General features: G+C 38.9%; 2 protein-coding genes across 5 annotated transcripts; one reads left to right on the top strand and one right to left on the bottom strand.

Moving 5' to 3' along the window:
- Positions 1–39,082: 39,082 nt before the first annotated feature.
- Positions 39,083–128,327, top strand: gne (glucosamine (UDP-N-acetyl)-2-epimerase/N-acetylmannosamine kinase). 4 transcript variants are annotated; one of them, XM_057844325.1, is made up of 14 exons: positions 39,083–39,181; positions 73,540–73,608; positions 83,233–83,372; positions 83,490–83,736; positions 89,967–90,174; positions 90,270–90,422; positions 93,386–93,598; positions 93,715–93,802; positions 98,008–98,218; positions 106,161–106,290; positions 106,381–106,602; positions 107,358–107,540; positions 117,857–117,973; positions 126,643–128,327. In XM_057844325.1, the coding sequence occupies exons 2-14, from the start codon at positions 73,558–73,560 to the stop codon at positions 126,876–126,878; spliced, it is 2,199 nt and encodes a 732-aa protein (XP_057700308.1). In that variant the 5' UTR covers positions 39,083–39,181; positions 73,540–73,557; the 3' UTR covers positions 126,879–128,327. The 4 variants fall into 4 exon arrangements, with proteins under 4 accessions (XP_057700308.1, XP_057700307.1, XP_057700306.1 ...); XM_057844324.1 differs by having other exon boundaries at positions 83,230–83,372; XM_057844323.1 differs by lacking the exon at positions 39,083–39,181 and adding an exon at positions 44,895–45,595.
- On the bottom strand, positions 53,197–61,332 carry LOC130920843 (uncharacterized). The gene is made up of 2 exons (XM_057844329.1): positions 59,910–61,332; positions 53,197–53,803 (listed from the first exon to the last, which is right to left on the bottom strand). The coding sequence occupies exons 1-2, from the start codon at positions 60,589–60,591 to the stop codon at positions 53,799–53,801; spliced, it is 687 nt and encodes a 228-aa protein (XP_057700312.1). The 5' UTR covers positions 60,592–61,332; the 3' UTR covers positions 53,197–53,798.
- Positions 128,328–131,731: the final 3,404 nt, after the last annotated feature.

Genomic DNA, 131,731 nt, shown 5'->3' with positions numbered 1-131,731 from the left:
GCACCAAAAAATAAATGTTGTCTTTTTTAATGCGTATCGTTAATTATGTTGTGTGAGCAACATACAGTATGAGGTTAAAAAATATTACCCCGCCAAAGTGACATTTATCCGATTAATCAATTCATCATTTAACTAATCGTCCAATTAATCAATTATTTAAAAAATCATTAGTTGCAGCCCTAATTCACAGCAAATGAGCAGTCACCTTCATGTTCCCTTTAAATGTGATGTGCTAGTTGCACACAAATGAGGACTGAAAAAGGAGATTTTTATCAGTCCAAACTTAGTGTTTTTGATAAGTTCATTCTAACTATTAACTTCAAATGAAAGGAAACTGAAGATTTTAAAACATGTGAATATTATATGAATATATATTAAAGAAAATATATATATAAAAGACTCTGGCATGCTTGCATTGCAAAAATCCTGAGTAGAGTTGTCCGATATTATCGGACATTATCGGATACTATCGCCACACGACAACAGCATTTTAAAATGATACCGGATAATATCGACATTGGGTTTTCATTTTCGGTTTTGGGCCACGAGGCATGTGGCCTTCAAAGTTAACCCTTTAAGGTCTGGGCCTATTTTGTCTGATTTTGCATGCCTTTGAAGTTGCCTTTATATTTCAAAGAAAGAATTGTTTACGATGGCCTGGTTTGGTCCCTTTTTTTTGTGACACCTTGAACTTCATGTCCAAACTGTTGTATCCTTCACTGACCAATTATAAATCATCATTTTGGGCCCAAACAGACCAAAAATTCCAAAATCGTTTTGTCAAAATTTTTAATTTTGATGTCCAATTGACAACCAAACATGCGTAACGAACCGTTTTGAAACTTTGTAATATTTATTCAACATGTTAGGATGAACATTCAACCAAAACAATTTAGAATAAATAGTCTTATATTTGACAATTCAACATAAACAACAGGTATAGCCATAGGCGTTTTTTTTGCCTTTATACATGCTCTAGTCAAAACAGGTTATATACAGCAGACCGAACAGTGAAAAAATATATACCATCTAACACAAAAAGTGTTTAGAGGCCATCTCTTTATGAGTTTAGGTATTGCGGCCCATCACCTGATGAAAACTATGTACACACAATCAAGCTTCTTGAACACACATTTATATACACAAATTGAGAAGACTGATTGTGGGAAAAAAAAAATATATATATATATAACATTGGGAAAAAAAGTATTTTCAAAAATATTTACAATAAACAAGTTAAATTTTTTTCAGGCATGCCACTCCGAAAAGCAGTTTCGTCCTGGAATTCGACACAGGGCGACATCACACAGCCCACACTTCCATGGGGTGTCGGTCCTCTTTCCACCCTTCCATTTTCATTTCACTTTACTTTCATTGTCACTATAAATGTACATGAAAAAAAGTCAGTATTTATGAAAATAATAAAGTATAAAATAAAAATATATACAGCAATAAATAACTAGGCCTGCAAGCAGGACTGAACGGGCCCTCGCAATCTAGCGCAACTCGGACGTCACGCAACTCGGACTGTGTGCAGGTCAGGGTGGTGGCAGATGCTCCTCTCTAATCATCTCATTAGAACATAACATGCTCGAAAGTCGCCTATTGACATTCCCACAACCAAGAGATAAAAACCCCTATTGGAGAGAGTACTACAAAAAAGGAGCCACTACTGAGCTGTGCAGCCAAGCCCTTATTCAAAACCAAAATTAATCTTCTAACTGGGCCAATTCGACGAAGTGTGCCAAATATTGTGGCTATATAAGCTGCCTGAGTCTTTGAAAAAAAATATTTCCTTTAAATGGCGAATAAAGGGTCGTCACGGCAACAGACAGAGACACGTGGACATGGGCCGTAAATAAGTATTACAATAGGTCTTCAAATTACAATGACCAACCTGAAAAGAACTGGACATGTATTGGAAAAACGAGTGACTTTCTATTGCCACTAGTTGGCGCTGTAGGGTTGATGCAAATGATCTCTACAAGGCCCTTCAGGGTATGACTCTCAACAAGCACGGGAAGTTTGGCGCAGATATGTTGTATATCTGCCGAGTTATGACTGTTCAAAGTTTTTGGAGAGAAAAATTGTTGACAGTCATTTTCACTTTCCTGTTTGGACCCCTCCGCTTCAACGAAACTTCAATATTTTTCATCAGGCACCTGAAGACAGGTCTTAAGCCTTCCCTTATGCAGGTTTGAGGTCAACAGATTTTTTTTCCTTGGAGGAGGAACCTGTCTCGTAAAAAAAGGCATTTCCTGTTCTCACTAGGGGGCGCTAGGCCTAATGGGTAATATTTCAATGCACTCGTGTTAAGGGTGGGATGTCGCACATACATGCCAGATATGAAAAAGATTGAACGTTGTGTGAAGGAACTATTAGTCATTTACTGAATTTGTCATTTTGCCGAAAAAATGGCCGACTTTGGCACCCCGCCCAGGTCAGGCCCGTGAATGAAAACACACCATTTTGATAACTTAAGATTTCATATGCCTCATGAACAGTCTCGCCAATTTTGAGAATGATCAAACTAATTCCCTAGGTGCCAAGGTGTAAAATGTGCACACTGTAAATCGATAAAAATTTCACATTCAATCCAAAATACCCGATTTCCTGTTGGGTTTGGAATATGCATGCAAGAGACTTTTTGGAGCAGTTTTGTACAAGGTATCGACTCTCCGAATTTCATCCCTCTACGTTGAAAAAACCTAAATGGAGAGGCCTTTTTGAAAATTTCAAGGGGGCGCCACTGAGCCATTTTGTTACATGTTTTCATAACGTTGCAAGATTATTGAACGTTATGCAAAGCCACATGTATGTCCAAATTTTTGTGAGTTTTCGTGCATGTTCAAGCCTCCAAATGTAAACTCCTACTGTGAACCGATAAAAATTTCACATTCGATCCAAAATACCCGATTTCCTGTTGGATTTGGAATACGGGTGCAAGAGACTTTTTGGAGCAGTTTTGCACAAGGTATCGACTCCCCAAATTTCATCACTCTCTGTTAAAAAAACCTAATAGGAAACGCCTTTTTGAAAAATTCAAGGAGGCGCCACTGAGGCATTTTGCTACATTTTTTCGTAACATTGCAAGATTATCGAACGTTATCTAAAGCCGCATGTATGTGCAAATTTTTACGAGTTTTTGTGCATATTCAAGCCTCCAAATGTAAACTCCTACTGTGAACCCATGAAAATTTCACATTCGATCCAAAATACCCGATTTCCTGTTGGATTTGGAATATGGGTGCAAGAGACTTTTTGGAGCAGTTTTGCATAAGGTATCTACTCCCCAAATTTCCTTGCTCTATGTTGAAAAAACCCAATAGGAAAGGACTTTTTTAAAACTTCTTTCTGTCGCCACTAGTTGGCACTGTAGAGTTGATGCAAATGACCCCTACAAGAACCTTCAGGGTATGACTCTCAACAAACACGGGAAGTTTGGCGCAGATATGTTGTATATCTGCCGAGTTATGACTGTTCAAAGTTTTTTGCGTGACAAATTGTTGACGTTCATTTTCACTTTCCTGTTTGGACCCCTCCGCCTCAACGAAACCTCAATATTTTTCATCAGGCATCTGAACACAGGTCTTAAGGCTCCCCTGATGCAGGTTTGAGGTCAACAGATTTTTTTCCCTTGGAGGAGGAACCTGTCTCGTAAAAAAAGGCATTTCCTGTTCTCACTAGGGGGCGCTAGACCTAATGGGTAATATTTCAATGCACTCGTGTTAAGGGTGGGATACCGCATATACATGGCAGATATGAAAAAGATTGAAAGTTGTGTCAAGGAATTATTAGCCATTTACTGAATTCGGTGTTTTGCCGAAAAAATGGCCGACTTTGGCACCACGCCCAGGTCAGACCCGTGAATGAAAACACACCATTTTAGAAACTTATGATCTCATATGTCTCCTGAACAGTCTCACCAATTTTGAAGATGATCCAACTAACTCCCTCGGCGAAAAGGTCTCAAATGTGCACCCTGTAAATCGATAAAAAATTCATATTTGATCCAAAATAACCGATTTCCTGTTGGGTTTGGAATATGCGTGTAAATGCTTTTTTGGAGCGGTTTTGGACAAGGTATAGACCCCCCAAATTTCATTGCTCTACGCTGACAGACCCTAATGTTATAGGCCAATTTTAAAATTTCAAGGGGGCGCCACTGAGCCATTTTGTTATATTTTTTTGCAACGTTGCAAAATTATCGAAATTTACAATTTTCCGGACGTATGTGCAAATTTTGGTGACTTTTCGTGCATGTTCAGGCCTCCAAATTGGCCGTTTTCATTTGCCCTGAAAAAAAAAAAAAATAATAATAATAATAACTAGGCCTGCAAGCAGGACTGAACGGGCCCTCGCAATCTAGCGCAACTCGGACGTCACGCAACTCGGACTGTGTGCAGGTCAGGGTGGTGGCAGATGCTCCTCTCTAATCATCTCATTAGAACCTAACATGCTCGAAAGTCGCCTATTTACATTCCCACACCCAAGAGATAAAAACCCCTATTGGAGAGAGTACTACAAAAAAGGAGCCACTACTGAGCTGTGCAGCCAAGCCCTTATTCAAAACCAAAATTAATCTTCTAACTGGGCCAATTCGACGAAGTGTGCCAAATATTGTGGCTATATAAGCTGCCTGAGTCTTTGAAAAAAAATATTTCCTTTAAATGGCGAATAAAGGGTCATCACGGCAACAGACAGAGACACGTGGACATGGGCCGTAAATAAGTATTACAATAGGTCTTCAAATTACAATGACCAACCTGAAAAGAACTGGACATGTATTGGAAAAACAAGTGACTTTCTATTGCCACTAGTTGGCGCTGTAGGGTTGATGCAAATGATCTCTATAAGGCCCTTCAGGGTATGACTCTCAACAAGCACGGGAAGTTTGGCGCAGATATGTTGTATATCTGCCGAGTTATGACTGTTCAAAGTTTTTGGAGAGAAAAATTGTTGACAGTCATTTTCACTTTCCTGTTTGGACCCCTCCGCTTCAACGAAACTTCAATATTTTTCATCAGGCACCTGAAGACAGGTCTTAAGCCTTCCCTTATGCAGGTTTGAGGTCAACAGATTTTTTTTCCTTGGAGGAGGAACCTGTCTCGTAAAAAAAGGCATTTCCTGTTCTAACTAGGGGGCGCTAGGCCTAATGGGTAATATTTCAATGCACTCATGTTAAGGGTGGGATGTCGCACATACATGCCAGATATGAAAAAGATTGAACGTTGTGTGAAGGAACTATTAGTCATTTACTGAATTTGTCATTTTGCCGAAAAAATGGCCGACTTTGGCACCCCGCCCAGGTCAGGCCCGTGAATGAAAACACACCATTTTGATAACTTAAGATTTCATATGCCTCATGAACAGTCTCGCCAATTTTGAGAATGATCAAACTAATTCCCTAGGTGCCAAGGTGTAAAATGTGCACACTGTAAATCGATAAAAATTTCACATTCAATCCAAAATACCCGATTTCCTGTTGGGTTTGGAATATGCATGCAAGAGACTTTTTGGAGCAGTTTTGTACAAGGTATCGACTCTCCGAATTTCATCCCTCTACGTTGAAAAAACCTAAATGGAGAGGCCTTTTTGAAAATTTCAAGGGGGCGCCACTGAGCCATTTTGTTACATGTTTTCGTAACGTTGCAAGATTATTGAACGTTATGCAAAGCCACATGTATGTCCAAATTTTTGTGAGTTTTCGTGCATGTTCAAGCCTCCAAATGTAAACTCCTACTGTGAACCGATAAAAATTTCACATTCGATCCAAAATACCCGATTTCCTGTTGGATTTGGAATACGGGTGCAAGAGACTTTTTGGAGCAGTTTTGCACAAGGTATCGACTCCCCAAATTTCATCACTCTCTGTTAAAAAAACCTAATAGGAAACGCCTTTTTGAAAAATTCAAGGGGGCGCCACTGAGGCATTTTGCTACATTTTTTCGTAACATTGCAAGATTATCGAACGTTATCTAAAGCCGCATGTATGTGCAAATTTTTACGAGTTTTTGTGCATATTCAAGCCTCCAAATGTAAACTCCTACTGTGAACCCATGAAAATTTCACATTCGATCCAAAATACCCGATTTCCTGTTGGATTTGGAATATGGGTGCAAGAGACTTTTTGGAGCAGTTTTGCATAAGGTATCTACTCCCCAAATTTCCTTGCTCTATGTTGAAAAAACCCAATAGGAAAGGCCTTTTTTAAAACTTCTTTCTGTCGCCACTAGTTGGCACTGTAGAGTTGATGCAAATGACCCCTACAAGAACCTTCAGGGTATGACTCTCAACAAACACGGGAAGTTTGGCGCAGATATGTTGTATATCTGCCGAGTTATGACTGTTCAAAGTTTTTTGCGTGACAAATTGTTGACGTTCATTTTCACTTTCCTGTTTGGACCCCTCCGCCTCAACGAAACCTCAATATTTTTCATCAGGCACCTGAACACAGGTCTTAAGGCTCCCCTGATGCAGGTTTGAGGTCAACAGATTTTTTTCCCTTGGAGGAGGAACCTGTCTCGTAAAAAAAGGCATTTCCTGTTCTCACTAAGGGGCGCTAGACCTAATGGGTAATATTTCAATGCACTCGTGTTAAGGGTGGGATACCACACATACATGCCAAATATGAAAAAGATTGAACGTTGTGTCAAGGAACTATAAGTCATTTACTGAATTTGTCATTTTGCCGAAAAAATGGTCGACTTTGGCACCACGCCCAGGTCAGACCCGTGAATGAAAACGCACCATTTTCAAAACTTAAGATTTCATATGTCTCCTGAACAGTCTCACCAATTTTGAAGATGATCCAACAAACTCCTTCGGCGAAAAGGTCTCAAATGTGCACCCTGTAAATCGATAAAAATTTCATATTTGATCCAAAATAACCGATTTCCTGTTGGGTTTGGAATATGCGTGTAAATGCTTTTTTGGAGCGGTTTTGGACAAGGTATAGACCCCCCAAATTTCATTGCTCTACGCTGACAGACCCTAATGTTATAGGCCAATTTTAAAATTTCAAGGGGGCGCCACTGAGCCATTTTGTTATATTTTTTTGCAACGTTGCAAAATTATCGAAATTTACAATTTTCCGGACGTATGTGCAAATTTTGGTGACTTTTCGTGCATGTTCAGGCCTCCAAATTGGCCGTTTTCATTTGCCCTGAAAAATAAAAAAAAAAAAAAAAAAAATAATCCTTTGCAAAACAATAGGGCCTTCGCACGCTTAGTGCTCGGGCCCTAATAATAATCCTTTGCAAAACAATAGGGCCTTCGCACGCTTAGTGCTCGGGCCCTAATCATGGAAATCTATATGTATGACAATAGAAAGAATACCATAGCTGAATATGTGCTACATCCCTAATCTTCATATAGAAAGAAGATCACCACAATTATAAATTCCTGCCTTGGATACACACAGTGCACATACGACTGTGATCTGATATGCACATTTTATTATTATATACACAAACACACACTTATATTGCATCAAAATTAACTTTGTCTTGCAATATCAAAAGAAACTTTCAAAAGAAACTTTTTCAGCATTAAAAAAAAAAAAAAAAAAAAAAAGAGAGAGTTTGCTTACCTCTGCTCGTCGATGGCGTCACCCACGTGTTCAAATCCGTCACTATTTTCACTCTTCCGAAGAAGACGATGATGACGAATTTGGACCATCCTCTTCCTCAAGTTGATCAAATAGCACAATTGCTTGCGCTAAATTTAGTTTTCCGTTCATTCTCAAAGTCACACAAAGTCGCTGCTCGATCCAAACGGCCGTCGCTCGCCACCTCGCTGCTTCAGAACACTCCTCCCTCTCGTTCGGTGGAACCTCGCACGGCAGTTATATTTATTAAAAAAACGCATTTTGTGCTTCCACTGTGACTTCGAAAGGGTTCGTTTGATTTGTGTTTTTTTCATGGAGCTTCCATTTTGAAAAAGGACAAGAAATTATGGAAATATAGACATAAACAAATGATCCATGCAGCGTTTTAATGTTTTTTTGAGAGGACAATAAAACTATAAAACCTAAATGACAATATCTCACGTTTTAGTTGGTCGATTGACTTCAAATAACAACGAGAGTAAACCGCAACTTCCGCACTTTAAAACGAGACCAACCAACGGCATGTGGCTGACGTAATTAAAACGTGAGGGCGCTTCAAAGACGATGTGCGCTGAGGACGCGCCGGCGCGTCCTTCGACTCTCAAGGGTTAATGTTGAAGCCTGCCTTTGTACAAGGGCCGGTCACAGCTTAACACAGCAGTTATGCTTATGGACCAATAGATGTCTCAAAAGTAAGATGCTTGAAATTTGTTATTTGAACAGACCCTTTGCATTAATGCTGCAAAAGACAAGGCAATGCAAATTTATTTGTATAGCACACTTCAGCACAAGGCAATTCAAATTGCTTTATATCACATGAAGACAGGCAGAGATAAAATGAAAATTCATGTTATATCAAAAGATAGTTAAAACAAAGACAATTGAAACAGGAAATAAAATTATACATACAAATTACAATAAATCACCAATAGAATTAAAAAGAACTACCGTAATTTTCGGGCTATAAGCAGCTACTTTTTCCCTCATTTTGAATCCTGCGGCTTAAATCCAGTGTGGCTTATTTGTTGATTCATTTGGGTTAATAGGTAACACTTTATTTGACAGCAGCGTCATAAGACTGCTGTAAGCCCGTCATAATTATGAAATGACACTATCATGGGCATTAATGAATGCTTATGACAGTTTTCATTTGTATATCCGGCAAATAATGTCCATTCATGTCCAGTTCGGATCTATTACATCCATTCAAAAGTGGCTTAATTTGCCAGATGACACAAAATGACATCTGTCATAAGCATTCACAAATACTCATGGCAGTGTCATGTCATAGTCATGATGGTCTTATGGCCGTCTTATGGTGCCACTTTCAAATTAAGTTTACCAAATACCTTAACTACCAATTAATGAAACAACTAGAACATTAACTCAAGAATTAGAACAGAACACGAATTTTGATACATCTGTAGCGCTGCAATGCATGCTAGGAGGCATGTTGGACGACAACAGTGTTGACAGCAAGTGGCAGCAGAGGTTGCCAAGGGAGCAGTGATGGCAAACTGAAGCTTCTTCAAGCAATGAAGCTTTGCAGCCAATTTGTTCAAAGCTTCAATTGGTTCATTTGGTATATGATATTTTTATGATGCCGCTGTCGAATAAAGTGTTACCGGTTAATATCACTTGGTGTAAATATCCCATGTTACAGTGAGGACAGCTGCGGTTTATATTCCAGTGCAGCTTATTGATTAACAAATGCCGTTTTCGTATCAAATTTGGTGGGTGGTCAGTCAAAAAGTCATAACCGGACACTCTAGTCCTAAGTAAATACAGGTAGTGGTTATAAACGCAAATTTGAATTGTTGTTATTGAAGATGAAACTGATTTCATTTCATTTTTATTTCAGTTTCATTCTGCAAGTATTGATGTCATGAGCAGTTGAATAAAGTCAGCAAACCACACAGACGTATGACATCGTCTTTTCGGAGCCTAGCTCGCTGTCTAGCTAGGACTTCTTTGCTCCGACAACTTGGCGAGGACAGCACAACGTATACTACATGTTTTTGGATAGTTATGTTATGTTTAGAGGGTATGTGAGGGTACTTAAAGGGTTAATTCCGACTACCTCGTAAATTCGGGTTACGTCGCCAACGTGAGAACAGAACTCGTTTATAATCTGGGGACTACCCGTACCCTTCATTCAAGAAAATATACTTCTGACACTCATTTTTACAGTATATATACTACAGTATATGGAAAATTAACACCAACACATGCAGTTAACAGCAGAAATTTGGATGTATAGTGCAATCTTCCCAAAAAATAGCCAATTTTGTATATATTTAGCTGTTTTCTGGATGCTGTGATGATTCCGATTACCAACAAAACATGCTCAACCACAACATTAGAATCCACATTTTGAAGTGAATGTTTCTGATGTGAGGGCTTATTCATAAATTATTTAGAAAATAGAGAGCATTATTATTATTCTGTCTATTCTCAGACACATCTAATATACTGCAAATACGTAAATCTTTCCATCAATTTACATTTACAAAATATGCAAATATACCCAAATATTTATCGAAAAGTGAGAAATATGTCCTCGCAATTTACAACAAACATTTTCCTCTTAATATGGGTATCCTCTGGGATCAGAAATATGCCTTCCAATCTCCTTTTGGAGGTTCTGGTAACAACAAAAAAGGTCTGTGTTCCCGTAGCACTCTCTTCTAATGGGTTGAGGCGGAGCTATGAGCTCTTTATGAAACAAGCTTGAATGTTTATAAATGTCAGGGAGACAAAATGGAGGTTTGTTTGTCAGTTTAATAAAAGACAAATAAAGCAAAGGAATAAAAGTTTTTTTATTTTCGAAAAGTACCGTACATAAAATGCCATTCTGTTTTATTGGGTTTTAAAAATTACAGCAGTCAAAAGGAATCTGTTGTTATTGTGTTATTATTAATTATCATTAATGTCAATACCACTGCCACATTTTCTCTTGGCTGTGTTGACGATATTGTCAGCAAAACTGCCTATCAGCAGTGTGAACCCCATCAAGTTTGAAAGGTGTCACATGCTCTAAGCAAGCTTGCAATTCAATGGAAACAAATGGCTCTCTTAAAATGATGTTCCTAATCAGCCAAAACAATCTCCTACAATTATTGAAGAGTAATATGATTTCTTCCTTTATTATTATTATTTTTTTTTTTTTTTGCTATATTGTGTGCATGTGTGCAAAGGCGTGCGTGTGTGTGCATGGGTGGGGGTTCATGAATGTCACCAGACATATTTTACTGCGGTACATGCTCCAGTATTTACAGTGGGGCAAATAAGTATTTAGTCACATTGTTTGATTTTTAAAGAATTTATTTGCAAATCATGGTGGAAAATAAATATTTGGTCAATACCAAAAGTTCATCTCATACTTTGTTATGTACCCTTTGTTGGCAATAACGGAGGCCAAACGTTTTCTGTAACTCTTCACAAGCTTTTCACACACTGTTGCTGGTACTCTGGCACATTCCTCCATGCAGATCTCCTCTAGAGCAGTGATGTTTTGGGGTTGTTGTTGGGCAACATGGACTTTCAACTCCCTCCACAGATTTTCTACGGGGTTGAGATCTGGAGACTGGCTAGGCCACTTCAGGACCTTGAAATGCTTCTTACAAAGCCACTTCTTTGTTGCCCTGGCAGTGTGTTTGGGATCATTGTGATGCTGAAAGATCCAGCCACGTCTCATCTTCAATGCCCCTGCTGATGGAAGGAGATTTTCACTCAAAATCTCGCGATACATGCCCCCATTCATTCTTTCCTTTACACAGATCAGTCGTCCTGGTCCCTTTGCAGAAAAACAGCCCCAAAGCATGTTTCCACCCCCATGCTTCACAGTGGGTATGGTGTTCTTCGGATGCAATTCAGTATTCTTTCTCCTCCAAACACGAGAACATGTGTTTCTACCAAAAAGTTCTATTTTGGTTTCATCTGACCATAACACATTCTCCCAGTCCTCTTCTGGATCGTCCAAATGCGCTCTAGCGAACCACAGACGGGCCTGGACGTGTACTGGCTTCAGCAGGGGAACACGTTTGGCAGTGCATGATTTGAGTCCCTGGCGGCGCATTGTGTTACTGATAGTATCCGTTGTTACTGTGGTCCCAGCTCTCTGTAGGTCATTCACTAGGTCCCCCCGTGTGGTTCTGGTATTTTTGCTCACCGTTCTTGTCATTTTGATGCCACGGGGTGAGATCTTGCATGGAGCTCCAGATCGAGTGAGATTATCAGTGGTCTTGTATGTCTTCCATTTTCTAATGATTGCTCCCACAGTTGATTTCTTTACACCAAGCATTTTACCTATTGCAGATTCAGTCTTCCCAGACTGGTGCAGGTCTACAATTTTGTCTCTGGTGTCCTTCGACAGCTCTTTGGTCTTGGCCATAGTGGAGTTTGGAGTGTGACTGACTGAGTTGTGGACAGGTGTCTTTTATACTGATAATGAGTTAAAACAGGTGCCATTAATACAATGGAGCCTCGTTAGACCTTGTTAGAAGAAGTTAGACCTCTTTGACAGCCAGAAATCTTGCTTTTTTTCCACTCTAATTTGGAAATAAATTTTTTAAAAATTAAACAATGTGATTTTCTGTTTTTTTTCCACATTCTGTCTCCCATGGTTGAGGTTTACCCATGTTGACAATTACAGGCCTCTCTAATCTTTTCAAGTAGGAGAACTTGCACAATTGGTGGTTGACTAAATACTTATTTGCCCCACTGTATCTGCAGTGGCTCAGCATGAATTTCACTTCTAAAAATAAATAAAATACTTTGGAGTTTTAAATCTACATAGCATAATCTACAAACTGTGCCTATTTAATATCGTCATATTACTATATTCACTCCATAAACACAATCAGTACATGGCTCCTTAATATGGTAATTCATACATGTAACTTCGGTTGTGATAGGCATATGAGTTGACACTTCCGTGAAGCACTTTCGGGAGGTATGCCATATTCATGTATATCGGGAAAGCTGAGTTCCCAAGTTGGAAAATCATTCTGATGTGTTGTCAAGTCGTACTGTGGGATATAAACATGGTTGCGACCAAGATGGGCAGCCTATTTTAACGCCCCAACAATACATCACAAGCTTAGTGACTGTTTTTGTTGTTTTTATAAACACCATGTAATAGTGACTCATTTTTCTATTACTCCAACAACACGTGAAACTGCCAATCATACAGTCGACGGTGCAAATGACATCTTCCCATCTGGTTTACAAGTTATTCCCAGATAAACTGTCCATCCTTGTTGCCCATTTTTACCTCTGTGTTGATGTTTGTTTTGTCGCCTATTCCCATGAATTGTGAATTTAAATGGTTCAACTTTACTCTTTGTGAATCAGGCAGTTAACTGCGGTAAGCTACTCTGGTGGCAAATAGCAGATTAGCTGCTGTCTTTTAGCTAACTGGCTATGAATACATTGACAATTCAATGCAATTTGAGTGAGAGGCTCACACTCAAGAGCTTTGTCCAATATTGTGTGGATATGCTATGTGGTATTTGAACTGCATCAAAAGTAATGCTATTTATTGCTATTTGTTCATACGACCAAAATGAATCAAATCAATATGTATGAATTAATTGGGATATAACCTCTAACAATTTTGTATGTGTGCTCATCATTATTTCCAGCTGTTTTACAAGCATTTTATATGTTACTGCAGTCCCTGTAATCTGATGTAAACATGTCTCATTTTCTATTTCTGCTTGACTTAAACGGCATCAGTCTTGCAAATGGATATTAGGAAGTTATTTGCTCACAGCAAGGATAAATAAGCAAGGAGGAATGAGAGAGGTAAGTTAGGTAACCCACCTAAGCAACATAAACCACTTTTAGTTGAGAAAGCCCGCCTGTCTCATCAGACCATAGGACATGGTTCCAGTAATCCATGTGCTTTGTTGACATGTCTTTACCAAACTGTTTGCGGGCTTTCTTGTGTACCGTCTTCAGAAGAGGCTTCCTGTTGTCCCATGAAATGGTACACTTAAATATCTGCAGAAAAGCGAGGGGTGTACTCACTTTTGTTATACACTGTATATCCCCATTTCTGTCCGGACATAGTAGAGCAGCAGAGTGGAGGAAGAGGTGAAAGAGAGATGCAAGTTGATGAGCATGAGCAGAGGTGAATTGACTGTCAACAATTGATGTCCCAATTTTGATTTTGAAAACGGATGGCTGAAACAAACAAAAAGTCACTTTTAAAAAAAAAATTTTTACGGAAATTTATATTTTGGTTTGATTATACAGTATGTAGTTTAAAGCGCGATTTCAGATGTTTTATGTTAAATAAATGCTAAAAAAATATTTGCTAGCTCACCAGTGTCCCACTATTGTATTAGGTCTAGTGACATCCCTGTTGTGGATGTGTGTGTCTGTGTTTGTTACTTCAAATAGAAGCTGTCAAATACACTGGCTGCCAATGTATTGTTTTAGTTTTGGCCCCTGTTCTACCAATCTGGGGGGGTCGGGAACACGTGTTTAAAGAGCCGCATGCAGCTCTTTAGTGCTGCCCTGGTGGCTCCCTGGAGCATTTTCAAAAATGTTTGAAAATGGAAAAAGATGGGGGAGGGAAATATATTTTTTGTTTTAATAGGGCTCCCATAGGATGACAAAAAGGACACATTCTTAATGTTTCCAATGCTGTAAAAATGTGTTGAATAAATGCTAAATTTCAACATTTCTGTCAACGAAGATTTGCGTCCCAGCCTGCAACACACGTTTCTATCAGCAGGGCGGGATTCCAGACAGGTGGCTATTGTAAACATACCGGCCCCCGTGAAGAAAAAGAGCGTCCAAAAAGAGAAAAATAACTGAGGAGAACAGAGGATTTGACGTTTCTTGGACCGAATCATTTGCATTCATTGCCAGTGCAGAAGGATTGCCTGAATGTTTACTCTGTAGCGAGAAGTCGTCAGTGAGAGAAAAAGTGTGGTTTAATTTCTTCTGAAGAAATTAGAGGAGAGCAAAAATAAATTTAAGAAGTGGATTGTATCGCCAAACTCCACTACTGCTGCAAGTTTTGTTGCAACCCGGGAGATAATAAACCGTGGAAAACAGATGGTGAGTACATGAAGGAGACATTCATCGACATATCAGAACACCTACGTAACTTCAAAAATAAAACCGAGATAATATGGAATATCATAGACATGCCCAGACAAGGGGCATGTTATGCACGTTCCATTTTGTTGTTTTTCGAAATCTCAAAATAAAAATGGCATTAAAAATCGGTTTTCTTTATTGCATTTCTTTAATTTTATAAACGCAATGAAACAATTCATTAATATTGTAATGAAAAACATGAGTGGACATCATACAACAGAGTATTCATTGCAAGGAAAATAAACATTAAATCATTAAGGGTCATTATGTATTTTTAGCCGACTTATTCGTTTTGATAGTAGGCTAATATAGCTAATACAGATACTGTACATACAGCATGTGTTTCCTTTATTATAAGACTTATGTAAGGCTTTTAATTTTTTGCAGCCCCAGACATATTTGTTTTTTGGTCCAATATGGCTTTTTCAACATTTTGAGCCGACCCCTGTACTAATCCATCCAATTCGGCATTGCCTGTTTTGAGTAATAACAAATCTGTTGAGCCAACAGACACGATAAAAGCGTTAAAAAAAAATCTATTTTACTATTTACTGCCCAAGTGCAGTTCAGTTGTGTTTAACTTTTTAGTTAACTAGATATGCATTTTGTCTTAAGGAATGGTTCGTTTTTAAACAGTGAAACCCTAACTGGAGGTGAGAGCATGAGAGAGCATAATTAAAGATGCCATGATTTTAACGAGATATTATGGCATACTTACCTTGTTTCGACCCAAGAACTCCATGTAGCATGTATCAAGACACAGATGTGAATGGCCACAGCCAGATTTGGGGGGGATTATATGGGTGAAACATGGTAACATAACAAGGGTCGCGATGCAGACATCGCAGACATCAAGGAGTGGTCGAGATGTTCTTTTATACGCTTTTTTCCCCCCCCCATTTTTCTTTGGATCGATTATTTATCATCTAACATATTGGGGAAAATGCGACAATAACAAAAAAAAAAAAAAAACAATTAAACGATAGTTATGAGGTAGATATCCGTGATCTATTTACAGACACCATTTTTTTCATGGTGACATAATTTGTTTAAAAGTTTAAAATATGCGAGTGAATCATTTTTTAAAGTAGTGTTTTTTTTTAAACAAATATTAGACATTAATTAATCATTCTAAGCTAAAAGTGACAGACATTTTGAATAATAAATATAATTACTTACCTTCTTTTTATGGCTGGGTTGAAACAAAAGCGGTTGCGCGACGTCTGTAAACGGGGGTTTCAAGGGTAAAACGAATAAATCAAAAATAGTTAAGGGGCTGGATGCGCAATGAATCTGCTATGGCAGCATATTGTTCTATCAAACACAAGAGTTTTTTTGGCTTAAAATAAAGCAGTTTATTTTAAAGAGAGGTGCAAGAGCAGAAACTTTTTTCAGTCTTGTCTGTGTTTTCCACCATATATATATTTGTAATAAAACAATGTGTAATAATGTATGTATAATATACTACAGTAATATAGTTTCATCCATGATGGTGAGACTTGTGAGAATGTTTTTGCACCACTGTCCCGGCCATTTAACAACTAGTTGTTGGGTGTCCATAATGTACAGTGACAGACTATCTAATTACGTTTTATTAAACTTTACATAATTGTTAAATATTCAGTTTTACGGGTTAGGCGTGTCAGTTACACTCACATCGGACCTTAAACTGCGTATATGTCCCCCCAAAATTTAATTTTGAATGCACTGTGATCAATTGTGTGAACTGAGATGTATAGATATAGTTTATTGTCCCTAAATAAACCCAACCGATGGCAGTTAGATCTTGATCCACACCCATTGTGCTGCTTAGCCATGTGCCTTGTGGGCATATGGCGCCATTTTAACCAGCCTGTTCCTCTTTATACACCCAAAAGAAGCAGTGCTACAATAGTACATCAATTATAAATAAAAAGTGCAGGTGTTTACCCCTTTTTTGCAAACTGTGTTTGCTGTCTGGCCACCTAAAATAGCAAGCCCCTGCAAATGCTTAAAGCGTCCTTGCCTTTCCCCCTGTGGTTACATTGGCAAACTCAATAGGAATGGACAGACAGAGAGCACAGAGAGGACCAGGGGGAGTTTAAACTGCTGCATCTCGCATCAATTAATCAAGACGCAGGAGACTGTGTCCAGTCAACCCAATGTGGCACCAACACATCCATCACCTTCTTTATAGCCTGGAAATGCTCTGAGACAACTGCAGCATGCAGTGCGCGCGGACACACAGAGTCACAGTTGCACAGAAACTCACGATACACATCTGTCACATACCCACAATTTACAAGCTTTCGGTTTGAGGTCAAAGATATAAATTCACTGTAATGTTTTCAGATTGAGCATTAGACATTTTTCTATGTTGGACTTTAGTGCGCAACACTTATCCTTCGACAGCCACATTCAAAGTAGGGCATTTACTTCCAATGTGGGAGTTGTTCAATTCAGTACAACTGTGGATTAGACATTCAATAGCTGACTTGGGTTGATGCATCCTATAACAAATTCAACAAACTGATTATACTAGTCCTTTTCATAAACTTAGCATATGGTTACAAAGTTCATTATTTTCTGTAATGTACTGATAAACTTTAGACTTTCATATATTTTACATTCATTACACACAACTGAAGTAGTTCGAGCCTTTTATTGTTTTAATATTGATGATTTTGGCAAAAAAGTCAAGACAAAACAAAAATCCCTATCTCAAAAAAATTTGCATATCATGAAAAGGTACTCTAAAGGTGTTGGTGTACTGTGTTTTATCAAGGGCAGGGTGAATGCAGCTAGCTATCAGGAGATTTGGGAGCACTTCATGCTTCCATCTGCTGAAAAGCTTTATGGAGATGAAGATTTCATTTTTCAGCACGACCTGGCACCTGCTCACAGTGCAAAAAACCACTGGTAAATGGTTTACTGACCATGGCATTACTGTGCTCAATCGGCCTGCCAGCTCTCCTGACCTGAACCCCATTGAGAATCTGTGGGATATAGCGAAGAAGAAGCTGAGAGACACCAGACCCAACACTGTGGATGAGCTTAAGGCTGCTGTCGAACATCCTTGGCCTCCATGACACCTCAGCAGTGCCACAGGCTGATTGCCTCCATGCCACACCCCACTGAGGCAGTTATTTCTGCAAAAGGATTCCCGACCAAGTATTGAGTGCATAGCTGATATAATTAATTGAAGGTTGACTATTTTGTATGAAAAAACAGTTTTTTTGTATTAGTCGGATGAAATATGCTAATATTTTGAGATAGGGAATTTTGGTTTTTCTTGACTTTTTTGCCAAAATCATTAACATTAAAACAATAAAAGGCTGGAACTACTTCAGTTGTGTGTAATGAATCTAAAATATATGAAAGTCTAATGTTTACTTTATCGCAATATGCAAATTTTTTTAGAAGGACTAGTATTACCTAACCCCACCTCAATACACAGAATACTCAATGTATGAGCTTCTGAAATGCCATTTAAATCTCCATCAGCCATTTTCAAAGGAAAATATAAACAGCAGAGTTCCACAGGGACCGACTGCCATTCAAAAAAGGTCAGAATTAACATAGTGCTGCTGTCACACAAACAGCAGTGTTGCTGTTTTTAACACCTCTAATAATAATACTCTTATAGCCTACTGTAGAGCAGGATTGATGTAAATACGTATCACATATTCATAGCTGTAAAAGAAAATCACAACCAAATCAGACACACTACCGATTTTGTTTTATAGGTCCTGACAAAATTAACGATTTAAGTCATACCTGTCAAGTTGTACGGTTTCGGCGTAATTTGTACAAGTGAGCACTGATTTTTAAATGTGTACGCCGTACGATCAAAATCTGTACGTTTTTGTGCATCACGGTTTTATTCTCCGTTCGGATTTTGTCACCGTTTCGGCAACGAGACAATGTGCGTTACTATTCGTTAATACGTTGGATGAATGACGGAAAGAGAGAAGCGCGAGAGTGGGAAGGAGGGAAGACTGTGTTGTGACGCTGTTGCAAACGCCATGCTAGGCTAGGTGGCTCCAATATTTCCTGACTGTAGCTGACAGCCTACAATTTACGCCCACTTAATGTTCAACTAGATACTGCATGCATGCATATAGAACTAGATGAGAAATGAAAGACTCGGCGGCGTTAGTAAACAGCCGCCATTTTAAAGCAGTAGACTTCTTAGAAAGGCTCTTTTGTAGTAACCTTCCAAGGGAACCTAAGTAACTTTTTATCTAAAATACTGATAAATCGGCAAAATCTTGACTTGATTCTATCTTTGAATGATGAAACAGCTACTTGCCGAAAGTAGACAGAAGAGAACTAATGCAAAAACGAGAGCAATTTTAACAACTTTAAAGGTTGATTCACAACATTAAATGACTTCCAAACATAGCAAAGATTACTATGTATTTTTTTTTACTATTATTTAATTAAAGTGGAGTAACATTCTTGTTACCACCCATGATCATTACAATAGGCGGAGTTTGACTTTTGTGGGTTGGGGGGCAGGTCAAAACATGTTGATGAATACCCCCACATGCAGTGTCAGCAATAACATTGACATTGACAAAATACACTGCTCAAATGTAACAATGTTGCAGATCTGAATGAATGAAATATATTTCTTAAATACTTTTTTCTTTCCATAGTTGAATGCGCTGACAACAAAGTCACACAAAAATCATCAATGAAAATCAAATGTATCAAACCATGGAGGTTTGGATTTGGACTTACAGTGGTATGAAAAAGTATCTGAACCATTTAGAATTTCTCACATTTCGCATAAAATCATCATCAAACGTGATCAGATCTTTGTCAAAATCACACTGATGTAAAAACAGTGTCTGCTTTAACTAAAACCACCCAAACATTGGATTTCATATTTTAATGAAAATAGCATGCAAACAATGACAGAAAGGGGAAGAATAAGTAGGTGAACCATCTGCATAAAGAGACTTAAAGAGCAATTGAAACCAACTTTTACCAAACAATTTAAGTCAGGTGTGTGCCCAATCACTGATGAGTGGTTTAAAGCTGCCCTGCCCACTATAAAACACACACACACACACAATGATGAGAAGCATTGTCTGAAGTGCAACATGGCTCGGTCAAAAGAGTTGTCTGAAGACCTGCAATCAAGGATTGTTGATTTGTAGTTTGGATGTTCATCAATCGACAGTCAGAGAAGTTGTCTACAAATGGAGAGAGTTTAGCTCTGTTGCTTTTCTCCCAAGGAATGGCCGTCCACCAAAGATGATGCCAAGAGTTCAGCGCAGAATACTCAGAGAGATAAAAACAAAGAACCCTAGCGCGTCTGCTAAAGACTTACAGAAATCACTGGCACAGTCCAATATCTCTGTGCACACATCAACTATATGTAAAATTATGGCCAAAAATTGTGTTCATGGGAGGACTCCACAGAGTCAAGAATCTGCATTGGACAAGGTGTCAAGAGTCAAGAATCTGCATTGGACAAGGTGATGATGCTGGAACTTTTGTTTGGTGCTGTTCCAGTGAGATTTACAAAGATGACTGCCTGAAGAAAACATCAAAATTTCCTCAGCCCTTGATGATATGGGGCTACATGTCAGGCAAAGGCACTGGGGAGATGGCTGTGGTTAAGTCCTCAATAAATGCACAAGTTTACATTGAAGTTTTTGACAGCTTTCTCATCCCTTCAATTGAAAATATGTTTGTCATTTTCCAAGATGACAATGCATCATGCCACAGAGCTAAAACTGTTAAAGCATTCCTTGGAGAAAGACTCATCCAGTCAATGTCATTGACTGCAAATAGCCCAGATCTCAACCCTATTGAAAACCTGTGGTAGAAATGGAAAAAAATAGTCCACAGCAAGGCCCGACCTGCAAGGATGATCTGGCAACTGCAATCAAAGAGAGTTGGCACCAAATTGATGAATAATACTCATCAAGTCCATGCCTCAGAGACAGCAAGCTGTCATAATAGCCAGAGGTGGTGCTACTAAATTCTAGAGATGTGTTTTGATTGTTATTTCTTTATTTCTCATGATTCCATACTTTTTTCCTCAAAATGGAGTGAATCTATATATGTTTCCCTGCAATTACTCTATAAAAGTAACATTTACTGACCACCACAATGTTTTTTATTCATTTCTTTTAGTGTTTCTGAATGCTAAAGAGTTGCACTTTTGAACTAATTCATTATTTTTTTCAAGCTTTTTATCTAGGGGTTGTACAAACAGTCGATCGGTAAATGCGAGAAAAGAAACTATTACCTTCAAATAGGGTCTTAGAACAGGTTGTGTCCAACTAAAGATGTTCATCTGTGGGATTTCTAAATTACTGCATTTAATGCATAAATAGCACTAATGAAATTGTCTTGCTTCCGGTTATTTGTCTGAAGATGTCCTTTCATGCATCATACGTTCTCATGCTCACATGCTGTTCTGATGTCTTAAGGTAAAGATGCAGCTCAGTACCATGGTAGCAGCATTGTGTCATTGGACAGCAATCTAATTTTGCAATTTACAGCCATTTCCTCCAGCAACTTTATGTAAAAAGGCATCCGTATGTGTTTCTGCACCAGTAGATCCTCAGAGAAAGCCTTTTGAAATTCTGGCAGCATCCTTTTTTTCATGCCTAGATACCAAAATACCCGACCTAAAAAAAATGAAAAGAAAACTGTATGAGGATTATGCATTTCAAAACATTCTCAAGCTGTCGCTATGCCATTAATAGCAGTACTGGCCAATGTAATAGGAAACTGGTCAATAAGAATTGCTTCGGGAGGGCCGTCAGTTCTCTGGGTGTTGACAGCTGAGCATTGTGTCCTTCATATGAACTCTCTCCGCACCTGACTGCATTGGAGCCTAATGTGGAGTTAATTCATTCATGACCTGAAAACCCCATTTTTGCCAATAAAATACACTGCACCAAATTACAGCACTGCCCATTGAAAACATGTTTTTAAAAGTTACTGTCAACAGAAATACATCCTTGTGGTGTGCCAATTTGGTGTTAATGACATAGCGTGAGAATGATGAAAGTATGTGAGCCACTTCACGACAACATTGAACAAATAATAAATAAGGCACATAAACATGACAATGCTTCTTGCGAGATAAAACCATCTAAATTCAATTTTGAATTAGTAAGTGCATTTGGACACTAAGATCTTGTTAAAATGATTTCTCTCTTTCACTCATATTAGCATATTAATTCAGCACTCTGACCTCTGTGAGGTTGTTTTGTGAAGTCAGAGGGGAGGAGTGATTTAGCTTTTGCATTAGTCTGCTGTCCATCATCCATGCAGCACTCTCAGGTCTCTAGAGAGGGTGGAGGGAAACGCAGAGGGGGAGAAGAAAGACAGAAAGGGGGAGGGGGCTGGGGTGTTGAAGGTAATGGTATGTGTGTGTGTTGGTGTCCATCAGCCCGCGAGGCCCTCAGAGGTCCCGTGCAGTGAGCGGTGCTGCTGCTGTGCTGCAATGCGTAAAGGCGCCTTTTCATGCGGAGAAGCGACCGGCCGACTTGTCGGCTGCCTCTGAGATTTGTGCAATACAATTGTGATACGTATTGCGCTTATGTCGTCATTTATAGACTCAGCATCTTTTGACAGGTGACTCCACAGGGCTAAACACTGTGGTAACTAGGTCGTTATTTTAGCCCTTTTATGCATGAATTATACCTCGGTGAAGTTGGCCCCACATCAGATGCAAATTTATAGAATAATGATGCTATTCGTTTGTGCTGAAAACAATTTCGTTTGTGCTGCTATCGTTTTTAAAATATTAACAATTCTTTTATAGGTCAGTCTTAGACAGCGAGAACCAAAAGTGCTATTTGCCATGTGGCAAAATGGATGTTGCCATGTGGCATTTTTTTTTTTAGCATTTTTTTTTTTGCCATGTGGCAAAATGTATTTTGACATGTGGCATTTTTTATTGGTATGTGGCAAAATGGATTTTGGTTTGTGGCATATTTTTTTGTTACGTGGCATTTTTTCTGGGGTATAGGGCAATTTTGCAGGCCATGGACGTCCATGCCATTGACGGCTATGCACGTCCAAATTTTCCATTCATTTTAAATGGTAGAAAAACATGTGTGGCTGTGATTTTTGACTATACACTTACCATTACAGCCCATTGACATTCAACTGGCACCCAAGTCAGGTTATGCCCTTGACGGCTCTGCCTGTCCAAATTTTCCATTCATTTTGAATGGCAGAAAAACGTGTTGCCATGATTTTAGACCATACACTTTACATTATAGCGCAGCCATTTTGCCACATACAAAAAAAAAAAAAATGCCACATGTCAAAATACAGTTTGCCTCATGGCAAAAAAAAGCCATATGGCAAAAAAAGCTAGATGCCAATATCAATTTTGCCACATGGCAAAAAAGATGTCAAATGGCAAAATCAATTTTGCCACATGGCAAAAAAAATGCCACTAGGCAAAAAAAATGCCACATGGCAAAATCAATTTTGCCACATGTCAAAAAAAAATGCCACATAGCAAAATCAATTTTGCCACATGGCAAAAAAAATGCCACATGGCAAAATCCATTTTGCCACATGGCAAATACAACTTTTTATTCTCACCTGCTGGAGAGAAACTTAAGTCAACCGGACCCCCATTTTGATTAGAAATAGTTTCAGTCATTTGTGCTGCTATCGTTTTTAAGATATCAATTTCGAGTGATGACGTCACGCAGCCCCCCATTCGTTGCGAAATGGACCCGAAATAGTGCAATTCGTTTATGCTGCGTTTGTGCCGTAAACATTTTCGTTTGTGCTGCTATCGTTTTATTGATATTGAGATAGTAATTTTGAGTGATGACATCAACCGCAGCACCTCCATCGCGGCTGATGAAGCTTACCAACTCTCTCAATAACAGAGGGGTGTCTGAACAACTACTGCAAATGTAGCACAAAAGAATGGCACCCCTTCAGACCCATTTTGCAATAATGGGGGGCTGCAAGTCACGTCATCACTCAAAATTAGTATCTCAAGCAAATAATGTACCGTTTTTCCTACTGAGTGTATATTATCATCAAAAAGTAGGCGTTGTCCTTGTAGATGTAACAATATGTGCTTGTCTGTCCATGTTTACTTGAAATTGTTGGAAATGTGATTGATATCCGTGTTTTGGTGATATAGTTATCTACGAGGTTTTAAAATATGGCCCATCCATCCAAAAAAAAAAAAAACAAAAACTATTTTTTTTTCTCTCGTGTAACGTAACATACAGTACGTACTGAACGTAAAAAAAAGGCAACGTTTTACTGTTTTACTCGTAGGATGACCTATAACCGTTATTACCGTAATTCAAGTCCTGTATGGAGTTTCTCCAGTTTAATAAACGTCGATGTCCAAAATATATAACTATGTTTTTTTTCTGGCTTCAGTTAATTGCTTAAGTTGACATAACTCAAAATAAATATGTGTGTGTGCGCTCCCGCGGCCAGGTGATAAAATTTTTGACGAGGGTAACTACATTGGCAAGACACCAGTTGGGGCTGTATTGTACAATTAGTGTCTTTGGTGGGGCAAATTGTAACTCAGCTCACCATTTTGGCGGTGCTCTCTGGCGTTTCATGGTCCACATTTTCAATCCTTGGTTCTTGCTCAGTAGTTGTTGTCGCTTTTGAAAGCTTAGGTTTGAAAAAATTACGTATATCCATCTTGCCTCTTCAGTCCTCGGGTGGTTTTGGCTAAGCAAACAAATGACGGTCTAAGGTGCTAGTCACATGATCTGTTCGAAAAATTATAAAAAATTTTTTTTTTTCATGTCATTCATTTTTGTTGTTTGTTTTATTGCTTTACGACTTTTACAGACAATATTTTAGTGGACACTCTTAAATTTAATAGGCCTATCATATATACGAAAGTCAATTACAGGCAATGAGACTTTTCGTCCACCAGACCCCAACTGACTAAACTTGACTAAAACTAGACGAAGACAAAAACATTTTGAAAAAACTAATATATGACTAAAACAAAAAAGCATTTTCATCCAAAAGAATAAGACTAAAACAAAAACTCAAAGGGCTGCCAAAAAAACCACTCAGAGTAACCATTACAAGAAATATGTAACATATTCTGCTTCAATGTCATTTTTTATTCGTTTGTTTGTTTGCCGTTTCTTGAGTAGTATCAAATGATCTGTGCAATTTACGTATATAATTGCCATTAGAAGAAAATTTGGAATAATGCTTGTGAGTGTCCATTTGTTGTTTTTCTCGTATTTTGCTGACTTAAGCACTCACTGGGTGATCTCATTTACACAAAAAGTGGCTGAATTTGATCACGCTTTTAACCCGTGCCTATGGTTGGAGACAGGAGGTTCTCACCAGGGTGTGGCACCAAAGATAACCAGATTGTGGTGTCAAGAGATCATTTCCTGCTCAATGACCAGCAGCATGTTGAAGGAGTGGCGAAGGAAACAGCTCAGTATGACAACTGGAAACACTCCATTGTGAAGACATCAAACATGATGTAAACAAGGGTGGAACTGCAGGGGGCTGTAGAATTTATTAGGATTTTCACTCACTCTTCAAGGATAAATATTCATTGTATTTGTCTATAAACTATGACCCAAGTGACACCTTTCAAATGAATGTCTTCACTTCACCCTGAGGGTTATGACAGCAAACCTGCTTCTTTCACTTTTCTCCCCTGTGAGGTGTAAATTTCACTGTCAGCTTCTTGTCTGCGTCTCCTGCCCCATGCACAAAATGAAATAGGAATAAAACACTGCAGACCCCATCTCATTTGAAGTAGACTTGGACAGCACCCAGACTAGGAAGCACGGTGCCTCCGAAAGTCTGTGCAGTAGTACTGTCACGAAGTAATGCAGGGGAGAGAAGAGCATGACAGGACGGTGCAGGCGTTCCATTCACACCCACTGCGCAGTTTCACAGGAACAAGAAGGTAGTGCTTGGGATGTGTAGAGATGTGCAATTCCTACAGCAGGGCTCTTGCACCATTTTGAAAGTATAATTTAATACCGAAACATGTCGCAGTACTTTCTGATGAAGAAAAAAACTAATTTTATATCATTGTAATAGTGCTGCAAGGATTAATCGATTAACTCGAGTAATTCGAGCAGAAAAAAAGCTTCTAATCGAAATTTTAAACCTTCGAGGAGTTGTTTAATTAGAGTGGTGTTGTAATGGTTCGTTTTGAAAGTGTTTGCATTTAGTTTAATTCATTTGGGTGGATACACTGCCCTCTAGTGGCAGCAGTGAATATGCCGTAACACATCTAACATGGCTAAATTCAGCTGCTCACTGTTAAGCCCAAACTAATGTTGTAAGATTTTGTGTGAGCTAATATGATTGTTTATGCATTCATAATTTAGAGATAAATTTAACGTTTTTTTGTGGGAATATGTGTTTGAACAATTTGTTAAGAGCATTGTAACAGAACAAAAAAAGTTTGCATTTTATACAATTTGAGCTAGCGGACTTTTGCTATGCAAGTTAGGCAATTGTTCTTTTGTTGTACTTTGATCCTCATTTATTCATTTATTTATCCATTTGAGCCCAAGATAAAATAATTTAATTCATTTAAATGCATTTATTGCTCTTGTGAAATTCAAGTGCAATTTTGCATAGTTTAAAAAACAAAACACTCAGAATTTTAATTTTTTTTTCACATATGATGCTCTTTGAAAGTGCAATCTTGGCAAGTTTACATCTCCTAAAACTCATTCTGCCAAGCATTAAATGTTCGTAATCCGATTACTCGATTATTTGAACTAACTAATTGATAGATTACTTAAATGACTTGCATAGAATACTTAAATAATTGATAGCTGCAGCTCTACACTGTAAACACAGAGCTACTGCCACAGATCGCTGGGGTTTTTCTCCTTTCATGTGCGATTCGACGGCTTCGACCCCCATTATCCCTCATGAAAAATCGTTTTGCAGACACCGGGCACTGTTGTTAGTAGGTGCAAACCACCTCTTAAATAAACCATCTTCCATCCATTTTTGTTGAAATTTACACTTCCCCATCTATGCATATTCCCGCTCACCTCTACAACCGCGAATAACCAGGAAATGGTGTATTGGCGACAACTCAAGCCGCTGACGTACGCTGAGGTTGTGGATACAAACCGTTTATTAAATGACGGAAAACTCTCAGGTGACTTGAAGTTCCGCTCTGAGACCTCCAATTTGCCCAAATTTCTAAATTGTCTTATATGCATGTGTGATACATCATTGGAAAGCTTAAAATCTCAAAGAAGAAAAATTTTGAACAGGAGGGCATTAAGAAAAAAAAAACAAATTTTAAACGGCAAAACCCTAACTGGAGGTGAGAGCACGCGAGAGCATAATTAAAGACGCCATTATTTTAACGAGACATTATCGCGTACTTACCTCTTTTCGTTCCAAAAACTCCTTGTAGCATGTATCACCAAGTGTCAAGACACATCTTTGAATGGCCACAGCTGGATTTTGGGGGGATTTTATTGGTGAAACATTATAATATAGCAAAGGTTGCGATGCAGAAATCGCAGACATCAAGGAGCAATTGAGATTTTCATTTTCATATATTTACCCTTTTCAACGTTTTTTTTTTTTTTTTTTTTTTTTTCAATTTTTCTTTGTTTGGATTGATTATTTATCATCTAAAATATTGGGGAAAATGAGACGGTAACGAAAAAATACAGTTAAGCGACAGTTACGAGGTAGATATCTGTAACCTTTTTTAGAGACGCCAATTTTTTCATTGTGACGTAATTTGTTTAAAAGTTTAAAATATGCAAGTGAATAATCTTTTACATTTTTTAAAGCTGTTTTTTTTTAAACTAAATATTAGACATCAATTAATGATTCTAAGCTAAAAATGACAGACAATTTGAATAATAAATACGATTACATACCTTCTTTTTATGGGTAGTTTGAAACAAAAGCGGTTGCTCAACGTCTGTAAACAGGAGTTTCCAGGGTAAAACGGACAAATTAAAAATAGTTTGGGGGCTTATTGCACCATGAATCTGCTATGGCAGCATATACAGTCCCTGACAAAAGTCTTGTTGCTTATCCATTTTGTAGAAACAATTGCTAATAACCTGACTTTTAATGATTCAATTGGTTTCAGAAATGGCTCATATGAAAGCTAAGACCCTCCCAAATGATGTTGAATGTACAAAAATATATTTGTTTCACTGAAATTAATTTATCATTTATGAAGACATAAAGGTCAAATGTTGGCAAGAGACAAAAGTTTTGTCGCCCTACAGAAAGTAGTGTGAAAATTGAACACAAAATGTACTTCAAATACAAAAATATGTTAAATAACATAAGCGAATTAAGTAGTGGTGCTGTGAGATCCAAATTCAATATTTCGTAGTCATCAGGAACATTAAAGAAAGCAGTCTTGCATGCCTCCCAGAGTTCATCAACATTCTTGGGTTTTGTCTTCCATGCTTCCTCTTTCATCCTACCCCAGACATGCTCAATGATGTTCATGTCTCAATGATGTTCATGTCTGGGGACTGGGCTGGCCAGTCCTGGAGGATCTAGTCCTTCATTGCCTTAAGGAACTTTGAAGTAGAGATTGAAGTATGTGATGGACCACCATCCTGCTGCAGAATTTGTCCCTTTTTATGGTTAGGAATGTAAGAGAAAGCTAGGATTTGTTGATATTTCAGACTATTTATGTTGCCCTCCCCCCTGCAGATCTCTCATACACCCCCATACTGGATGTAACCCCAGACCATGATTTTGGTAATGATGTAACCACCAAACTTTACTGTTTTCTGAGTGAATCTCGGATCCATGCGGGCTCTAGTTGGTCTCCTGCAATATTTGTGGCGACTTTGGTGTAATTCAATGGAAGATTCATCTGAAAAATCCACCTTTTGCCACTTTTCCAGGCTTTTGACAGGCTGCGGGCCTTGGCAAATGCCACACATTTTTTAAATTGTTTGCACCCTGAAAGATAAATAGTCTGAAATTTCAACAAATCTTTGTTGCTTCTTACATTCCTAACCATAAAAAGGGACAAATTCTGCAGCAGGATGGTGCTCCATCGCATACTTCAATCTCTACCTCAAAGTTCCTCAAGGCAAAGAAGATCAAAATCCTCCAGGACTGGCTAGCCCAGTCACCAGACATGAACATCATTGAGCATGTCTGGGGTAGGATGAAAGAGGAAGCATGGAAGACGAAACCCAAGACTGTTGATGAACTCAAGGAGCCATGCAAGACTGCTTTCTTTGATGTTCCTGATGATTTCATCAATAAGTTGTATGAATCCTTGCCGAAGCCCATGGAAATCATACAAATATTACATTTGGATCTCACAGCACCACTACTTAATTCGCTTATGCTATGTAACACATTTTTCTATTTGAAGTACATTTTTTGTTCAATTTTCACACTACTTTCTGTAGGCAACAAAACTTTTGTCTTGCCAAAATTTGACTTTTATGTCTTCATTAAAAGATAAATCTTTTTTCAGTGAAACAAATATATTTTTGTACATTCAACATCATTTGGGAGGGTCTTAGCTTTCATATGAGCCATTTCTGAAACCAATTGAATAAATGAAAGTGAGATTATTAGCAATTGTTTCTACAAAATGAATAAGCGACAAGACTTTGGTCAAGGACTGTGGACATATTGTTCTATCAAACACAACAGTTCTTTTGGCTTAAAATACTGCAGTTTATTTTAAAGAGGAGTGCAAGAGCAGAAACTGCTTTTTCAGCCTTGTCTGTGTTTTCCGTCATATATCAATCCCAAAGTCTCGTATTTAGTGCACAACTATTAATAAAGTAAATACACAACATTAGGGTGGACTACAGTGATATCCCTGGTATTAAACACATTGTCTGGAAATTTCAAAACTACTGCAATTTTCCATTAAAATTTAAGACAATTTAAGACCTTGATTATCCGGATTTTAAATTTAAGAAATGTTTAGATTTTTTACGGATCTGCAGGAACCCTGTACAGCACGGCTCGCAAGCCAGATCCGGCTCTTTTGACGGCTGCATCTGGCTCGCAGACAAACCTTTATTTATTAAAAAAAAAAAAAGTTGTGTTATACTCCTTTGCGCACTGCGCGAAACAGCAGCGGTCACCGGCGACTAAAAAGCCGGTTTGCAGTCATTTCAGTGGGAAAGTGGCAAACATACATGTCGTTGTCTATCTATCTATTTATCTATCTATCCATCTATTAATCGCACAGGCAACGCAGATGAGGCAGAGACATTGATCAAGTGGGGTCGTTGTATTTTGCTGTCGAAAATAGCGGCAGATGTGCACACGTGCGTGAAGTAAACTTCCCTCGTTTTTAGTTACATTTTCCGCGTTGTCAGGTAATTTTAGAAATGTTAGGGCTCCTTAATAAGAAACCCTTTTGATTCACATGAATGAAAACCCCTTTCACTTCGATGACGTAAGCACTCGCACACGTCACATTGGGTGTGCGCAGCGGTGCTATTAAACATTAAAAACAGCAAACGGCAGAACGTCAGCTTTGATTTACTGTTTTAATAATTTTTTTACATTTAAATATGTTGAAAGTTTCCCATTTTGTGCTTTTTGGATCAAAAGAAAAATGCCATTGCTTGGAGTGGGCTGGCATGTTTTCTTTCGGGTTGAGGATCTTGGTGGGGTCAAAGTGCATCATTCTCTGTCACCTTGTAAATCTGCACTGCCCCCGAAGGCCTGGCATGTATATTACATAGTTTTCATGCGGAATTGCGACATTGTTCGAATGGTGACAGAACTATATAAATGCAAATTTGAAATTTTTCGTTTTCTCGGAGAGTCACCATGTAAACGGCCCCTAAAAGACTAATTTCTCGTCATCTGAGCTTTGCCAAATTGTTGTATATAGTCGAATCGTCTCAAAATATAATTCTAATACACATAATAATGCTATTAAAGACTTTTTTTATCCTGTCATAGGCACTTTAACGATAACTGACAGATTTTTGCCTTTGATTGTAGTTTCACCAAGCTTCTCTGGCAAGATCAAAGCTGCAAACCTGTCAATCATCGTTAACTTTAAGTACAAAATGCAAGCTGGACAGTTTGGTCGCACTGCATAGCAGGAGGGAGGATGAGAGGCTGTGGCGCTGTACGAGCATGAAGCAGAAAAACATAAATAATATTTTTTAAATGAAAAATCCATTCATTTTCACTCGATTCCGAACCTCTGAAAAATGGCGCAATCGATCGGCCCAATTTCCGATCACATAGAGGCAGAATTTTTTTTTTTTTTCACTTTTATATTAAATGTAAACTAAATTAATAAAGATAATTTAAAAAAATACTATTAATAGGTTCAGAAAACAGGCAAAAAGACCATTTCTAAAGATGATTAAATTTCAAAACAGTCGTCGATAAATTTGATAATTAATTTGTTGTCAATTATATATAATACGAAGTGAAGATTTCTTACACATGGAAACAAGTGACACAATTGTACCCCTGCTTTCAAAAGATGTTACTTCTATCGATGTTAAGTGTGTTTTAAAAGGCATAAAAGCCTTGAAAGGAGTGCCTGATATAAAACTGCATTACATTACTTATGATGACGCAGCAATCCGTGACAAAACAAGAACAAAAAAAACAAAACAATAAAAGCAGCGCTGATTGGATCAAGACCAAAGCAGCACTCACCCTGAGGAGACAGACTGTACTGAAGGCCGTTTCCCCCCAGAGTGCCACCCTTGACAGACCACACGTGTCCAAACAAAGCTACAAAGGGCGGGGGTGTCTTTTAGTCACAAGCGCTGCACTGCAATAAGCTATTGTTGAAAATACTGTAGATTAAATGAATATATTTGAGCTGTGTTCTAGCTTTCTATTCATTTAATCTTTCTAATGGTGTGTTCTCACAGTGTAGTAGATCAATAAGGCAATGATCAATAGGTCAGTGTCATGGTGTGTGGTTGAGCCAATCTCACACATGCATGCACACACACTACAACTGTTTTCTTTACGAGCCTGGCAGACACATACAGTATGCATATGCAGTCCATCCATCGCTACAGTAATAAAGGATTGCGCTGACAAGGCTCCTTACAGTAACCACCAATGACTCATGTCCATTGAGAGAGACAGCGCGCGCGAGAGAGCAAGAGAATATGCGTGTGTGTGCGTGTGGGGGTGTGCATGTGTGTTTGGGTGTATATGTGTCTCCGGAGAGGAAGGGGGGAGGGAAAAGTGAGAGAGTAATGTGAGGCATTAGTTTCCCACTCATATTTGGAAGTCATGTTTCCATATCAAGGCATCAAATGCCAAGAAATACTGCAGCATGATAAAACATCATCTTATTATGCAGTTGTTAACAAATTAAAACTGTAAAGTTGAAATTAAGTCACACGGGGGAATGATATGTGAAATATACAGTATCACTGACATCAGGCCTGAACCTTCCTGTCAACATTTGGACAATTTCAAATAATACGTAGTATTGGTCAGGACACGCCTGCCCTTGATGGGGCTAGGCATCCAATCCATAATGACTGGCAGAGGCTGGCAGGCTTGGCAGCAATCATTCACTGCCAAACCTCCCAGTCAAAATGGATTGGATGCCTGGCGCCGTCAACGGCACTGAAAGATGAGTATTCACAGCCGGTCCCCACAATTGAAATGATCTGGACGTCTATCATTGTCAATGGCAAACAATGAGTTAATGCATTATTAGTAGAAAGTGTGGAAAGCACTTGATGAATTCTGGGAGGCATGCAAGACTGCTTTTTTTGATGTTCCTGATGACTTCATCAATAAATTGTATGAATCCTTGCCGAACCGCATGGATGCAGTCCGTCCAGCCCATGGAAGTCATACAAAATATTACATTTGGATCTCACAGTACCACTAGTTAATTCGCTTATGGTATGTAACATATTTTTGTATTTGAAGTACATTTTTTGTTCAATTTTCACACTACGTTCTGTAGGCGACAAAACTTTTGTCTTGCCAAAATTTGACCTTTATTCATTCATTAAATGATCAATCTTTTTTCAGTGAAACAAATATATTTTTGTACATTCAACATCATTTGGGAGGATCTTAGCTTTCATATGAGCAATTTGTGAAAACAAATTGAATAATTAAAAGTCAGGTTATTAGCAATTGTTTCTACAAAATGGATAAGCGACAAGACTTTTGTCAGGAACTGTACATACATTGACATCATTACTACTGACGTGTCGCTTCTTCATTCTTTGCGTGTTGTGGAATAACACATTGGTGCTCAACCATGCAAATGCTTCCATGTTGCAGATAACTACTTTTGTTTAGGAATAATTTATTATTATTATTATTATAAGCTCTGCCCCCTTATCACAGGGGGGCAGAGCTTCATTTAGTAATAGCTGAAGACGGCACACGCTCATGTTGGATTTACTTATGATTGGATTTAACTACGAAAGCTGTACCGTATACAAACAGGAAGGATTGTCTCAGGACTGATTTGTTCGAGAATTCATGGTAAATATATTTTTCGTACCATGCATGCGTGATTGAAGCATTTATTCGCAGGAATTTTCTTCTTTGTTTACACATGGAGGCGGCTAATTTTCGTAACTGACTGGCCTCATAGTTTACTTTTAACCAAGAATCGAGACTGTTTTACGTCCATATCTATAAAGAATTCAGGAATTTAAGCATTTATTCACAAGAATTTTCGCCACAAAATCTCGCCAGGCGGCCGCTAGCCTCATTTGCTAACAAAGTAGCATTATACTTCGTCAATATATGTAAAATAAACGCTTTAATGCACGGTTTCTTTGCTTTTAACCAGAATTGAGACCGTTTTACTATGGAGTCACAGGAGTGCCAAAATTAAAAATAAATAAATAAATGAATAAATACATAAATGAATGAATAAATAAATATAAAGCGAAACAAATATATAAATATATAAATAAATAAATTAAGAGGTAAATTAATGAACGAATAAATATATATAAAGAGAAATAATCAAATAAGGAGAAGGTAAGACTGTAATGAATCAGTTTTCTTTATCAAACAGTTGTTCACAAATACAATCCAAATCCGGTTTCAAAGCATTCTCTCTTGTATGACAATTTACAGTTTGAATAGGAGTTTGTGTTGAAAGGAGTCTGTTATATGAATGGCTTTATGTGTGTGGTTTCTTTATAAAAAGAAATGAGACAACTTAACCATCTAACAATGTTCAAGTGCTAATATGCTTCTCCAAAACACAATAGAAATTGAACGGCAAAGATACTGCGTAGGACCCTCAACCTCCTAGGCCTCTAGTAGAAGACATGAGCTTGAGATGAACAGCCACCCACCCTACCAGAGGAAGATGGTGGGAGGGTAAACAAATGATTTGTAATTTATTTTGCTTTATTTTATTTTTTATTTTAAATGATTATAACCCTAAACCCTAGTTGAGTTTCCAGTTTGGAGTTTGGAGATAGGGGAAACACTCATGCATACTTTGTTATAAGAGTAATGTTTTACTGAAAATATCTATGGAACATATTCTCAGTGAATTGTAATTTAAACTCCCAAAGCAAGACACCATGCATACATGTTTCATGAACAGACAAGTGAGTTTGTAACAACTATTTTTCATTTGGACTCAATTTGAACTCTACATTTAAAACATGCACAACAATGTAGCCCACAGCCAAAGCTACTTTTTTTTCCTAATCTTGAGAACTAAGTATCAGTAGTTATTGATTTATGTACACTTCCTGGTCTCTACCACCCGCCCATACACACAAAGTGCTGATGGGGAGCTTTCCAATTCAGCAGAGATCTGTGAATACATTACTGTATATGGACACTCAGAGAGCCATGCATATTTGATGATTTTCAAAAGGTAAGGTAGGAGTGGTAGGCTACAATGGCTCAGCTATTATTTCTGCAGATAAACTAAAAAAAAATATCTTTTTTATCATTATTTAGCCGAAGATGGTAGGTATATATCATTCAGGACAGTTCTGTACGGCTTAACTTCATTGGTCACCTCAGTTTTGTGATATTTTCTTACATTGTACTTTCACTTTTTAAACAGTTGTAGCTACTGCTAATGAACTAAGAGTTTTTCATGCATGGGTATGAAAATAAAGCGCCCTCCTCTTAATGACTCCAGTAGAAAATGCTAACACAGCCTCTCCCTGCTTTTCATTTGACTTTGCAGATATGATGTGTGCCCTTGAGAGAGACCTTGCTTTGCATTGCAGTCATTATGACGGGAGCAAGAACAGGACTCTGGCTGCAACACTGCCTCCCTCTGGACAATACTGAAAAGTGCATAAAGTTGTGGAAATGCTGCAACTAATACTGGTGTAGGGAGCGGTGTGAACATAGCTTTGAGGGAATTCCTTCAAAAGCCACTGGTGTGGGGAGCAGTGTGGTCATTGCTTTGAGGGAATTCTTTCATCTACAGGTCGTTTGTGTATACTTTTTCATCAATAATCAGACAAAAAAGGCTCGAAAGGGAAATAAATTCTGCAGAAGTTACCAGAGTACTGAGTCACAGTCATGTCTAGTACAAGTATAAGGAAGAAGAAATGTATGCACACACTTTTTTCCAGTGTACATCTGCTTCCATCTAAAAGTTGTCCATCATTTCCACACCCACGACAAATACAATCCTCTCTTCAGGGATCCTGAACCACCAGGAAATCATTAGTTCTTATGCAACCCGGACCTGCATTGCAGTAAACAAAGAACCAACAGCAGGTTTGGTGCTGCAATTATGTGTTTGTGTGCGCATGACTTTGTATGACTCTTTTTTTTGTTTTGTTTCACATACAGTCACTTGATTGCGAAGTATATGGTCTCATTTGTGAAGGGGTGTCTTTACAGTAAACTGGACTGTCTCAGGAAATTAGAATACACAATATTCTAATTTTTTGAGACAGTCCTGTATATAAGTAGTGTATTTCTTTATTATAGCAATAAATCCACAAGATGGCATTAACATTATTAACATTCTTTCTTTTAAAGGGATCCATAGAAAGACTTGTAGTTCTTAAAAGATAAATGTTAGTACAAGTTATAGTAATTTTATATTAAAAACCCCTCTTAATGTTTTCCTTTTAATAACATTTGTAAAAATTTCAATCAAAAAATAAACTAGTAGTTCGCCATTGTTGACGTCGTCGAGCAGTGACGTCACATCAGGCTCCCAGCTGTTCTTCCACAGTGTCTTTAACTATGTAAGGTAGTGATTGAAATACACCACAAGGTGTCAGTGGTGAGTTTTACATTCATTAGAAATCAAGCCAATGAGTGTGTTTTGTCCCTCGACTGACGCCGTAGTTCCCGTGTTCATTTGCCTTACGTTCATTTGAGTGCTGGCTTCACAACGTACGAGACCACTGATAGTTTGCATTCTGTGACTAAATATTGCCATCCAGTGTATTTGTTGAGCTAAACGAAATGTTTGAATAGAGTTTGACCAAAGTCTGAGAAAGTTTTATGTGTATTTTGCATAGCTATTTTGATTGGGAATGCCAGTTCTCTTTGCATTGTTGTTTAACTGTGTGAGAATAGGGCCTCATTAATACAGATTGAAGCGCTTTTCCTTCTGTGAACATTATTTTTTTTTTTTTGAGGGATAGGAATATTATTTTTGTTGTGCTTTCACTAAATGATACTTATGTTTGTAGTGAATGAGTCGCCGAAGCTTATGCCAATAAACGGCGCGGTCCAATGAAAGCCTGTGTCACTCGCCTTTCTCTGCCTCATTGCTCTTAATGTGCAAAAAAGCTGCGTCTTAGTAATCTGTTTGAGGCAATGCATGAGCGGGTCATTCCGCGCATGCATTAAATGCGTCAAATATTTTAACGTGATTAATTTTAAAAAAATCAATTACTGTCCGTTACCGCTATACATTTGACAGCACTAATATACACATTAGCTATGCACTCCCAAAAATTAAAACATGGTATTTATGCAAGAACCTTAAATTTTTTTGAGTGCATTCAAAAAAAAACAAAAACAAAAAAAACCTTGGTATTTATGCAAGAACCTTATTTCAAGAGGTTTCACACAACTGCTTTACTCTATGCAACTATTAAGTTATGGAGTTAAATGAAAAATACCTGAATGATTTAAGTAAGACTTAATAAACTACTTGAAAAAGCTTAGCAATTCCTATTAAAACCTGTAATATGCAAAATGTGCGACAATTGCCGCAGTTGCCGCCAACAACAGAACATTAAAAGAGAAAATAAAATCTCTCTAGCAATTCCTATTCAAACCTTTTACATGCAAAATGTGTGACAGTTGCCGCAGTTGACGCTAACAACAGAGGATTAAAAGAAAAAGTAAAATCTCTCTAGCGCACCTATTTTACTGTCACGTGCAGTGTTATTAATCTTACTGAAAAAAAGTAATTAATTATAGTTACAAATTACTTCTCCCAAAAAGTAATTGCGTTAGTAACTCAATTACCTGAATGTAAGAGTAATTAGTTACTTGGCAAAGTAATTGGTGATAATTACTTTTTTTTTTTCCCTCAAAAAAAAAAAAAAAAAAAAAAAAAAAAATTGGGCCACACTATGTGAAGTTTTTTGTGGAGGTTTTTGGTACAATTGGCCCGAGCCCAATTCTTTACTCTAATTTACCCTTTACCCTGAATCAACTGTTAAAAGTTGTTAAAATTGCTCCCATTATTGCATTAGTTCCCTTCTCTCTACTTTCGACATATGAAAGTTTTAAAACTGTTTCATCATTTAAAGATAGATTCAAGTCAAGATTTTGCCGATTTAGAAGTATTTTAGATAAAAAGTTACTTAGGTTCGCTAGGAAGGTTCTCTACAACAGAGCCGTCCTAAAAAGCCTACTGCTTTAAGATGGCGGCTGTCTACTAACGCATTTAGTGCCATGTCTGTCATTTTGCATCTAGTTATATCTATGTACAGTACATGTGATATCTACCATGTCTACCATATCTACCATAACATGTGGGCGTAGTTTGAAGGCTATCGGGTACAACATGTATTATTGGGGCTACCTAGCATCGCGTTTGCTCGGCGTCACAACTTTCGTGCCTCCTCCCCGCTCCTGCTCTGCTCTGTCGTCTCGGTGAGTCCGTCTCCTTCAGACTTTTCGACCAATATAGTAACGCATAGTTATGCATGCCTTTCCATCCTCAGTAACGGTAACGGCGTTGCCAAGATGAGAAAAGTAATTAATTAGATTACCCACTACTGAAAAAAATAACGCCGTTAGTAACGCCGTTATATTGTAACGCCGTTATTAACAACACTGGTCACGTGAGCCACATGGTGCATTCAGGTACACATCGCAAAACACATCTGCCACATTAGAACCCGATTTGTTACATTATTACTGGAATTATTATTATCATAATTATTATTCCGATTTTTATTTATAATTCACTTTGCTACGTGTAATTGCCATTTGTAATTATTTGTAAGTTAAGGTGACAATTATTATTGTGGTAACATCGCCAAACAAATCGTCAGCTTTGTCATGTTTTTAATAATCTATTTCAGAACTTATGCAACACAACACGCCTACTGTCCACCATAGCCTGCGGCAGCAACAGGACATAAAAAGAGAAAGTAAAATCTCTGCCGCACTTATAATTGTATCATAAAATCACAGATTCACTGAACTCAATTGCTGGTTTTATTAAGCGTTAACCACAAGGTAACACGCAACAGAAAACGTGTCGCAACCCTACGTGAATACGAACAGGATACGAGTGGCGCATGCGTAGTACATACACAAGCGAACCGTGCATGCGTTGATTTGCGACCTTTTTAAACGACGGTTTGGGGGCTGTTTTTTTTTTTTTTTTTTTTTAAACAATGTTTTTAAATACTTGCTAATCATACTAGTACTAATAACAATGGCTGTATTTTGAGGGAACAATAAAATTTCACTGCTATATAAGCTGTAAACTGACTACTTTTACTTGTGTAAGAGTCATATCTTCAGTGTGGTCCCATGAAAATTAAATACCTGCAGAAATGTAAGAGTGTGCTGAATCTTTTATATTTTTCGAAAACGTGTTCATAATATCATCATGCAAGCTAGCGGGCTTGCACTGAGGTGCTTGAGTGCGGCGGTGTTGTCGTCATTTCCGGTCTGAGGGGGCTGAGAGCGAGAAGGGCCCAGTTGCGGTCCGCAGTACTTGCTTTCCGCGCCCCCTGCTTTCCGAGTAATCAGTTAAAAGCTTCGTCATTCGCTTTCCGCGCCCCAAACCCCCACCTTAACCTAACCCACATTATCAATTATCATTATCATCGTCATCACAACAACAACAATAATAATAATAATAATATTAATAATAAAGACAACCCTTAGCACCCTTTCCGCGTTATGGGACGCGGAAGGGACCTTAGAGGGGCGTGGAAGGAATGGCGAGGAAGGCAGTGTTGGGGGTTGGGGGGGGGGGGGGAGCACGGCGGGGCAAACCTGGACCTACTTGGAAAGAGAATTTTCACTGCTTAACATCCAGAAAACTATTGGAAAACATCTGAAGAGGTGAGTACCTGGGCCGGCGAATTAGTGCTCTCTTTGGTAGGTAACTTTAGCCACCATCGACCATGTTCACTGGCTGTTGGATAGTGAACTTGAAGCTAACCCTTAGCGTAACTTTCGACTATGAATCTACATAATAGGCGTTGTGAATCAGCTTTGTTCACTGCGACACCTCCGAGTCCGTTAGTGAGGATGACTCCCGAATAACGCGTAATACAATATAATAATTCACGCCAATGAATTGCTAACAGTATTATTTCTCGAGCTAGCATAAAATTATACAGTTGCTTCGCCGTTCTGTTTTCTTCAACGGGAGTTGAATTTGTATTTTTCTAGACTCGTTTAAAATTCTAAGTGAAGAGGCAAGATTTATGACTGAGAATTTCCCATTCCACCAATGTTTCATTTTTTTCTGGCTTCAATACCCATGAATACTACTTATGATAGTAATACAATTTGGAATGCATCCATAAACATTAGAACTGAAGATTTCAAACGGCACTGTTCAACAAAACAAAAGCATTTTGGTGCAGGTGAAGAAAAAAAGTCAATTTTCTCTTTTATCTGCGTTTTTTCTCTTTGATGAACAGGCAATGACGACACACAATTGAGGGGCAAAAATAAAGCAATGATCGCCCAAGTTTTAACATTTAGTCATTAATGAACAATTAAAAGTTGACCAGGACCCAAGCTATATAGTGCTTCAAGGTGCCGTCAAGAAGATTTGGTGGCCGACCTTGCGAATAATACCTTTTTTGTTATTCCCTATCCCTACACTGCTGGCCCAAGGTATTGGCACCCCTGCAATTCTGTCAGACAATGCTCAATTTCTCCCAGAAAATGATTACAATTGCAAATGCTTTGGTAGTAATACAGTGGGGAGAACAAGTATTTGATACACTGCCAATGGGTTTTCCCATCGGCAGTGTATCAAATACTTGTTCTCTCCACTGTATATTTTGGTTGCAATGGAAAAAAAAAAAAAAAAGAAAAAAAAAAAATATATATCATTTTACACAAAACTCCAAAAATGGGCCAGGCAAAAGTATTGGCACCCTCAGGCTAATACTTAGTAGCACAACCTTTAGACAAAATAACTGCGAATAAGCGCTTCCGGTATCCATCACTGAGATTCTTACAATGCTCTGCTGGAATTTTAGACCATTCTTCTTTTGCCAACTGCTCCAGGTCTCTGAGATTTGAAGGGTGGCATTTTCAGATCTCTCCACAGGTGTTCTATGGGATTCAGGTCTGGACTTATTGCTGCCCACTTCATAAGTCTCCAGTGGCTTCTCTCAAACCATTTGCTATTGCTTTTTGTAGTGTGTTTTGGTTGTTCTGCTGGCAGACTTATGACCTCTGAGGGAGACCCAGCTTTCTTACATTGGGCTCTACAACAGGGGACTCCAACAACCGGGCCGTGGACCGGTACAGGTCCGTGGTGCATTTGGTACCGGGCCACGCAGAAATAATACATAAATTATTAATGACTGCATTCTGGCCGATTGACTTTGGCCTATGCCGCTGAACACACCAATATCCCTGTCAACTCTAGATATACAACTACAGGATAGGAGGTCGTCATAGAAATGCATTGATTGGACTGTTAGCAGTACATCTTGTTTTGTATATCTATGTGCGCATGGCCTCGATAATAACGTATGACGAAGGTCGTCGCCCATCACATTTGTTCCCGGAAATGATTAGCACCCACACGAGAATGACTGAAAAACAGACGTCTTTGCACAGATTTTTTACGGGGAAAAGGGAAAAGAAGATGAGCCTACAACCTCGAAGAAAACAAAATCTATGCTACTTCCCAGTCACTAAAGACCCAGCAACATATGAGGTTATGCAGCACCCGTCCTCCTCTAAGCATCTTCTTGCTCACGTTTTTCTGGTTCTATAGTTTCCAGCAGAGTTCACTACATTTCTCACACTTTAATTAACGTTAACAGTAGAAAACACAAACAGAGGGACACTTTTCTCTAAGCAGCTTCCTACTCGTTTTGCAGGTTAGCAAATTCACACAGTTTAATGTTATGCTAACTCTGATGCAGGTCAAACTTCCAATAGCAAAATTTGTGGTGTGTTCCCCACCTCAACTACATTGATGTATTTTTACATTAGTTACAGTGGCTGCTGCTGGCAGAAAAAAACCTTGTAAATCGTAATATCCCTCCTCAAGGGGGGTGGGGTGGAGGAGGTGGCATGTTGGCGACATGTAAATTCTGTTGGGGTGTGTCTGTGTGTGTGTTGGGGGTGAGTCAAGTCATCAGCTAATCAAACGTGCGTTGGGGGGGGGGGGTGATGGACCGCCGCATTCAACAAGTGAAAAGGGGTAAATTTAAGTTTGAACATAATGAAAATAATTCACTAAATAATGGTAGGGTCAATTCTATCCTTACAACATATGCGAAGACAATCTAAATTATCTGCATAACTGAACTCATTATACAGGCTGATTAAAAAATAATGTGCCAGAACTAGGGATGTCCCGATCCAGGTTTTTGCACTTCCGATCCGATACCGATATTGTTTTGCACTTCCGATCCGATACTGGCCGTTACCGGCCTCTCTGAGCATGTATTAAAGTTATTTAGCCTCCTTACTTAGTTGTCAGACTCGTGTTGAAAAGGGTTTTAGTAGTCTTGATAACAACTTGCCAGCTGAATTAGGTGAGTTGGAATAACACATAATGGTTGGTAACAAGAAACTGACCTGTTTATTAAATGATAAACACAAAACATTATAAATAACAAACAGAAACTAGGCCTGCAAGCAGGACTGAACGGGCCCTCGCAGTTTGGCGCAACTCGGACGTCACGCAGGTCGGGGTGGTGGCTGACAGCCTCCCTGTAATCATCTAATGAGAACCTAACATGCTTTAAACTCGCTTCTTTTTTTGGGATGAGAAATTGTTTTGAGTTTTCGAGCTTGCAATGGCCACAAATTCTGCTGCCACTAGTTGGCGCTACAGAGTCGATGCAAATGACCACTACTGGACTCTTCAAGGCAAGGCTCTCACCAAGCATGGGAAGTTTGGAGCAGATATCATGTATATCTGCCAAGTTATGACTGTTCAAAATGTGTGGAGAGACAGAAGGTTGACAGTCATTATCACTTTCCTGTTGGACCCTTTTGCTTCAACCAAACCTCAATCATTTTCATCAGGCATCTGAACACATGTCCTAAGGCTCCCCTTATGCAGGTTTGAGGTAGATTGATTTTTTCCCTTTAGAGGAGGAGTGTGTCTCGTAAAAAAGGGCATTTCCTGTTCCCACTAGGAGGTGCCAGGCACAAATGGTAAATTTTCAATCCAGTCCTGCTCAGGCTGGGATACCTCACACACATGCCAGATTTAAAATAGATTGAACGTTGTATGAGGGAGTTATCAGTCATTTTCCGAATTCGGTGTTTTGCTAAAATGACATATTCAGACAGTTAAACATGCTAATAATATTGTAAACTGTCTTAAAAAAGCAAAACACACAAACAACCTCAAACTATTAACTATTACACACTCCCTTTGATTTGCTTGTCCAGCCCGAAAAAACACCAAATTTTATGTTTTATTTGTAGGCACGAGCCCGAAAAAAACAAAATTTTATGCTTTATTTGTGAGGACTCAGGAGCGATGCGTGGTTACATTTTGTGTGATCACCTTTGGTGACACCAGTGCATATATGCATAATGATAACAAATTATAGCCTGTCTTTTGTAACAAATTCTCCCAGTTAAACAAGACTGTAAGATGGATATTCAATAAACATTTATATATTTTATATTTGCATATGTGTTCTAACAGGTGGATAGTGGATTTGACATTTATTTTAATCTCCTCGAGTTGGCAGAAAAAAAAGGCAAGTTTTCTCAATGTTTAAATACATATTTTTATCATTATAAATGCATTTACACAGCGAAATAATGCTGGAAAAGTACATACATACATACATCGTTTTAGTATAAATATATGAATATATATTTTTTGGAAAAAGTCTGCCCGATGCGTCTAAATCCCACTTTACTCACGAGAGATAATGGCTCGTCATCCAGAATGATTCCTTCGGCAATGACTTTTCCCTGGGCTTTGGGACTGTCAAGTGCCAGTTTGTCACGCATAGCAAAAGTTTCTGCCAGTGTTCGTTGCGTATGACCTTTCTTTCTGTCTTCGGTTTTCTCCTAATACTCCTCATATACTCCTCATACTCCTTGTATTGTTTGTGGTAGTATTTCGATAAATGCTTGATTAGTTTGGTTGTATTAACACTTCTTACAGCTTCACCACCACGCTAGACTTTATTGTGGGATATGTTGCACTCTGCCTCGTCTTTGTCGTCCTTTAAAGTGAAATAATCCTACACAGCTGACATTTTTACCGATAAAGTCTCTCAGTCATTTGGGAGACGGTAATGTAGTGTGTTGAAGGTGTGCGTAAAATGCGGACCGGATTTTAGGGAAACCGAAGCAAAAACTGGAATGGATTATGTAAGTCGGTGCACTGGAAAACCTGGACCGGACTTTCAAAAAAACACTGGATCGGAAGTCTGGATCGGAATTTTTCCGTGTCGGCCGATCCGATACCGATACGCATTTTTTTGCCCATATCGGCGTCCGATCCAGATATCGGATCGGGACATCTCTAGCCAAAACCATTGAGGTATATTTTAAAAATAAAACCATTATTAACATCAATGTGACCACCACCACTAGCAGCACGGACAACATCAAGCCGATATGACTTTAACTTTGTTAAAATTACTTCTTAAAAAGACTCGTACTTCTTATTTTAATTATTATTAAATTATGAATTAATTTAATTTATAAATTAATTGATAATGCAGTCTTAAGTATTTTAAAATGAATAGATGCGTGATGTTTTTGGCACATTCTTTTTGAATCACCCTGTACAATGCATATAAGGTTGGTGGGGACAATTTGAGCATCCTGAAAAGTTGGTGGTTATGTCCCTACCATCCCGATGCAAACCTACGCCCTTGCTTTCTCAGGTAAGTTTTGGCAAACTCCAGCCTGGCTTTTTTATGTCTCTGGGTCAAAGTGGGGTTTTCCTGGGTATCCTGCCATAGAGTCCCTTTTTATTCAGATGCCGACGGATAGTACGGGTTGACACTGTTGTACCCTCGGACTGCAGGACAGCTTGAACTTGTTCGAATGTTAGTCGAGGTTCTTTATCCACCATCCGCACAATCTTTTGTTGAAATCTCTCGTCAATTTTTCTTTTTCGTCCACATCTAGGGAGGTTAGCCACAGTGCCATAGGCTTTACACTTATTGATAACACTGCGCACGGTAGACACAGGAACATTCAGGTCTTCGGAGATGGACTTGTAGCCTTGAGATTGCCCATGCTTCCTCACAATTTTGCTTGACAAGTCCACAGACAGTTCTTCTGATTTAGTTATTGCCACCACCTGTTATGTGCCACAGGTAAGTAACAGGTGCTGTTAATTACACAAATTAGAGAAGCATCACATGATTTTTGAAAGGGTTCCAATACTTTTGTCCAGACAATTTTTGGAGTTTTGTGTAAAATCATCATGATTTAATTGTTTTCCCATTCTCTTTTGTGTTTTTTTTTTTTTCATTATAAGCAAAATAAATGAAGATATTACTACCAAATCATTTGTAATTGCAATCATTTTCTGGGAGAAATTGAGCATTATCTGACAGAATTGCAGAAGTGCCAATATTTTTGACCAGCAGTATACTTGCATTATATATAAAATGTATTCTATTTCCATTTTTTTTTAGAAAACCAATGAATTCATCTGCAAATTAATTTTATTTTCTGCATAAAATACCCATAAATTAAAAAAATATCTTGTTGTTTATTTTGCTGTAAAATCACTCCTAGGAGAAGTCATGAAGTCAAAGCGAAAGAATACACAATCTGATTAAAATTTTTTGGAGTACTATTTTGGCCTTCAGCATCATTGTAATGTTTACAGGATAGAATCAGTTATCAGGTCACAGGTGCCAAACATGCTGTTGTACTGTATTAGTTTATGCAAGATTGTGTGATCATGCAAACTACATTGATGCTCTTTGTATTTCTTACCCTTAGTATCTCTTTGTATAGAGAATATGGTTCTTCCTCCATTGCAATCGTTCCTCTACTGTCACAACCAATCACAAGCTCCAATTCAAATAAGCCCAACCCAGTTCCTCTCCTACCCTTCTTACCAACCCATGTCAACCCTTCTCTCTCGTTCTCTCTCTCTCTCTGTGCCCCTCCATTCTCCTCACCTCCCTGCACGTTCCTCTTAACAATAAAAGACGTTTAAATAGCGAAATATATAGACAGGCGGGTTGAAGTGCATAATAGAAACTGACTGGTGGAAGATCCTTTTGTGGAGGGATGGAAAAGCATCGTGGGTTTCTGTGCAAAAACCCCCATGTGAGTCATGTGACATTTTTTTCAGCGTTCCTCTCAAATGCTTTTTTTAAATTGTGTTGACGGTTTTTTCTGTCTTCATCTGTATAGACAGGTTTATAAAAAAATCCGTCATATTCTTTATATGTCTGACTATACCTTCTTCATTCCTCTCCGGTGCTTTGTCATCCCAGTTTTCAATTTGCATGCATACCTCCCCCCACACTGTAATACCAAGTACCGGCAGCTGATCCTTGCCAAGGAATATGTTATTTTCTCTCTTTAGATAGATTCTTGTGGGCAGGTTGGCTCAATTGAAAGTGAATCTGCCGGTGGCATTGACATGATGAAACAAACTTCTTTTGTTGATACAACCATGGGCAAGGACACTGGCTTGTTTGCAGAAGTGTGAGGTCATCTGGTTTAAAGGTAGTTGCAAAGGTACAGATGGTAATTTTTTGGGGGGGGTGGGGGGGGTGGGGGGGGGGGGTTGGAGAAAAAAACAACAAAACAAAACAAAAAAACAATGAATTGGACCATTCATTTCTTAATGCGCCTTTATACAAAGATGAAATGAGGCATACGTTGAATATAGTGTTGATTTTGGCAGCCCTCTTAATTTTCATCTGTCTTTTGAACGATAATACCGTATTTTTCGGACTATAAGTCGCACATGAGTATAAGTCGCACCAGCCATAAAATGCCCGATGAAGAAGAAAAAAACATAAGTCGCACCAGAGTATAAGTCGCATTTTTGGGGGAAATTTACTTGATCAAATCCAACACATAGAACAGTATCATCTTGAAAATTAAAATAAAAGTAGAGAACAACATGCTTGATAAATGTACAGTATGATAATGTTACATGATGCATGAACAACCAAATGCGAACATGGACGGTATGTTAACATAACATAGCTATTAAGAGTTATTCAGATAACTATAGCATAAATAACATAACAAGTTTACCAAACCATCAGTGTCACTCCAAAACACCAAAATAACATGTGAACTGATATAATAATGTGTTAATAATTTCACACATAAGTCGTTCCTGAGTATAAGTCGCACCCCCCAGCCAAACTATGAAAAAAACCTGCGACTTATAGTCCGAAAAATACGGTACTTATTCGTCTTCGTTATATTTAAGCCATTTCAAAATGTGTCTACGTCTAGTTTTTGTTAGGGAAAATAGACTATTAGTCGACATTTATTTAAAAATTTCATCTGTAAAATTCAGTAGTTTCACGCCAAAAATAACTAAATAAAAAAAGTAGGGCTGCAACTAACGATTATTTTTATAGTCCATTAATCAATTGATTAATTAATCTATCAAATTGATTTATATAGCCCTTTACAAAACCCAAAAGGTCCCCAAAGTGCTTTGCAACAAAGACAAACATGGCTCGTGGTAAATAAAAGGCAGGAAAGTAGTATACAATGACAACAAAAAAAAGAAATGAAATAACGCATCGCGATAAAAGTCAGACAGCAAATAAACAATTAAACAGATAAAATCCGAAAACATTAAAACCTTTAAGAAATAAAACCAGGCAACACTAATCTGGGGGAAAGGCGAGTCTAAAAAGGTGTGTCTTTAACCGAGATTTAAAAAGGCCTAAATTTGTAGTGGTGCGGACTCAGAGGGAAGACTATTCCACAACCTGGGGGCAGCAACTGCAAAAGATCGGTCTCCCAACTGTTTATGTTTGGACCTCGGAACTTGCGAAAGAAGTTGGCCGCTACAACGAAGAGTCCTGCCAGAGTTACGGAGGGTTAAAATTTCCGATAAGTAATAAGGGACCAGGATCAGGTACATCCCTAAACACTTTATTTGACAGCTGTGTCATAAGACTCTCATATTTATGGCATGATATTGTCATGGGCATTAATGAATGCCTATATAAGTGTCATCTGGCAAATTTTGTCACCAACTTCATTTATGTCCAGCTCGGCTCTTTTACATCCATTCAAAAGTTAGATGATTTGCCAGATGACACTAAATGACATCTGTCATAGGCATTCATTAATGCTCATGACAGTGCCATGTCATATTTATGACTTATGTTGTGATGACAGTCTTATGACGCCACTGTCAAATGAAGTGTTACCGGTTAATATTTTTTGGTGTAAATCAGGGGTCCCCAAACTTTTTCCTGTGAGGGCCACATAACTTTTCACTTCACTCACTGATGAGGGGCCGGGGTCAGTTTGTAACAAAAAAGGTGTGACGATTGCAGGAGTGCCTAAATGTAAAAATTTATTGTTTTTCAGAAAGCCATAATCAAACAACGCTTTCTGGATTCTTCACGGAACAAAAGTAAATAAACTAAAAATAATAATATAATAATAAATAATAACAACACTATTAATTAAATAGATAATAACCAAATAGCCCTCTCTGGGTTCTACACAGAAAAAAATCCAGGAAATAGATAACACTATTGAGAAAAAAAAAAAATCAAAATGGTCTCTGGTATTGTTCAGAGGGCCGGACCAAATGTGGAGGCAGGCCGTATCCGGCCCGCGGGCCGTAGTTTGGGGACCCCTGGTGTAAATGTTCCATAATACAGCGAGAACAGCTGCGGTTTATAGTCCGGTGCGGCTTGTCTATGAACAAATGCCATTTACATGTCAAATTTGGTGGGTGGCGGCTATAGTTACAGTGTGTCACAAAAGTGAGTACACCCCTCGCATTTCTGTAGATATTTAAGTATGTCTATTAATGTGACAACACTGACAAAATGACACTTTGACACAATGAAAAGTAGTCTGTGCGCAGCTTATATAATAGAGTTCATTTATTTTCCCCTTAAAATAACTCAAAATATAGCTATTAATATCTAAACCCCTGGCAACAAAAGTGAGTACACACCTTAGTGAAAGTTGTCAATATTAATGGACAACATGTCAACTGTCAATATTTTGTGTGGCCACCACTATTAACCAGAACTGCCTTGACTCTCCTGGGCATGGAGTTGAGCAGAGCTTCACAGGTTGCCACTGGAATGCTCTTCCACTCCTCCATGACGACGTTGCGCAGCTGCCGGATATTTGAGACTTTGTGCACCTCCACCTCCCGCTAGAGGATCCCCCAAAGATGTTCTATTGGGTTCAAGTCTGGAGACATGCTTGGCCAGTCCATCACCCTTACCCTCAGCCTCTTCAGTAAAGCCGTGGTCATCTTGGAGGTGTGTTTGGGGTCATTGTCATGCTGGAACACTGTCCTGCGACCCAGTTTCTGGAGGGAGGGGATCATGCTCTGCTGCAGTATTTCACAGTACATGTTGGAGTTCACGTTTCCCTCAATGGAATGTAACTCTCCAACACCTGCAGCACTCATGCAGCCCCAGACCATGACATCCCACCACCATGCTTGACTGAAGGCATGACGCACTTATCTTTGTACTCCTCGCCTGCTTGCCGCCACACATGCTTGAGACCAAACAAATTAATCTTCGTCTCATCAGACCACAGGACATGGTTCCAGTAATCCGTATGCTTTGTTGACATGTCTTCAGCAAATTCTTTGCGGGCTTTCTTGTGTACCGTCTTCAGAAGAGGCTTCCTCCTGGGGTGACAACCATGCACACCAATTTGATGTAGAGTGTGGCGTATGGTCTGAGCACTAACAGGCTGACCCCCCACCACCACCACCTCTTCAATCTCTGCAGCAATGCTAACAGCACTCCTGCGACGATCTTTCAAAGAAAGCATTTGGATGTGACGCTCAGCACATGCGCTCAGCTTCATTGGACGACCAACCCGAGGCCTGTTCTGAGTGGACCCTGCTCTTTTACAAAGCTGGATGATCTTAGCCACTGTACTGCAGCTCAGTTTCAGGGTGTTGGCAATCTTCTTGTAGCCTTGGCCGTCTTCATGTAACGCAGCAATACGTATTTTAAGATCCTCAGAGAGTTCTTTGCCATGTGGTGCCATGTTGGAACTTTCAGTGACCAGTATGAGAGAGTGTGAGAGCTGCACTACAAATTTGAACAGACCTGCTCCCTATGCACACCTGGACCGAGTAACACTAACGAGTCACATGGCATTTTGGAGGGAAAATGACATGCAGTACTCAATTTGGACATTCAGGGATGTAGTTTCTAAGGGCTGTACTCACTTTTGTTGCCAGGGGTTTAGATATTAATGGCTATATTTTGAGTTATTTTGAGCAGAAAATAAATTAACTCTAAGCTGCACACAGTGTCGAAGCATCATTTTGTCAGTGTTGTCCCATGAAAAGATATACTATATTTATCTGCAGAAATGCGAGGGGTGTACCCACTTTTGTGATACACTGTAGGTGCGTCCTATAACCTGAAAAATACATTAATTCACCTTATGGCTATGAACAACTTATCTAAAACTACCATTGTTATTTTTTCAGAGAATGTTTTGGTCTATATTAATATTCTAAAAAAGTTAAGCATATACACAACAGTACGCATAAAACAATTAAATGCTGTTTGATTATTGCTGATTATGAAAGCAATAATCATCCGGGCAACTAATCGGGTCGGTCGGGCCTTTGTACATACAGACTTACATTTCGGCCTGTGTTCACGGTGTTCAAGTGATAGACATCAGTCCAGTAGTATTGAGGAAATAATGATTCAAAAATATTAAACGGTAAATTCCAACATGCTACCTTTCGACTGCTGTCATTGTGCCACACCTTAATTTGCTTTAAAGCAAATAAGGAAGAGATCATGTTTTTCTTTTTACCAATATTAACCAATAGCTCAAACATCCTCTGTATTAGAGCAGGGCGGTAAACCGAAAATTTACCGTCACCGAAATTCTTAACGATGACCGACGTAATTTTGACCATGTCGGTAAATTCGGTAAATTAATAAAACAAGAAAATATAGTCTTTTCATCCCGCTTTGATTCTGTGTTGTCCGTCTATGTTCATTCCCCTTTAAGAAACCGTCAATGGGCTTACGTAGGGAGTCACGTGATCATCAAGGAGCCAATCAAACAAAAGCCCAGTAAGCTAACGCTAGCAGCTAACGCTACAAGCAAAACGTGATGGAGTGTGGCTTAAGGGAGGTTCACCAAACTTTTAACCGACATTTAGTAGACTCTTGGTGGCATCCAGACGGGCTTTCACCCGCTGTCCTCCCTGCTGTTCTCACAATTTCCGGAGATGGTGCTTTCAGTGCTTTCTACTGGTAACCAGGCTAACGCTAGCTAGCGGCTAACGCTACAAATGAACGTGATGTAGTCGGATAGCGGCTCTAACTTGTCGAAACGGCTGAACTTAATGAGTGGATTGGGCACGGACTGCATCTAGCAATTACTATGTGGCATTATTTTGTATCTGTCTGTGTGTGATTCCTCTGATAGCTTTTGTGATGGTAAAGCATTCAGCTTAAAGTACAATCCAACGGCGAAACTTATAATGACCGAGAAATGGCCCCAGCTATTTTTCTGTGTGTGCTTATTTCTGTGTCATTATTGCTATCATAAAATCTTAAGCGTTTCATTTGAAGAAGATCAATATAGCTTTAATGTGTGTGTGTCTCTCTCTGTTTGTTTGGGGTTTCATTTGTGCGTGCATTTATTAAAAAATGCACTGGGGGGGACCCTGAAACCATAATGTAAACACTTGTATTTAATAATTATGTCACAGCAGCCATTAACAAGTTGTCTTTTTGAAGTGTACTGTTCAACCTGCAAGTCATTTGTGTTACAATGACATGTTTGCACAGGCATATTGATTTTGATAATGTACATTGTTCAAGTCATACACGCTGTTATAAATGTTCATACTTGAATTCTTATTGCTTACATTACATTTTTATAAACTTATTGTTTAGACTGCATGTACAATTGTTAAATACAGTATATGAAATTGAATGCTGGTAAATAAATCAACAAGAAACAGTTAATCTGTATTTCATGCATTGATTCAGATTTTCAAATTATATAACAGTACGCTTGGGCAAATTTATCGTCATTTATCGTTATCGAGATAAATCTGCTCAATTTATCGTGATACATGTTTAAGGCCATATCGCCCAGCCCTACTCTGTATTATCAGAAATTGTATGACTGTGCTGCCATGTGATCTTAAAATTTGAAGGTCTTCATGCATTTTCAGTTCAAGGCTTTGGATTTTTAACAACTTTGAAGATTAGATTGTAATTTTTACAGTCATTGCACTACGCGAAAGAACAATGTCTACATAACTCCAGGGGAAAATAGCGGATTCATCTCAATTGAGGCATTTGTCCAGACTGACATGAAATGTGTCAACTCCAGCCTAAACCCTTGTTTTTAATCGCTAGTATGATGTTTGGAACTTTCAATATGACATGAAAATATGAATGAATGAATGAATGAATGATGCTTAGTGCTAATGACACAGGTGAAAAACAAACATTGCCCACATTATGGCATGTGCCCCTATGAAACAACACAAGGTCCACACCTATTACTGCCATTGTCCGGGTATTGCTCAAATGTATATATATCTAGGGAATGGAAAGTAAACTCGGCCGTTACTGTTTTGTTATGGTCAGTCTTATCAGGATTTGCAGATCCTGTGCAACCTGTTCTCTTGTATAGAAAAGGGTAAGTATATAGTTACTCACCTGAAGTCTGTTTCAGTCTTAAAGCGGAAGTTCAGGATTTTTGACATTAGGTGTAATCTCCAAGTTAGCAGGGGTTTAGTTAGTTGGGGGAGTTGATTTCAACAAATTCCGTTTCGTTTGCAAGTTATTTGTTAGTTTAAGGGCTAAGCTAGCACCAGTCAATGGCACCATAATAGCATGCCAATAAAAAAAAAGATACAGATCTACAAACAGATCCAATATAGTCAAATAAATTAAAAACACATTGTTTCAAAACACCCATGTGGCCAAAACAATGTCACACCAAACTGCTGTAATTCATTTCATTCTGCAGGACCATTTTTTTCAGATGCGTAATACGACCTCAATAAAGAGGAGTGCTTCGGCCACTTATGCTCACGCTGCATTAGAGGAAGGTCAAAGGTTGGGCGATCAATTAGTGGAGGCGTACTAATGATATTTTTCCAGATCATAGGTTGGAAACTCTTGACTTCCCACCTTCCTCGAATGCAGCATCAGTCTGCTGAGTTAACTGACGGCCGGCAACATGGCGAAATGTGCATTTAGAGGCTGTGGAAACATACAGAAGAAACGGGCAAAAGAAGGTTTCCACAAATTCCCTATGAAGAACAAGGAAAAATATAAACTGGTCACTTGCTGCTGGCTACGACATAAAAAATCAGCGGTGAAAAAAAACGATGTGATATCACTCCGCCCATTTCCTCTGCAGAGCTTCTGGATTACAAATGTTGCTGTTCATGCTGCAATTATTAACATGCAGTGGTAAGTTTTAATGATGTTATTCTGAAAACATAGCCAACACTATTGATTGCATGGGTCATTGATGATTTTCATGTGTGCATATGTTGTTATTTATTGGCATGTGATCATGGTGCCATTGACTTGCGCTAGCTTAGCCACTCCGGAGCCCTGAAACTAACAAATAACTTGCAAACGAAACAGAACTTGTTGAACTCAACTCCACTAACTAACTAAACCCCTGCTAACTTGAAGATTAAGCCTAATGTAAAAAATCCTGAACTTTAGCGCATTTACAATTACTGTATGAGATGTACGTACTATGTGCCAGATAAATTTGTGTGTGTACAGTAAAATATAAAGTATAGAGCAGGGGTCCTCAAATACAGATCTTGAAGGTCCGCAATTATTTTTTTCATACAAGCATGGGTCCATTTATTGATGTCGGCTAAGTACAAGGCAGGTCAAAGGTGTTAAAGGTGGTTTTCTTTTGACTAAACAAAAATGTACATTCTGATTAAATAAAAATAAAACGTTTTGACTTAAAATAAAAATAAATAAAAAAAACATATGAAAGTACAATGTTTGCACATGTACACGAAATAATTGACAATATCTGTCATTAAGGTCCAAACAATAACTATTGACAGTACATTTTGTAACTGTAAAACACTGCTGGACAAAAAAGAAAACATGTGCAAGTAGTACTGTACATGTTCACTTGCTCAGAATATAAATGGCAAAATCTGTCATTAAGGTGCAAACATAACAATTATTGACAGTAACTTTAACTGTAAAAGACAGCTCAATGAGAGAAATGGCATTTGGGGGTCACAAAGCTGTTTACTCACGTCATCAGCCAGTACTTCAGTGGGTCTTGTGGTTGATCAATCTGAGAGTGAGATTTGTTTGATTTTTGTTGTCATTTCCTCCTTTTCTTTCCCATTAAACATTGCTGTCATTACACTATTACACTGTCATAGAGCTGGGCGGTAAACCGAAAATTTACCGTCACCGAAATTCTTCACGATGACCGACGTAATTTTGACCATGTCGGTAAATTTGGTAAATTAATAAAACAAGAAAATAGGCTTTTCATCCCGCTTTGACTCTGTGTTGTTCGTCTATGTTCATTCCCCTTTAAGAAACCAGTCAATGTACTTACGTAGGGAGTCACGTGATCATCAGGAAGCCAATCAAACAGAAGCCCGGTAAGCTAACGCTAGCAGCTAACGCTACAAGCAAAACGTGATGGAGTGTGGCTTAAGGGAGGTTCGCCAAACTTTCACCCGACATTTAGTAGACTCTTGGTGGCATCCTGACGGGCTTTCACCCGCTGTCCTCCCTTGTTCTCACGATTTCCGGAGATGGTGCTTTCAGTGCTTTCTACTGGTAGCCAGGCCACAGTCTAACGTTAGCGGCTAACGTTAGCGGCCGCTAGCGGCTAACGCTACAAATGAACGTGATGGAGTCGGATAGCGGCTCTAACCTTGTCGAAATGGCTGAACTTAATGAGTGGATTGGGTACGGACTGCATCTAGGAATTACTATGTCGCGTTATTTTGTATCTGACTGTGTGTGATTTCTCTGATAGCTTTTTTGATGGTAAAGCATTCAGCATAAAGCACAATCCAACGGTGAAACTTATAATATGGCCGAGAAATGGCCCCAGCTATTTTTCTGTATGTGCTTAATTCTGTGTCATTATTGCTATCATAAAATCTTAAGTGTTTCATTTGCAGAAGATCAATATAGCTTTAATGTATGTCTGTCTGTCTGTTTGGGGGTTCATGTATGCGTGCATATTTTTAAAAAATGCACTGGGGGGAACCTGCAACCATAAAGTAAACACTTGTATTGAATAATTATGTCACAGCAGCCATTAACAATAAATTGTCTTTTTGAAGTGTACTGTTCAAGCTGCAAGTCATTTGTGTTACAATGACATGTTTGCACAGGCATATTGATTTTGACAATGTTCATTGTTCAAGCCATACACGCTGTTATCAGCTCATATGCTATACCATGTTATATGCTCATACTTGAATTCTTATTGTTTACAATACATTTTAATAAACTTAATGTTTAGACTGCATGTACAATTGTTAAATATATCAAATTGAATGCTGGTAACTAAATCAAGAAACTGTTAATCTGTATTTCATGCATTGATTCAGATTTTCAAATTATATAACAGTCCGCTTGGGCGACTTTATCGTCATTTATCGTTATCGAGGTAAATCTGCTCAATTTATCGTGATACGTGTTTAAGGCCATATCGCCCACCCCTACACTGTCATACACTATTTTATTTTTTTCTCAATCAGAAAACTGCTTCTTATGTTTGGCCAACACCCAGACACTCTGAGTGAGCACTTTGTTGCAATCTGTTGTTTTGTCATAGATTGAACAATAACCTTGCTTGACTCTTGATATGGATGCGTCAACCTATTCATTTCGCCTTCTCAATTCTGATTTAGGAGGAAACGTCTTCAAAAGAGCTGTGCTCTTTAAAATAAAGGCGTTTCACATTTTCACTTTTTATCAGATCAACTGTCTTTAAGCATATTAAACACATGCGTTTGGTACTTGCAGTCGGTATCAGATCAACTGTCTTTAAGCATATTATGCACATGCGTTTGGTACTTGCAGTCGGTAAAATGGACGCATATTTGTCATTCCATTCCTCATTGAAACGGCGATTTTAGTTGTCCACTTTTATTTCTCTTGGTCAACTTTGAGCATGCCATTTTGTTAGATTCATTCTTCTACTGGTGGCATGTGTGTTGTTAGTGAACGTTGCTTAACGTTGTGATCTTGAACATTGCCCACATGCAGCGAGAGTGCCGGGGTAACACGGGGAAATAAATATAAATCAAGTTTGCTCACAGTATGACTAACGTTCTTTAATGAAAAATAAAGTACACGACAGCATATACAAACAGATTGCAAAGTGCCGGGTGCTACTCGTGTTTGAGGTTGCTGACACTGCTGCGGTCCGTCCATGCTAGCTAGTAGTATGCACGCGCTCTCAGCCAAACAGCGCATCCACGCAGGCTCTCTCAGCCAATCAGCGCACCGTTGTCATAGAGATGATGACAGAAGTGAGAACATGGAAGATATTTGACTAAAAATGAAACACAATTTAGCGATAGAATAGTAGCGCATAGTGATAGGCGATTCATACAAATGATATATGTTGAAATGTTGTTGTTGTTTTTCTCATTTTTACGTGCGTCCGGGCGTGGACTGCGGTCTGCTAATTGAGGACCTCGGGTAAAGAGTGTTAGAGATTGACCGCTATAGGTTTTTCTGGACTGATACCGATAAGGATGGGAATTGATAAGATTTTTCGATTCCGATTCCATTATCGATATTGCCTAATGATTCGATTCTTTATCGATTCTAATTTAGGGGGAAAAGAACAAACATTTTGATTAGCATCTACCGGTAGTTTGTTTCGTCAGAAGTCACAACCTTACAAACTCACAATGAGGTCAAAAGAGGCCCAAAGCCTCGATGTTAACCGTGGCAATATGTAACTGTAGCATATAGGCAAGAATGTGTAACATTTAACTGAAACATTTTTCTAACAGAAATAAAAAATCCTTCTTTTTAAAAGGACATATGAGCTGATAGCACTCAAAAATAATATTTAAAAAAGATAAATACTGTCAAATACAACAGAACAGTGCGTAGTGCAAATGTGCAAAATTAACAATTCTTTTGCAGAAAAATAAGCATGTCTGCTTTTTCAGGTAGGATATGTGATCTTTCTGGACTTACGGTGTCTCCAGCAATGGAGAACACCCTCTCAGATGGGGCGGAGAATGCCTGTAGAAAGTGTTCAGCTAGTACAGATAGCAGGGGCAGAGTATCTCTTTTGTTGTCCCAAATATTAACAAGTTTATAATTAGGTTGGTGTAATTACATGAGGATGGTTGGATCTCATACAATATAAGAGGAATTTTAGCACAATGCTCCGTTAACTTGGATTAGTTAACTTCCTAGACATAGTTGGGCCTTTTTGATACCGAGTAGAATGAATGTGGTTTGGGACCAATGGGACCATCCTATCTTGAATTACGGGCGAAAATACGCTGATTGGCTGTAGTCGTCAGGTGCATTTCGGGATGTCATTTGGAATATCCACTTACGTTAGTAGTAGCAACACAAATATACCACCATCAGATGCGGCGGTATATATACTTTTGTGTCAAATCAGTAGTCAGATTGGCCCTACGACCCACCAAATTCAAATTATTCCGACAAAAAAACACTGATTGGTGGACTACCGACCAAAATGAGTATTAAAATTGCTAATGAAATCGTTTAGGATTATTTTAGATGCATATATGTTATATTTTTCTTATAGAGTATTTGACGAGGAATACGATAGACCCATTATAATAGACTTTTTTTGGAAAAATCCCCATTTCTATAAGTAGTCTCATGAAAATTTACCTGGCCTGTGAAAATCAATTCAAATGCACTCGGCAATGGCTCTCAAGATTATACTTGGTGAGTGATCAGTCATTGAATAATTACGTAGTCTTACTTCCTGAATCGTTTGTGTGTAATACCGTATTGGCCCGAATATAAGACGGCCCTGATTATAAGACAACCCCCTCTTTTTCAAGACTCAAGTTTGAAAAAGGACTTTTTGAACACCAAATTAATTTTTATACAGAAAATAATTGTACATCTGAAAAAAATGATTATAACAATATATTTGAGAGAGAAAAAGCATGTTATTTTGCCTCATTCAAATCTTAATATCAAACTTTAAATATGTAAACTAAAGTGCAATCACATTCGGAAATGAATGGCTTCTGGTTTTTGAAATAAACCAATTTATTGTGATAAAACAACAAAATTGCAATAACTGCAATAACCATAAAAATGAAGTCAAACTGTAAGTGTAGTCTTGAAACAAATCTGAATAAGGAAAAATATTGCAAAAAAAAATAATGCAAACTGGTTAAACTTGAGAGTAGCTGAGATCTGTCATGACAGAACATTACTCCTCAAGTTTGGGCATTTGCTTCAATGATATCTGGCGCCATCTAGCGTCTTGAATGGGTATAATGTCTGGACCGCGAATATAAGACAACCCCCCTTTTTTTCAGTCTTATTTCAATGCAAAAAACACCGTCTTATATTCGGGCCGATACGGTATGTGTAAATTACGTGTTGTAATTTGTGCTGTTTGGAATCTATAAGATAATCGTCTGACGAACTGTCAAATATTTCCATGGAATTGAAACGCACGGAACCGGGTCTCGATTCCCATCCTTAGATACCGATTATTAGTAGGTAGAGGGGCCGATTAAGCCTGTATATGCAATAATATATAATAATAATATGCAATAATTCCATTTATCGCATGATAAATAAAAATGAAGGCGGTAATTTTTCTGCTGTGATTTATCGCCTCGCTGGCACGTGCGTGTGCACGTGCGGCAGACTTGCTGTTAAAAGTTCGGATTCCTTGTTACCAACTGCGCAAAATGCATCTTCGTCCCAGGTCCGGTCTTCTGTCAAAATTTGCTTCCTTATAAAATTTTGCTCCCAAAGGTTTTGTGGTGCTGAAAAGCCCTCTTTTATATTCAGTTGGACTCAATGTTATCCAAAGGTCCTAACTAAACCAGATACATCATAAACATACATGTGCAACACGATAATGGCGTAAATCAATACTTAACGACATGGCGAAGTCGTTAACAATGAGAGCGCGGGGTGCAGTTGCTGTGTGCAGCTAACATGGTAGGATGTGTCTGAGAACTTTTGTACATGTCTTTACATGATCAAACTTACGTAAATATTCCTTTCTTTTAAGAAAGTTTGTAATGTTTACTTTGGATTAGCTGCATTCGCGGCCATTTTCAATGCAAGGTAGAAATTTTTGATGGTTTGCAAAATTTGTCAGAACACTGGCAAAAACTAGCGCCAGAGCCATTCGTTTCCATTATATCCTATTGTTCAACGTTTACCGGCTGCGTCAGTGCTCCGGAGTGACTGCGGACCATCTCCGGCGCGCCGGTGTTGTTGACGTGTGGGCGTTCCCGTCAGGAGTGACATTTCACGCGGGGCGGCTATTTTTTCGGCACAACGCCGGATATTTACAAGGAAGTCCGCCAAATCATTGTTACCGACTTGGCTGCTACGAACAACCTCGCTTTAACAACGAACAGCTGAATGAATATTGAGTGGCAAATTAAGAGCGCTGTGCTTCAAACTCATCCTGTTTATGAAAGTCGATTGTCATATGCTGGTGTTGTGTAGTAATGAGCAGACGTGATTTCAGCGGCGTTTGCTAACTTTTTTAATGCGCGCACACACTAGTGTTGTATCGGTCGTGAACGATTCGTTCTTTTTGAACAAATTGTTTGGGTGAACGAGACCGAACTAATCACCATCTGCACTGATCCGTTCTTTGAAGTTGAGGCTTGTCAACCGCGTGGGAGGGCGTTGAGCAAGCGGCAGCGTCTTCTGACATCGCACACGATCAATCAGAAGCCAGCCTCATCGCGGGCAGGGGAGGGAGCGGAAACAGAATCAGGGCGTCTGTCACTCACTTCCACGTGTGGCCAATAAGCAGCTAGCGGGCACGCAGGGGGCAAGACTGAGTTATGTCACTTCCCGTTCACTTACTCGGTCCTCCGACTCCTTACCGAGCTTGTTACGAGTCAAAAAATGAAAGGAAATGACTTTGTCACATATTTTTTAAGGTGGATCATATGCTGCTCAAACGGAAAAAACCTAAGCGAGCATGTGTTGAGGTCTTGTTTCTTTTCCCTTAATCTACATTCCATCAACTACTTTCTGTAATTTGATCACATCCTCATAATTGCAGTGGCCTAATATTTGGTGCCATGTGTGAATATCATAACATGCATTGCACTTGTCAGGCTCACCATTTGTATGCAAAAAGTACAGCTTGCCATACACATGAATATTGAATTTCGTACCGTCTTTGGTTATCAGTGCGTCTTTACCTTCTTTGAAAAGTACCGTGGCTCCACTCGATGTTGCTGCTTTCACCGAAAAGATGTCTTGTGGGTACGATGGTATGAAGAGTGCGTTTCTGAGTGTTGCCTTGCGCTGCTGTCCTCTGTTGTCAATCAGGTAGCACTCTGCATCTCCTCTTTTTAGTGCGACTCCACTGCACCGAGTACCATCTACCAACTCAACGCTGTGGTTCTCTGGTTTTAACGTCTCCTTGAAGCTTTTGAACTTGGTCACGTCAGTGATGATATGAGATGTCGCTCCCGTGTCCACCATCAGGCCTCGTTCCCGAATGCTGTGTGTATCCTGCCGCTTGGTGTCAGGCTGTTCATCTCTCACCTTGAAGGCAAACTCAGGATCTCCATGTTCAGCGATTTTTCTCGCTCCGCCCGGTTTCTCCTTGCGTCTGCAAGTGGTGTCTTTGTGCGTGTCCGTTTTGCACCGACTACACCATGTCTTTTGTCGACATGATTTTGCACGGTGGCCTTTGAGCCCACATTTGAAGCACACCAACTCTGTGTAGTCTTTGATCCGGTCACGAGCATTTGCCTTTGTGGCTTGCTTTGAAGCTCTTGCTTGAGTCTTCATCACTCTGTCGCTTGATTCTGCTGCATTTAACTTTTCCGTTTCTTCAAAACTTCGGAGTTTGGTTTTGAATTCTGCAAATGTCATGTTCTCATCGGTATGCGCCACATGAATTGTAAATGGCTTGTAATCTTCTGGCAGACCATTGCGATAAGTAGACCATCTCCCATTGTCTCACCTGCATTTCGCAATGCTGTGATGGCGGTCTCAGCTCTTATTATGTAGTCCACTATGCTTTCTTCGTTTCCCTTTTGAAGAGATGTTAGCATGGTGTACAAATATATAATCCTGGGTTTTCCCTTCCCAGCATAATATTCTCTTAATATTTTCAGAGCTTTTCTTCCGTCATTTGGCGCACCTCTCATTATTAACGAGAGGCTTTTATCATCAAGAAGTTTTATCATTTCAGCATACTCGTCCGCATTTTTCATTTCATCATTTTCTCTCTCGGCTTCAGTGGTTGGTCCTACCAGCACTGTGGTCTTTAGCCCGATTAGATGAAAATGTCCCAACATTTTAGTTTCCCAGAGTTCATATTTAGCTTCATCTCCGTCAAATGCCAGTCGAGGCAACCTACTTGTTCCTCGTGGATCCATGTTGCTTGTTAGCTTTTTCCACTAATCAGCAGTCCGTGAGCACGCTGTCCTTCGCGACCTTCTACACGGTGGAAACTGACTTTACCTTCGAATGACTCTTGGGCCCATAACCTGTTGAGGTGGTTGCAGCTCATCGTTGCATTCGTAGGAAGAATTAAGTTGTCTTTTGGCCAAAACTTGGCGTGTTTAATTTCCATTGACATGCGGATACATCCTCTGTCATTGCTGTCTTCACAGGCAATCCCACAAAATCAAAGTAATCAAAGTCAAACACAAAGAAGTAATAAAAGTAGCACTTTAGACAATTAAGTCCCATCCTGCCATCTTGTGGCGAAAAGACAATATGTCAATAATAACAAGCAATAGGAACATTATTCCAACATCAACTGAGGACACATTTATGAGTACAAAACATTTCTCGCACCATTTCTCTCAACAGCATGGTTTAGTGTACTACTTTTCTTAACAGACTCAGGACTACATATGACGACATACTATCAAATTTACAGTAGTTTAAAACACTTTCGCGGGTAGCTACGAGGTAAGCAAAAGCTGAGCTGTGGTCGCGTGATGGCAGTGCAGGGGAGAGAGAACTGTCATTGTATGGAGGCTTCATGGCAGCAATATTTACCTCATATGTGCACTGAAAAAAAGAATATTTAGTATGATCACCATAATACTGATTTGCAATGAAACTGTACTGTATATACATGTCCATTTTTTCCGAGTGTTTTATTTATTTTTTTCCTGTCAGAGCGTGTCGGGTGTGGTTCGTTTGACAAATTATGTCTGTCCATCCATTCATCCATCATGTGCTACTCAAGCGCCCAAAAAACATAACGCACGCGGGTACGGGAGATGTCGCAATATGTCTACATTTTTCTTAACAGACTAATGAGAGTAGAAAGGCGACATCGTAAAGAGCAAACAATTATTTCTCGTCAGCATTTGACGATCTGAGATGAGGGGACGACAGGGGAGCTGGCCGGATTATTGGATTATTTTATTTATTAATACCAGTGATTTGCAATGAAACTGTCTAATATCAAAATGTAGTATTGTTTTCATTTAAGAGCAACACATTTGACGACTAGCTATTTACACTTTAGTTTTAACAAGTTACCAAAAATAATAGTGATGAGCATAAAAACAAAAACACAACAGCGTGAGGTAATGTGTTGGTCGTTTCATATTCAGAAATTAAACTTTCGATCTATTTTTATTTTCGTGACAGCAAGCATGCCGCATTGGCTGGTAGCAGCAGCATTGTATATGTGATCAAGATCATGCTAAAGAAAGTCCGTGCGCCCCTGACCCCAAACCCCCACTCCCCCCACAAAAGGAAAATGTTTTAACCGTGTCCTAAATCGAAATGCAAGCACGAGCCATGACTTTGATCCCATGTAAATACGACAGACGACGCGGAAGTTCTCCCTCGCTTTTGCAGCAGCGGGAGGGAGACGAGGCTGGGAAAGCAGAATGATATGGTCTGTCACTCATTTCTGAAACTACGACGAGCGGTCAATGAGGAGCCTGTGTGCAAGAGAGGGAGGGACCAAGCAATGTCACTTCCCGTTCAGTTATAGACCCTACTCACCAACGTCACAGAATGACGTGTGGCTGTATCCGGCCGCCATATTGTCCGTCTTTGTTTATCCGTATTCTCAATGGTTTCAATTTCTCGTGCAATTTATAGTTCAATTCATGGAAGCCTCGGTGCTTTCAGACGCTGTAAACTCATTGGATACGTTGCATAAAAGGCGTTATGTGGAAAAGCTTCAGTCCATCCATTCGCCAGATCCATATTTGATGCCTAAATCGATATTTTTCGACCCGCTGTCTTCGCGTTCTCTGCCTGACATCTGCTACCCTGATATCTACAACTATCTTGTCCACACCAAATCAGCCTATTCTCACGAAAGTTTGAAAAACTTTAAGAGCAGCACTCTAAGCAACATTACCCCGCGTGACCCTTCTAATTTTCTAAAATGGCGACAATCAATTAAAAAAAAGTTGACTGCGATGGCCGACGCTTCAAGGATAGGTGGATATTGGACTATTTCTTCAATAAAACACGCAACTGTGTCTGCCTCATTTGCAAAGAGACAGTCGCTGTTTTCAAAGATTTCGATGTGGCGCGATAATGATAGTACCGAACAAGACACGCTGACATGTACGACAACATTACAGGGAAGATACGCAGCGACAAATTATAGCAACTTGAAGCTAGTTTAATTTCACAGCAGCAGTATTTCGCAAGAGCCCGAGTGTCGAAAGAGAACGCCACAAAGACGAGACTGTTGAAATTATGAATTAAAAAAAAAAATAAAACAAATGTGACACACAGAAGGGCTTGCTAAAATTTGTTTAAATATATTGTTCTATGTAAATCAGCCAAGGTAGCCCCCCGCATTTTTACCAGACCAAATCTGGCCCCCTTTGCAAAAGGTTTGGACACACCTGTTTAACTGATGAGCCGTAGACGAGGCCAGCTTCTCTCACTTGGTACCAGCTAAATATTATATAAGATGTAATGATGGTGGAAGAAATAAGCATCTTGAATTTGAAACTGTATGTTGTCGGCGATTAGCCTCGCAATCTTAATTGTGGTTGTCAGCCCAAAACCCTCTAAATATATATTAAATGCATCTTACCAGATATAAAATGACTACTACATAATCTGTGGTAATCGTTTGGAGCCCAGTTTTTTCGTCGAATTGCAGCAGTCCATCTCGCTCTCCTCTCCGGTTCTCTCGGAATATGGTAGGAGTTCAAGTCTCTCTGTCTATCTTCTCTGTTATTGCAACCAACCGCCACACACGCCTTCACCATTTTCATTATTAATGTTAACGAGCAGAAAAACATGCCATAATAGGAGGAATTTACGTAGCAGTAATGCGTCAACACGACGAGTTGACGGACAATATGGCGCGGAGGCGTGGTTGTGACGTCATGTGAGTAGGGTCTATACTGCGAAGCGGTCTTTGGTGATTCGTTCGGCAACGTCACTTCCCGTTCACTAACCGAACGATTCATTTGGGCGGGGAGGGGGATGAGGGGGGCGAACAATTCGTTGAACGATTTGTTTGAACGAGTCTTTTTACTGAACGAACTGGAATGGATTCGTTTCCTCAAGTGAACGACAGATCCCGTCACTAGCACACACTAGATATCATGAAATAACAAACTAGATGTGCTACGTCCCATGCCATTGGCTACGTGAGCCCAGAGTGATTATGAGACACGTAGTCCATATACTACATCGATGAATTCTAAACTGTCATGACTGAGTGGAAGTTAAGAAGGCCAAATCAATCCATACCAGTGACTATAGATAATGTTGCAAATATTGTTAATTCAGTACGTGACACAGATGGATTTGGACCACAAATAGGATGTCTTGCTCATGTTGTAAACCTAGCTGCTAAGAGGGCTGTAGCAATCAAGAGTGCCCCACCTCACTTTGCAAACAGTAAAGATTGTTCTCAGCACTTTTTTACAATTTTTTTTCAGATCAGTAATAAGTAAGCACATAAATATTATGCACTAAAATACATGTTTATATGATGGCAATTTAATTTTTGCTCGTTAGCAAAAAAAAAACCAAAAAAACCCAAAAAATTTATATATACATATTTTTTTCAGAGCATTAAATGGATTGAATCGGATGGAAATCGTGTCCCCCGTATCCAAAATCGTAACAAACCGTGACTTACCGTGACTGTATCGTAGCATCCCTATGGAACACCATTGCAGAAGCTATGACGGGAGAAGTTTTCATTTGCCTAAATGCTTAAGTTATAAAGTGCAATTGTATTTTTTTTCTTGAAAAACACATTTTATTTGTTTTGTGTTTCTGTGCGGTATTAATATTGTCTTTTACTTAAGAGGCATGGCCTATTGTTTTTAATTGTGATTTCTTGAAAAGTATTTTTGAATTTAAGAGTAAAAACTTATCGTGTCTAAATGGGTGTACTTGATCTATTAATATATACTATATTCACACTGTGTTATTGTAAATTGGTTTAGAAAAAATGGGGGGCGAAATAATATCGTATATCGCAACAATTTATTAGATAAATTATCGCACTCTAAAATTTGTTATCGCGACAGGCTTAGGGTCGATAACCAGTTTTTGAGCCGATATTCATTTGCAGTAAAAGTGTATATATGAAAGAAAAAACGTTTTGAAATCAAATAATGCAAACACTGAGCTTCATTGAAATGCCTAAAGCATGTTTATTGAATCATACAAATAGAAAATGATAGCTAATAATTGGGGGTGGCGTCGTTCAGTGGTAGTCATTCCCCAACCCAGAGGTAGTGGGTTCGATTCTTTGTCCCGATGACCTCGTCTAAGTATCCCTGAGCAAGATACTAAACCCCATGTTGCTCCTGGTGCTGCGTCACCGGTAGATCGATGAGGATATAGCGTGAAGTGCTTTGAGGGCCTTAAAAAGGAGGAAAGGCGCAATACAAGTGCAACTCCATTTACCATTACCCTTTAACCAATCAGAGGACAGGGTGAATACTAGTGCAGGAGACAGCAGGCAGGAGATAGAGGCGCAGCTGTATCTGAGCTGAAGTAACCCAGTTTTCAAATAGATTTTTTTCATATTGGCCTGTCCAATACCAACATACATCAAATATTGGCGTATACATTCAGCTCGTCCAATAATCGGTCTATCTCTAGTGTACAGTTGAATATATAGTATATACTTTAGTCCCTCCAGGAATCAGGAGTGAAAAAGTGTTGATTACACAGTAGGGCTGGGCGATATGGCCTAAAGTACGTTTCACGGTAAATTGAGCAGATTAACCTCGATGGCGATAAATAATGATAAATTCGCCCAAGCTGACTGTATATAATTTGAAAATCTGAGTCAATGCATGAAATACAGATGAGCCGTTTCTCGTTGATTTATTTACCAGCTTTCAACTTAACATATTTAACAATTTTACATGCAGTCCAAACATTAAGTATATACAAATGTATTGTATTGATCTTCTGCCAATGAAACATTTAAGATTTTATGATGGCAGTAATGACATAGAATTAACCAAGCCATCGCAGAAAAATAGCTGTGGCCATTAAACGGTCATATAAGTTTCACTGTTGGATTGTACTTTATGCTGAATGCTTTACCATCACAAAAGCTATCAGAGAACAACACGGAGTCAAAGCGGGATGAAAAGACTGTATTTTCTTGTTTTATTAATTTACCAAATTTACCAACATGGTCAAAATTACGTCTGTCATCGTGAAGAATTTCGGTAACGGTAAATTTTCGGTTTAGCGCCCTGCTCTATTAGACGGAGAACCATCTTGAAGTCTGCGGAGAATAATAATTGTAAAGTTGTCCGATTATGACTTTTTAACCGATATCCCGATATTGTCTAATGGCCAAATTACACCAGATGCGTGTGGGGTGCGGATCCACCAACATATAGTGACGGAGCCAATCAGTTTCCATTCTATCATATTGTATCGTCGTGCCGAAGCCCGCCGAATGGTTTGGGCTATTTTCTAATTTTGCAGGAGACGCATCCGTCAAAATGAGTAGAACCAGGCCTGGGGTCAACAGTCCATGTGCTTATTCACAGTGTAAACACAGCGAACATGGTCTATGAATGATTCATTATGAAGGTGAAAAGTCACAAAGGGATTTACGACACAGCAGATCGTTTTTATAAGGACAACTTTAAAAAGGAATCTGCATGGAACGCCATAGCAGAAGCTATGAGGATGGAGAGTGATGCTAGTTCTGTAATTTAAAATTGTAATTAAATAGTAGAGAACGGGTTGTTGACGTGGTCGGGGTGTCACAAACTACTGTTAACTATAGGAAGCTTGTTTTAAATTTTAACTTTTTAACTAAACTTGGATACATTTATGTTTCTACTGTATGTGTATAATCTAGCTGAGAAAACAACAACAAAGAAGAGTAGTTAAACAGTATAGTACTGGAAACTAGTGCTGCAAAGATTAATCGATAAACTTCAGTAATCGATTAGAAAAAAAAAGATTCGAATTAAATTTTGCTGCTTCGAGTATTCGTTCCGTTAAAGTGGGGTAGTAATGGTTTATTTTGAAAGTGTTTGCATTTAGTTTTATTGATTTGGGTGTATACCCTGCCCTCTTGTCTGCCTCATTTCACATGGGTGAATCCAACTGCTCCCTGTTAAGACCAACACTAGCTTTCGTTTGAGCTCATGTTTTTTTTTTAATGCATTCGTAATTTAGTTTTTAGGTATATTTAGCTGTCTTTTGTGGGAATACATGTCTGAATGGTAAATGTTGTTTTGTTATTTAGCTGTCTTTTGTGGGAATACATGTCTGAACCATTTTTTAAAGAGCATTGTAAAATAGAACGTTAGCATTTAATTGCATTTAGGCTAGTGGACTTTTGCTATGCAAGTTCGCCAGTTTTCTTTTGTTGTACGTAGATCCTCATTTTTCTTTTTATGCTGTTTGCGGGTGAGCTCAGGTATTTTAATTTTTCATGTTCCTTATCCGATTACTCGATTATTCGAACTAACTAGTTCATTGATTAATGGACTACTAAAATAATCGATAGCTGCAGCCCTACTGGAAACAAAATTCGAGCAAACCTTATTGAATTAGTAAATGTATTAAGAGAATTTATTTCTTTATTGGGAGAGAATTTATTTCTTAATAAGATACTTACCCATGGTAAAAGCAAAAAAATTTGGGGAAAAAACGTTCAGTCAAATCAAGTCCACCTTTCTCTCTCTGCTTCTGTATTGAGTACATACTCCATGTGTTTGTCGTTGTTTTAATGCCACATTATCGTGCGCAATCATGCGACAGCTCAGGACGGTGACAGAGCTGCCAGACCGCGGTTGTGCGCAGCTGTATGTTTTGTCCTAGTTTTGACGTGCTGCGGAGCACGCAGTCAACAGAGAGCGGATCCGCTCCGCACAAGCATCCGGTGTAATAAAGTCCGATACTGATATCAAACCGATACCAATATACACTGCTGGCCAAAAGTATTGGCACTGGTTATTGGTCTGATAATGCTCAGTTTCTCCCAGAAAATGATGGCAATTACAAATGCTTGCTACAAATGGTAATAATATCTTCATTCATTGAGCTTGCAATGAAAAAACACAAAAAAGAATGGGAAATTTTTTTTAATCATTATTATTTTACACAACACTCCAAAAATGGGCCGGACAAAGTATTATAAGTAAAGGTAAATAATTAGCTCTCTGAAATTTTTCCACAGATAAGACAATACAACAAAAATACAGGGAGTTCTCAGTAGTGTTGTATCGGTCGCGAACGATTCGGTCTTTTTGAACGAATTGTTTGGGTGAACGAGACCGAACTAATCACCATCTGCACTGATTCGTTCTATGAAGTTAGGGCTTGTTCGCTGCGTGGGAGGGCGTTGAGCAAGCGGCAGCGTCTTCTGACATCACACACGACCAATCAGACGCCAGCCTCATCGCGGGCAGGGGAGGGAGCGGAAACAGAATCAGGGCGTATGTCACTCACTTCCACGTGTAGCCAATAAGCAGCCGGCGTGCACGCAAGGGGGCAAGACTGAGTTATGTCACTTCCCGTTCAGTGACTCGGTCCTCCGGTTCCTGACCTAGCTTGCTGCTAACTTGACTTTCCAGTAATGCGGTGAACGAGTCAAAAAATGGAAGGAAATGACTTTGTCACATATTTGTTAATGTGGAGCCTATCAAATGCTGCTCAAACAGACAAAACACCACACAAATCTAGCGAGCATGGTTTAGTGTACTACTTTTCTCAACAGACTCGGGACTACCTATGACTGACAACATACTATCAAATTTACAGTAGTTAAAACACGGGTAGCTAAAAATAAATAAATAAATAAAAAAACACGGGTAGCTACAAGGCAAGCAAAAGTGAGCTGCGGTCGCATGACGGCACTCACGGCAGTGAAGGGGGCAGAGAACTGTCACTATATGGAGGCTTCATGGCAGCGATATTTACCTCATATGCGCACAGAAAAAATATTTAGTATTATCACCATAATACTGATTTGCAATGAAACTGTATATACATGTCAATTTTTTCCGACTGTTTTATTTATTTATTTATTTTTTGTGTCAGAGCGTGTCGGGTGTTGATTTGACAAATTATGTCCATCCGTCCATCATGTGCTACTCAAAAACAACGCACGCGGACACGGGAGATGTCGCAATATGTCTACATTTTTCTTAACAGACTAATGAGAGTAGAAAGGCAACATCGTAAAGAGCAAACAATTATTTCTCGTCAGCATTTGACAATCTGAGATGAGGGGGCGACAGGGGAGCTGACCGAATTATTTTATTTGTTAATACCAGTGCAAAAATTCAATACGATCATCTTAATACTGATTTGCAATTAAACTGTCAAATATCAAAATGTAGTATTGTTTTTATTTCAGAGCAGCACATTTGACAACTAGCTATTTACACTTCAGTTTTAACAATAGTGACCTAAAATAATAGTGATGAGCATAAAAACAAAAATACAACAGAGCGAGAGGTAAATATGATGTGTTGGTTGTTCCATATTTAGAAATTAATCTTTCAATTTATTTTTATTTTCGTGACAGCAAGCATGCTGCGTTGGCTGGTAGCATATGTGATCAAGATCATGCTAAAGAAAGTCCGTGCGCCCCCAACCCCAAACCCCCACTCCCCCCACAAAAGGAAAATGTTTAACCGTGTCCTAAATCGAAATGCAAGCACGAGCCATGACTTTGAGCCCATAGAACTAGGACAGACGACGCGGAAGTTCTCCCTCGCTTTTGCAGCAGCAGGAGGGAGACGAGGCTGTCTGTGAAAGCAGAATGATACCGCCTGTCACTCATTTCTGAAACTACGACGAGCGGTGCCTGTGTGCAAGACAGGGAGGGACCAAGCAATGTCACTTCCCGTTCAGATATACTGCGAAGCGGTCTTTGGTGATTCGTTCGGCAACGTCACTTCCCGTTCAGTAACCGAACGATTCGTTTGGGCGGGGAGGGAGATGAGGGGGGCGAACGATTTGTTTGAACGAATCTTTTTACTGAACGAACCGGAATGGATTCGTTTACTCATGTGAACGACAGATCCCGTCACTAGTTCTCAGGCTCAGCAGGACTTCTTGCAAAGTTGATTAAAAACTTAGATAATAGCTTCCTGAATTTTTTCACAATAAATAAAATAAAATTTCAACATGACTGAAATAATTTAAGGGGAGTGGGACGGGCGGCTGAGTAAAAATTCCACGCAACGGTCGCACTGCCCCAAGGTGAGCTAGCCTCCTTTAATGTATACATTGCACTACCCTACCACACAATCCCATCACGGTGCTGGGTAATGGCTACCAGTCGGGGACCTGGCAGCCACAGTAATAGGGTGGTAGGTGGGTCCCACAGTTTTTCTCTATGGCGTGGCCTCCCCTCTGCCTGGGCTGCTGGCGGAGTGGTCGGAGGTCGGGGTTCCGATCTCGCGTCGCCCCGCAGCGGCTCCTCGGCGTTCTCCTGCTTCGCCTTCCCCGCTCTTCTCTGCCTGGGTATCCGCCCTGCGCTCCGGCACGGGTCGCTGGCTGGACGCCAGTGTGTCGGCTGGGTGTCGCTTGCTCCAGTGGGGGGCCCTGCCCTGGGGTTAGTGGGCCGTTGGGGGTGCCGCGATGTGCCGTGCCAGCTGGGGCGCGCTCGGGTGGAGGTCCTCGGTGCCGGGATTGGCGATGGGGCGACGTAGGGTGGGTTGCCAGCGGACTCACACTAACATGGGATTTACACGATTACTGGGTTCTGGATCACAGGGCTGATTTGTGTGCGCTCCACTCCTCCCAGGCACTTGTCTTCTAGACCAACCCCCCCCCCTTTCCTGGTTAACGGGCATGGTGTCAGCCGGAAGTGTATCTAGCTCACGGTGGCACCGACATGTTCATGGCTGGTGTAGGCGTTCGGTGTGTTTCTTGTTATTGTTTATTTCTTCTTTCTCTCCTTCTTTTCTTCTGTTTCTCCATGGCCCCTTCCTGTTCGCTGCTTTGTCTAAATAAACTAGATATGTCGACTGATCACAATGGGAGATGTGTGATATGTCATACTCCAATGTAAAACATTAAAGCTGTTCAGATCAATCCGACACTCAGACTTCCATTCTCTATGTCAATCAGCTGAACAGGACAGGTTAAAAAAAACCAAAAAAAAAACCCTGCAATAATTTAACTTTGTTTTAACAAAAACAAAAAGTGCAGGAGTTCTCAGGCTTAGCATTATCTGTAGTAAATGAAAATAAAAACTTACCTCCAGAGATTTTATAAAGTAATTAAGTAAGTCTTATCAGAGGACGGGGTGAACACTTGTGCAGGAGAGAGAGGGGCGAATGCATCTGAGCTGAAATAAACCAGTTTTAAATGGATTTTTTCCATATCAGCCAGTCGGATTAAAGAAAAAGGCAGATACCGTTATACACCAAATTTCCAAATATCGGCGCTGATAATCAGCCCGGTTGATAATCGGTCTATCTCTAGTTTTAAGTGTGCTTCTGTTCCATGTCCACTTTCATCGTAGGCTCATACTTCGATTGTGGTCAATTTGCCCGCCATAGGTGAGGCTACTGCATTCAAAAAAAGCAATCTTTCCATAACAAGCAGAGCCCAATGGCGGGTGCTATTTTATCACGAATTCTATCAGCCAGGATGAAAAAAACTGCAGGTAAAATGAAATATTCTGCACTTCGCCCTGAATTCTGCAGATTTTTGATTTTGTCGGAAATCTGCAGTAAATACTGCTATCGTGCATTCCTGGCGGGGGACTAAATATATTACAATTTTCTTTATTTGAAATCAGCAGGCATTGTGCTGACTGACTAGAAAACAAATTTGGGAAGCTTACTGGGAATTCTGTTCTTTCCAGCCCATCTAGACATTACAGCAAATTTAGGGTTGCCGTGGATCATTGAAAAGTCTTGTAAGGCATTGAATTCATTATTTATTTATTTATTTTTTTTTAAAGGCCTTACTTGCCATTAAAATGTCTTAAATCCATTTTTCTAAGGTCTTAAAAATGTGAATAAATACATACAACTATACTGTATGTTGGTTTGAAATTTCATTTAATTATCTTTCATATTTTGTATATATATATATATATGACAGAAAACATTCAGGTGACTTGAAGTTCCACTCTGAGACCCCCAATTTGGCCAGATTTCAAAATTGTCCTATATGCATGTGTAATACATCATTGGAAAGCTTAAAATCTCAATTTTCTGGGGGTAGAAAATTTTGAACAGGAGGGCATTTAAAAAAATAAAAAAAATAAAAAAACATTTTAAACAGCAAAACCCTAACTGGAGGTGAGAGCAGAATTAAGACGCCATGATTTTAACAACATATTATCGCGTACTTACCTTGTTTCGATCCAAAAACTCCCTGTAGCATGTATCATCGAGTGTCAAGACACAGATGAGAATGGCCACAGCCGGATTTTGGGGGGATTTAATGGGTGAAACATGGTAATATAACAAGGGTTGCGATGCAGAAATCGCAGACATCAAGGAGTGGTCGAGATTTTCATATGTTTACCCTATTAAACGTTTTTGTTTTTTTTTAATTTTCTTTGTTCGGATCGATTATTTATCATCTAACCTATCGGGGAAACATTTTGCATAATAAATACCATTACTTAAGTACCTTCTTTTTATGGCTAGGTTGAAACAAAAGCGGTTGCGTGACATCTGTAAATGGGGGTTTCCAGGGTAAAACGGACAAATTAAAAATAGTTTGGGGACTTAATGTGCCATGAATCTTCTATGGCAGCATATAGACACTGTTCTATCAAACACAACAGTTCTTTCGGCTTAAAATACAGCAGTTTATTTTAAAGAGGGGTGCAAGAGCAGAAACTGCTTTTTCAGCCTTGTCTGTTTTCCGCCATATATCAATATTTTTATTTATTTAATATATATATATATATATATATATATATATATATATATATATATATATATTTTTTTTTTTTGAGAAGCACCTAAAAATGTTTGATAAATGGAAAAAAGGTAGACTAACTTTTGTAATGCAATCCATTCTTTATTTGGCAGATTTGGGGTATGTACCGTATAGTTTAATAATATAACACAATTTAAAAAATTATTATTATTTTTTTTTTTTAAATGGCTGTTAGGGAATTAAGTCCGGAAGAAAACAGAGCCTATAGTAAAAGATGTAACAGAGATAATTATAAATTATCCTACATCCAGAGACTTCTTTCAGCTGGCTCCGGCAAAAATATATTTTGTGATCGGGGTATATCGGGGTATAGTCTGCTTTTACCAAGTAGCGCATTTTTGCCTTGTCTGTCTGTATGCCACGCTGATTAAATTCCACAAGAACTGACGAATGTATATCTATTGTGTAGCCATATTGTGAGAGAAACCTTTGCCATTTTTTTTCTAGGAGCTTTACTACAAGAGGATGCAAAGCAGACAAAAGCTGAAAAGGGAAAGGATGGATGGTCTGAATCAGGTGTGTGATTCAAGAAATACAATATATCAAATAGTAGGGCTGGGTAATTATTAAAAATTTATTATTTATCCATTTTAGTTTTGATTCTCATGATTAAAATACCATGAAAATGGAAGAAAAATTATTGTTTGGTGGATGCAAGTTTTTGTGCTGCTAGTTGCAAGTTGTTTAATGACATCTTAGTTATTCTCAACGATAAAACTAAACACCCAACTAAAAGAATGAGACACACTCAATATTTGTTTATGAAAGATATCTTAGAAACCAGCTTGATCTTGACAGTCAATAAAAACCTCAATAGATGGCTAGCTAAAATTAGCATTAGAGATGATTTCCCTTCAAATAACGACTATCCACACCCCAATGCCGACACTTCAGATATATCGGTAAGGTACATGTTACTGTGTATTTGCTGTTTCTTATTTAGAATTGTATTTAAAGTAAAGATGGCTGATTGATCGGGTCCAATCACGTCATTTTCAAAGTACCGGAATCGGCAAAAAAATATCGGACATGCCTTTTTAATATATATATATATTTTTCATTTTAAATCGTTTTCTAATTGTATTTAACGTTACAGACTAAATGTCTTACACTCATCCAGAGAAGTTTTAGCTTAAAGTAGGGCTATCAAATTTTTTGCGTTAACGGCGATAATGAATTTTTTAATTTATCACGTTAAGTAATTAACGCATGCGCTGCACGACCCACTCACGCATTGTCGTGTTCAATCTATAAAGACGCCGTTTTACCTTTATATAGAGCTAAAAGGCAGCGTATAATGAGTAGAGAGAATTTTGACAGCCTTTGGAGCCATTTTTATGTCGCTAAAGCCTTACAATACCTCTCTCAGCAATTAAAAATAACGTGGGAGGCAATGTGGGGAAGAAAGGTAGTAGTTGATCATTTTCTTAACACCCTATGTTCTTTCCCAACGCAGAGAAGATATATCAATTGGTGCCCCTACGCACAGTCATGGTTGCACTTCCCATCATGCATTTGGGCAGAAGTTAAATGGCTGCAGTATCATTTACTGAAAGCTGAACAAATACACTAGATGGCAATATTTAGTCCCAATATACAAAGTCATATTTATCCTTTAAGAATTACAAGTCTTTCTATCCGTTGATCCCTCTCACAGAAAGAATATTAATAATGTAAAGGCCATCTTGAGGAGTTATCGTCATAATAAACCAGTACTTCTCAAATAGTGGGGCGCGCCCCCCTGGGGGGGGCGCAGAGAAATGCCAGGGGGGGCGCATGTGACCTCGGGGAACATTTTTTTTTTTTTTGCCGTACTGGAATAAAGTGTACTTGCACATCCACTCAGTAGGTGGCAGTGGCGCTCTCATTTTCAGAGTGCGCGCAGTATTTTTGAACTAAGGAAGAGCACTCAGCACACACAGACAACAGATATGAAGAGCAGTGTGCCACCGCCGTTTTCGAAAGCCGTTTCCGACCGGACTCACTCACGCAGCGACCCACTGTCTTGTCCGGTTCTCACGTCGCCGCCCGAGAAGTGCCATTTTCGGCTTGGGATCGTCACGACGACTGCCCTCACCTACGGTTCTACCTCGGCCGCCGTGAATGCGCTTTTTTCGTGCCGTTTGCCTTTTAGCTTTGACTTTTAAAACAGTGGGTGATGATGAAAGACCACTGTTTACTGTGTCTAAAAATAATTATAGCAGACAGCAAGAAGCCAAATCAATAAAGAAGCCACTTAAATACATTAGACCCCAATCTCATTGTTAAGCCGCTTGATTTTTTTCAGTGAAAACGTGCCGAATATTGCCAACAATCGTCCTGCTTTGTCAGTGTTATATCAGTAAGCCAGTGAGCATTGTTAGCATGCTAATTGCAAAATAACTCCACACCATTGCAAAGGAGGTAAATACTGTGAGCAGCAAAAATAAAAACTGTCCTGTCCAAGGACACTTTTTTCCCCCTTTTATTCAGATTTGTTTTTTCGGTCAAATTTTCTGGCACATTGTCCTCATGGGTGAATGTTTCTAATCAATTTTAATTTGGTATTATTTACTGATTTTATTACATTTTATTTTTCTGTAACAAATGGTCAAAAATGTACCTTCAGTGTATTTTTTAGTTTGGATGTGAATTTTTTTTTTTTAATTCAGGCAAATTGATGCACGTCAAGTCATCTCTGTTACAAACAAACCAATGTAAATAAAGTTATACTTTATTATAAGTTGATCTATGTTACTTTTTTCTTTATTAGAAAAAAAGGACACAATGTTAGGCAGATGCGTATTTATAATAGTAATTTTATAGACAAATGATACTATTTACAGTGGCGGCAGAGAGTTTGGGGGGGCGCGAAACATTTACGTCTTCCTTGGGGGGGCGTGACAGAAAATAATTGAGAAGCACTGTAATAAACAAATACAGTACTCATGTACTGTATGTTGAATGTATATATTCGTCCGAGTTTTATTCATTTTTTTCTTAATGCATTGCCAAACTGTATATGATCGGGAAAATTTATCGGGAATGATTGGAATTGAATCGGGAGCAAAAAAAAAAAGCAATCGGATCGGGAAATATCGGGATCGGCAGATACTCAAACTAAAACGATCGGGATCGGTTCGGGAGCAAAAAAAACATGATCGTAACAACACGATCGGGATCGGTTCGGGAGCAAAAAAAACATGATCGTAACAACACGATCGGGATCGGTTCGGGAGCAAAAAAACATGATCGTAACAACCCTAATTTAAAGTAAAGTTGTCAAATAACGACTTTTTAACTGATGTTGTCGAACTCCAAAATCCGTTACCGATATCAAACCGATACCGATATATGCGGTCGTGGACTTAACATATAATGGCTAACTGTATTGTAATCCCACTGGATGCTTTAATAACAGTAAATGTAACAACTTCAAGGTTTTCCAAATAAACATTCTGTGAAAAATAAGAACTGAAATTATTGAAAAAGTGCCCATATTGCACCACTATATTTATTGTTGAAATCAAAATGGTGCAATCATCAGTTTTTTGGAGCAAGCGCAAGTACAAAGTCCCAATAAGGCACTTATTTTGTCCCCAATGTGTGTGTGGGTGCATAAATCAACGGATAGCCAACAAATCAGGCTCTAAAGAGACGTCAGACGCTGAAGTAAAGTTGAATTGGCTTTACTGTGGTCATCTTTCTCTTGACAGAGCACCAATACTTTTTTGTAAAACTAAAAACAACAAAACATTTGCCAATATTAAATGAAAGTCGCAAATAAAACAAAGTATACACCATGTATCAATTTAAATAGCAACTGGTAGCACAGCTTGCCTGCAATGAAATAATGTAAACACATTTTACCGCAAATGCAAACACAACAAAATATACAGTGTATCACATAAGTGAGTACACCCCTTGCATATCGGCAGGTATTTAAGTATATCTTTTCATAGGACAACACTGACAAAATTAAACTTTGACACAATGAAAAGTAGTCTGTGTGCAGCTTATATAATACAGTTAATTTATTTCCCCTCAAAATAACTCAAAATACAGCCATTAATATCTAAACCTCTGGCAACAAAAGTGAGTACACCCCTATGAAAAAATGGACATCTCTAAATGTCCAAATTGAGTACTGCTTGTTATTTTCCCTCCAAAATGTCATGTGACTTGTTACAGGAGTGCTGTCAGCATTGTTGCAGAGATTGAAGAGGTGGGGGGGTCAGCCTGGTAGTGCTCAGACCATACGCCGTACTCTACATCAAATTGGTGTGCATGGCTGTCACCCCAAGAGGAAGCCCCTTCTGAAGACGTTACACAAGAAAACCCGCAAACAGTTTGCGAAGACACGTCAACAAAGCACATGGATTACTGGAACCATGTCCTATGATCTGATGAGATGGGCGGGTTTTCATGTGTACCGCCTTCAGAAGGGGCTTACCCCTGGGATGACAGCCATGCACACCAATTTGATGTAGAGTACGGCATGAAGTCTGAGCACTAACAGGCTGACCCCCCACCTCTTTAATCTCTGCAGAAATGCTGACAGCACTCCTGTAACAAGTCACATGACATTTTGGAGGGAGAATGACAAGCAGTACTCAATTTGGACATTTAGGGATGTCCATTTTTTCATAGGGGTGTACTCACTTTTGTTGCCAGGGGTTTAGATATTAATGGCTATATTTTGAGTTATTTTGAGGAGAAAATAAATGAATTCTGATCTGTAAGGTGCACACAGACTACTTTTCATTGTGTCAAAGTCTCATTTTGTCAGTGTTGTCCCATGAAAAGATATACTTAAGTATCTGCAGAAACGCGAGGGGTGTACTCACTTTTGTGATACACTGTACATATAATATATCGACCGTTATGAAATTTTCAGGACCGATACCAATTATTAGTACCGTAATTTATTGGATCAAAAGAATAGAAAATAATAGCCCCAGAAGTGCCTGAATTTCTTAGACTCAGAAACATCTTATAAAGTTAAATAAAAGGTTAAATAAATAGCTCTATAAATAGCTTTTAAAGTTTGAAACATGTTACTGTCCTACCGTGCCACCTTCATAATTTGAATGATTTTTAAAAAAGAATAATTTAGAAAAATCCTTGTCTCTATTAAATGCTTCATTGAGTGAGTTCAGGCTAATCCACTCACTGCCACGCGTACACACACAATGAGTTGCCACAGCACACTAGAGTTTAATAAGCGATGATTCACACATTTGGCATCTTTGTAGGTGGCGCTGCCAAGCTTCTCTGGCAAGATCAAAGCTTCAACGCCGGTCAATCGTTAACTTTAACAAGCAAAACTCGCAGTGCACTGCTGATCAAGAAAAGCAGCAGGAGGGAGAGTGAGGCTGTACGAGCATGAAGCAAAAAAAAAAAAGAATATTTATTTTTCAATTAAAAACCCGATCCTTTTCACGCGATTCCGATCCTCTGAAAAATGAAGCAATCCCTAGTCCATATCCCTAGTTTTAAATGGACTTTTTCATATCGGGCGGTCGGAAAAAAGGCAGATACCAATATACGTCAAATGTCCAAATATCGGCCCTATATATCGGCCGACCAATATGTCTGTCTAGATCAGTACTTCTCAAATGGTGGGGCGCGCCCCCCCAGGGGGGCGCAGAGCGATGCCAGGGGGGGCGCGAGTGACCTCGGGGAACATGCTTTTTTTTTTTTTTTTTTTGCCGTACTAGAATAAAGTGTACTTGCACATCCACTCCGTGGGTGGCAGTGGCGCTGTCATTTTCAAAGTGCGTGCAGTATTTTTGAAGTAAGCAAGAGCACACGGAAGAGACTCATGCAGAGCTGGACTCACGCAGCGACCCACTGTCTTTCTCACGTGTCCGGCCGAGAAGTGCTGTTTTCGGCTTGGGATCGTCACGACCACCGCCCTCACCTACGGTTCTCCCTCGGCCGCCGAGAATGCGCTTTTTTCGGGCCGTTTGCCTTTGACTTTTAATATAGTGGGAAAAGAGGAAAGACCACTGTTTACTGAGTCTAAAAATGATTATAGCGGAGAAGCCAAATCAGTTAAGACGCCACGTTTTTCAGCGAAAATGTGCCGAATATTGCCAATTGTCACAATCGTCCCGCTTTGTCAGTGTTGTATCAGTAAAACAGTGAGCACTGTGGTGAATCAGCGAAAATAAAAACTTTCCTTCTGTCCAGAGACCTTTTTCCCCCCTTCTATTCAGTTTTGTTTTTTTTCGGTCAAATTTTTTGGCATGTTGTCCTGAAGAGTAAATGTTTCTAATCAATTTGAATTTGTTATTATTTACTGATTTTATTACATTTTATTTTTCAGTATCAAATGGTCAAAAATGTACCTTGAGTGTATTTTTACAGTTTGGATGTGACTTTTTTTTTTTTTTTTTTTTTTTTTAACTTCAGGCAAATTGATGCGCATTGTCTTTTCTGTTACAAGCAACACAATGTTAAAAAAGTTATACTTTATTATAAGTTGATCTATGTTACTTTTTTTCTCTAATAGAAAAAAAAGGACACAATGAGGCTGAGGCGTACTTATAATAGTAATATAGACGAATGATACTATTTACAGTGGCGGCAGAGAGTTGGGGGGGGGCGCGAAACATTTACGTCTTCCTTGGGGGGGCGTAACAGAAAATAATTGAGAAGCACTGGTCTAGATCAAATTAGACATGTGCCGGTATGGGATTCTAACGATATGATAACTTTCAGCCAAAATATCTAGGGTTCACGGTATTGCAATTACAGCTCATAAATGTGTTACTTTTGAGATATCTAGCCAAAGTATTCCCATACCGGCGATTTTGTTTTCTTCGCTGGGGGGGGGGGGGGGATCAGGAGTTTCACCTCCTCCAGCCATTATGTAGCACAGCTACATGAATGTATGATTGATGCTTTCATACCATGGTAATTGGCACATGTCTATCACTCGCACATATCTCCAATTTACTTAATAATGCTCATGAATATGAAACAATGGAAGAATATAACTTATAAACGATGCTTATATGAGGCACAAACAACGTGGTGATATGGCAAGAACTGCTCTGGTACACTAGCTGCAGACATTGGCTCGTCCATTTAGCTTTCTCTATTCTCAATTAGCTCGAGCCGACATATAATTACATCATCAAAAAGTACTGGGATTACCGAACGTAGTTACACCTAAGCGCCAGAAGGGAGCAGAAAAACACCAGAAACACTTTTATCGGACGCTATTATTAGTTATCAGCCAACTCTGATTTAAAGTATTCAAAATTAGGTTTTGGTAGTTAGTTTGGTAGGTAGGTAGGTAGGTAGGTAGGTAGGTAGGTAGGTGGTATAGTCCTAAATTACTACAAAACAGTTCATATTAAAATATTAACTAAATAAAATTGAGGAAATAAGTAATAACAATAACAATTTTAAATAATATCTTACATAAAAATCAATCATGACATCCCTCATTCCATCTCTCTATATGAATTGTTATTTCAATATGTTTCCATAATCGCCCAGCCCTACTAACCAGCAGTCTTGAAATTCAAACTCCAAACTGCTTACCCTTTACAATACAGAATACAGCTTCATTCAGTGTCGTTGTGGCAAATTTTTAAATTATTATTACAGTGATACCTCAGCTCACGAACGCTTAAGCCAGTGCTTCTCAATTATTTTCTGTCACGCCCCCCCAAGGAAGACGTAAATGTTTCGCGCCCCCCCAAACTCTCTGCCGCCACTGTAAATAGTATCATTTGTCTATAAAATTACTATTATAAATACGCATCTGCCTAACATTGTGTCCTTTTTTTCTAATAAAGAAAAAAAGTAACATAGATCAACTTATAATAAAGTATAACTTTATTATAAACATTGTTTTGTTTGTAACAGAGAAGACTTGATGTGCATCAATTTGCCTGAATTAAAAAAAAAAAAATCACATCCAAACTAAAAAATACACTCAAGGTACATTTTTGACCATTTGATACAGAAAAATAAAATGTAATAAAATCAGTAAATAATACCAAATTAAAATTGATTAGAAACATTCACTCATGAGGACAATGTGCCAAAAAATTTGACCGAAAAAACAAATCTGAATAAAAGGGGGGGGGGGGTGTCCTTGGACAGGACAGTTTTTATTTTTGCTGCTCACAGTATTTACCTCCTTTGCAATGATGTGGAGTTATTTTTCAATTAGCATGCTAACAATGCTCACTGGCTTACTGATATAACACTGACAAAGCAGGACGATTGTTGGCAATATTCGGCACGTTTTCACTGAAAAAAACAAGCGGCTTAACAATGAGATTGGGGTCTAATGTCTTTAAGTGGCGTCTTAATTGATTTGGCTTCTTGCTGTCTGCTATAATTATTTTTAGACACAGTAAACAGTGGTCTTTCATCATCACCCACTGTATTAAAAGTCAAAGCTAAAAGGCAAACGGCACGAAAAAAGCGCATTTACGACGGCCGAGGTAGAACCGTAGGTGAGGGCAGTCGTCGTGACGATCCCAAGCCGAAAATGGCACTTCTCGGGCGGCGACGTGAGAACCGGTGTTCTGCCAAAATATGCTACATCGGCGAAACGTCCTACATTAGTCGAATTTGACACCTAAAGTACTACCGTGCGCTCTTAACTTGTTTTGTTTAGATGCATACAGGAATAAGGTACTAAAAAAATGCCTGCAGAAAATACTTAAATGTAGTTATATCAAATAAGGACGGTTTAAACACGCTACGTGACTAATGTGGTCAACTGCTTCAAAGCTAACACAAAAAAACACAATGGTTAAAAGTATGAGAGGGTAATACATGCAAAAAGTATCTTTGAGGCTGTGAAAAGGTTCTAAATAACTAAATAAAAACAAAAATAGTGAGTAATCACCGCCTCTAACCGATGTGCGCATGCGTGTGAATGCATGCGCAAGCGCCCTGAGCATTGTGTAGACGTTTCGCCGCGTAGTAAGGAATGGCCGAACACCGGACAAGACAGTGGGTCGCTGCGTGAGTGAGTCCGGTCGGAAAACGGCTTTCGAAAACGGCGGTGGCACACTGCTCTTCATATCTGTTGTCTGTGTGTGCTGAGTGCTCTTCCTTAGTTCAAAAATACTGCGCGCACTCTGAAAATGAGAGCGCCACTGCCACCTACTGAGTGGATATGCAAGTACACTTTATTCCAGTACGGCAAAAAAAAAAAAAAAAAAAACACATAAAACATGTTCCCCGAGGTCACATGCGCCCCCCCGGCATTGCTCTGCGCCCCCCCAGGGGGGCGCGCCCCACTATTTGAGAAGTACTGGCTTAAGCTCACGAACTTTTCGCCTCAAGAACATTACATTCGCGAGCATATAGTCTCTGCTGACGAACTAGTTTTCGGCGGACGAACCAAACCACGCGGTCGAACAGCGCCACAAGAAGCTGACGCACGCTCACGGCGTCCCAGTTCGACCCCTCGCTTTCGTTGAGTGCGGACGTGGTTTGTGTTGGTAAACATTTTGGACCATATTGAGTGTAATTTTGCTATTATGGGACCGAAAAAGACCCCACCACAGGCTAGAGTTAAGCCTAAGAAGACATTAAAGAAAATAAAGTATATTTTTGTGTAGTTTTAAGGCTTATTTAGTAGAAAATTATGTTTTATGGGTACCTGGGAACGGATTATTCTCATTTTAATGGTTTCTTATGGGAAATAAATGTTCAGAAGACGAACTTTTCGCCTTACACACACTTTCTGGGAACCAATTATGTTCGTGAGCTGAGGTATCACTGTATTATTATTTTAAATTGTGGCATAATTAGAAGGGCATTACCTCTTAGGCTTTGGTACCACAGTGTTATAGTACATGTTTGTACAGTATTCCCCAAAGTCTCGTTAGTGTGGTTGACATAAACCTTAGTCAAACTCTTTTATCCCAGACAATAGTTATAGGTGGTTTAAATACATGACAGAGATCTCTGACTGACTGGGCGGAAGTGTTTGCCGAAACAGGTATTTAAACCACCTGTAACTATTGTCTGTGATAGAAGAAAAATTAGACTATTATATACTGTAAGTGTAGACAAAATGAACTCAATACAAATGACATAAACCTTTTTCAAATGGTAATGTAAACTAATATGATGGGTTTGGCTATTACAATTTCATTTGTGTTGTCGTGTAAGAAGAGGCTGAGGGTGTGTGTGGCGACGTGCAACAGGGCAGACTACTCGAAATTGGCTCCGATCATGTTTGGGATCAAATCCCACCCTGATGACTTCGACCTGGATATTGTGGTCCTTGGTTCGCATTTGATTGATGATTACGGGTAAGCCACCGACTCAACCTTGTCTCAACCTGTATACCTAAAATAAGGCTAAAATTATAAATATCCCACCTAATGTATACTATAATCTGTTATTCCTAAATGTTTTGTGTTTCATAGGAACACTTTTCGAATGATTGAGCAGGATGACTTTGACATCAGTTCGAAACTGCACACGATTGTAAGAGGAGAGGATGAGGCAGCCATGGTGGAGAGTGTAGGACTTGCTTTGGTAAAACTTCCAGATGTCCTACAAAGACTGCGCCCGGATATTGTCATTATCCATGGAGATCGTTTCGATGCATTGGCTCTGGCTACTTCTGCAGCACTGATGAACGTTAGAATACTTCACCTCGAGGGAGGAGAGGTACGGAAATATGTTTACATTGATAAAATGTCCTTAATCCGATTAATTTTCGGATTAAAACTCTGATCGGATGGACTGTTCTTGGTAGAGGTCAACCGATATGGGATTTTCGAATGCTGATACCATTATCTAAAAAAAATTTCACCCAATTTTGTAAGCCGATATCTCAGGCTGATATACTTTTTTTATACGAAAGCTCGTAGATTATGAAAGGCTTTTTTTTGTTTTTTTTAATTGCTTTAACAGCTTCAAATTTATAATGATGATCTGAGATTTAAAGGATTAATTCGGTAAATCTGAGAAATCTGAGAACACTGGCAGGATGATCAACAATATGGTGAAAGAATTTGACCTTTTATCCAGATTGCCAGAATCACGCTGCCGGACCTCCCCTGGCGCAACTCCAACGACCCGGGCTGGCAAAACCCCGACAACCCGGCCAAAAGGCCAAACTCCCCGCGTTCACCTTAGTCTTAACCCCTTGTACTGACTCCATTTTGAAAGACGAAATAAGGCTTCGAAGCACAAGTTGACAATTTATTCAGGTCGACAGCGATCAAACGGCAAGGCGAAACAGAAACAGACTCATGCGAGGAGGCAGACACATTCCAAAGTCACCATATCACAAGTCAACAAAAGGTCCCCGATAAAAAATGACAACCAATAGATAAACATTCAGTCTTTTTGAAGGCTCTCGCTGTGGACAGGGCTGTGGACAGGAAGAAGGGGATGTGTTTGGCCATTGTTTAAGATAATCTTCTATCGCAGTTTGGGCTGTTTAGTTAGTGCGTCAGTTGCTGAGTCACTGTTACTGGGGCAACCGCAGTGGGAGATTTTGTCTGCCTCAGCATCAAAGAGGCTCTTGGAGGCTTATCACTCGTGTTATCAGTTGGATATCGGGCGTTCTCCAGTGTTCCTTGTGTTGGGACGGCACATCCCACCATTTGTTCTGGACTGTCCGGGAGAACAGATTGCGGGAGTTGGTGGCACAGACGTGGGCTTGTGGATGTCTTGCCTCGTCAGTTGCATGACGCAAGCATTGGGCTTCCGTGATCAGTAGGCGTCATGTATGTCTTTATGCCCTAAGTCAAATACATTCTGCTTGTTTTCCTTAAACTATGATATTAATGCTATTTATTTTATATTGGGTGTGTTAGAGTAATACAAACAGTCAAGCAGTAAACACGAGAAAAGATACTATTCGCTGATTGATTATATTAAGTGTGTTAGAGTAATACAAAGTCTAACAGTAAATACGAGAAAAGATACTATTCCCTTCAATGGACAGTGCTTTTACGTGACAAAATAAGGTAAGACGTCATTAGACGTCTCTGTAGAGGCAAACTGCATCAATGTTTTCATGTGCTGTGATACACGGGCTATCTGCAAAAATAATCTGTGTTTTACTGTATACCCTAATCATATGTAAAGCACACGATAGCTCTGGATGCTAACTATCGCCACAATAATATTGGAATAGGTTGGATAGCACAATAGTTTACCGTGAAGTTCTGCAAACATTTTTTGACATCAAACACTCTCCTGCTCTGTCACTAGAGCAGGAGAGTGCTGTCACTAGCGAACCTGACGCGTGAACGCAAATCTTTGCGTTGTTCCAGTTCATTTTGCTTTTGCTGCCCGTTTTGTGAAATATCGACAGGGCTGTCCTACTCATTTATGTTCCGCTCGGGTTTAAATTAGATGGGCAGAACCGACAACATGTTAATGTAGTTAGAGTGACACTGTGGAATTTCGGCAGCGTGGCCATGTGAAGTCACCGCCCTGCGCACTCAACAACAATGGCGACCTACTAGTTAAAATCATTTTACAAATTTTCATCTACTACATAATTGTATTGATGGGTCACACCTGTCAGCCACTGTGCAACGCCTTCAAGTAGGGGGCTGTCCTACAGTCTGCTTCACTTATTTGCAGTCAGTTAGTCAAACACGTGCAAGGATCCATTGCAGGATTTATGTTGAAAAAGTACAAAAGGTGTACTGTATACAAACAGGAAGAATTGTCTCAGGAGTGATTTGTTCAAGGATTCAAGGTAATTATTATATTTTTCATACCATGCATGCATTTTGAAACGTGAAAAAATCAATAGGAGAAATTAGCAGCTTTTTTTTTTTGGAAAAGGTTGGTTTACATATGGCGGCCGCCACATTGACTGACAGACTAGCATCGTAATTCGACATATTTACGTAAAATGCTAACTAGGTTTTTTTTTTTTTTTTTTTTTTTTTTTTTTTTTTTTTTTTGCTTTTAACCAAAAATCGAGATTGTTTTACGTCCATATCTATAAAGAATTCAGGGATTTAAGCATTTCTTCACAAGCATTTTCACTGGAATAGCTCAGTTTACATCAAGCGGCTGCTAGCTACACTTACAGACTAGCATTGTACTTCGACATATTTAACCTAAAATAAATGCTAACTGCAGTTATTTTTTTACTTTTAACCAAGAATCGAGACTGTTTTGCGTCCATATCTATAAAGCAGACATGTCCAAAGTCCGGCCCGGGGGCCAAATGCGGCCCGTGGTCAAATTTCATCCGGTCCCCAGCATCTGTCATAAAATCAATAATGTCTGGCGCGCACACAGACTTAATAAATTGGTCAGCAGTACTGCTACAAGCATATGAAGTATCTTACACACTAAATGCTGCTCCTCATTTACCCACGAAAAGGCAGCAGCACTCTAAGCAACATTACCCCGTGTGGCCTTTACTCCCAATTTTCTAAAATGGCGACAATCAACAAAAAAAAAAAAGAACTGACTGCGAAGGCAGACGCTTCAAGGACAGGTGGAAATTGGACTGTTTCTTCACTCAAAAACGCAACAACTGTCTGCCTCATTTGCAAAAAGACAGTTGCTGTTTTTAAGGAGTTCAATGTGAGAAGATATTACCAAACAAGACACGCTGACATGTACGACAAGATTACAGGGAAGATCCGTAGCGAGAAATTGAAGCAACTTGAAGCTAGTTTAATTTCACAGCAGCAGTATTTTGCAAGAGCCCGAGAGTCGAAAGAGAACGCCACAAAGGTTAGTTGCGAGATTGTTGAAATTATTAATTAAAAAAAATAATAAAGCAAATGTGACACACAGAATGGATTGCTAAAATTCGCTTAAATATATTGTTCGACATAAAGGACGTCAGCCAAGGTCGGCCCCCTAAATTTTTACCACACCAAATCTGGCCCCCTTTGCAAAAAGTTTGGACACCCCTGCTATAAAGAATTCAGGGATTTAAGCATCTATTCACAAGAATTTTCAACAGAAAAAGCTCTGTGTTTCTACTCGGTCAGCTTTGACGGAGATAGGCCCCCTATGAATCAGCCCCACGCCTTGTGTCCTGTCAATACATTATGTAGTCTATGCAAATTTTATTGAAACGAAAACATTAAAAGGGATTTTAATATCAAATTATTAGAACTCGTACTAACATTTATCTTTCAAGAACTGCAAATCTTTCTATCCATAGAAGACGCAAACTTTGGATTCCGAGCTCCAAAGCGTAAGGATTCGATTGCGGGGATTGCACCGCAACGAACGGTCTCGCGCTGATGACGTCAACTCGCACACGTAACTTTGGGCATGCACAGTCACATTGTCCTGTTTCAACAAGCTATCCTTTACCACCATATGCCCTGTCTTTCTTATATATTATATCCTCTGGTTGTATTAAATCTCTGACCGGTCTTGGGGGTAATTTACATTGGTATTTTTGTGTAGCGATCGCAAATGCTACTCAGTGACAGCCAATGAACTCTTTTTATTTTTTTTATTAATAACAAATCTTGATTCGAGAATCTATTTTCACTTCCTCCTTGCTAAAGTTATTTTTTTTATTTATTTTATTTTTTTTACAACAGATAAGGTAACAACAGTGGCGGTCATTCATTGCCATCCATTGTCAGACAGAAGCAGCCCGGCAAAACGCCACGCTAAAAAAATAAGTAAAAATGTCAAAAAGGCTTACCTCTTCGGGGCAGGCTGTGGAAAGCAATTGGCAACAAAATGTTTACTGCATATGAAGGTAAATTGCTTCACCTTGTTGGCGTTAAACTGGTCTTTTGGACGTTCGCACAAGTTGATCCATTGTTCACATTTTTTCCCTCTGAGTTTTTGGCTTCGGGAAACGTATGAAGAAAACCTCCTTTATACAGTGGGGAGAACAAGTATTTGATACACTGCCAATGGGTTGGCAGTGTATCAAATACTTGTTCTCCCCACTGTATGTTGTAATGTCTAGAGTCGTTTCTACAAGTTCCATAGCAGAAGTGTTGACTCGGCATGTTCTTTTTTGGCAGCAGAAAACATGCAGTATTAACATGGGTTGTATGCGAGGGCGCTTCTGTGTTGACACCCTTCCTGTTTACGATGGTGACATCACGGTCTAAAAATAGCATTCGTGCGGTACGCTATTACGACATCGTTCGAATGGAGACGGAACCAAGACGGAACAATATAAATGAAACATGAAATTTGTTGTATTCTTGGAGCGTTACCATGTAAATGGCCCCTTGGAGTGTAAGGATCACTCATTAAACACCTTAAAAGGCTAAAGCAACATTGCATATTCGCTCACGCAAGATTAAAAAAAAACAAAAAAAACCTGACAATATTTTATGGCCAGACGCTTCCTGTAGCAGGGTCCTTCCTGGGTCTACCGTCAGTCAGCGCCAGCCAAAGTTTCCCACACAGATGCCTGATCAAAAGCCTTTTTGATCAGCGTATTTTTTTGTCAATCGGCCAATGGCCGGTGTTGGAAAAATATGGATAAATCGGTTGACCTCTAGTTTTTGGACACTAAAAATATTGATCCGATTAGGGCTTTGGTTTTCATGCATCAGACCTTTGGTCAGAACAAATTATTTTGACATGCGCAGATTGATGCTGTCCTTGTTTCGTGTCGTAAGTATATTAAAAAACTAAGGTATGAAAAAAGATTTATCGTCAGTTTGCATATTTTTTGATGCCAGCATAATAAAGTACAATACAAATTTATAAAACTAAGAGTTTGCTAAAATTGCAGTTGCAAGCAAAATGCTACAGTTTGCATTTTGATGCATTCTCTTCTTGTTGTATGAAGTTACGCCTGTCTTCCTCTCGGTCTGCTTCTACTAGCTTCCAGGAATAAAAGAAACTCATATACTTACATCACAAGTAAAGACGGTGTGTTACAAAATTTTGGAATATAGTGTTTTCATGCGTGCCGATCGGATTACAAATCGACATAAACTAACCCTCTCGTTCGGAGTAGAATCTTGATCGGAAAGGGGGGGATATTTGGCCATTTTGGGATTGATATGTGCATACAGTGGTACCTCGACATACGATCGCTTCGACACATGATCTTTTCGACATCTGACGCAAAATTTTACACGCCATTTGTTTCTACATCCGACGACATGCTCGAAATACGACGACATGACCGCACCGCAGACGGACGCACGGCTGACTTTCTTGTGAAAGAAATCAACAGAGGTTTCAAAAAAGGTTGATACAGGTGGTGAAACAAAGAAAAAAGTGACGCTTACCTTCTAAATGAAGATGCATATTATAGAGAAATATAAGCGTGGGGTGCGCATCTGTGAACTGGCTCAACAATACATATCCACGGTCCTCCTCCGACCACTGTTAGCCAGTCTTTATAAGTTAAGTTGACAATTATTGTGGTTACATCGCCAAAGAAATCGCCAGCTTTGTCAGGTTTTTATCATTTATTTCAGAACTTATCCAACACAAAACGCCTGCTGTCCGCCCCACTTGACTGTGTACTCAAGAAAACATTGAAAGCGAAAGTAAACTCAACTTCACCGCTCCTCTCTGTGTCACGTCAGTCATGCGGTGCGTCCCGGTACAGAAAAAAAAACATCCGCCACATTAGAACCCAATTCGAACATTATTACAGGAATTATCATTATTATTATTATTATTATATTACGATTTCTATTTATAATTAATGTGCTTTGCTATGTGTAATTGCCATTTGTAATTGTACCAGCAGTATTTTTTAAGGATTTAGTGTTGGTTTTTGGGCTGTGGAACGAATTAATGGAATTATAATGTATTCTTATGGGAAAATCCTGCTCGACATACGACCATTTCGACTTACAAACAATGTCCTAGAACGAATTAACTTCGTATGTAGAGGTACCACTGTACTAGGTGATAACATTTTTACACTGTACATGAAATCATGGCTCCTCTGCTCCCAGGTGAGCGGCACAATTGATGACTCGATCCGCCACGCTATCAGTAAACTAGCCCATTACCATGCCTGCTGCACACGAAGGGCAGAGCAACACCTTATTTCCATGTGTGAGGACCATTCCCGCATCTTGCTGGCTGGCTGTCCCTCCTACGATAAACTGCTGTCATCTCAGAACCATGAAAACTATCTGGATATCATCAAGAGCTGGTTGGGTATGTCAGACGCATCCGATATAGTTGAAGTACAACAGTAGAAAGTCGTATACACACAACACATGTGATCATTTCTGTGTTATGATTTTATACAGGTGACAATGTGCAGGATCATGACTACATTGTGGCTTTGCAGCACCCAGTCACAACTGATATTCAGCACTCCATTAAAATTTATGGACTCATGTTGGATGCACTTATCTCCTTCAATAAAAGGACTCTCATCCTCTTTCCCAACATTGATGCCGGTTTGTGGGATTTTTGATGAGACATCACTGTCTTTTCTGTTGCAATTCTCAAAAATGAACTTGTTATGAATAGACCTGCAGCTATCAATTATTCAGGTAATCGATTAATCTATCGTTTAGTTAGTTCGAATAATCGAGTCATCGGATTGTAAACATTTAATGCGTTGCAGAATAAATTTTGGGAGATGTAAAACAAAGAAACAAGCGTAATAACATTTATTTTGGCTTGCTAAGATTGCACTTTCAAAAGCGCATTAAATGCAGATACAAAATAAAATTCCTGAGTGTTTCTTCAAACTATGAAAAATTGCACTTTCATTCCACAAGAGCAATAAATGCATTTCAAACTAAATTAAAATACCTGAGCTTAGTATAAGTACACCAAAAGAACAATTGGCTAACGTGTGTATAGCAAAGGTCCGCTAGCTTAAATGCCACAGGTTTTATGTTTTTTTTTTTTTTTTAGCAAAGCTCTTAACAAGTCCTACAAAGACATATTCAAACAAAAAGCTGCTAAATATACTTCTAAAGTAAATAACAAACGCATTAATAAACATAACAGTTCAAACAAAAACATACTTTATGTTGGTTTTAGAGCAGCTGGATTCAGCTATGTTAGACGAGTTATTCACTGTTGCCACTAGAAAGCAGTATATACACCCAAATCAATAAAACTAAATGCAACACTTTCAAAACAAAGCATTACAACGTCACTCTAAATAAACAAATCCTCGAAGCAGCAACGTTTGATTCAAAGCTATTTTTCAAATCGAATTACTCGAGTTAATCTTTACAGCACTAGTTATGAAATAAGAGTCACTTAGGTATTTTGACAGAAAACACTTCGAACTAAGATAAGATTGACGGAAGACGGGGTTGTTATTAGGGGGCCTGCATCATTGGCGAGGCCGTCAAAGCTGACCAAGTGGAATCACAGAAAAAAAAAGCTTTTTTCATTGAAAATTCTTGTAAATAAATGCTTAAATCCCTGAAGTCTATATATATATACTGTATATGGATGTAAAACAGTCACGATTCTTGGTTAAAAGCAAAAAAATAACGTGCAGTTAGCATTTATTTTACATAAATATGTCAAAGTACAATGCTAGTCTGTTAGTGAAGGTAGCTAGTGGCTGCCTGTTGTAAACTGAGCTTTTCCGGTGAAAATACATGTAGATAAATGCTTAAATCCTCGAATTCTTTATAGATATGGACGTAAAACCGTCTCGATTCTTGGTCAAAAACAAACAAAAAAAAGTTGTGCAGTTAGCCGGTAAAAATTCTTGTGAATAAATGCTTAAATCCCCGAATTCTTTATAGATATGGACGTAAAACAGTCTCAATTCTTCATTAAAAGCAAAAAAAACTGTGCAGTTAGCATTTATTTTACGTAAATATGTTGAAATACAATGCTAGTCCGTAAGTGTAGCTAGTGGCCACCTGACGTAAACTGAGCTTTTCCTATGAAAATTCTTGTGAATAAATGCTTTAATCCCCAAATTTTTTATTGATATGGACATAACAGTCTCGATGTGTAAAGTGTAGCTAGCGTCTGTCTGATGAAAACTGAGCTTTTCTGGTGAAAATTTAGCCTGGTACACCAGACTCACCGCTGTTCCAGCTATTGAGTCTGGCCACCACTCAGCGGATAAAATTTCTAGGGCAGAGCAAGCCACAGCAAACAGACAGCGGAGTGGACCAATCAGCGACGGGGGAACGTGACTTTAGTAAAGCGACGAGGGACTTGCGCGCGGAAATAAACATACGAGGAGAGCGGAGTTTATTCAACATGGCTAGCGCAAGGCAGACTGTTGTCAATGACTTGTGTCGATGTGTTTATGGTAATTTAAAACTGATTTTACCGTGGATTGGAACATATTCTCGGCTCTCCTGTTCGCCATCTGTGTTGTTGTGGATACGACTTCCGACGCGGAAGAGTGACGTTGCTCATTAAGAACACGTCACGCAAATAAACGAATCTGATTGGACGGTTGATTTTGTTCTTGCTCGAGAGGCCGTTAATGAGCTGGGTCCCAGACTATTCTCACAGTGTTTGAAAAATACAGGGAGAACACTCTGGCCGTGCCAGGCAAGTGAAAATTAATGTAAATAAAAAAATCCCCGAATTCTTTATAGATATGGATGTAAAACCGTCTCGATTTTTGGTTAAAAGCAACAACAACAAAAAACGTGAAGTTAGCATTTATTTTACGTAAATATGTCAAAATACAATGCTAGTCTGTAAGAGTAGCGAGCGGCAGTCGGATGTAAACTGAGCTTTTCCAGTGAAAATTCTTGTGAATAAATGCTTAAATCCCCGAATTCTTTATAGATATGGACGTAAAACGGTCTCAATTTTTGGTTAAAAGGGAAAAAAAAAACTCCAGTTAGCATTTATTTTACATAAATATGTTGAAGTACAATGCTAGTCTGTAAGTGTAGCTAGCAGCCACCTGATGTAAACTGAGCTTTTCCTGTGAAGATTCTTGTGAATAAATGCTTTAATCCCCAAATTCTATATGGAAATAAGTCTCGATTCTTGGTTAAAAGCAAAAAAAATGTGCAGCTTATATTTTACGTAAATATTGCAAACTACGATGCCAATGCAGTAGCGGCTATTTTCCCCCATTGATTTTTTTTCACGCTTCAAAGTGCATGCATGGTATGAAAAATATAATAATTAATTAATTGAATCCTCGAACAAATCACTCCTGAGACAATCTTTCCTGTTTGTATGCGGTACAGCTTTCGTACTTTTCCTACAGAAATCTGGCGCTAGATCGCTGCGTGCGTGTTTGTGAATAGCTCCTTTTGATGTGGGCGGCCCCTACTTGAAGGCGAGGCGCAGTGCATGACCGATCTGACCCGTCAGTACCATTATGAAGTCTATGGATGTCTTTCGCAAACCCGTATTTATCACTATTTTAGATTTGTCATATTGTAATACTTTCCTGTTTTCACAGGAAGTAAGGAAATGGTGCGGGTGATGAGAAAAAAGGGCATCGAGCAGCATCCCAACTTTCAGGCAGTGAAGCACATTCCCTTTGAGCAGTTCATTCAACTGGTGTCCCATGCCGGTTGCATGATTGGAAACAGCAGCTGTGGTGTGCGAGAGGCGGGGGCCTTTGGTACACCGGTCATCAACTTGGGAACAAGACAAACAGGCAGAGAGACGGGTAAGACTGAGTTGATGTAACTCGTGGGCGTCTAGCGACCCCTGCTGTGCGTATTTTGCTGTTACCATTTATATTCAGAAATTTAAAAAACAAAAAACCTACTTCCTCTCTGTTAGGTGAGAATGTTCTGCATGTGAGGGATGCCGATACGCATGATAAGATCTTCCATGCTTTGCAGCTGCAGTTTGGAAAGCGATACCCCTGGTAAAACTATCATTTAATAGAAAACGATTGTCAGTCCAGTAATTGTTCAAGAATTTTTATAATGCTCAGCGCGCTTTGAGACAATCCCGAGAATGTAGTTCTGGGGCATTTTGACATTTCACTACACAGTATCGTGATTTATGACAATGTACACTGCTGGCCAAAAGTATTGGCACCCCTGCAATTCTGTCAGATAATGCTCAATCTCTCCAACAAAACGATTGCAAGTGCAAATGCTTTGGTAGTAATATCTTCATTTATTTTGCTTGCAATGAAAAAACACAAAAGAGAATGGGAAAAAATTAAATCATTATCATTTTACTCAAAACTCCAAAAAAGGGCCAGACAAAAGTATTGGCACTATCGGCCTAATGCCATTCACACGGTCAAGCAGTCCAGTACCAGAGGAAGCAAACAACCCCAAAACATCAGGGAACCTCTACCATGTTTGACTGTGGGGACCGTGTTTTTTTCTTTGAAGGCCTCATTTTTTTCCTGTAAACTCTATGTGGATGCCTTTTCCCAAAAATCTCTACTTTTGTCTCATCTAACCAGAGAAGATTCTTCCAAAACGTTTTTGGCTTTCTCAGGTAAGTTTTGGCAAACTCCAGCCTGGCTTTTTTATGTCTGTGGGTCAGAAGTGGGGTCTTCCTGGGTATCCTACCATAGAGTACCTTTTCATTCAGACGCCGACGGATAGTACGGGTTAACATTATTGTACCCACGGACTGCAGGACAGCTTGAACTTGTTTGGATGTTCGTCAAGGTTGTTTATCCACCATCCGCACAATCGTTTATTTAAATCTCTCGCCAATTTTTCATTTCCGTCCACATCTAGGGAGGTTAGCCACAGTGCCATGGGCTTTACACTTATTAATGACACTGCGCACGGTAGACACAGGAACATTCAGGTGTTTGGAGATGGACTTGTAGCCCTGAGATTGCATACGCTTCCTCACAATTTTGCTTCTCAAGTCCTCAGACAGTTCTTTGGTCTTCTTTCTTTTCTCCATGCTCAATGTGGTACACACAAGAACACAGGACAGAGGTTGAGTCAACTTTAATCCATTTTAACTGGCTGCAAGTGTGATTTAGTTATTGCCACCACCTGTTATGCGCCACAGGTAAGTAACAGGTGCTGTTAATTACACAAATTAGAGAAGCATCATATGATTTTCCAAAGGGTGCCAATACTTTTGTCCGGCCCATTTTTGGAGTTTTGTGTAAATGATAATGATTTAATTTTTTTCCCCATTCTTTTTTGTTTTTTGTTTTTATCGTTGCAAGTCAAATAAATGAAGACATTACTACCAAAGCATTTGTAATTGCAGTCATTTTCTGGGAGAAACTGAGCATTATCTGACAGAATTGCAGGGGTGCCAATACTTTTGGCCAGCAGTGTATACAAGAATGTAAACTCTGGTACCTATGGATTGGGGGGAAATGTGTACGTTCATTCCAAATTGATATGTAATGTCCATTGTTAAAAATTTCTAACACTTTAGCTACTCACCGTGAATCAGTAGCCACGTTTACATGGAGCCAAATATTCCAATTGCAATCGGTTTAGATGTTCAAACCGAATAAATGTGTTCCATATAAACACCTCATTCAGAATGAACAGGCCCAAACCGAATGGAATTTCATTCCGTATCACAGGGGTGGAATATTCCTTTTCCCAAACCGATTAGAAGTAAAATTATATCATGTAAACAGGGAAGCGGAATGGTGTCTGGTTGCGTTCTTTCTGCACATGCTCCGTACTGACGTGGTGACGTCACTTGGTGACGTAAGTAACGTCACTTGCAACATGGCTTCCAAGCACACACACAGCGCACCTAATTGGAGTCCGGCGGAAAGTTTATATCCATGAATCCCTCCACCAGCCCACACAACTTTTTAAATGAACGGCGTGTCATTCTGAAGTTTTGTTTCCACTCGAAAAGTTAAAACAGCAGCTGATCTGACGATCGATCTCCATGTTTTGCAACGTGACGCTTTGTTTTGATTAATCTGCGCATGTCAGACGGCAGTTGTCAAACGTCCTTTCGGAATAAAGGCAGACACATGTAAACGCTGGATCGGAATAGATGAAGTGACATGTAAACAGCTGATCTGAAATTTCCATTCGGAATTATTTGAATCGGTATGAATAAAAGTCAGCATGTAAACGTGGCTAGTGTGTCCAGGATGTCATGCGTGTTTCAATGTTTAATATCTGTTATCGTATGGTAACATCGCATGTCCTAAAACAACGTTCAATTTTTTCCTAAATTTATGTGGACATATATCAGTGGTTTTCAAACTATTCCACATAGGGCTGCAATGGGTGCAGGATTTCACTCCAACAAAACAAGACCACACCTTTTCACCCATCTGGTGTTTATATATGCAGTAAGTGTAATCAGTTGATTACAGTCAGGTGCTGCTTGTTTTGGTAGAAACCACATTGGTTAAAAGGTCTGTGCTTGATCGGTATGAACAAAAACCAGGACCCACAGCGGCCCTCGACGACAGGTTTGGAGACCCCTGACATATATTCTATCGATATAATACATGAATACGGGGGAGGAATATCATCTTGAATAATGTTGTTGGGGGTGTACTTTACGAAACCATATTTTACTCAATGAATGACGGTAAGCATAAATAAATAAAAAATAGAGAACGACAGGTATGTTTTTCACGACCGATACAGATTATTAGTATTTAGAGGGGCCGATAACCGATTTTTGGAGCCGATATTAATATACAGTAAAAAGCGTAAAAAATTGGCATAAAAAATGGAATAATGCAAACACTGAACTTCATTGAAATGCCTAAAGCATGTTTGTTGAATCACACAAATAGAAAATAATAGCTCCAGAACTGCCTGGATATCCTTGACTTAGAAACATCTCTTATAAAGTTGAATAAAAGTTTAAATAAATAGCCCCTCTGAATTTTTTCCACAGAAAATACAATACAACAAAAATACAGGGAGTACTCACTCAGCAGCACCTCTTTTAAAGTTAATAAAAACTTGCATAATAGCTCCTTGAATTTTTTGACAATAAATAAAATAGTATTTCAATGAACTGTAACTGCAATCATTTAAATTTGTTTTAACTTCAAACAAAAAAAGTGCAGGCGTTCTCAGGCTCAGCATTATCACCCTCACTTGAGGTCAGAGCATGAGAGAGCATAATTAAAGACATCATGAATTTAACGAGATATTATCGCATATTTACCTTGTTTCGATGCAAAAACTCCGAGTAGCATGTATCACCGAGTGTCAAGACACAGCTGTGAATGGCCACAACTAGACTTTTTGGGGATTTTATGGGTGAAACACGGTAATATAACAAGGGTCGCATTGCAGAAATGGCAGACATCAAGGAGTGGTCGAGATTTTCTTTTTCAAATATGTATCCTTTTACACGTTTTTTTTTTTTTTTCTCTAGTTTTCTTTTATTGGATCGATTATTTATATCGGGGAAAATGCGACAGTAACAAAATACAATTAAGTGATAGGTCACGGATATCTACCTCGTAACTATTTACAGACACTATTTTTTTCATTGTGACGTAATGTGTTTAAAAGTTTAAAATATGCGAGTGAATAATTTAATAAAGTGTTTTTTTGTTTGTTTTTTTAACTAAATATTAGATATCTATTAATGATTTTAAGCTAAAAATGATTGACATTTTGAATACTTACTATTATTACTTATCTTCTTTTTATGGCTGGGTTGAAACAAAAGCGGTTGCTCGGCGTCTGTAAACGGGGTTCTCCAGGGTAAAACGGACAAACAAAAAATAGTTTGGGGGCTTAATGCGCAATGAAACTGCTATGGCAGCATATAGACATATTGTTCTATCAAACACAACAGTTCTTTTGGCCTAAAATACAGCAGTTTATTTTAAAGAGGGATGCAAGCGCAGAAACTGCTTTTTCAGCCTCACCTGCTTTTTGCACAATATATAAAATGGATTGCTGTAATTATTTCCCCTCAAAAAACTAAATAAAAATGTACTCCAATTCCACATCCAAACAGCATGAAATTGCAAGCACACAATTTTGGTTACTTAAACTTGATTGAAATGAATGTCAAGAACCTCAGTCTAGCTACTAAGGTGATAGCTCTTCATTTCACCTGTGACTCATATTCTTTGCAGCAGTCTGCATTCGCACAGTTCACCTCTCAGTGTTTCTTCATTTCCAGCTCTAAGATCTATGGTGACGGAAATGCCGTCCCCCGGATTCTCAAGTTCTTAAAATCCATTGACCTGAATAAGCCGCTTCAGAAGACTTTCTGCTTCCCCACGGTGAAAGATTCCATCTCACAAGACATTGATCACATCCTGGAGAAACAAAGCGCTCTGGCTGTGGATCTTGGCGGTACCAACCTCAGAGTAGCAATTGTCTGCGCTCAGGTAGGTTTTGTGGCCTGAATTAGATGTTTTTTGGCCACATAAAACGTGCGTCAGTTTACCAACGGTATTAGAGAATTACCCCTAGGCCGTAGGTTTGCATAGGGACGGTAGGGACATAACACTACCAACTTTTCAGGAGGCTAAAACCTTTAAGCAACCTTATATGCATTATACTGTATAATGAGTTCAGTTATACATGTGATTTAAATTGTCTTCCCATATGTTTTAAGTAAAGAATTGACCCAACCATTATTAAGTTAATTATTTTCATTATGTTCAGACTTAAATTTACCTCTTTACACTTGCTGAAGCGCCGGTTCCATTTTTTCCCCCCTCAAACACACGTCCCAGATAACAGACCAACATTGAATAAATGTTGATTTTTCATCAAAATCATCAGTATGGTTCAATTGACGTTGATCCAACGGTGTTCTGTGGTATGTCAGGCGATGGTTGGGTTAACATTGTTTTATATTTGATGAACTAATGTTGACAAATCGTTGATTTATGATTGACCGGGAAATATGATTGAAAAGTCATTGAATTATGGATGAGCGGGCGTTTTGGTGGAAATCATAACATTGATTCAGCATTGTTCCAATATTATTAATAATCGAAATGGCGTTTAGCTTTTGTAAGGATTTCAACGTTGAAACAACTTAAATTGAGGGTGTAAAAGTGACGTTGATTCAAGGATATAAGATCGACACCGGAATGTTGATACAACATCTTTTCAATGTCTGTCTGCTATCTGGGAAAAAGGCATTCACGGTTCATATCAAGGAATTCAAGCAGGTGTCATTGGTTAGTTTGACATATTTCAGTATTTTGTGGTAAAGTGAGTTTCCCAACCAATCCCAAACCAAATTAGGGCTACATATGGCAACGGAGCTAGCTAGTTAGCTATAGCTACGATGGAAAAATGACCGCACTGTCTTTGTGGTTAATAAATTAATTTAGACAAGACTCAATTTTGACATATCTAATGATTTTAGCGCTTTAATCAGAAAAAGAATTACATTTGCCTGAACTAATTTCTACTTAGCTAATATTCAGGCTAAGTAGGTCTTCGCTTGTCTGCCAATCATAGCAAATGCACCGTTTCTTACAATTTCGGCAACTTTGTCACATTGTGTCAGGCAAACCGTTCATGTACAACTTTGATGACAAACGTGGTTTATTCTACTTTTTGACATTATGCTGATGAAGGCTCTGAAGAAAAGCAACAGGCTTACCTTTAAATATGGCTATCCTTAAATGTTGCGTTTCCAGTGAAGTTTGTTTAAGGTGATACGCTGTCTTCCCGCTCAACCACTAACACAACTATTTTTTGACCATAACTCCCGCTCTTCCATAATTCGATGACTTTTCAATCATATTTCACGGTCAATCACAATCAACTATTTGTCAACATTTTTACATTAACTCTAAAACAATGTTAACCCAACCATTGTCAGGTGTCATTGGTATTTGCAATGTTGATTCAACATTGTTTATTGTCGAAAATTTCAATGTCAACCATACTGATGATTTTGATGGAAAATCATCGTTTATTCAACGTCGGTCTGGATCTGGGTAAAATTGTGCCCACCAACCTTTAAGCAACCGTATATGCATCATAGGTTGAGTTATACATGTGATTTAGATTGTCTTCGCATATGTTTTAAGTAAAGAATTGACCCAACCATTGTTAAGTGAATTATTTTCATTATGTTTAAACTTATTTACCCCTTTTCACTTACTGAATGCGCCGGTTCCATTTTTTCCCCCCTCAAACACAAGTTTGATTGGCTGATGACTTGACCCACCCCCGACACACACACACGCATGATCACACTCACACATACATGTCGACAACATGCCTCTTCCACCCGCTTCGAAGACGAGGTATATTAGAAGTTTTTTTTTTTCGGCCAGCAGCAGCCACTGTAAGTAATTTAAAAAGATGCCAGTGTTGTGGAGGTTGGAAACACACCACTAATTTTGCTACTGGAAGTCAGACCTGCATCAGAGTTAGCATAACATTAAACTGTAAACTTGCTAACCTGCAAAACTCGAGTAGGAAGCTGCTTAGAGAGAAGTGTCCTTTTGTTTTCAACCGTTAACGTTAATTAAATTGTGAGAAATGTAGTGAACTCTGCTGGAAACTATAGAACTAGAAAAACATGATCAAGAAGCTGCTTAGAGAGGGACGGGTGCTTCATTACCTCAAATGTTGCTCACACAACACAACATAATCATAATTAACTATGTACATAAAAAGAAAAAAGTTTTTTTTTTTTTTTTGATGCCGCAAACTACCCACACTAGCGTTGCAATCGATGTAATGAGCACCCCTGATTTAATGTATCAATTAATTGGGTTCATATTCGTGAGAAATGTAGCCCTGACCCCTGTTCACCTAATTTGTTTGGTCTTATTAATGTCCCATTCTGAGCAAAAAGTGTACATGCAGGTTGTGCTGTTGTATCGTCCCTACCAATGTTAAGGCCAAACCTACGCCCTTGGAATAACCCACGTCATAAACCATACTGCCTCCCATCCATTGTATTTAATTCTTTTTAGGGACAGTTAACGGTTAACCCAACATAGAGCAAGTGACTATTTTTGGGACTTAATTATTTGAATAATTTATTTTAGTGCTGCAACAATTAATCAATTAACTCGAGTATTCGATTAGAAAAAAGCTTTTTGTTGTTCAAGGATTTGTTTAAGTAGAGAGGCATTGTAATGGTTTGTTTTGAAAGTGTCACAGTCAGTTTTAATGATTTGGGTGGATACACTGCCCTCTAGTGCCAACAGTGAATATGCCAACTCATTTAACATGGCTGAATCCAGCTGCTCCCTGTTGAGACCAATGCTAATATGTTTGTTTATACATTCTTTAATTACTTTTATAAGTATATTTAGCAGTTTTCTGTTGGAATATGTGTTAAAACGATTTGTTAAAAGCATTGTTATTTTCTTTTTTTTAAGTTAGCATTTAAGCTAGCAGACTTTTTCCTATGCAAGTTAGCTAATTGTTCTTTTCTTGTACTTAGATCATTTTTTTAATATCATTTGAGGCTAGGTTTAGGTATTTTAATTTATTTTTAAATGCATCTATTGCTCCTGTGAAATAAAAGTGCAACTCTGCATAGTTTGAAGAAACACTCAGGATGTTTATTTTATATTCGCATTTAATGCTCTGTTGAAAGTGTAATTGTAACAGCATAAACACTTGTTCATTCGTTTAACATATCCTAAAATTGATTCCGCAATGCCTTAAATGTTCGTAATCTGATTACTTGATTATTCGAACTAATTGATATATTAATCGATTGCCTAAATAATCGATAGCTGCAGCTCTAATTTAATTGTTTATCTATTCGTACTTACGGCAAGTGGCAATTTTGGGTAATTTAACTTACATATTAGCATTAGTTATATATATTATTAATCTCTTTTATCTTTTCAATACATTTTTAGATAAATACAATATTAATCAAATAAAAATGAACAAAAATAGAAATAGACACTGGTTATGGCCCCACCTAACACTCTAAAGTTAAAACTCATTGATTACCATTGATGGCAATAGACCTAGAGTCGTAGAATCTGGGAATCTAGAATCTGGGAGGACTGGCTGGGAATGCTCACGTTTCAGTCCCACTGATGAAATGAAATGGATTGGACGTCTGGCGCCATCAACAGCAGCCAATGGGTTAAATGAGTGCCTTAAGTTTTTTTTTTTTTTTTTAATCATAATTTTTCAATAGATGTTGATATCAAAATAAAAAAAAAAAATTCAGCCAATTGCCGATATCCAAAGCCGATTTTGTAAGCTGATCAGAGGTTGCGCTAGACTTTTTCGTTGTCTGTCATTTTGACTGACAGGGTCATAAAAATCCGGTCATAATCTATTTTTACCCGTCAATTAAATTTTTAAAATGATGATAATGACATTGTGGTGACCCTTTGTTTGGCATAATTCACCTTCCGTACTTGTGTGTCCATTTGGCCGAGCGCGTTACCGGCTACGACAGTCACGTGACAGAGACACTTAGGAGCCGCGCGCGGTCCCCTCACTATCCACTCGCTCCACTCGAAGAGTCGAAATGCTCTCCCGTGAAATGCCCGTTTAAAAATGTTGCCGTTGTTACTTCTTGCGTTCGCTTCTAAGTGCCCATTTAAAAAGGAAAAGCGATGGATGATACTACACACAGAGCGTATTATTAACAAATGTTAAAGTTGTATAATCATATAGCGAGAATAAGGAACGTCACTGACAAGCGCAGGCCCCCGCGAGTGGATAGTGAGGGGTCTAGGATAGTGCGCCTACAGCTAACAAGACTCTTAACATTGCATACCGCTTCAACATATTCAATAGTATTTAGTTTTCATTCATTTTAAATTAATATTCTGTCCGAACAAGCTTAACAGAGAATCCACACCGTGCCATCACACATCAAGCAGATGAATATGTAACTTTTTCTCCGCAGTGACAAAAACAGCTAACTGTGGCCCCAGTAGTTAGGTAGCCTACCATATGTAGCATATGGAACAATGAAATTAACAGTTCAACTGCTGTGGCCTGAACGTAGTCTCACACTTTCCTCCTGGTGCGCATGGACTTGAATTGCGTGCCCGCTTGTGCAGTCCCTGTTTTTTCACCTCTTTTATCAACACCATCGTCGTTTTGGGGCTTTTTGAAGAAACTTCGGACACTCAGTTGCCTTGACATTTTTCAGAGTGAGGCCAACGACGTCATGCATCAAGGGAGACAATAGCTAATTAATAAGCTCACTCGCCACCCTGTGGTCTGGGGTGTGAATTGCAACCGGTCAAAATGACGGATGGATTTCAGTTTTTTCCGTCACCGTTTTAAAAAATCGGTCAACGACAGAAAATATTCGGTTAACGCGACCCCTGAAGCTGATATACTTTTTTTTTTAAGCACGTAGATTATGATTTTTTTTTTTTTTTAATTGCCTTTCAAATGTACAATGATGACATGAGACAAGGATCAATTCACTCTAGTGCTACCAAACCAACGAACGCAGCACTTCTTTTGATGATTATACACATTCAGCAAGAACAGTACAATATTTTCAAATAATTACCGTAAGTTCTGGACTATTGGGCGCCCCTGATTACAAGCCTCACCCAGTACATTTTTAAACAGAAAAACCAATTTTGCATATACATAAGCCTCTCTTGTCTATAAGCCGCATGTGCCCACATAGTAACACGAAATATTTACAAATAAATAGTTTTTTCCAAATTTTAATAACATACCTTAACTTTTCTTTCCTAGCAGCGCCAGCAACACGGCAGTTACATAGCAGCAACACGGCAGTACAGCACTAACTGGGCTGGTTATTACAAACATAAAAGTCATTGTTAGCCATACTCATCTTCCTCCTGTGCACTAAAATCATGGAAGTCTTCACCCTCAGTGTCGGATATGAATAGGCTCAGATACACTTTGCCACGCACCTTCTCAGTCTCTCTTTCGTTGTCGCTTTCAATGTCTCTCATAAAGAGGCAACTTGACTCCTGAGCTTGTCCTCTTCGTCACACAGCAGACCGGCTTTTCGAAACCTGTAGGTGATGGTGAATTTTTTTTTTTTTTCATTTTACTGCTCCACACTGTCAGAATCCATTTGCAGACTTGTGCAAAAGTTGCTCTTCGCATGCGGCTGGTTTTGGTAAATGACATCTCGCCGCTGGTCATCCATATCTCCCATTCAACTTGGACTACTACTTTAAATGCATGATTTACACTACTGTCAAGTTGCTGCAAACTCTTTTTTTGTGCCCCCTAGGAATCACAGTCGGAATGGAGTTTGACCTCTTGATGGCTGCTTACGTGCAGCAGCTCTTTTTCCTTCTTGATCAGCCACTTTGGTTGCGTTTAACCTAAAAGCTACGCCAAATGCATTTCTTCTAGCATTTTCCATTTTTTACGGGTCTGCTAATTTTACTCATGCATAAAAATGAGGCTCTGCTACTTTTATTCATGCACAAAGCACAAAGTTAAATTACCAGTAATAGTGCAAACTAGCGTCTTCCCTAGACACATTTATTTCACGTGTCTCACTCTTACATTTTATACTCTAGGGCCCTTGGAGGCTGTGAAAAAAATCGATAAATTGGAAGCATCATTGCACACGCCGCAGGATTCAAAATGAGGGGAAAAAAGTAGCGGCTTGTAGTCCGGAAATTACGGTAAACCGACCAGGACATCATGACGAGACAAGCGAGAGAAAAAAGGATGCCCACCATGCGAAAGCTAAATCTTAACACAAATGCTATGTTAACGCTAGGAATTACAGTTCGAGTGTAAGGATCACTCAGTAAAAATCTTAAAAGGGTAAAGCAACATTGCATATTCTCTCATGCAAGATAACAACAACAACAACAAATCTTAGGGCCCAAATACACAAGATGCGTGATTGTTCGGTTCCGGTCCAGCTCAGTGTTGACTGCGTGCCACGCAGTACGTCAAAACCAGGCAAATCATACCGGCTGCGCAAGGCTACAGTCCGCCAACTCCGTTCCCTCGTGAGCACTCGCGTGATCGCGTGCTATAATGTGACATTTAAAACAACGAAAAACACACAGAGTCTGTTCTCATCAGAGAAGCAGAGAGAGAGCACATTTTTTTCTTTGCATATTGATATTTTAGTTGTGTCTGTCTCTTAATTCCAGATTGACTGCATCATTTTGAGATCAGGGCTCCGTGTGTGGGGGCTGGGGGTGCGGGGGCCTATTATGCCCTTGGTTGTGTCGATGGGCTTATATCTTGGTGCACATTTAAATTTTATGGCACAAAACAATTCATAGAGCTGTTATAAACAACTGTTAAATAATCTGTAATATTTATAAAATGGATAGCGAATTATATACTAGACTAACTAAAAAACAGCGTACTTGGAATTGGTGTCTCAACACCGCAGATTCCTGTGCCCAGCGCAAACTGTTGGTTTTTCTATGAAAAGTCAAGTAAAATGTAGGAAAGAAAAAAGAGAAACATCTTGAATAGACCACCAGGTTGAAACTTGTGGGTGTCTCTTTATTCTCTTTCGTGCTTTTCCCCCTCGACTCTGTATACAAACCGACATTGTGTGCACGCCGGGCACGAGAATTTCCGCAGTGGAACCACTTCCAGATACGCTGCATTTTTTTTCGCTCAAACTTGTCAGCACGTCGTGCGTTTGATGTCATTGCCAGAAAAACACACATAATAGGACACCTTGCTGCTTCTTTTTTATTGCTGTCCTTATAATAACGATCTGCTGCATCGTAAATCACTTTGTGACTTTCCACCTCCATGATGAAACGTTCATCGTCCATGTTTGCTGGTGTTACCGTGAATAAGCTACTGGGCTGTTGACGTCAGGCCAGGCTCCACTCATTTTGTCGGATGCGTGTCCGGCAAAAATAGCCTAAAATAGACTAAACCATCCGGTGGGCTGCGACACGCCAGAGATGGTCCGCAGTCAATCCGGAACACTGACGCGGCCGGTATACAGTACGTTGAGCAATAGAATAAAATGGGAACCAATTGGGTCCGGTGCTATTTTTTGCTGGAGCCGGACTGGAACCACAACGATCATTCATCTGCTGTATTTGGGCCCTTACATTATTACAAAACAGGCGAGCCTGAAGCTTCCTGTAACAACCAAGCTGCTGCAGGGTCCTTTTGGGGTCCTAACGTCAGTCAACGGAGGCCACAGTTGACCACACAGAAGCCTGATCAGAATCCTTTTTATCAGCTTGTTTTTTGTTTGTTAATTGGCCAATGGCCAATGTTGGAAAAAAGTGCATATATCGGCCCGATATATTGGTTGACCTCTATTTTGCATGAAAGGGTTAAATTTAATAAGATTGAAACTATAGTTTTATAGTTGTACTGTTTTCTGACTTCAACCACCCCTCTGCTCATTGTCCAATTTAGGGTACTATAGTGAAGAAATATACTCAACCAAATCCAAAGACCTTTGAACCCAGGATGCAGCTCATATTGAAAATGTGTGAAATTGCTATGCAGGATGCAGTATCTCTCAACTGTAGAATACTGGGTGTTGGTATGAAACTATAACACAAAACATGACATTAAAATTTGATGCTGTAGCAAAACAGATGAGACCTAATTCTGTTACGTTTTTACATTATAGGAGTGTCTACTGGTGGGCGGGTAAATCCACAAGAAGGCGTAGTAATGGACTCCACTAAACTAATCCAGGAGTGGACGTCTGTGGATTTGAGAACACCCATCTCTGATGCCTTTCATCTGCCTGTCTGGGTGGATAATGACGGAAACTGTGCAGCTTTGGCTGAAAGGAAGTTTGGTCATGGAAAAGGAGTGGAGAACTTTGTCACTGTCATCACAGGAACAGGTGTTGTTTAGTGCTCTTATAAAATCAAATTGTTGCATAACTGACAGAGGACGTTAGACGCATTACATATACTCCGTGACATTTACTTGAGGGACATTTTGAGAAAAATGTACTTCTAAGAGTAGTTTTACTAAGCTATACTTTTTACTTGAGTAGATTTGAGAAGAAACACCACTCTTACTCTTTATTCTACATATTCTATTTTACTTAAATTTTTTTTTTTTTTTGCCAGAGACGCTAACAGTGGCTCAACGAGTTTCACCAATGAGACGTCGCTACAGTAATCACGTGACTCCATTATACAAATCTTGCTTGCAATCAAGCTTGTAGTTCTCTGATCACGACAGCCTATTCAGAATCATGTGGCGTCTTAAAAGCCCGGTGAAAAATGAAGTATTTGACATAGCCGTCAATACAACTCGAAAGCGTGGAGAAATATGTTTTCTTCACTAGAGGGCACTCAAGCTCTTTGGAAGAAGTATGCTTAATTTCTGTAGATTTATTTTGTATTTCGTTGGCTAAATGTGGTTATGTAGTGTAATAGTACAGTATAAAAATAACCATTCATACAGATAACTGTGCTGAAAAAAAAAATCAAACATCTTAAGCAGGTACTCACAATGTTACTCAGGACTTGAGTATTCTTTTCCCCAATTACTTTTTTTTAATTGTACTTGGCTGCATTTTTTGGGATGTTTACTAAGTAGTTTAAACTGCACGGATACAGTACAATATGTGTAATTTTTTTCTGAAAGGTATTGGAGGTGGGATTATTCAGCACAACGAGCTGATCCACGGCAGCACTTTCTGCGGCGCCGAATTGGGTCACATCATGGTGTCGTTAGATGGCCCAGAGTGTTCGTGTGGAAGCCGAGGATGCATTGAGGCATACGCTTCTGGCCTGGCCTTGCAGAGAGAGGCCAAAAAAATGAATGACGGTAAGTGAGTTTCATTCTATTGGATTTGATATGAAAAGGTTTACTATTTTCAGAATTTACTTATTAGCAGACCTTCAACTGAACTTTTTTTTTTTTTTTTAATTAGTTGGTACCGGTATGTAACAAATGCAGCAAGAATTTAAATAATCATTATGGTAACATGTTACATAAATCATGATAATAGTTTGAGAGAGATGTCAACATTTTAAAAAGTCAAAAAAAATTGAAGCCATGCAGATCAGCTCTGGGTGGAAATAAGTATGTCATTCAGAGGTGAGTTACGGGTTACATTTACTCCATTACATTTACTGGAGTAACCTTTTGAGAAAAATGTATTTTTAAGAGTAGTTTTATTATGCCATACTTTTCACTTAAGTAGATTTATGAAGAAGAAACCCTGCTCCACTACTTAGGGTTACATTAGAGTTGTTTCCTCTTTATTCTACATATTAGATTTTACTCTGTTTTTGCCAGTGATGCTGACAGTGGCACTACCATCTTTCACCAATGACACGTTGCAATAAAAATCACATGACTCCGTTATACTAATCAGACGTGACAGCCAGGGCCGTGCAGAGACCGATGGATGGGCAGGTGCTCATAGGTCAAAAGGGCACATGAAAAATAATTAAACCAGCTTTACAGTATAATTGGCTGTGAATTGTGACAGACTTTAATTGGGAGGGGGGAATCTTGAATAGAAATCAACACTGTCATCAACACTTTTTGGCTGTGACTCAGTCAGTCTTTGCCTCTTTATGTTCTTCAACTTCGATATCAAAAACTTCCTTCCTCAACTTGTTGTTCATCTGAGAACCAAAACTGCTACTGACCTAAAACCAAACAGGCCTTAGCCATAATTGAGTCTCCATGAACAGCGGGATAAAAAAATTAAAAGTCGTTCCCTTATAAAATCCAGATCAATTATTTTTATATAAGTATAACAACATTTAAAATGGCTGTAAAATTCACAGATTTTACACTAGATGCACAAAAATCACCAAATGCAGATATATTCACCTATATTTTCTGGATCAACAGAAATATTTAAGTTTTTGCCCAAAAAAAAAACTTAATTTTTTTTCAAAAGCCAATAAATCTCTCAATTTTCACATCAGAAACTTAATACTTGAGGAAAACATGCAAAATTAATTATAAATAATTTATAAAATAATTTATACATTCTATATGCAATCACAACTTATTATAGAATAGAATAGCCCTTTATTGTCATTTTACTGTTGTATCGTTAGTTATATAGTTGTACTGAATGAGGCTAGCTGCCGCCTGATGTAAACAGAGCTTTTCTGGTGAAAATTGTTGTGAATAAATGCTTAAATCCCCAAATTCTTCATAGATATGGACGTAAAATGGTCTTGATTCTTGGTTAAAAGCAAAGAAACCGTGCAGTTAGCGTTTATTTTACGTAAATATGTCGAAGTACAATGCTACTCTGTTAGCGAATGAGGATAGCGGCCGCCTGATGTAAACAGAGCTTTTCTGGCGAAAATTATTGTGATTAAATGCTTAATTCCCCCCAATTCTTTATAAATATGGGCGTAAAACAGTCGCGATTTTTGGTTAAAGGCAAAAAAAAACGTGCATTTAGCGTTTATTTTATGTAAATATGTCAAAGTTCAATGCTACTCTGTTAGCGACTGAGGCGAGCAGACGCCTGACATAAACAGAACTTTTTACGATGAAAAATATTGTGAATAAATGCTTAAATCCCCAAATTCTTCATAGATATGGACGTAAAACTGTCTCGATTCTTGGTTAAAAGCAAAAAAAAAAAAAAAAAAAAACATGCCAATGCGGTAGCAGCTGATTTCTCCCATTGATTTTTTTCACAACATTTAAAAATGCATGCATGCCACGAAAAATACAATAATTACCTTGGAGGCATGAAAATCACTCACCTTTCAGCAAAATTCGCCGTTTTGAAGTCAAAAAGGGTGACCTACGTGAATTGTGTAGATCCGAGGAGAACATTTTTAGGGGGGCAAGGGGGTCGTAAGTCCATCTAACTAACAACATGTTTTACTGAGGTTGCTAAGCCTGTTGCGATATGCAATGAGTCCATTTATCGAAAGGTAAATAAAAATGAGGGCGGTAATTTTCACGTCTGCGTTTTATCACCGCGTGCGTGCGTGTAGATGACATGAGACTCCCAGTTGTTTTGTCCAGATGTTTATTGGTCAACAACACGCCATAGAATTAGAGTTCACACATTCAAAATAAGGAAACACATCTATATTAAACACTGTAAAAGTTACCATTGCTACACAGACTAATGGGGAAAAAAGACAACTTACTTTAGCCTGCTATAAAACATTGGCAGTCTTTTCCAAAACGGTTAAACTTTCGGTTAAAAGGTGACACTTCATATATGAAAAATCGCTGGTTAGCAGCATTTGCAAACGAAAAAATGAAAAAAAATCTATTGGTGACACCACAAGCAATGACGTAAAGTGCTTTTTGCGGAGTGTAAAGTTGTTAGCGGTTTAGCGAACGTACTTCCGGTAAACGTTTCAAAATAAAAGCATGTCACGTTTGTCATACAAATAACGATTTCTGGAGTTAATCCCACATACTTCAGAATTAATACCATAATATGTAAATACTATAATACTACAGAATTCAGATTTTACACTAAGAATAACTTTAAAATGACACCCTTTTTAAAAAATATGATTGGCAATTATTTTATAATTATTATAATACTATTATATATAGTAGTATATTATGAATAATGCTAGACATTTTTTTAATAAGAATTTTTTTTAACAATGTTGGAAAGCAGAAGTCAGTGTTCTGAATCTGTTAACATTCCATTCTTTCGCACTAGTAAATGCTATCAGCTAAGCCTGCACAATATATTGTTTGAACGCCATCGCAATCTGCGCATGCGCAATAGTCACACCGCAGGACATGCAATTTTTTTCTTTTTTTTCAACATTTAAACTTTTGTTTTACTTCATGAATGCAGCAAGTGTGCAGATCCGGGAATAAACTCAGGTACCTTATTTTTCGGACTACAAGTCGCAACAGCCATAAAATGCCCAACGAAGAGAAAAAAACATATAAGTCGCACCGGAGTATAAGTCGCATTTTTGGGGGATAAAATCCAACACATAGAACTGATATGTCATCTTGAAAGGCAGTTTAATATAAAAATTAGGGCTGTCAAAATTATCGCGTTAACGGGCGCTAATTAATTTTTTAAATTAATCACGTTAAAATATTTGACGCAATTAACGCACTAGGCCCGCTCAGACAGATTTAAATGTCAGTACAGTGAAAGGCCAACTTGTTAATTGTGTTTTATGGAGTTTTTCCGCCCTCTGCTGGCGCTTGGGTGTGACTTGCATATGTTATGTGGCGTAATGTCGCCCTCTGATGGCGATTCAGTGCAGCTGATTATTTGGGTTTCGGCGCGCTTTTCTGACGTGATTATATGTCGACGCGAACTCACACTAATAGACAGTGCTATTCAGACCAGCTAACGTCCGCATCCAGTATTCAGTGGCAGTTCTCATAGCCCCATCACACTGTTTGTGTCTAATACATGCATCGCTTGTGAGTTATATTCCTCCTTTGTTTATATTCATGAGCATTAGATAGTTATTGATGATGTGTATTTGAATTTGTTCACATATATGGTGAAATGCAGTTACATTGTTAGATGCTTGTGAGCTAATTGGCTAGTGCTACTGCTCAAATGGACACGTGTGTGTACATTTTGTTATTTTGTGATTTATGCAAGTTATTGACACATTGCCTTGTTATTTTCAGTTTTACAAAAATAAAAGAAACGTGCTCCTGTCAAAAAGAGATGACTTCAGTAAAGCCCATGCAACTTTGCCACACCGTCTGATTTCTTTTTGGAACTTATGTTCGCTATCTGTCAATTTGTGTACTCACACACATTGAGGACAGAATAGGGCTACTAGTTTATTTTTTGATTGAAAATTTCACAAATTTTATTAAAACGAAAACATTAAGAGGCGTTTTAATATAACATTTCTATAACTTGTACTAATATTCATCTTTTAAGAACTACAAGTCTTTCTATCCATGGATTACTTTAACAGAATGTTAATAATGTTAATGCCATCTTGTTGATTTATTGTTATAATAAACAAATACAGTCCTTATGTACCGTATGTTGAATGTATATATCCATCTTGTCTTATCTTTCCATTCCAACAATAATTTACAGAAAAATATGGCATATTTTATAGATGGTTTGAATTGCGATTAATTGCGATTAATTACGATTAATTAATTTTTAAGCTGTAATTAACTCGATTAAAATTTTTAATCGTTTGACAGCTCTAATAAAAATACAATAGAGAACAACATGTTGAATAAATGTACAGTGCATGAACAACGAAATGCGAATATACTGTCCTCACCAGGACGCTACGGCTCGGTCCTGGCTATAGAGCGAACTTCCAAATGACAATGCTGGATGGCTGCATAATTTGCTGAATCAGTTTGGTGCTCGATACCAAACAGGTTCGCATCAACGTAAATAAATGATAATTAGGTTGTTTTACAGCAATGACTTAAACGGTTAGCATGCGTTCGCTAGCATTAGCACATCGTTCAAACACCCACACAACTGGCTCTAAATTTCTGATCGCGGGTGGAAAACACACAACAACAGAAAAGATGATACACACAGGCGTTGCCTCTGTAGAGATATTTTAAAAGCATAAACAATGAACGTAGGTTCGCAGCCGTGTTTCTCTCTCGCTAACTCACCCACTCACCCAGACCTAAGTAGCTGTCAGTCTTCTTCTGGCATGTGAGTGCTCTTCACGTAAACAAGTGCAAGTGCGCCGCCACGTGGGCGTGAAAGCGCCACAAACTAAAAGCATGCATTTCAATATAAAAGTCAATAATACAATTGAACACACATTGCCAAAGGCAGAACGTGAACGTGGCCATAGCTATTAAGAGTTATTCAGATAACTATAGCATAAATAACATGCTAACAAGTTTACCAAACCATCAGGGTCACTCCAAAACACCAAAATAACATGTGAAATAATATCATACTGTGTTAATAATTTAACACGTAAGTCGCTCCTGAGTATAAGTCGCACCCCCAGCCAAAACATGAAAAAAACCGTGACTTATAGTCTGAAAAATACGGTATAAAAATTAGGGCCGATGGCGCCATTTTTTAGAGCATCGGAATTTAAAAACAACATACATTCATGTTTTTCTGCTTCATTTTTTATTTTTTTATTTATTTTTTTACCAATTTAATAATGAAATTTTTCTTGACGCTTATTAATTCACAAAAAAACATTTTGGAACACCTAAATTCTTTGTTAACGTATAAATAAATAACATAAATATCAATAATAAATTACAAACAATGAGGTCAAATGCTGCTGGCATTAACTACTTCTAAAAAAAAAAAAAAAAAAAAAAAAAACATTCTTACTCTTTTTGTGGTATGTCATTGTCTATATTGTTAAAATGAATTGCAATGTCCCGGACAACTATTTTCAGAATACTTTGTGTGAGTTCAGATGCTCCTTCTGGTGTGCATTCCGCATTTTTTGGGGAGGGGAAAAAACTGTTCAACTTTTGTTTGTTTTAACCTGAAAATAGACAAAGCAGAGGGCACACTGAAATATTACCACAATTATTTGAATGAAAGGCACACATAGTCATAATAACAAAAATTAAATATATAGTATTAATTTCATAGTATACTACTATATGTACAGTATATGGCGGAAAACACAGACAAGACTGAAAAAGCAGTTTCTGCTCTTGCACCCCTCTGTAAAAGAAACGCCTGTATTTTAAGCCAAAACAACTGTTGCGTTTGATAGAACAATATGTCTATATGCTGCAATAGCAGATTCATGGTGCATGAAGCCCCCGAACTATTTTTAATTTTTCCGTTTTACTCTAAAAATCCCCCGTTTACAGACGTCGTGCAACCGCTTTTGTTTGAATCCAGCCACAAAAAGAATGTAAGTAATTATATTTATTATTCAAAATGTCTGTCATTGTTAGCTTAGAATCATTAATTGATGTCTAAATTTTAGTTTAAAAAAAAAAAAAAAAAAAACTTAAAAAATTTATTCACTCGCATATTTTAAACTTTTAAACCAATTACGTCACAATGAAAAATTGGGCGTCTGTAAAAAAGTCACGGATATCTACCTCATTACTATCGCTTAATTGTATTTTTTTTTTTTTTACTGTCGCATTTTCCCCGATATGTTAGATGATAAATACTTGATCCAAACAAAAAAAATTTGAAAAATAACTTTTAAAAGGGTAACTATATGAAAAAGAAAATCTAACCACTCCTTGTTGTCTGCGATTTCTGCATCGCAACCCTTGTTATATTCACATGTTTCACCCATAAAATCCCAAAAAAATGTGGCTATTCACAGCTGTGTCTTGACTCTCAGGGATACATGCGACCAGAGGTTGCGCTAGACTTTTTCGTTGTCTGTCATTTTGACTGACAGGGTCATAAAAATCCGGTCATAATCTATTTTTACCCGTCACTTAAATTTTTAAAATGATGATAATGACATTGTGGTGACCCTTTGTTTGGCATAATTCACCTTCCGTACTTGTGTGTCCATTTGGCAGAGCTCGTTACCGGCTACGACACAGTCACGGGACCGAGACACTTAAGAGCCGCGCATGTTCCGGTGTAGGTTCACTATCCTCTTCCCCTCACTATCCACTCACTCTCGCTATATGATTGGCTGAAGAGTCGAAATGCTCTCCCATGAAATGCCTGTTTAAAAATGTTCCCGTTGTTACTTCTTGCGTTCGCTTAAAAGTGCTCATTTAAAAAGGAAAATCGATGGATGATACTGCACACAGAGCATATCAACAAATGCTAAAGTTGTATATTCATATAGCAAGAATAAGGAACGTCACTGACAAGCGCAGGCCCCCGCGAGTGGATAGTGAGGGGAATAGGATAGTGCGCCTACACCGGCTTGAATAGAGAGTTCACAGAGAGCAGCAGAGCTACAGCGGCTGGACACAGCAATTCGAGCTAACAAGACTCTTAACACTGCATACCGCTTCAACATATTCAATCGTATTTAGTTTTCATTCATTTTAAATTAATATTCTGTCCGAACACGTTTAACAGAGAATCCACACCGTGCCATCATCACACATCAAGCAGATGAGGTTACATATTGAACAATGAAATTAACAGTTCACCTGCTGTGGCCTGAACGCAGTCTTCCTCCTGGTACGCATGGACTTGAATTGCATGCCCGCTTGTGCAGTCCCTGTTTTTTCACCTCTTTTATCAACACCATCGTCGTTTTGGGGCTTTTTGAAGAAACTTCGGACACTCAGTTACCTTGACATTTTTCAGAGGCCAACGACGTCATGCATCAAGAGAGACAATAGCTAATTAATATGCTCACTCACCACCCTGTGGTCTGGGGTGTGAATTGCAACCTGTCAAAATGACAGATGGACTTCAGTTTTTCCCGTCACCGTTTTAAAAAATCGGTCAACGACGGAAAATATTCGGTTAACGCGACCCCTGCATGCGACATAGTTGTTGGATCGAAACAAGATACGTACGTGATAATATCTCGTTAAAATCGTGGCGTCTTTAATTCTGCTCTCGCGTGTTCTCGCCTCCAATTAGGGTTTTGCTGTTTAAAAATTTTCTTTTATTTTTTTTACATGCTTTCCTGTTCAAAATTTTGTTCCTCCAGATAATTGAGATTTTAAGCTTTCCAATGATGTATCACACATGCATTTCGGACAATTTTGAAAGTTGGCCAAATTGAGGGTCTCAGAGCGGAACTTCAAGTCACCTGAGTGTTTTCCGCCATATACACAATAATACTTTATAATATAAAGTGACTAACATTAATGCAGTCATGTATTATAGTATAAAATAAAATATATATGGAAACAGCACTGGCCTGCTAGTGCTGTTTCCATATATATTTTTATTATATTATGTATATACAGGATATATATATATTTCCCCCCCAAGTGGGAGCTTCCATGATCCTAATAAATTTAATAATTAAATAAAATATTATATAATTTTGGAAGATGAATGAATGAATGAATGAATAAATAAAAATGCATGTTGATACGACACACATAAAGGCAACTTCAATTTTTAAAAAAACCATTAGAACTTTGTATGGACTTACAATCCGCTAGCTTGTTGTTTCTTGTTGTCTTCGAAAATTATACTTGGGTGACGGCGCTTCAAGTGTTCGTTCATAGCCGACGTGCTACCGTGGTATGCGAGCTCCAGCTTAGCAAAGAGTACACACAGTCGCACCCTCCATATTTTCCTTGAAATAATTCCAGGCTCTGGCTTTTCTGGTCCGCTTTTTTGGCTTTATGCCACTTTCACGTGACACCAATTCTGCCCTTTTTGGTAATTGGCGGTGTTTTCAACTCCAAGCCGTACTGAGGAGTGAACCGGCGATTCACTTGGCTCGTTGTCGTCGGTTCGTCCGATTTCCTTCTCAGGAAAGCGGCGGCGTACATTAAAAACACAGAGAGGCATGGGATTGCTCTTTATGGACACTTTTATTGACCAAAACAAAAACGTGGGGGATGGAGTAACTGAACTGAACTGTGCTACCCGCGCACTTCCCAACTCACCGATCTCGCTCGCTATCGCTCTCTCCCTCTCTCTCGCTCGCCCACTTTCTTCCTCTTTGCTCAATCTGACAATGCCGGTCACATTGAAATAACAGCAGCCACCTTGGGGGTGCCAGTAACAACCGCTTGCATCGCGAGCGCCCGCCATTCTAAACTTTATCCGCATGTAATTTTTTTTTTAACCCGTCATTACCTGTCGACGGTATGTTTTGCCGTCGACGCATTTATGTCATCGATGACGTCGGGACAGCTCTACCCCTGACCCATTTTCATGCCTGACCTTGAATCCCCAAACAAATCAATCTTGAGACAATCTTTCCTGTTTTTATGCGGTACAGCTTTCGTACTTCTTTAAAAATCCAAGTTTAAATCCGGCTTGGACATGAGCGTGTGCTGTCTTCGAATGACTATTACTAAATTAAGCTCAGCCCCCTTTGGTAAAGCGTGACGCAAAGAATGACAAAGTGTCAGGTTAATAGAGTTCGGAAGTCTATGCTCTGCCTTTAGCAGCCTCATCCAAAATACTCAAGTCTCCATTCTGTATCAGCAGCTTTAAACTATTTTCAATTAATTTAATGTTATGGATCAACTGTTCAAGTTGTTAAAATCCCTCCCGTTATTTCATAATTTTCCTTCTGTCTACTTTAGACATGTGAAAGTTTTAAAACTGTTTCATCATTTAAAGATAGATTCAAGTCAAGATTTTGCCGATGTAGGAGTACTTTAGATGAACAGTTAATTAGGTTCGCTCGGAAGGTTCGCTACAACAGAGGCTTCCTGAGAAGTCTACTGCTTTAAGATGACGGCTTTTTACTCACGCCGGCGAGTCTGCCATTTCGCATCTAGTGCTCTATACGTGTGCTAACGCCACTGAGTCTGTCTTATCGCATCTTGTTTTATATACCTGTGATTTCTACCGTAGCATTATGTGGGCTCAGTTTGTAGCAACTGACCGTTGCTTGTCAGGTTTTATTGTTTTTTTTATCTAGCGGCATGAGTTGTCGGTCCGTTCCTCATTGTGTCCTGAAGACCGTGCTGAATGTGTTTTTGTCCCGCTTTACTGAGCATATTTAAATAATCAGAATATGCATGTTTGTGAACTGTTCTCGAATTTTCAGCGGCCGAATTGCAAATAATCTAAGAATCGAAAATTTCACACACCTGTAGTTAGCCCATAACGCCCTCCTGTTCGCTGCTTTCTCCTAATAAACGAGGTACGTTGAATGATCACAATGAGAGTATGTCATTCTCCCGTGTGATACATTAAAACTGTTCAGACTAATCACACACTCAGATCTCTATTCTCCGTGTCAAGCAGCTGAGTAGGATAGGTTAAAAAATTGACAAAGGGCATGATTGTCTTGTTGAACGTTGCAAAATGAATGGTTTGGACATATTGGTGTTAGTAAGGACTTGACTTTTCAGAAGATAATTCCACTCTATACTGTCAAATGCTTGACATGTGTCCACGGCTAACATTGCTGTATCCTTAGCATTTTGTTTCTTGTGCATTATGTTCAGTACATGCCCAATATTATGTTAATTTTGTCCTTTTTTTTTGGCAGCTCTACCCACCTCGGATGACATTACACCTTTGCAAACAATTGATGAAAGAATTCCGTAAGATTAAAATCTGTAAATACTGCACTTGTGTTTTTCAGATGAACTGATAAAAGGGGATGGCTTGGAAAAGAAGCTCTCCGAGCCCATCACTGCTGCGCACCTTATCAGTGCGGCAAGACAAGGGAACGCCAAGGCTGCAGCAATTCTCAATAAGGGTCAGTGCCTAAACAATCTCACCTACACTGCTGGCCAAAACTATAGGCACCCCTGCAATTCTGTCAGATGATGCTCAATTCTCCCAGAAAATGATTGCAATTACAAATGCTTTGGTAGTAATATTTTCATTTATTTTGCTTGCAATGAAAAAAACAAAAGAAAATGGGGAAAAAAATATTATTTTACACAAAATTTCAAAAATGGGCCAGACAAAAGTATTGGCACCCTCAGCCGAATACTTGGTAGCACAACCTTTAGACAAAATAACTGCGAACAACCGCTTCCGGCATCCAACAGTGAGTTTCTTACAATGCTCTGCTGGAATTTTAGACCATTCTTCTTTGGACAACTGCAAACAAAATTTGTTGGTAGTCTTCAGACTTCATGATGCCGTGTACACTGTCAAGCAGACCAGTGCCAGAGGAAGCAAAGCAACCCCAAAACATCAGGGAACCTTCACCATGTTTGACTGTGGGGACCGTGTTCTTTCCTTTGAAGGCCTCATTTTTTTCCTGTAAACTCTATGTTGATGCCTTTTCCCAAAAAGCTCTACTTTTGTCTCATCTGACCAGAGAACATTCTTCCGTTTTTGGCTTGCTCAGGTAAGTTTTGGCAAACTCCAGCCTGGCTTTTTTATGTCTCTGGGTCAGAAGTGGGGTCTTCCTGTGTATTCTACCATAAAGTCCCATTTCTTTCAGACCCCGACAGACAGTACGTGTAGACACTGTTGTACCCTCGGACTGCACTACAGCTTGAATGTGTGTGGATGTCAGTCGAGGTTCTTTATCCACCATCCGCACAATCTTTTTTAGATGAAAACCCATAATTTATTTACTCAATATAAACGGTTAAAATTTAATGATCTTATAAAATACAACACATCACTATTTTTATTTAAAGCATGTCATAAATTATTACTCCTCAATTTACAATGTCTTTTTACAGTGTGAGAGCAATCACATAATTTGAGAGGATTTGCCAACTTTTCACTACCAAAATTTTGTACTACTCGTAAAGGATTCTGTGTGTCTGTATGTGGGGTAAAACTCTGGAACAATTTGGGATTACATTATAAGCAGTGTTATAGTATCCAGAGATTCAAATTGCTGTATAAACATCAAGTCTGGTCACGCTACACAGAAAGAGGTCTCTAAATGTCTTGGGTATATATTAGGGCTGTCAAACGATTAAAATTTTTAATCGAATTAATTACAGCTTAAAAATTAATTAATCGTAATTAATCGCAATTCAAACCATCTATAAAATATGCCATATTTTTCTGTAAATTATATATATATTCTGTAAAATAATTTGTTGGAATGGAAAGATAAGACACAAGATGGATATAGACATTCAACATACGGTACATAAGGACTGTAGTGGGCATTTCACTCTACTGTCATTTAAATCTGTCTATGCTGTCCTCACTCCGAAGCGTCTACTTTTTCCAAAGCTAGACAGCTAGTGAACGACACCTTAATAATCAGACTTCTTCCTTTTTCATCTGATTTATTAATAAAATGGCCTCAAACCACTGTCCTCTTTAGACCGTAGTGAAACTACAAAAAAAAAGTACACAAGCATTGCATTAGCAACAACGTTAGCTTAGCACGCTATACAGGTTCACTAAACATAAACAAAAAGCGTCTCATACAAAAATATAACATTTCGCTTACTAACATAATATGTACATTCTTTACAACAACCATACTTACGGACAAATCTTGTCCAAGGATCATATAAGCACAACATTACAACGTAGGCGTCAGCCCGAGACGTCGTGCAGCCATATTGAACTGGCAAGAAAGCAATAAACCATGTCGCAAAGCGACCACAAGAGTTCGCTGTTAGACAGCACAAAAAACCTTGCTGTAACCAAAAGGCAGAATACTGTCTGAGCGGGACATGTGCGTTAATTGCGTCAAATATTTTAACGTGATTAATTAAAAAAAATAATTACCGCGCGTTAACGCGATAATTTTGACAGCCCTAGTATATATATATATATATATATATATATATATATATTACATGTGTTATGTATAATAATTATTACATATGTGATAGTTACTCATATGTATTATTACAGATACAGTGAGCCAAGTGGGTAAGTATTTAGTCAACCACTAATTGTGCAAGTTCTCCCACTTGAAAATATTAGAGAGACCTGTAATTGTCAACATGGGTAAACCTCAACCATGAGAGACAGAATGTGGGGGGGAAAAAACAGAAAATCGCATTGTTTGATTTTTAAAGAATTTATTTCCAAATCATGGTGCAGGGTCCCCCCAGGATTGATAAATCTAAATTCAAGACTTTTAAGACCTTTTTTAATGCCATTTCAACTGAAAATTGATACTTTTCTCGCACCCATTATTTAGATAATATTGAATCATATTAAAAAAAATAAAGCACTGCACTTTAACTTTAACCTCAATTACTAAGTTTGTTTGACAAAAGAATGCTCATTTATTGAAGATACAATTAAAACACATTTAAATATAAGGTTTTTCCCAAAAAATTTCCCAGGATAAAATAGATTTTACACTATTATTGTAAAGCAACTTCAGAAATTACATTTGCAATACAACAGGTTTCTTTTTTAAGAGGACCTAGTCAAGGTAGTAGGTAGGTGATTGTCAAGTTGGCCACCTTAACTGTAAAGTGCTTGCAATGGCGCACCGCAAGCAGGCTATTTTTAGACCGTGACGTCGCATCGTAAAGCGAAAGTAAAGCCGAAGTGGGACACTATAGACCCGCCCTCGCATAGACCCAACGTAATTAGTGCTACTTTTCTCCAGTAATCTTTCAAAAACGAACATGCCGATCACGCATTGCTTTTTTGGAACTTGTAGAAACGACTCTAGACATTACGACACATGAAGGATGTTTTCTTCATACGTTTCCGGAAACCAAAAACTCGGGAGGAAAAAATGTGAAGACCGAATCAACTTGCGCGGACTTTTTAACACCAGCTCGGCGAATCCATTCACGTTTCATATGCAGTAAACATTATGTTGCGTTGGCATGGTCTTTCAGAGGACAAAGAGGTAAGCCATTTTTACATTTTTAACTTATATTTTTAACGTAACGTTGTACCGTACTGCCTTTGTCTGACAATGAATGACCTGAAAAGAATTACAATGGTATCTGACTGCCACTGTTACGTTTCTGTTATATACTGTATATATATATATATATATATATATATTTTAAAAAAAAATTGTAAGGGGGAAGTGTAAATAAATTATAGGATTAAGATGTGTTATCAATGAAAAAATTAAAAGTGTTCGTTGGCTGTCACTGGGTAGCATTTGCGACCGCTACACAAAGCTAACTAAATTACCCCCAAGAACGGTAAGAGACGTAGGACAACCAGAGGATATATAAGAAAGACAGGGCTGATGGTAAAGGATAGCTTGTTGAAACAGGAGAATGTCATTGTCAGTCGCGTCGATAAAAAAAGCTAAAGCTATGCTTAGGTCGGTGTTTTACGAAATTTTTACGAAATTTCCGGGTCACACTTTTGCAAAAGAAATTTCGTTTCAGGTTCGCAGTGAGTCAGCAACAGGCACACTTTTGCTAAATAGACAATGTTTATTGATTAGAAATTGCAAATGAAAGAAGTTTATTGGTTACAATCCCACAAAGGCAAGCAGAAGGAAAAAAAAAACAAGCATAACACAGAATAACCACGGCGCTAGAGCTAACTTGTCACTGATAACGTCTAGAACCCCCACGATGCAGTTAAAACACACACAAGTACAAGAAACAATGGCGCTAGATGTATAGTTGTCAAAGCTAACACCCCCATGCCACAGTTAAAGCACAACGAGTTCCCTGGTAATGAATCAAGCTCCTACCTGTTGACAATGAGTGGAGAGCCCACACTCCAGGTCTGAGAATCCAAGGAACCAAGCCGAGCGGTCACACGTCAATCCAACGGCAGACTCTGGCGTGGCCCGGAAATGTCCGGCTGTTTATTGGCACATGTCACGTGGGAACAGAGGCGGCCAGCCCCTGCTCTCAGGAGACACACTGCCTGCAATCTTATTGGTTCACTCGTTGTATGAGTCTCGTGTCCAAATATGATTGGTTTACTCGTTGTACTTTAATACACAGTTAGTTACTAATAAAGCCACTCTCAAAGGCAGTTATTGTTATATATGCGGACTCTACTCGCCCCTTGTTACACGTGTCTATAATCACGCATCACAAAGGTGCCAAAGTGGCAAAGCTCCAACACAGTTACTAAGGTTACGGTCATGCTAATTCAATCCGGGGCATATTCTAATAAAATGTGTTATCCCATTTTATCCCATCAGTCGGCTCGTTTTTTCCGTCTTTTTCAGCCTTTGACACTAAAGCCATCTCTTTAACTGAACATTTTTATGTTCTTCCACATCTTTGCCAGTCAATTTGGCACCAGGCACATCATTTTTGGAGAGAATTGGTAGGTTTAGCTCTGTAAACATCTCCTTCGTACACGATTTCCATTCATTTCCTATTAGGGACAAACGGTGGCTTGTCCCTACTTAGCAACAGTAGCTAATGTCATGAATATTAATGAGTGGAAGTGACGTGTTGCTTGCGGTACGCCATTGGCAGTGAAAGTTTAAAAAACAGCCACTAAATGGCAGTAGTTTGCCATTAATTATCACAAAATAAAAAAGCTACACATGACCATTTCCCTTGGTAATTGTTTTTTTCTAATCACATTACAAGAAGTATAAAAAACACATGTTAATCCTTTGTTAGCTATTGAAGACATTTCTTTTAATCAGATAGAGAAAATCCATACTCTTATTTAATCAAGAAAAACATTTAAATATACCAGGAGGTGTTTTACTATCACCTACATTATAATTTGCCTATCACCATGCCATGTTATTCAGATCAACGTTAGTACCTTCCCCCGCACTCGTTCCAATAATAGACAGTGTCAACCGTGTATCTGGGAGTGATGGTGAATCTACGACTCCGGTTTATCCATGCTAAGGCTAGTGCACCTGCCAATACCCCATTGAACATGGCTAACTCTTGAGTTAAAACTGCGAAATTCACATTCATTCAAAAGGCAAACCGTGCAGAAATACATTATTGCATCTAACACATTTTAATTGGAGAAATTGGCAACTTACTTTGAAATGTTAAGCAGGTCCACTGCCTTCGCATGACCCATAAACTGCGACTCAAAGTATCTGGATGCGACTTGGTCGCCGATCCAATACCTCACATGCTGGTCCAACTGTTTGGACTTGGTTGTCTTGTTGAGGCTTTCGTCGAACATAACAACTAAGGCATCTGATCAGTTCCTTGCCTTAGCACACAGTACTGTGCGATTGCCTGCTGTTGTGATGTTGATGCTAATGATGCTAACGGCGCGCACGCACGAGGTGCAGCGCATCGTAAAAATTCTACGCGTCTTCGTTATGGATTTTTAAAAAAAACTTCGTCGCGGATATAATTTAGGTTGCACTGAGATGTTCTTGAAAATTAAAACCACGGTGAAAAAATTCCAGACTTACGACAGCTAATTTAATGCTTTTAAAACCTTTAATAATGGAAAACTAAATTCAATGCTTTTTTAATACTTTAATAACCCGCGGGTACCCTGTGGTGGAAAATAAGTATTTGGTCAATACCAAAAGTCTATCTCAATACTTTGTTACGTACCCTTTGTTGGCAATAACGGAGGCCAAACGTTTTCTGTAACTCTTCACAAGCTTTTCACACACTGTTGCTGGTATTTTGGCCCATTCCTCCATGCAGATCTCCTCTAGAGCAGTGATGTTTTGGGGCTGTCGTTGGGCAACACGGACTTTCAACTCCCTCCACGGATTTTCTATGGGGTTGAGATCTGGAGACTGGCTAGGCCACTCCAGGACCATGAAATGCTTCTTAGGAAGCCACTCCTTTGTTGCCGTGGCTGTGTGTTTGGGATCATTGTCATGCTGAAAGACCCAGCCACGTCTCATCTTCAATGCCCTTGCTGATGGAAGGAGATTCTCACCCAAAATCTCACGATACATGGCCCCATTCATTCTTTCCTTTACACAGATCAGTCGTCCTGGTCCCTTTGCAAAAAAACAGCCCCAAAGCATGATGTTTCCACTCCCATGCTTCACAATGGGTATTGTGTTCTTCGGATGCAATTCAGTATTCTTTCTCCTCCAAACACGAGAACCTATGTTTCTACCAAAAAGTTCTATTTTGGTTTCATCTGACCATAAGACATTCTCCCAGTCCTCTTCTGGATCATCCAAATGCTCTCTAGCGAACCGCAGACGGGCCTGGACGTGTACTTTCTTCAGCTGGGGGACACATCTGGCAGTGCAGGATTTGGGTCCCTGGCGGCGCATTGTGTTACTGATAGTAGCGTTTGTTACTGTGGTCCCAGCTCTCTGTAGGTCATTCACTAGGTCCCCCCGTGTGGTTCTGGGATTTTTGCTCACCGTTCTTGTTATCATTTTGACGCCACGGGGTGAGATCTTGCTTGGAGCCCCAGATCGAGGGAGATTATCAGTGACCTTGTATGTCTTCCATTTTCTAATAATCGCTCCCACAGTTGATTTCTTTACACCAAGCGTTTTACCTATTGCAGATTCAGTCTTCCAAGCCTGGTGCAGGTCTACAATTTTGTCTCTTGTGTCCTTCGACAGCTCTTTGGTCTTGGCCACAGTAGAGTTTGGAGTGTGACTGACTGAGGTGGTGAATAGGTGTCTTTCCGATAATAAGTTAAAACAGGTGCCATTAATACAGGTAACGAGTGGAGCCTTGTTAGACCTCGTTAGAAGAAGTTAGACCTCTTTGGCAGCCAGAAATCTTGCTTGTTTGTAAGTGACAAAATACTTATTTTCCACTCTAATTTGGTAATAAATTCTTTAAAATCAAACAATGTGATTTTCTGTTTTTTTTTTTTTCCACATTCTGTCTCTCATGGTTGAGGTTTACCCATGTTGACAATTACAGGCCTCTCTAATCTTTTCAAGTAGGAGAACTTGCACAATTGGTTGCTGACTAAATACTTATTTGCCCCACTCTATATACAATGGTGTGATTATAATTACTGCAAGTATCATTTTTATTGATGTAATCATTATGATTAGTATAGTTGTTCTATTCGTGTCTCGTTATCGTTGATGTCATTGCTGTTACTATGGTTGTTGTTGTCAAGGTTGTCATTATTGTTGTGGCCACAACTGTCTTTTTAATTGTTGGTGTTGTTACTATTGCTCGAAAACATTTCCAGATTTTATAGTTATTAACAATACTTTGAGTAAGATACTATGCCGGTGCTGATGGTGATAGTTAAAATTAATGGTTATACATATCTACAGTGGGGAGAACAAGTATTTGATACACTGCCAATGGGTTTTCCCATTGACTGTGTATCAAATACTTGTTCTCCCCACTGTATATAGACGGAAACTAGTATGCAAATTAGTTTATATGTCCACACATTTCATATAACTTGAGTATAGGGCTGGCAAGGAGGAGCTCTGATGCTGGAGGCTAACTCCATGGCACAGGCTCCCAACATCTTGCCTTTTAATGCACAGTTAGGACATTTAGCAATGAGTGGATCTGTTGCCTGGGGGTTGCTTCCCTCTGGCACCAGGCCCACAAACTACATTGGATAATGAATACCACACATCTCAAGAACAATGGTAATCACCACGAGCACTGGTGAAGCTGTTATTTCTTATATTTTGATATACGATTAATATATGGGGACAGCGGTGATGACGACGATGATGGCGGTGGTAGTGATGGCCGTAGTGATGGTGATGATGCGATGATGATGAGGATATAGGGAAGTGACTGCATTCTTACGGATTTTTGGAGTGAAATGGGGGTGGGACCTAAAAAAAGCTTGACTTCTTCCCACTCCTTTTCGAGCTACACATGTATGTATTGTTATCATTTCTGTTATAATCATCATTACTGTTTCATTTTATTTTTCTCCATTCTTGTTGCTGTTTTCGTTGATATTGCTTGAAATAAATCAAAATCAAATCTTTGGTTGAAATCTCTCGTCAATTTTTCTTTTCCGTCCACATCTAGGGAGGTTAGCCACAGTGCCATGGGCTTTACACTTATTGATGACACTGTGCACAGTAGACACAGGAACATTCAGGTCTTTCGAGATGGATTTGTAGCCTTGAGCTTGCCCATGCTTCTTCACAATTTTGCTTTTCAAGTCCTCAGACAGTTCGTTGGTCTTCTTTCTTTTCTCCATGCTCAATGAGATACACACAAGGACACAGGACAGAGGTTGAGTCAACCTTTATCCGTTTTAATTGGCTGCACGTGTGATTTAGCTATGCCACCACCTGTTATGTGCCACAGGTAAAGTAACGGGTGCTGTTAAGTACACAAATTAGAGAAGCATCACATGATTTTTCAAAGGGCGCCAATACTTTTGTCCGGCCCATTTTTGGAGTTTTGTGTAAAATGATATTGATTTTTTTAAAAATGTGTATTCTGTTTAGTGTTTTTTCATTGCAAGCAAAATAAATGAAGATATTATTACTAAAGCATTTGTTATTGCAATCTTTTTATGGGAGAAATTCAGCATCATCTGACAGAATTGCAGGGGTGCCAATACTTTTTACCAGCACTGTACATTAAATTATAAACTTAAATATTCTGTTTTCCACTGCAGCCTCCATAGCACTAGGAGTGGGCATTATCAACATCCTCCACACAATCAACCCCTCACTGGTGATCCTGTCTGGTGTCTTAGCCTCAATTTACCAGGACCCTGTGCAGAACGTTATCGCGAGTAGAGCCCTCTTACCGGCTCAGAGCACCAAGGTGGTGATATCGGACTTGGAAGAACCCGCTTTATTAGGAGCTGCGAGTATGGTATTGGATTATGCCACCAGAAGGACTTACTAAGAGATACTCAGTCCTTGTTGCTTGATTCATACAACATTTCTGCCACCACCAAGACAGTTTCTGTTGTATCCGCCTGAAGATTATTCATTTGAAAAACATGCTTTATTTTTTATTTTGCTCTATGATGATTCATTATGTTGGTGTAAATGGAATCAATTCTCTATCCTTTGACAATTCATTCACCCCAAACCAAAGGTATGTCATATTTTTGCAAAGATATGTGCAAATCTTATTAGATTGTTGTTAGTTTTTTTTTTTCTTTGTTTATATACAAAAATATTGAATAACTACACTTACAGGTTTGAATTTGAGGACATAAGAAAATTGTCCATTGAAGAAAAAAAAAGACCAAATTTTGGATCGACACGGTTGTGCTATTGTTTGACTTCAGATGATGTATCTCATACTGATAAAGCTTTGTATTGCTATATAACTTCTTAAGATTCATTCTTATGAAAATGAATCTTAAAGACTAGGAGTAGAAGATATTGATTTACTCAAAAGGTCTCAAAGAATTTTGTGATAAATAACTGAAAATGTTGATATTTAATAGCTGAACAATGTTCTGACTGAAACCTGTTTTTGTTACGAGAATGGACTGCTGCAGTAGTATACATTGTATGTAGTATATATATATATATATATATATATATATATATATATATATATATATATATATATAAATGTAATATACTAGTGTCTTTTGTATGGTGGTCCAACTGAATACACGGTGAGAGGATTACACAAACTGCATCTTTCTACATTCTAGTTAGCAATTAAGCAATTTTGTCTCATTCACACTTTAATGTATGTCATGGAGAGCAAATGTCACAAGCAGCCCCTGACCCACTGTTGGATTTAAGGAGAACAGAATGTTAACATCCTACTGTATGTTGCCAATGTACCACCTCTGCCAATTCTTATTTTACGTAATCGCACACATAGTTTCTTACATAAAGAGTTGATCTCGTGTGTAGTGCTTATTACGGTTTTTCACCTTGGTCATCAGGAAACACATTCTGAAACCTGTTAGAGGCTTTCAGAATGTTTGAAATGGAAACTACCGTGAGTCAGGTGCTCTCCTCTAGAACAACATGACACTGTCAAGGCAGTAAATTATTAACCATGGTGACGTTGTTCTGGGCGAAAGACCATACGTTGCTAAGGTACTTAACTCTGAAATCCAAGAATGAGGTAAATGTGCTTAGTTCAATGTGAGTATTCAACGTGCAATATGCAGGATGCTTGTCCCATCACACTTTGTTCAATTTTCAAAAACCAACACCATCAAAACATTAATTATCTTAATTACAAAAAGAAACCATTCGAGAATGTATTAACTCATTCCATGCTATTGAGCGCGACCGATGTAAAATCTGGATGGCTGACATTGACTGACCAATATTAGTTTATGAACTAAAAATAAAGCCGTACGGCAATGAGAAGGTTGTTGTTTTCTTGGTTTCATTATTGTGTTATTACAGTATGCCTGTGTGCTCATTGTAAAAAAAATTTCAGAGCAATGTCTATCATCGTCAATGGAAGTTAATTCTATGAAATGACAAAAGTGGTTGGGCAATGGGCAGGAAGAAAAATGGATTAAAAATCAAATTCCAACACTCATTTTCTAACTAATTTGACACTGTGGCTAATGGGTTTTATTTTATTTTAACTCCAAAGACTACACCTATAATATTTATGTATGCAAATTGTCAATTTCTTAGATCTCTGACAATGGAGTAAATACTGTTTAGACCAGTGTTTCAACTGTTGTGACGTGGGAGATCATCAGGTGTGCTGCGACAAATTATCCAATATCGCATTTTTTTGTTGTTTTTTTTTTTTTTTACGTCGTCGGGCGGAGTTGCAGTTGGAAGGAAGGAGAAGGTAGAAGGTTGCGATCGTGTGCAGATGAGTGAGGTATTGCTTGTGTCGCATTCAAAAACTGCTCGGATTTCCAGCCATCAGCCACCTTGCTGTCCGCGAAAATGTGGACCCCAGCACATCTACTGTACATCATTTGATTAGGATTGTCAAGTGTTGATATATACGGAAATAGCCTTTCCATTTTACCCATATGTAACGACCATCAATCCTCCCCGTGTTTTATTCCAAGACATTGTCAAGGACAGCAAGGTGGCTGATGGCTAGAAATCCGAGCATTTCTTGAACATGACACCAGCAGCTACCAACAGCGCCATGGTGGCAAGCTAGCTAGCTTAAAAGTCATTTCCAAACGAAACACCCCTCACTTCAAAACAAGTCGATGGACTATTTTATTTGCCTTTGTGAAAACACAGAAGTAGGCAACTTTTTTTTTTAGAAAAGCAACAAAGGTATATGAGAAAGCACTCAAAGCTAGTCACCTTGTTGCTGAACTTGTTGCTAAATCCCACACTGCGGCAGAGACCTTAATATTACCTGTCTGCAAAGCCATTGTCAGCGACGTCTCAGCTTTTCAAGCCTAACTGCGATAAAAACAGCGACTGAGAGCTGTTGAAGATTCCTGCCAGCATATTGGCTTTCTGTTCATCTAAACAGGCTCCAGTTTCACACTGAGTAAGTACAACTGTTGAGAAATTATTTTATTATTAAATATACTCTACAGAATGTAATTTTGGAACATTTTTGGTTTGTGGTGTGCCGTGATATTTTTTCCAATGTAAAAACGTGCCGTAACTCAGCAAATGTTGAAAAACACTGGTTTAAACAACCAAAAAAAGAAAAACTCTTCTTATGATGACAGTTACACCCACGCACATATGCTGCATTCGAGGAAGTCAGACTTATCCCAATCGGATGGTACTAGTTGTGACCTCAAAGCGTTCCGAGCAAATGTGAACAACAAAGAGGGTTGATTGCGACATTGTTTTTTTTTTTGTGTGTGTGTGTATTTTGGCCATTAAAAGACATTTTGACCTCTACCAAACCTGCTTTTTCGTAAGCAATCAAATAGAGGAGGGAAAATTATGGCTGAGATAAATTTCACACATTGTACACTGCCTTGCTGAACGTCCATATAAAATATACCCAAATTCTTTAAAACAATTCACTGTATGAGAGAGAGAAAAAAAAAAAAAAAAAAAACTTCATTACTGTGTCACTCATCAATACGTTGTCTTGAGCGCTATTTTGTCGAGTGACGTTAGATTGGAGCGACTCGTTAAGTCGAGCTATTTTTTTTTTTTTTTTTTTTTTTTTGCGACAAGGCTTTTCCAGTTCGAGTGGCCTTCCAATGATATTTTTCCTGGTCGGAGGTTGGAAAACTGTCTTCCCCCTTTCCTCGAATGCAGCAATACACACTATTTTAGACTCAAGCACAGGTGCATGTGATAATTAACTCTTTATGCATTAAGTCATTAGTAACATCAAATATTACACTATATACCTTACCCAGCGACGTCACAAAACCACGTGCTCGCTGTGTGGTTCCGCCCACTTGTCCGTCATTTTGTCTCTGTATTAGCATTGTTTTCAATTGATCGAGGAATTTAAAATGCATTTCATGGAAGACCCGGTGCTTCCTGATGCCGTAAACTCACTGGATGTGTTGCATAAAAGGCGTTATGTGGAAAAGCTTCGTTCTATACAGTCGCCAGATCCATATTTGATGCCCAAATCGATGTTTTTCGACCCACTGTCTTCGCCCTGTCTGCCTGACATCTGCTACGCTGATATTTACAATTATCTTGTCCACACAAAATCAGCCTATTCCCACGAAAATTTGAAAAACTTCAAGAGCTTGGAGGCTTATAAATACTTCGTTGCTGGTTGGGTGAAACAGGTCCTCGTTCGGCAGGAATCTATCTTGTGCTTGGAAAGGTGAGTTACGAAATTTTCAATTCAAAATCTTTTGTTATTGCTAACATCCACTGTCAAGTCTAATGTATTTCATGTCGTTTGTCAATGGAGTTAAGGCTTTAAATGTTCATATGGTTTAGCGATAGCACTCTCACTACATACATACGTGTATGTTGTCGGCGATTAGCCTAGCAATGATCTTAATTGTGGTTATTTGTCAGCCCCATAGACGAGGCCAGTTTCTTTCACTTGGTACCAGCTAAATATTATTAAAAAAATAATGATGGTGGAAGAAAGGGAAGTCACAAACATCTTGAATTTGAAACTATGTCGTACTACGTCGTATGTTGTCGGCGATTAGCCTCGCAATGATCTTAATTGTGGTTATTTGTCAGCCCAAAACCCTCTAAGTATATCTTAAATGCATCTTACCGGATATAAAATGACTACTACATAGTCTGTGGTGATTTTTTGGTGCCCAGTTTTCACGTCGAATTGCAGCCGTCCATTTCGCTCTCCTCTTTGGATCCCTCGGAATACGGTAAAACTTCAAGTCTCTCCTTCCATCTTCTCTGTTAGTGCAACCAACAGCCACACACGCCTTCACCATTTTGATTATTAATGTTAAGGAGCAGAAAAACACGCCGTAAATAGGAGAAATGTACGTAGCCGTAACAGGTTAACACTATGTTTTGACGGACAAGTGGGCGGCACCAGTCAGGAGAGCGGAGTTGTGACGTCACGTGGGTAGGGTCTATACACCAAAGTATAGCAGTAGCCGTGTCCTTAAGTCTTTCTTAAGTTTTCGCCTGACCTTTTTACTGCGACAATATAATGAAAACCTGAAATTATGGCTTTTAGTTTTGGCCACCCCAAGATTTTAAGTGGCCCCATCTGGCCACCCCTATGAAAAATTTCTGGAGGCGCCACTGCCCAGTTCAAATGGATTGGACCAGGGCGTCTTTTGCCATAATTGGTAGCCAATGAGTAATGAACTAATGAGGAAGGGCGGGTAATTTGGGATACTCACATTTGATTGGCTAAAATAAAGA

This window comes from Corythoichthys intestinalis, chromosome 8, assembly GCF_030265065.1.
Source record: "Corythoichthys intestinalis isolate RoL2023-P3 chromosome 8, ASM3026506v1, whole genome shotgun sequence".
Classification (NCBI taxonomy): Eukaryota; Metazoa; Chordata; class Actinopteri; order Syngnathiformes; family Syngnathidae; genus Corythoichthys; species Corythoichthys intestinalis.
This window is presented reverse-complemented; position numbering and strand designations above follow the sequence as displayed.

Coding starts and splice junctions, on each gene's coding strand:
- gne (XM_057844322.1), top strand. CDS start 45,557: ATGGAAAAGCATCGTGGGTTTCTGTGCAAAAACCCCCAT. Junction 83,373..83,489: donor CATTTGATTGATGATTACGG/GTAAGCCACCGA, acceptor TGTGTTTCATAG/GAACACTTTTCGAATGATTG. Junction 90,175..90,269: donor TATCATCAAGAGCTGGTTGG/GTATGTCAGACG, acceptor GATTTTATACAG/GTGACAATGTGCAGGATCAT.
- LOC130920843 (XM_057844329.1), bottom strand. CDS start 60,591: ATGACATTTGCAGAATTCAAAACCAAACTCCGAAGTTTTGAAGAAACG.